The sequence below is a fragment of the Spinacia oleracea genome, chromosome 2, assembly GCF_020520425.1.
Source record: "Spinacia oleracea cultivar Varoflay chromosome 2, BTI_SOV_V1, whole genome shotgun sequence".
NCBI lineage: Eukaryota > Viridiplantae > Streptophyta > Magnoliopsida > Caryophyllales > Amaranthaceae > Spinacia > Spinacia oleracea.
The window spans coordinates 100,088,585-100,205,681 of record NC_079488.1 but is presented as its reverse complement, the minus strand read 5'-3'; the positions used below and the strand labels follow the sequence as shown (position 1 = coordinate 100,205,681).

Here is a 117,097-nt window from a genome sequence, read left to right as displayed (position 1 = left end):
TATGCTGCCAATCAGTATCTTGATACCATCGTTGAGAAGGCAAAACCCTGACAGAACTCCCTCTCTCACTTTCATAGCCTCTAGGGTGAGGTCTCTTTCGAGGCCAACTAGCTTCAAATTTCGAAGCTAAGGTTGAAGTAGGAGAATGCACAAGTGAAGGTCGTTGAGATGGTGTAGAGGGGTCAGATGATAACCCATCTGAACTACCATGACTCACTAAACTCCCAGTTCCCAGCTCCTTGAGAATTTGTGTATTATTAGGAATAACCAAAGGGGGAGGAACACTGACCCCCATTCCACGCCGAGAAGCCGTATCAGCAAAACTACTATGAACTGATTGAGGAGGCAAAGAAGTATGCATAGAGAGAAACCTGCTACGAGGACTTGGAATAGGAGTGAACACTCCATTATAAAAACTGCTTAGTACTTGTACGAAGTATATGTTGTTCTTTTTTTTATTCGTACTTCGTATATGTTTATACATTATGTTTCAATATTTTTCCTCGTTAAACAAACCGGTGAATGGAAACCTATACATTCTATTGTATATTTTCCAATACTTTCCTCATTAAACAACGAAAGAATTAAAAATTTGCACGAGGAACTTTTATAGTGTTTCCTTTTTTTTCCATAATTCCATATACTAAGTAGAGCTTTATTTTTCCACAGTTATTATCCTCGTTAGTAGGTTCCCAACTTCCCAAACACACTGTACATGTCCAAAGGAATTCTGCCGTACATCGCTCGTACTATACATACACAATCAATGAAGAGCTGGCATTAAACGAACAAAAGCAAAAACAAAGACAAAAAGGACGAAAAACTAAGGAGAACATAAGCAATCAAGGGGAGGAGCAGTACGTACAGTGATGTGGTCGACTTAGTCTTCAGCTTCAAACTCCTGAGGAAGCATTTCCCTCCTAGACCATTGTCAAATGCCACCGCGAGTCCACAATAGCATCCTAGTCAAATTCCGCAACACCTTGTTCTTCAAACAAGTTTAGCTAAAAACTACAGTTAATTGGATTGAGCATTGAAATCCTATTGTGATTATAGTTTCAGAGCTTCCTTCTCAGCCCCATCCTTTTCCTCTTTCATAGCCAGGAGTTGCTTCTTCAAATCGATGATATTGCTTTCGAGGCTAGACTTCTCAAGATTCCAAGCCTGTTTAGCTTCTGCTAAGTGTTTCTCAGCAGCCTCCTTAGAAACAATTGCAGCATTTATGGCAGTCTTAGCACTGGCAGCCTCCTGCTCCGCGTCTTTCAGCCTATTTGTTACATCTAACAACTCATCAGAAAGCCAAGCATTATGACGCTGATAGTGCAGACCCAGCTCAGCTACCTCCAAGTAACTGCCACAAAACTGTATTGATGGGGGCAAAAAAATCCTATAAGGAAAAAAGACAAAAGGAAAAGGAAGAGAGAGAAAAATGAGTACAAACATGGGTAGACTTACTTGAGCTAATTGATGGGAGGTATTGGCAAAAATCAATTTGCTGACTCTGCTTGGACAATCACGAGGCAAGATCATTCCTTTTAGCATCCGGTGGCCGAGAGTCCCCCCTTGTTCTGGAAAGTCATAGTCGAGGGACTCATTAGGGTTGACATCCCATTGAGGGGCATATCTCTCCCCCTTGCATTCAGCAGGACCATTGATCCGCTTGAAGACGTCAGCTGGGAGAATGACCTCCTTTGGCTCAATCCACTCCCCAACTCGCCTGTTTATGTTCTCTGGAATGCTAGAGAGTACGGTGGAGGATTGGTGTTGAGAGATTTTTATTGTTGCATCCTCCTCCTCTTGAGGCCTCTTTCCATACCGCTGGTGCACAAATTGGTTGCCAAATTTATATGCCTCATTATCCAGAACTTGTTGAAGTGATTGTTGCTGCGGAACACGTTGCATGTTGTGAGAGCCCCTTCTAACATTTGATTGTTTTCCACGTCCCCTAACACGATGCCGAGTGCGACTTGGGGCCAGACTACGTCTGACAAAGTTATGCAGTGTATGATTAAGAGATGGAAGTGACTCGACTGCAAAGCCAATACACTAAAGTGAGTAAAGATCAATAAAAAGAAAAATAAAGACAGTACATAGGAAATAGACGTTCTTAAAGGGCCGAAGAGAAGAGTCACCTTTGCATAGAACGCATACACATCATAATTAAATTAATACTCCAGAACATTAAAGCGAGACTTTTCAATTTTCAACAAAATCACTGAAGCCTTCAGTGATAAAAACAACAACAGATGGTTGAAACATACAGGATGACTATCTATAAAAAGACAATTTGTGAGCACATTAAGCTGATTGGTAAGTGATCAACACCTTATAGCCTAGAGATGATCACCCTAATAGCAAAGTTGCACAAAGATGACGTGGAAAACAGTTCACTGGTAGGCTACATCATCACCAGAGAATTCATAACTCGATAAATGAAAGGAACCACCTCAGTGGTAGCACAATCCTAAGACAAAACTTTGAAAGGGACACTGTGTGGAAACCCCTAATCGGCCCCCTAACAATGTCAGATATTAAAATCAAACGGTGAACACTTTCCCTACCACAATAGAGTACTTAGGTATGCACCACCGGAGGCTCACTTTTATGTCTTCGTTAACAGATCATACATCAACACGAAAAAGACCAGAACAACTTTCGCCCAGCCAAGTGTTCTTCCAAGCTCACTCTTTCTTGTTGTTCACCATCCCTTTTTTTTCACTTTTTACTTGTCAACTAGCAACACAGTCTAGATACAATATTTCTTAATCGTGCTCTCGATGCTAATTATTTTCGGGTTATTAACAAAAATCAGTGCAAACATTAAAGAAAAAGGTGCAATTGTCACATGGTTATCTTTAAGTTACGTGCCGAAAGTCAAATGCTTTCTTAATTAAATCGGTGTACTAGAATCATTCCACCGTTTATTTGGGTCTATAAAGAACAACTCCACAAAACTCCCCAAGAAAATGCTTCAACAATTTAAGCTGTAGTAAGAAGTTCTTAACATTGATTTGAGATTTTATATGACAGTCTTACTGCTGTACACCGCGGTTATATATACCACTATCATTTAACTACAAGACATGGCATTTGCATTAACTAATCACACGCAAGTAAGCACAAGTATGCTATTGGAACCAGCAGAGCAGCTCTACGGCTCCGTTTGGTAGGGCGTAAAACGTTTTTATGGAAAACGATTTTCTTCTTTTTCAATCATTTTACGTTGTTTGGTTGGGTAAGGGATGGAAAATCATTTTCCATGACTCCCTCAAAGGTGGAAAACCCTTTTCCATTTGAAAGTGAGGGAAAACACTTTTCCTTTTTTTACTCCTTACCTCCCTCTCCTTTCTTCCCCTCAATCTTCACCATCTTCTCTCATTTTCCCTTAAGCTACCAAACAAAGGAAAACTAGTTTGGAATTGTGTTTTCCCTTGAAAAATGTTTTCCATGAAAAATCATTTTACAATGAAAACGTTTTACACTCTACCAAACGGAGCCTACGAGTCTATGACAGCAATTATACGAGTACAGGACGAGTCTATGACAGCAATTATACGAGTACGCGACAATATCATTTCACAAGAACAGGGATAGATCAAACAAACAATCTTAAATTGTTAACCCAATTAAACTCGTCAAATTCAAATTAAGCAAGAGTAACCACAAGTGTGTGCGGTGAAGGTTAAAATTTAAAAATAAATCCACCTAAACAAAAAGAAGGCATATTTCCAGTATGGCATTTTATTACTCTGCATCCACAATAGCATGCCAACCTAACATCACAAAATATGTCATCTCATGCACAAATCAGGAGAATCAGGACATCCACGATCTATGCTATCTGAAGCTTGAAACTAGTAGACAAAAGGAGAAGGTTCAACAAAGCTCACCTGTAGCTGTAGCAGCAACAGCAGTTTTAGCAGCAGTAGTTGTGGAAGTGCCTGTGGAGGAAGAAGCTGCTGGCACTGTTGAATTCAGAGTAAACCCAGTAGAAGTTGCTGAGGCAGTGGACGTAGCAGCAAGTTGACTAGAGGCAGCATGGTTAGTAACAGGAGAGGCAAAAGGAGCAGCCAAAGAAACGGAAGTCCTGGTAGGAGAAGAGAAAAATGGTGCAACAGCAACAGGAGTATCAGTCAATGGCTTTGAAGTCGGAAGGGGAGTAGTTGATGCAGTAGTAGAGGAGGTGACATCGTTGAAATTACATAATAAAGATGTAGTAGCAGCAACAGAAGAAGGAAAACCCACCCACCATACCACTTTCCCCTTCCCTTCACCTCCTTACCCATCTCGGGTCCTTTCAACTATTGACGATTGTTAGGCACAGATTATCAAATGATTGTAAGCCACAATTGTTGGGAAACAGCCGAATCTCACACTATTAGCGATTTACACCGTAAGAGTATATCAGCTTTACAGGCATTCTAATTTTTTATTTTTGCATTTCCGCTGCAAAACTTTAATATTTTTTTTTTAACTTCATTTAGTAGGTTAAAAGTTATCTTAACCAAGAAAATATCATTTAAGATGGGTTTATACAAATAGTGAATTTTATTAAGTGCTTCTTGCAAAATTCCTAGTAAAAATCAAATTTATAGAAAAAACTATTCGAAATCAGAAAGAAAAGAGAACGATCAGATTACGACTACAGATTGCACCAAAAAATACTAAGCATATAGAGTTCACAACTTCGTAATAATTCCGACAATCAAAACCTTAAATTTTAAGGGTTTTAATTTGCGAGATAATCATAGAATAGTTCTAAATTTTCCAGATGAAAAAAAATAGAGTTATTAATGAGATGTACTATGATCAAATACATCCTTGTCATCACATCAGCAAACCAAACCAATAGGGAAACAAAGATCGTTCATCATATCAAATACACTCTATTTGAGCTAAAAAAAAAGGAAAATTCTCAATGGTAACCCTTAACTTCTGCACATTCTCAATGGTTGCGAAAATCGTTAGCAGCATTGGTAGCCTTGTGTCTGATTCTTATCTGAATAAGAGAATAACTGACTAAGCGGTGTACAAGAGGTCATCCTCCAAACAGGACAAGGCCAAGCCTTTTAGGTTGTTTAAGTAAGTTGGGTGACAGATCGGCCATAGGAGTGTTCGGGAAAACCAGGGCAACACATGTCGAGCATACGACGATGCCGCTCGTTTCCATTTCATGGAAGTCCCGGGCATATGAAAGGGCTGTTTTGATTTTCTTTTGGGAATGGTGGGTTTGGTTGTTCGAGATCTACTTCACTGGCGGATAAATTTCCTTGGCTAGCTCCTTGCCTCAGCTAGCACAAGGGAGACCAGGAGAGATGGCAACTCGACATAGACACTTTGACTATCTGAATTGAATTTCCTTGAAATTTCAAACCAAGCTACTTGAAAGAGTATCCGCCCCTCAAGGCCAAATTAGTGGCAAAATCACCCCTTTTTACTAACTGTGGCATTCATGACTTGAGGGTTTAAAATTTAAACGTTACCTTTTAACATAGCTATACCATGTAATCATAGTTGACCAAGGATGCATTTTCTTCAACTTATAACACCTGAACTTATATGAATTGAAATTATCTGAACTGAACTTATGTGAACTTGATCAAACCTGATTTTACTTATAGGAACTGATGGGGTCTGATTGGAATTTAGACCTTTACAAGACCTCATTGGAACTTATAAGTCCTTATTAAACCTTATAAGATCCTAGTGGAACTCATTAGACCTTATGAGAAATTTTTAGTATTTGTAATGTTCATTTTCTAAACTTTTAACCATTATTTAATATAAACTAATAAATGTAATTATTATTTATTGGTTATTATATTAAAATAATTTATTAATTACATTTATTATTTAACCATTATAAACTAATAAATGTAATTATTATTTATTTCTTTTATTAATAATAACATCTTTTATGTTAAGCTTTCCCATTATAATTAAATAGAAATTATATTGATAATAAATTAAATATAACATAGTAACTAACACTTCATATATCATTGATAATAACCATAAAATATTAATAAATTATTTTAATATAATAACACAAGTATGATTGTTTTTAATATAATTATGTAAATAACAGTAAAATATATAACAATAAATGAAATATTAATGATATAATTATAATTTTAGTGGTACTAATAATCAAAAAATTACATACTTTATTCATTGGAACTTATTGGACCTTTACTGAAACTTAGGCTCCATTTTATTCGACTTATTTTGTCTAAACGTATATTATTTGAACTTAACTGAACTTATCTTAACTTATCTTAACTTATTTTATCTGAAAAAATCTTATTTTGTCTGAAATAAATTTATTTTTGTATTTTGTCTGAAATAAACTTATTTGTGTGTGAAAATGTCTAAAATTTGTTCTGAACTTATATTGCCTGGACTTAACTGAACTTAGTCTGAAAAAAGTCAAAATAAGTCGAATAGAACAAAGCCTTATTAGAACTTATTAGACCTTCCTTGGACTTGACCTTATTGCACTTCTAGAAACTTGGAACTTATCTAAACTTATTAGACCTCAAAACCTATTTAAATAAGGTGCTATAAGTAGAAGAGAATGCACCCTTAAGGGGTGGGTAGAATTACCAAAAAAAAACCTTAACTAATTTCTTCCAACCTTGAAAATTAATCATGGTTTACTATCTTGTCTTCTTTCTTCTTCAAGTCTTCCTGCTTTCTAAACTTCATATCCTTTAACTCTTGCTAGTGTTCTGTCTTCATTTTCTCAATCTCTCCCACCTTAAAATTAATTTAGGGGTGTTTGCGTAATTTTAACCATCCCCCTTAGTCAACCATGTTAGCTAAACTAAAAAGTTTATGTTTAAACCCTCATTAATGCCACAGTTAGTAAAAACAGAAACACAAGGCTACCATTGATAACAATTTTGTTTTTGTCAACCATTGAGAATGTGGTTGACAAAAACACATTCTCACTTTTTCTTCCTTGTTTTTCTTATTACTTCTTGCTCCTTTTTGGTTTGATTGGTGACAATGACGATCTCCTACGACGATTCATGTTAGCCGACCCCAAATCATTTTGGGACTAAGGCTTTTTTGTTGTTGTTGTTGTATTGAGAATGTGCAAAAGTTGTTAACATTGAGAATCTCCCATTAAAGCATCAACTAAACAAATCTGCTAATAAAAAATGAAAAATCACTAGTTAAAGCTACCAAAATGAATGATAACAAGTAATTAAGTGATAAAAGAAGACCAAGATTCTTTTTAAAAAAAAATGAGAGGGCAGTAAACTAGTGAGTAGTGACATTGACACATGGATTATCCTAATTCCTAAATAAATAATGACTTACTTATCAAGTGAAAGTGGGTCATAGACTAATAGGTTAAATCTGGAAAGACACCCAACCTTAGGATTATTCCCAATTAATCAAAAGGTGAGACTATGTAATGAAGGAGCAAAAGTGGAATTATTTTAACTTCTCCAAAAATATTATAGGAAAAATGAAGACCATGGTCAGTCTAAACATTGAAATCCAATCCAGTGCAAAACTTTAACCAATACCCCAAACCATGATCTAGAAACAACTTTATAACTATTATCGTTATCACCAAAGTAATTGAGGTTTCAAATACCATAGAAGAATGCTTTAATGTTAACAGTTCCTGATTAGTTGCTACCAAGATAATTGGACTAACCCACTACTCAAGCCTGCAGTAATAGATGAATATGTTTGTGTAGCAGTTGTTGTAGAGCTGGAGACAGCCGCTGAGGCAGAAGCTGAAGCCTGGAGACCTAATATAGGTTCATACAGTCGCATTAAAGAGCTTCTAAAGGAGAAAATCATAGGAACACGTATTTAGTGAACAACCTTTTTTAGCAAGGATCGTCAAAACATAATCTTGAACCTACACGGCATGTTTCAAGATCATGCTGGTAAACGAAATGTACTACAGAAACCCATAATAGAAAAGGCTATTTGACACTTGGGAGTTTGGTGTAACCATTGCAACACCAAATATTATGTGTGCTAAACACACAATGCATTACAGTTGACAGTAAGGAGCGAACAAACTTGCAAAGTCATCACACAGAATGTTTCTCCAAAGGTCCCCATACAACAAACTACAGTCTGAAGCATGACAATATGACATAACTGGAAGCAAAAGTGAAGCAAAAAAGTAACTAACAAAACCATAGACAAATATTAGAATTTGAACAAACCTTGTTGGTCGAGATCTAGATATACAACATCAAGTCATATTAAGTAAAGGTAGTTTTCCACTCTACATACACATACGACAAACCTGCCCTTCAAATTTAGGGGTATCTTCTTTAAGGTGTGATCTCGAAAGAGGTGAAGGGTTAGAGAAAAATGCTTAGGAGAAGAGAAGCAACTTTATAGAGCTCGGTCACTCTCCATACCGAAAACCTCCACAGTAACTTATCTTAGGCAATAGGCACCTTATTTCCCCTTATTTGAGGAAAAATAAGTTTAGATAAGATAACTTCATTAAAATAAGGATTGACCAAGTACAATTCATAACTAAAATAAATTTTGATAAGTTCATAAAAAATAAGTGAAAATCAGGTGAATAGAACGCACCCTTAGTGCCTCCAAATAGCAAAAGTACACTATATCCATTCTTTTTTAGAGTTAACCATACGGCACAGCTGGCAGTATACATATGAATAAAAGTACCTTAAGTCTTGCAATGTTGCTCGGAAGAAGACTCAAAGGGGGGGGGGGGGGGGGGGAACTTCAGAAAAACAAGCACCAAGATGATTACAAAACAATGCACCAAAGAATACAAGATGCAGGATGGCTTTTCCAGTAAAGAAAAGAGGAGGATAGCCAAATCAACTACCAATCCTTATCTAATACTCATATTAGCACAAGCAATACATTATAACAATTATTGATAAAACATTAAGGTACGGCATTAAGCGTTGAACCATATGGACATTATTAGGCAATCAAAAATTTACGAAAGAGATGATTGAAGTGGAAGACACTCTTCGAAAGATCTTTTTGACAACACACCAAATTAATTGGGTAAATAACCTATAATTGATCACACCATAAGCTAAGTTGTAGGGAGATGACGTGGAAAAAGAATACAGACACACCGGTTACATCAAACAGAGATTTCATGTCTCAGTTATTCACACTAGACATGAGAAGGCAAAGAGTATATATACTCCTACAAGATGATATATCCAAGATAGGCCAAATCAAGCATAAATATGCTTTTAAAGTTGTAACACAGTAGCTGATCATCCCCTATTCACAATCGTACTTACTATTCAGTGATCAAATATGTATATGTGATTTCTAACTTACATGTTATGGCCAACAACACCTGTTGGCAAAAGATTTCCAACGACGAATGTGGATAGAGAATTGTTCATAAACCACGTGGCTATCTTTATTATATGCGCCAAAGTTAAGAGGAAGATAATTTTGAGAAAAAGAAAGCAGCACATTTGATTAAGCTATTGTCAAATTTGATCAACGTACCACTCTACCAGGCTACCACATTTTTGAGAATCGGTTACACACCACAAATACAATAAGCCATTATCAAATTAACATCAACTACTCATGCAAGTGAGCACTTATCTTCATAGCATGTCACTCTACTACACTGGGAACAACCAAACTAACATATTTAACCTAATTAAACATGACGCACTTGCAATTTCTACAACTAAGCAAATCTAATTACAATTCTGTATAAAACAAAGGGCGCCTAAAATAGCATTTTACTCTATAATACAAATCATATCATTAGTCAGATATGTTTCATTTTTAAACTGTTTCAACTTTATGCAATCTTCTAACTGCAAATCAAACACAAAGTTTAATTTGAACAATATGAAAAAGTTGCAACAAGGTAACAGGGCTATTTTACTACTCTATAATCAACAATAGCATGCCAAGATTGCCAAACAAACATCACAAGAAATAGTCATGTAATTCACGCTTGATTGTCAATTCAAAACCACTCAAAACTAACTAGAAGGTTTACCAAAGCTCACCAGCAGCATACGGTTTTGAAGTGGTGGTAATAGCAGTAGAATTCGTAGCAGTAGTTCCGGAGATATTTGCGACGGGGGAAGTTGCTGCAGAGGATCCGAACCTGACAGACAGAGAGCAAGATGAGGAGGCGGTGGAGGAGCCGAAACGGATGAACGGAGTGGAGGAAGCGGAGAAAGAAGTGGAACCGAAACTGAAGGAGCGAGCGATTGGGGAAGAAGTGGAGCCGGAACTGAAGGAGCGAGCGATGGGGGAAGAAGTAGAGCCGGAGATGACGGGTGGAGCGGAGGAAGGAGTGGTACCGAGGCTGAAGGAGCGAGCGATGGAGGAAGAAACGGAGGCGCAGCTGACGGAGGGAGCAGCGGAGGAAGAAGCGGTGCCGCAAATGACGGAGAGAGTGGTAGAGGAGGAAGTGGAACCTCCATTGACGGAGGTAGCGGTGGATGAGGAAGTTGAGCCGCAGATGACGGAGGAGGAAGAAACGGTGCCCAAGCATACAGAGGCGGCGCCAGAGGCAGCAGAGGGAAGCGCAAAAGCGGAGGAGGTGGAGAAATTGAAGGTAAAAGGGGAGGAGCTAGGGTTTGAGAAGGGAGAAGAGGAGGTTGAAGTAGTGCTGGGGAAGGATAATTCTGTGAAATCCGCCATTGATGAAGGTGTAAGAGAGGTTTGCGAAGTTCTGTCTCTGCGTCTCTTCCTGATTTTGCGCGCAGGTTGTGACATTGGAAAGGGATTTACCAATTTATAAGTTTTGGGTTTTTTAGACAATAAAAGTACTCCGTGGACCGTAATCCGTAGTCGGTAGTCCGCGCAATTTGGATTATACACCCGGGTGCACATTGCTCATTGTGCACCCTGTTGAACATTTATTGAAAATCTAATGAACACTGCGAACGATTTCAATGCACATGTGCTAGTGAAATATTTAAACTATATGTTCTATGGATTTGAACTATATGTTCATTGGCTATATGTTCTTTGTGTATGAACAATATGTTCTTTGTATTTGAACTATATGTTCTTTGTAAAACAGGGTGCACAGTGAGCATTGTGCACCCGGGTGTATAAACCATATTTTGGGTAGTCCGACGTACTCCGTAGTCCGTAACTCCCGTATTATTCGGACATTCCCAACGGACTTGCCCCGAAAAAATGGAAACGATTGCATCACCATCTCCAAAACGTTTTGTAAGTACAAGTGTTGTACAATCAATTTATTGTACTTCGTATATCGTAATTAATTTTATTCAATTGTATAATTTTTTATATGTTTTGAATAATTTTTATATTATGAAAAATTAGAATGTGCCCGTGTATAAGCACGGGATAGGTAGAGTGTGGAATGTAAAAAAGCATATAGTCAATTTTGAATCGATTATAATATATTTCAAATAAATCCTCCTAAATCAATCAATAGATCATTGTCCTTATTAATAGATCATTATACAAATATTATATGGTTTAGAAAGAAAGAAACTAAGTAACTAGGAATAGCAAGCTAGTAGTACATAGTAGTACATAAGTGTACTTAAAATAAACGGAACATGACATCAAGTATATATCGATTAAATGTTTGAATATGGTATGTTCAAAAGCATATAACTAATTGTTTAATTATTTCTTTGATGTCTCATGTCTCAATCATATCTTAATATATAATAAGAGGTGTAAAACTATGATCAATATATGTACTTTCAAATAAGAATAAGCACCTCTAGATTGTGCCTCGTGCTCACCCATGGAAGATTTATAATATGTGGAACTATGAAAGTTGTTTGATTAATATCTCTTTTAAATAAACATAATTTTTAATCTGTTTTTAGGAAAACTTTTGACAAAAACAATATTGTTACAATGAACTCGTATGTAATATTATTAACAACACTAAAAAGCTTAAGAAAAAAAGTAAGCATCGCTATAAGAAATTGTTGACGACGGAAAATTCCGTCGTTAAAGGTCACTGAATATAAGAGACCAGTAAACTCCCATCATGTTATTTTCACGTAACCAAATATTCTTTTATTTATATATTAGTGTTTTTAAGATGCACCATGCTCATTGTGCACCATGATCCACCTTCTAAATTGCGGTAAGCCTCTACAGTTATAGAAATATACCATATCCTATCTCCAATAAACAACCAAGAGTCGAGTAAAAAATAGGTAAGCCATAGAAAAATTGGCAACCTCCATTTCGCATTCGTAACCAAATAGGGCGATAAAGCCGATAATTTCTTTATCAACATCTACGTAGAGTGATATATGCGGTATAGATCGTTGGAGTTTATTTATGAAAAAGCCAACAATTAATCCAAACCGTAGGGTTCTTCTATGATTGTTAATAAACTGTACAAAGCTTTTTTAGCAGCTAAACATAGCAACAAACACCAGCTCCAGCTTCTTCCACAGCCTATCTCATGTAAACTTATTTATTATCTACAGTTTCTTTATTTTTGTACAGAAAGAACCCAAAATGAGTTTTGAAATATTGTTTTAAACGCCTATTTGTCCCGTGCATTCCTATAATCATCATCCTATCCAAGTCTAGCAGAATTAAGATATACCTAGGATGCAGAAAATGCGGTTCCTGGTTTACGGAAGAAGCTGATGTCAATATGCAAAAATTATCAATATGATTTCAATATGTCCATCATCCCACTTATTACTATAAGTATGTTTTTTTTAGTTCATGGTTCAATATATATCATATGACTTCTAAAACCAAAAAAATGGAAATTGGCAGTAATAACGAACTAGCCCATATTTGCCCAATCAATCCATTACTACAAAGATCACCTCCTTACCAACAGATAAGGGTAAACCAATCACAAAGTCCATTGAAATATCCATCCATATATACCTCTTCTGGAACTGGTAATGGTTATAGCAACCCCAGATAAGTTGTTGTTTCGTGTTTGGAGCTTGACAAATTACACAATTTCTAACAAAACTGCCTAACATCCTTAGGTAGTCCTTTCCACCAAAAAATATGTTTTACTCTCTTTAAGGTGAGCTCCCTTCCAGAATAGCAATTTTATGGTGCAACATGCAACCAATTTAATATCTTACCTCTGACTCCATTACCTTTACCCACAATAATCTTTCCTTTCTTCCTGAACAATCCATCTAATAATCATTGTTCTGTAATTGTGTAAGCAATAAGCTTTTCATCCTTCAAATAACTATCCATTATGGAAGCATAACTGGTGAAATGGAGTTGAGATTTTATGTTGAATTGAAGGAGCCATTTGAGTGACTTTTGGTCGGTCTTGATCACAAAGTGATTACCAACCAGATATTGCTCCATTTTTCGCACCGCAAAGACTATAACAAGAAGCGTTTTCTCACGTACAAAGAGTTTTTGCCACCTCGACCCCAAACTCCTACCAATAAAGGCTAAGGGGTGATCTTCTTGCATAAGTAAAACTTATATGTCTTACTTAGATGCATTAGTTTCCACCACAAATTGTTTCTCAAAATCTGGTACAGTCAATACAGGAGCAGTCACCAATAATGTCTTAAGAGATGTAAATGCTTCATGGGCCTTATCAAACCTCCTTTCTTCAATTTCAGTTGAAGCTTTGCTCAGATTTGCATATCCTTTAACAAACTTTATGTATCCAGTTAACTCCAAAAAATCTCCTTAACTCCTTTACATTCCTAGGTACATGCCAACATTCCACCATTGCAATCTTCCTGTTATTAGTTTCCATTCCTCTCTTTGAGATAAAATGACCCAAGTATTCCACCCCATCAGTTGCAAAGATACATGTACTTTCCTTAGCGAACATTTGGTTCATCTTCTTGAGCTCAAAAACTTCCTCCAAATACTGCCAATGATCGTCGAGAGACTTGCTATACACCTATATATCATCAAAGAACACCAAAACACAATTTCTTAGCAAGCGGTTGAAAACATGATTCATCCAACCTTGAAAGGACGATGGTGCATTTTAAGACCAAAGGGCATAACAAGAAATTAATAATGCCCAATATGTGTCTTAAGAGCAATCTTGTGGACATCCCCCTCAACTAAATCTCAATTATCCAACTTACTAAACACTGCAGCTCTTGCTAATTCATCTATAAGTTCATCATTCATCAATATATTACAAGGATGGGAAACTTAATTATTCTTCGCCTTTTTGTTATTTAATTCCCTAGAATCCACACAAGTCTCCACATACCATCTTTTTTATTCCCAGCTAGCGCCACAGGTGAGGCAAAAGAACTCGAACTATTCTGGATTATCCTCTGTCAACATTTCTTACACTAATTGTTCAATCACATCCCTTTTTTTCAAGGGGTATATATTTATATGGTCTGATACTTACTGGTCCAGAACCTGAAGTTATTGTATGATAAAAAACACCTCGTAGAGGTGGCAAGTCAGAGGGGTCTTCAAAAACCATGCTGAACTTTTGCTTCAGATTTGTCAACTGATCATGTTTGCAATCGTCTAGTCCCACTTCTGACCCTTTTGATTCTATCGAACATCAAGATTCATCAAAAACTTGTATTAAATACAAATGAGCTGCATTTTCAAACAATTTTGATGATGGCTCATACTCAATTGCTCTCATCTTTTTAGGTGGTGTTCCCTTCAGTAGAAACTTCTCACCATTCAACTGAAACTCCGTCCTCAACTTCTTGAAATCCCAACAAATTGACCCAATAAGATACTCAACCATTGGATGCCTAACACCATATCACAACTTCCTAATGGTATCAACATCACATATATATGTCTCAAACAAACTGCCTCGCATCTCCCATTTGAAATCCATACAAACACTTTGACAAGCTAAATGGTTGCCATCAACAAGTGTGAGTGTACAGCTTGTACGTGGTGAAATGGAATGATAGTTTTGTTTATGGATTTTATTGTTCTGGCCAGAATGAGATAAAGCTTCTTCCTACATCCTAGCATACTTCAGTGCCTCGGGGATGGTTTAGGATTAAAGGCTTTTACAAATGGCCTCACAACTGATTTTAGGCCACTAATGAAGCTATATATTTTGTTTTATATACTTAAGTGTCTTAATTCAAAGATAGGAAACAAAAAATTAGTAACCCGTGTGTTTAATGTAATATTTTTAAATATCATTCAAGATTTTCCAACTAGTATTGCATCTATCTATAGCGAGTATTTAAAAAGGAAGACCATAGATTATGAGATACATATGTCATACCCATCTTCCATCCATTAATTTGCATGTTCTTTTTCAATTTTTACTTTTGTTATTTGTTATATATACGAAGTATTTTACAGCTTCAGCACCTTTTCTACTTCATCTTCCTCATTCAACATCAATTCACCATTTAATTCATATAACCTATTCTACCACATCTCCCTCTTTAACACTCGATATTAATTCACCATCTAATTTATATAATTTTTCAACTTTCAAATTTCACATATATATATAAATCATACATTCCCGGCCACTAAAATCACAAGCCATAAACAAAATCAGCACTTTAAAAGACTGCTTAACAACCATTATATAATTGCCCGTTCATTGAACAGGATCATAAGCTAGTTATACTAAAACATATATCATAAATAACACATGTCAATGTGTCATTTCCTAGTGCAAAATTTTCCCGTAAAAAAACTCTTTCCTAAAAACATATTTACTTTATTTATTTTTTATTTTCTCTATTTTTGTATAAATGGTTTATGCATGGAAAGAAAACATAGGATTATAGAATATGACATAATTAAACGATTTTGGTAATATTTTAGTCAAATCGTCATATCAATAATAGAAAATATAGTAACTCTTTATTTTGGTCACATTAACATATTATGTATATCGTATATTTTGGTGAAATTATTATATTAAACATACAAAATATATAATACGTAGTAGGACAAAAATTGCTTATTATTAAATAAATAAGTTCAAGATTTATTAATTACGCATTAGATTTAAGTAATACATATTCCAGTTAATATTTTTATAAAAAAGATGAAATAATTTTCGAATATCCGTGCATCAGTGTTTGCACGGGAGTTAATCTAGTTTATTACTAGTCTTATATGCAACTCATGCCTTTACATGACAAAAAATCAAAATCTTAAACATATAAAATAGAGAAGCTTTAACTAATTTGATTACGTGACTCAAACAAAGTTAACAAAGATCATTTAAATATGCTCGATCAACAGATTGATTCATGATGGGAAGAGATAGAAGAAGGGGAAAAAATAGAGATCAATAGCTCTTGCTACCATTTAGAGAAGCTTAAGTATTTCATTGAAAGGAGAGGCATTTAAATATTGATACATGAGCGTAATTTTTAGATACTAATTGATTACAATCTATACAAATAAGGCTAAGAATAAAGATCACAAAATATATACAGAAGCTAATAAGACAAATCAATTTTCTTTGACTTTACCAATCAATGGAATCACAATTATGATTGACCATGATTTGATTGTGTATGACTTTCCTTAACCGTCATATATTTATCTTCCACCATTATGGCCCATATGAGTTTCCTAGTTTGTTACTGCATTCACTAAATTATCAAATTTATAATTCAATTAAATTGTAAGATAGAATGGGGTAGTTTAGTCTTTTACTTGAGGGACACCAAAAATATTTTTTACGAAAATAACCCTCCCCTCTTAACTTATTAATAGAGATTGGAACCATGTCAAATAAGACTTTCAAAATCATAATTCAATAAATCATATACTCATTAACACTTACAATAATTACATGAGCTAACCAGTAATGAGCCAAAAACATGTAATATGCCAATATGGTGAGAAAGACAGAAACCCTCCTATATAAACTTACCAAAAAAAAGTAAGCAAGTAAAACTAAAAAGTGTACGGTGTTATTCTTTTGGAGTCCAAGTCCCATGAAAACCTAAAGGAAAAGTCAACGACTTTGGCACTTCAAATCTTGCAATAACTGCTCTTGCCTCAACAATCCGTTTAGAATCCAAGATCACCAGATTACACATTCGCCGTGAGACAACATACTGCAACGCATAAAATAAAAACTTTCTTTAACTTTAACAAATCAATAGATAACAAGTCAATAGATACCGTCAATGTCCATCATAACAAAATATTTCACGAAAACAGTGATTTTTCATACTTGTTTTACGATGATTGACACTAACCGGTCTAAAACAAATTAAAATAGTAATGCTTGAAAACTCACCTCTACCACTAGAAGATATCCATCGTCTTCACCAAACGATCCTTTGTTGACAAACATAGGCTCTCCTACAAATCGACGACTACCAGGAGACCATGTAAATACTTTTTTAGTTAAATGATCAAGTTTAAGTAATGTGTCAAACGGAAAATGTGATAATGTTTGATGTGAACCACAAGAAGCTGCTGCATACACATATCTATGTTTATAACCACTACATTCTGGATTTATTACTGGGAAATCCGATGATTTTGCACGTTTATTTAAACGTGTCACGGTACATTCTCGAAGCTTTTTTGTCCTGTCTAGTTTGATTGTCACCTGTAATTATTTGTAACACAAAAGTTAGTACTAACAATTAAATTTCAATCAAAGAGTTTATAAAAGTAAGAAAGTTACCTCAACGAGATGAGGTAAACGTTGCTCCTTCCCTTCTTTGCAGTTCATCATTGAAGGGTCTAATTTGTCATTTTGCCAATTGTACCCTGTAAAAAGTAAAACAATATAGGTTATGTTTTCTTTACATTAATCTTCTTAAAATTAAACCACACTAGAAAAAATTGAAAAAATTAGATCAAACTATGTCAGAAAATGCAAAAAACACTCACATAAAATTTCAGACTAGATCAAACAAGACTAAAAAAATCAGATCAGACCGCACCATAAACTAAGAAAATCAAACCATATAAGGTGAAGAGAACAAAGCCTAAATCTACTATTCCGTAATTTACTAGCTACCAAGATCCTATAAAAACTCGACGAGTTATTATGTGTTGATCAAGATCACATGTAACATATTATATGGTGGTCGTAAATCACACTATATATTTTATTTTTGGGTACAAACGGAATATATGTATGTAGACGACTAGTTAGTGGTATATATTACGTACCAAACATTTTCTGAAAGTTGAACCACTTATAAGCACAAGCGGTAGCGTGTATTTGAAAAGTAACGTTTCCATCATCGTCGATGTTTTCGAATGCATTAGCAACATGTAGTAGCCATAATTGTGGAGCTTCTATAGGTTTTCTCCAGTATTCATCAGTGTCGCAGTTGGAGGCCGTGGTGTTGGAAAATCGAGGGAGAATGTAAATGGAAGACGTTGTCTTGCTATGGTTCACTGAAAGCGCCGAAATCATGGGTGCTTGTCCAGTGATGGCTGCCATTGATCCTACAATTCATTTGTAGAAAATGAAAATGTATGTAATTACCTCAACTATATACATACATGATACATAACTTCTTACAAAACTATTATTTTTTCATTATTTAAAATAAATTTTATTTATTAAATTGGTTACCTAAAATGTCCAATTTCACATGATTAGTGAATAATATGTAATGGTTATCCGTAAATGCCCAATCATGAATCATCGAATGGCCAGATATGTTGAACTCTTTCTTCTGCAGTAATTTGAAATTTATATCGAACTCTGTAAGAAGGAACATATGTAGCAAGCTCGTTAAATTCGGGACCATTGCACATCCATTAGTATGGTGTCTCCCATTGTTTTTCTATTTATGTACTCCTTACCGAACAAAAAGTGTACGTTAACAAACAAAAAAAAAACAACATAACAAACTACTAATGTTGTTCATGATTTTAAGTGACTTTTTTTATACAAGGACAGAAGACTAGCCTAATCGGGCTAATCTATATTTTATTTATTCTAATAATCGGGCTAATATATATAGGAGTAATCAACTTATAAAACAGTAAAACACCATAATTAAAGACCTTTTTTTTTTGCCTTATCGGAACAAAAACAATTTAACAAAAGCAGATAGAGGACTAGAAAAAACAGGGACGGAACCAGAAATTATACATAGGAGGGGCCAAATTTTAACATATAATTTTTATAATATTGAAAAACAAAAATAAAATAAGAAACCAAGTATAAAATTGAGGGAGCTAAGAGTTGAACCTTGTACCTCCAAAGAGCTCTAATTTATTAGGAAAATAACCACTTAAACTATAGTAGACATGTGCTTTTATAGTGCATATTTAATAGTCAAACATATTATCATGGGGGCATGACCCTGCCAGCCCCCCTAATTCCGCCCCCAAGCAAAAATACGGGAAAGAAAAACTTTGCATACCATAGAAAGTGTAATGACTTCTAGGAAGTACCATGTCCTCCGCGTTACATGCCATAACTATTAGTCGTTTTCTTTGAGCGTCAATCTTGTAGTGAGATAATAACCGTCTAGATGGCATCTTGAAAATCCCTGCCGATTTAATTAATCTTTAGAATATAAACGATAAATATCATAATATATTAACTCAATTTTTAAGGTGACCCCAAATTAAAAGGCTCAATATTTTATACGCACAATGATAAAAATACAATTTATGATTGAATTTTTAAAAAGTGTGATCACCATGGAGTATAGGCTTCAATATACGGGCAACAACATCCCAAGCATGAGATTGATCTACACGAGCTTCATAAACTTCATCATCATCATTGATAAAATTGAGACTTCCAATTGTATCCAACGTCTTAGGATTAATCTCATATGGAGTTCCACCTTCCCACAAGCAAAACAAACGTCCACCCCATTTTAAGATGCTAGTATTTGCCACATTTTTCATCACCTTTGTATTTGCAATCATTTTACCTTTCAACACAGAAAATGGGCCTCTATGAGTAAACTTCCAAGACCCACTTATTGGATCACATTCTTCCATTTGGGCCTTAGTTTTTACATACTTTGCTGAGAATCTCACTTCTCCATTTGGCCCATCAATTTCAAAGGCCCTTAAATACCCATGACCATCAAGCGGGTGGATCTTTGATCCATAATCGTCAATGAAAAGACCCGGCCCGGTTAGAAAGTATGTACCAGAAGGGAAGTCTTTTGGAATTGAACCTTCAATGAGTTTAAGTTTAATAGGATTTGGTACTTCCAACCTTTGTGACATGAACAAAAATTGGTAGTCCCAAAATGCTACCATTTTTTCATTATTAACTTCTTGGATTGGAACCCGTTTATCAGGAAATGAAATGGGTATAGGTTGGATTGTCGTGGCGTTAGGTCGGTATCGGATTATTTGTGGTGGTACGAAATTTTCCGGTGTTCGGAAAATACTCGGAGAAATAATGTGGTGTGGTTTAGCTAGCATTTTTAGAGAGATTTAGAGGAGGATTTTAGAATTGGCTAGTATACAAGAGCTTGATATTGCTATATATAAAAAAGCATTCCAAACATAGTGTTTTTGTCCAATTAAAGGCTCTCCAATGGTGTTGGACGTTCATTTTGTAAAATTTGCTTGGTGGGCCTAAGCACTAATTCATGAGTTCATGGACAAATGGCAGACATACTAGTTATTTCACTTGCCATAAGTATTCTTGCTTATTGCTTTTACATAGCTTGTGGCCCTAATGGGATAGGATATTTAGACACTTCATTAATACATTTACTTGTGTTGGATCTTCTATACCCGGATATAGGTATAGACTTTTTGACACCACTTCATATGAGACTAAAATAATGAATCTTTTATAATTTAGTTGAGTCGGGCACTTGAACACGTACCGTGCTCGAGTAACACAGTAGTGATATAGTACACTAGGCAACTTTAGAAAACACATGTTATGGCGTTATTTGGTAAATGACTTTTTTATGACTACTAGTGATACTCAATACTTTGGTGCATTCATCAACTCTATAGTACCAAAAGAAAATTGTTGTAAATAGTTTGTGACAATCAAAATTTGTTGTTTAATAGTCCAAAAAAACAAATGTCACGTAAAGTTTTGTTATGTTCGGAAAATATAGGGACACTACCTTAGTACCTAATTTTACCTTTCTTCGATATATCAATATATCATGATGTCTATTTACTAATAAATGAAGTATAAGTTTTTTGATGTCGCTTCAATCAAGCAACATCATTTGACTATTTAATTACCTCTCTAATAAACCAATAACGATCACCTATTATTCCGTGACAACAATCAATCATCATTCAACATTTGTAATTAAACATAATGGAAATAATAAGAATCACAATGATTATATGCTTGATTCTATTAGTATTATTGCCTGCTGATCCTGCCTATCAAAGTAGAAGTGACAAGAAATGGCCATTTAGGATTAATAACCGTTGAATTGGCATCTCATTTAGTTGTGGCATCATCACCATTGAGTTAATTGAAGTTTAATAGCCAAATTGGTTCAATAATCAAGTGTTATTGTTAGTGCACCACCTGTTAATTACATAGATTGACTTTGTTTGTTGTCTTCACTACTGGATGCACTTCATACTATAGATTTTGTCCGTAATTGGAGTATATATAGTAGCCAATTGTAATGATGGTTGTCTACTTGTCTAGGCAATCAAAACAAAACTTATGATATCACTAATATGGAATGCACCCGAGGTCCATCCAAAGGTCTTCTCATCTCCTTGTGACATCACTAATGGTAGGTACATCCTAGTAGGTAAGAATATTTACCAGGATTGATAATTAAAAGGTACAATAAGTATACTTTTGCATGTAAGACTAATCGATAATGGTTTTTTGTTTTGTTTATAGTACCAAGTAATACTCCCTCCATCCCAAAATTATAATCTTGTTTGAATAAAAATACGGATTTTAAAAAAAAGTGAAATATAATGTGTGGAAAATTGAAATATAGTACATTGATGATTTTGTATGAGAAAGTAGAATATATAGAGTAGTACATACTCCGTATAAAAGAGAATGAAGTACATGTAAAAAAAAAGGAATAAAGTACACGGGGGAAGGGGAATATAATACATGGAGAAGTTTTCATGCATTTTTTTTGTGGTCCAAATGAAGATAATACGAGAAGTATTTTATGTTCAAATAAGGAAACACGACTATAACTATGGGATGCTCGATTTGGAATACATGACTATAATTTTGGTACGAAGGAAGTAGCTTTTTTGTAGGGGTAAATTAGACGTTAAATATTTTTTTAAAACTAAAAATAATTCATTGATAAAAATCATACGACATTTAAAAAAAAAAACCTATGTCGAGCTTTTATTCTTGCACTCGGAGTTTCTAATTTCTTTTAGAATTTATAATTTTTGTTTGAGAATTTATAATTCATTATATACATATGTATGGTCATAATTTACAATAAACTAAACACTATTGGTAGTTAATTACAAAAAAGAAAAACAGAATAAGACGGGATTTGAATCCAGCAACTCAAAAACCTGCCACAACAGCAAACAACGTGGCGAACATGAACAGCAGCCCAAACATCGTTCAACCATACGGAGTACTGTTTTCCTCGCACTGATAAAAAGAAAAAGGAAAAAAAAACAATTCTCCCGCCAAACCCTTCCCCTTCAGTCCTTCACTAGTTTACTGCCATTGACAGTTAACATTTGCTCGGTCTCATAGGAGAAAGAAAATGAGTATATCGTACGAGCAGAGGTTGAAAGCGGCGGCAAAGACTGTAACGGCGGCCGATGATTCGCCGGCATCATTCAATTGCGAAGAAATTGGGGTTACGGCCACACTTAAACCTCATCAAATCGATGGCGTTTCCTGGCTCATCCGCCGTTACCTTATCGGCGTCAACGTTATTCTTGGTAATCTCCCTTCTACCTTATTCTCTCTTGCTTAATTTTTATCGAATTTTCATGGTTTTTGTTCCATTGTACTGTACTATGTTTAAGCTAAAAGGGCTTAATTTTGAATGTTTGACCCTAATTGTTTTTTCGCATTCTTTCGATCAAAGGGCGAACTGTGGATAATCATTAAGCTCGGTAATCAGTTTAGAGTGTTATGATGACTAATTGAATGTTTAATTAGATTACTTTTTAGATTGATGATAGTGTTACACACTTATACTGTTGCTAACAAAATTTGTTTTACTCCGTAATAGGTAGTCGTCTGCAAAACTTTGTTGTAACTTGTAAGGCGTTTCATAAAAGTGCTACTCATTAGGTGTACTTAGAAACTAACGACCAGCATGCCAATCAATCAAACTTGTCTAGAATAGTCAGGGACAAAGCCAAGAATGAATCCTAAGGGTGGCTGAATTTTCAGTGGGTAACTTAGAGTTACAAAATCTATCTTACATTTGGGTAAACCTAGAGGGCGGAAGGTATTCTTTCATTTTCCTGAGAATAGTGCACTCAAACTAGTAGGTAAGGTAATGTCTGTAATGCAGTGACTCGCATCTTGATCATGAATGGAAATATAGTTCTAAAATAATGAAATTGTAGTTCAAAGATTATGAACATTTTCTATGCTCTTAAGTCTTAATTGTATTGAACTATATGTTCATTTTTCATTGTTGAAAAAGTAAAAGAACTATATGTTCGTAATCTTTGAAGTATAGATTCAAAAGTTTGAAATATATGATATATGTGATGTTCATAACTTTTGAACTATATGTTCGGCGTAACCCATGAACTAAGTGTTTATAATCTACAACTTATTATTAATCAGTTTGATCTATTTGTTCATTCAAAACTGCTAAAGTGATAATTTACCAGCTTGCATCTAATATTTTATGTTCTTGCAGGAGATGAGGTATGATACCTTCAGAATCATTGCAGCTTTATGTCATTGTGCTATCTGTTTATTTATACGCGTAATGGCAATGGAAGTAGGACGTAGGCGTCACAATAATGCAAAGCATCTTGAAGGAAATTGATATGTTTGATTTTGTCTTTGGTTCTGTTTCTTTGCTCTGGCTGGAAATATTGGCAGATGGGACTGGGGAAAACTTTACAAGCCATCACTTTCTTGTGCTACTTGAAATTTTGTAAAGGATCGCCTGGGCCTTTCTGTGAGTCAATCAGTTTTGGATCACAAATCATTACGTAAATATTTTCGAAGCATTTTTTTCTCAGTTGATTTAAATTTCTTTTTAATTTATGCAGTGGTTCTGTGCCCCTTGAGTGTGATAGATGGTTGGGTGTCAGAAATAGAGAAATTTGCTCCTAAGTTGAGGGTTCTCAGCTACGTTGGTGAAAAAGAGCACAGGCGTAGGCTAAGGAGGACAATGTATGAACATGTTCAAGCACAGTCTTCATCTAATAATGTATGGTCTCGTCATGCCGTGGTATTTTTTACTCATGAAATGTGGATACAGCTTTGTATGATATGTGTTTTTGAAGTTCTAATGCAATAATTATACGCATATACAATGTTATGGTGGTTGAATTTGGATCTTGAATCATTTGCAGGTGTCTTTGTTACCTTTTGATGTCCTTTTGACAACATATGATATCGCACTGATTGACCAGGACTTCCTCTCACAATTTCAATGGCATTATACTGTGATTGACGAAGCTCAAAGGCTTAAAAACTCTTCAAGTGTAAGTTGGACGTTCGTACATGTTCTTAATTGGTGAAATTCGTAACCTTATGATGTGTGTTGTGGAGCTTTCATTTTAAATACTATGTCCTTACTTCATGGAACATAATGTCTTTCAATTTTCTCTCTGGGTGCCATTTTATAAGGCAAGCATACCTCATTGATCTCTCTCTCTCTCTCTCTCTCTCTCTCTCTCTCTCTCTCTCTCTCTCTCTCTCTGAGGGTTGGTAACGTTCCATGACTTGCTAATTGGATGAAGGTTATAGTGACAAATTTCTGCAAAATACAATATGATTTGCGGAGATCCTTTGATTCCTGTTATAAACAATTGTTTATCTGAAAATAAATACTTCCTTCGTTCTTTTTAGTTCTATAATTTTTTTATGTTTACTTTATTAAGGGTAGTTGGAAATGACAAACCCATCCATGAGAGTAGGAGATAGAGACTATAACTTACTTTTGAATGACAAACAAATTCATGTAAAGTGTGGGAAGGGTAATGTTGTTAATTGAAGCATTTTAACATGTTATAAAAAGAAATATAAAACTAATTCAAAACTCTCCAAAGGAATTTGGTAAAAGTAGAATAAGAAACCGAGGAAGTACTTGGAATGCTTTAAAAAAATGAAATAACCATTCTGAAGCTCTCCTCTCCGTTCATGAAATGAATACGGATTACGTAATATCTCAAGTGCGCACCAGAAGAATATTCCCTGCCTGAAAAAGCCTCTAATAGGAAACTAAATAAAGTGTATTACATACCAAACACTAAGCTGTTTTGTATTTCATGTAACTCTGAAGTGCCTCACCCGCAGGTTCTATATGGCGTGCTCAAAGAGCGGTATATTATGCCAAGGCGTTTGCTGATGACAGGCACACCCATCCAAAATAACCTTACTGAACTTTGGGCGTTGATGCATTTTTGTATGCCGTCTGTTTTTGGAACATTGGAGCAGTTTCTTCAGACATTTAAGGCTGTTGGAGATGCTTCTGCTGGTATTCTTTCCTCACATTACTTTGTCAGTCTGTTGGTCAATACTTCTACTTGAGAATGTAGAACTGTCTTCTATTTTTTCAATAGTTTACTTCTTTTGCTCTTTTTACCATCCTTCTATGAATGTATCTTTCCTCCTTTCTGCGTGGACAATGTATAAGTTTGCTGGAGATCCCCTCCACCCCCAAAATAAAGAGAAGGTAGAAAAAGGAAAGACTTGTAGTGACTAGTGAGATTTGTGTGTGTGTGTGTGGGGGGGGGGGGGGGGGTAGGCGGGGGTAGGGGTGGGTGGGGTGGTGGAGGAGTGTATAAGCTGATGACCAGGTATTTTTTTGTTATGAAGACACAGGTTGTGGTGATCAGTGTATAAACTCTGTAATGTTGACGACTGACATTGGCTACTTTTCAGTTTGTATTATCTCCTATTTAGTGCCATCCTACGTATAGTATTTTCGTCAATCGTCAGTATGGTTTATCAGCAAGTGGATAAAGGTTATCTGTTAGCAAAACAAATGAATGAGCGACCAAGAATGATATATTTTGTCTCAAAAGTTCTTTCGCGTGCCTCTGTCACTGTGTACTGCATCTTACTGGACAACGGAGGCACCATTTTGTTCAGTTCTTCACCTACACCTTTTTGTTTGTCATGTTTAGATTGCTTATTCAGCAGTGGTCCATAAGATATTGGTTGGGTATATCCTTAGGAGTGATGACAACATGATCTTAGAAATTGATGTCTTTGTAATATTTGTTTGGTATTTTAATAAATCAATTGTGTTGGTGAGTGATTGAGAATTTTACATGGAGGTTTGTCTATGGATTGGAGTGTGTTCGCCAAACATAAGTTAAGAGTAAGAGTGTATCTTAGAGTTAGAGCTGGCAAAAGCTAACCCAACCCGAACCCAACAATAAAGGGTTGAGTCAAGATTTTAAACCCGTTTAATTAAATGGGTCAACCCGAAAGCAACTCGCCTAACCCATATAACTAATTCCACTTAATCCGTGTAAAAATTAATTTTGGGTCTTTTCAGCTTTTACAAATTATTAATATGAAAAACTTAAACAAACTCCTAGTAGCCACCACTACCTACTCTTCTCTCTCAATATCTCAAAGATTCTCAACCAAGATTTGTTTTCTTCTATGTATTCTGTACATCAATAAACAAAGCATTAGATTTATGGTCAATTGCTAAATAACAATAAAGCAAAACGAGAAGAAGTAAATAATGTGTCCCTTCTTAGCCTCTGAGTGCCACCTCTTCTTAGACATGGATGATCGATTTTACTCAACTAACTTTCCTTCCTTTATTCAGAATTATTATTGCTAAATTACTTCACCAGTTATTCAAAATTAAATGTTTTTGCTACGAGATTAGCCTTAAAAAAAATTACCCCTTTAGATTTAAAGTTAAGTCAACTACACTTAAAGCGAAAAAAACCTTAAACGGATCAACCCGTTTATAATCAGGTTGGGTTGGGAATCTCAACCCGTTTAAGTAAATAGGTCGGGTCAGGTTATGAAAATCTCAACCCGTTTATAAATGGGCCGACCTTATTCCAACCCAGCCCAACCCAACCCATTGCCAACTCTACTTAGAGTGCATCCTCATTTTTCTTCCCACTGTTTTCAAATGGACCTGGCATGTAAGCCGTGATGCTGCAGATCCTCTGTGTCCTGTTAGGTCTATGCTTGGAATATAGGTGTGCATCTGACAAGGAGTGTACCAAGTAGTCTATGAAGCAAGGAAATGATTGCTTAAATTTTTCCTTTCCTTAGATGTTCCCAAGGATTGAGGCTCCCCTTTGGTATGATTTTGTAGTGTAAGTTATTAGGATTGGATGAAAATTGGCCATTCTGTAGTTGTGTCATGGTGTTAGCAGAAATTTTCATCGCTCCTCTCTTGTTCTGAGCTTGGATGCACACAGTACAAATTTACAAGTGCTAAACAGAACCATGTACGCATATTCGTAGAGCATGTGGCTTCTTTAAAATTTACTCTTAACTGCCCAATCCAATATTATTGTCCATTGTTTTTTATCGCGCGGGTAAATTACAGCTCGGAGAACACATCTGCTGACCTGCATAATCTTTTTAGTTTTTAGGAATATTATTGAAGCACCATGTAAACGAGTTAATCTTTCTGTTTGTATAAATAAATTACTGCCGTGTTAGATCTCTGCAAGGGCACCTGATTGGCTGATTTGACGGAGTGCTTTTATTAGTACTTCTTTTCACTTTAATTTTTCCTCATCAGGACATGATGGTGCCTCAGTTAAGGAGCAGCTTAACACTCTGAAGTGCTTACTGGGAGCATTTATGCTTCGCAGGACAAAATCTAAGCTTGTTGAATGTGGAACTCTTGTGTTACCTCCTCTTACTGAGATTACAGTGTTGGCCTTCTATAACCACTTCCTGCTTTATTTTTTTAGAGTTTCTTTCCCTCCTTTCCTGTTTGGTATTCATCTGCAAATAACATGAAAGAATCTTTTATATACTTCGTATATTTTTAAACTTCTACAGGATGGTCCCCCTTGTAGCCTTGCAGAAGAGTGTTTATACATCAATTTTGAGGAAAGAGCTCCCTAGACTTCTTGCTTTATCTTCTGGAACGTCGAATGTCCCATCTTTGCAGAATGTTGTAAGTCCTCTTCACGACATGCTCATGATTGACACTTCATTGCCTGGTTAGTGGAGGATTGTGTGGCTGCATTATGTTTTTCCTCAATTGAGCCTGACAGCCGTCTCCCGATGGAAGTCCATTATGTGATCAGTCTCCCTCAATCCCCCATTAAACTTCTCCCATTAAATTTTCCATTAATGATTTCAGCGTTTTAGGCACGTCCTCCAACCTCTCCATTTTGGGTCCTCAGTCACTTCCTCTCACCTCCCCTATAAAACATCAAAACATACCTATTCTCTTTTCTTTTTTTAAAATTCACTTTTCTCTTCTAAAAGCTTGTGCCCCGGAGGAATGGTAACTTTAATGGGGGATGGAGTAAAAACATAGACGGCAATCTCTGAGCCATTATGATATCCTTTCTGATAAAATTATTTGTGCAGCTTGTGATATGAACTGAAAAGTGAAACAATAACCCTTAAGCTAAGAATTTGAGTATCACGATCTTTGTTTCCTTCTGCATTGGACTTGGAATCCTTATTTATAGTTCCTTTTGGTGCTCGTCCAAGGTAAATCTGGTTGTGCTAAAATGAAACAGATTTAACTTTTAGTATGGTTCATTTTCCTTGAGATGAAAATAGGATTTGCTAAAAAAATTCTCTTTAAATTAACATGATAAATTGAATTAACTGAACTTATTGCTTTTGATAATTGGCATTGATCAGGAGTACATTTGGACTCCGCAGCTACTATTGCAAGATTGACTACTTTTGGCGGTTTGGCCGCTCCTCTAAGGGTTTTTCTAATTTGTACCTGCTATGTCCGTTCAGGTAGTCCAGCTTCGGAAGGCATGTAGCCACCCATATCTCTTCCCTGGTATTGAACCTGAACCATATGAAGAGGGTGAACACCTTGTTCAGGTGATTTTCTTTTGCATGAGTGCATGACGCTCTGCACGTTGTGTATTTATGATGTGCCTTTTCTATTTGGGGAAGAGAGGGGAGAGGGGGAGGGGGGGGGGGTGAGAAGGTCGGTGCGGCAGAGGATTCTGCACTGGACAAGGTTTTTGGTATTGATGGTGGTATCTTTATTTTGTGTCAGTTCTTAACTTCTTATTGGATTAAATATGTAAATTTTGTTTTTTCATCGTCATATGGAATAAATATATGAAAGGATAGGGATTTACTCTGTTTCCTAATTTCTGTTTCAGGCTAGCGGTAAACTTATGATTTTGGATCAACTTCTTCGAAAGCTGCACGAATCTGGACACCGTGTTCTATTGTTTGCTCAGATGACCCAGACCCTTGATATTTTACAGGTTTTTCCCGTCATTTTTCATTTGAGGACTGTAAGAATTTAGTAGCATTATTATGTTTATCTTGATTGGTTTATGAATTGAGAATACCGTGCTGGATATTTAGGACTATTTGGAGTTACGTCGTTACTCTTATGAGCGGCTTGATGGGTCAATTCGAGCAGAAGAGCGTTTTGCTGCAATAAGAAATTTCAGCCACCTATCCACCTCTGGGAATAAGAACACTGAATCCAGTGAACAAGGTGCTTTTGTCTTTTTGATATCTACAAGAGCTGGTGGAGTAGGTTTGAATCTCATGGCTGCTGACACTGTATGTCCTACTTCATACCGTAGTGCGTAACAGAAATTAAAGTTTCGCTGTTTTCTCTAGGGGTGTTTTAATATTGCAAAAGCATTGTGCGTGTTTCTTTCCATCTGCCTGTTGAGAATTCTAAAATTATAGTGGCTACTCCCAGAGGTCTTTTGTACATGCCCAAGATGTAAAAGATGGTGACACTTCTAAAAAGTTGAAAATCTTTTGGAATTTTTTTCAGTCCTGCAAGCTTACTTTTCTTATAGATGTTAGTGTGCTGGAACATTCTTAGAAAATGGATATTTGTAAATCCGAAACCAAAAACCCTGGTTTTGTTTTGGAGAACTTATAGTTTCTCTCTTCTCCCCTTCTTTCCTTTCTCCGGGGTGGGGGGTGAAAGGAGGGAGTAAGGTTTCTATATCTAAAATGTATATCTACCACAGTTTTGTAGCCTTGCAGTCTTTACGTAACAAATTTGTATTTCAGGTCGACCAAAGTGCTTCGTAGTAGTTGTTATTACTGTTAGTTTTAGTTGTGAATTGAACCTGGTAGTTTTCTGGTTGAGGAGAAATAGTTTCTTGATTCCATTTCTTCACCTGTCCGTGATGTAAAGTCCTGAATGAGTACTTTCTTCTCTGCCATCAATTGCACAGTATATGGTATAAAATGTCAGTAACTTTCATTAGAAAATTTCGCAGGTTGTATTTTATGAGCAAGATTGGAACCCTCAGGTTGATAGACAAGCGCTGCAGCGCGCACATCGGATTGGTCAGATGAACCATGTGCTGTCAATAAACCTTGTTACAGGGCGGTCTATTGAGGAGGTAAGAATAAGTGGATTGTTAAGGTCCGGGAGTTGCTGCATTAACTAAGATGTCTAACAAGAGCTGGATGCACTGGTCAGGTCATTTTGCAGCGGGCAAGAAAGAAGTTACAACTAAGTCATAATGTCATTGATGACGAAGCTTCAGAGCACGTAGGGAAAGAACTCTCTGGGGCTGGACCTGGTGACTTGAAGTCTATGATATACGGGTTACGTTTTTTTGATCCTGAAGAGAGTAGTAAAGAAAATTCAAGTGAGCCAAAATTGTCAGAATTAGATACGATGGCTGCTGAAGTGCTTGCCAAGCGCAATGAGAAGAATCTTGACGAGGAAACGGAAAAGTTTGCATTGAGTTCAATTAGTCCAAGTGGAAATGATTTTGGTATGGAGAGGGCTGCTGCTACTATTAATGTTGACCCTGGTCTTGATGAAGCTTCATATCGTTCTTGGGTGGAAAAATTCAAGGAGGTAGCAGAATCGATTGATAAAACTCCCTTGGAATTGGAGAGTAGGAGAGTGACTTCCGAGGAAAAAGTTCAAAGGCTCGAGGCTGCTAAAAAGAAAGCAGAGGAAAAGAAGTTGGCAAAGTGGCAAACGCTTGGATACCAATCACTTTCAGTTCCTGATCCCACACTACCAGTAGATTCTGATTTGATATCAGAGCGGGGTGCTGTTAACTTTGTCTTTGGAGATTGTACAAATCCATCTGATGTGTGTCCCTCTGAGCCGACCATTATATTCAGGTAAAGTTCTTGCCTTTGACAAGTGTTCAGTTGTGATTTATAGAGTGATATGTTTGGCAAGATGTAAGTTGATTTTTTGTGACATGCATAGGCAACTGGGTATTTTTGTTTTTTTTTTGTGGTGGTGGTGGTGGGGGGGATCTGCTCACAAAATTCTTTTGTCCTTTGGATTGTACTGGGTTTGATGTGCATGTTGTGGTATAATATGGGGGTTTAGCTTCACATCTTTTAAGGTTAATGTTTGATATGCGGCATATGCCCATGATTAAGCTGAAAGTCAGTAGAATTAGTTCTTATCACTTCTGCGTTAATGCATTTTCTTTATTTTCTCCTTTATTTGTTTTTGTGGGGTGAACTGCTCAGAATTTTGAGATTTAGGGTGAAATGAGTTACGAGATGTCATTGATGTGTCGGACAATGAATGGTCTTCGACTAAGATCAATTTTAAGTGCGGGAAATTGAAGGGATCAACGCTGAGCTTAACTCAATATTCTAGGCAACACCATTTAAAAAAAGGAATTTACATGGTTTAGCCATGATGTACTAGGCAACACATTTAAAAAGAAGAAGTTACATGGTTTAGTCATGAAGACAACAACAGTTAAATTGGTACTTATAACTTTATAAACCCTAAGCTATGTATTGGATGGATGTTAGAAACAAGTACCTCTGTCTGTCCTCTGGCGATTGTCCTCCATGAGCTCTGTATCTTTTTGCTTGCCATCCTCAAGCTATACAAGCTCTTGAACGCTTATCTAGAGTCCGTAGGACTTGTTACAAAGATAGCTAACGTACGGGGGGGGGGGGGGGGGGGGTGGGGAGAGGAGGATGCCGAGAAGAGGCATTATTGTCAAATTCATCTATTGCTAGTAGACCGTTTATTGAAAGTTTGTTATGCTATTTTCCTCTTCTTGTGGAATCTGTATGTTGATTCCCATCAGAAACGTACTTGTTTGTCTACCAGCTGCGTTGATGACTCTGGAAATTGGGGCCGTGGTGGATTGTTTGACGCATTGGCCAGACTCTCCAGCAAAGTTCCGGAGGCATATGAGCGTGCATCTGAATGTGGGGACCTCCATCTGGGAGATCTTCATCTAATACAAATAGATGGTAAGTTCTCTTGTTCAGTTTCTTAAACAGTTAAGTGTGAACTACTTTTATTTTCTGGATCTTGGAAAATTTCTGGTTCAATACGCATTCTCTCTGATAGTCCCTGGAAAACCCGCTCGTTTGCTTTTAGTTCTCAAAATTGTAATGCACCAGAAACTCAAAAGAAAGTTGCAATGCACAAGATAAAGCATGCAAAGCAATTGTGAATTAAAGGTTGAACCTAATGTAGTAATGTGCATTGACCAACATTGATTCACATATTATTCTTTGTCTTAAGAAATATTATTATTTATCGACTTGCAAAGACTCACTTGAATTCTTTAACAACACAATCGTTGGAAATTTGCTGAAGTTCAAACTTTATATGGGTGGGAGCAATGATCAATGATAAAGTTGTTGCTACTATTTTTATTTTACTTTTTAGATTTTGGGTAGCTACTTTGTGTAGTTTATGAATCAAATTGCATAAATTTCGTTGCTTTTATATTGCAAACATTTTTGTTAGCAGTCGTTTCACTGGCACAATTTCAACTTTTGTGACTCTGCACTACTATAGGCTGGTGACCATATCTCTTTTTGGTCTCTTTTTGTGGCACATTCAGTGCTCTCATCTGAGATCAGAGTGCTTGTTATATACAAGTAGTAACTTAGTTGATTTGCCTTTTACATGAGCTGTAGGAACTAAAAGTATTTGTCTTCATTACAGTTACCAACCATAAACATACTTAAATAGATCAAAGTTACTTCATGGTCTTTAAGTGTTGCTATTTTAGGAATATAACTTCTAATTGACCTGCAGATGTTGAGAGTGAGCAGATCAAAGATAGTGGGATGCCTTGGTGGGTTGCCTTGGCTGTGGTTCAGTCCTACAATCCCAGACGTAAAGTTCCGCGTAGCAGTATCTCAATAAGTGATTTGGACCTTTGCTTATCCAAAGCATCATCTGCTGCTGCCCAAAACTCTGGTAATATATTTCAACCTGTGAGAGCTGTTCGGGATTGCCGGATCAGCAGTACAGTAGCACTTTTCGGAATTAGAAACCACATTCATTATTGATGTTAGTAATCTTATTATTAGTAATATATGACCATTTTATGTTGGCTATGATATGATCTTGAGATTAAAAGATCTGCACCCTCGTCTTAGTGCGTTGGCTATCACGTTTACTGTCAACACTCTAGATCTTTGTCGCAGTGAAATCAAAATCGTAATCTATCCTATTTTACTGTCGTGCTAATATCACCGACTCACCACCACTAGTTGAATGGCACCGTGACTTTGTTACTTCAGTTACTCAAAACCAGCAAAATGTTGTGTTAATTATCTTTGGATGAGATGCAACCTTTTAGTATTCGTTATCTGGAGTCCTAGAGCCCCTGTGTAACCAGCGAGCAACTGGTTTATTTGTTCTGAATCTTCTGATCATATCTATAACTTTTCTCCTTCCATCGTTCTGATTCATAATATTTGTCGTTTGTAATTAATCGTTCTTCTTGCTGGAACTTTCTGTTTTTGAATTATATTTATTCCGTTGATGAGTGTCGGCAAAGCCTCATTTCTGCACTTAGTTAATTAGTTTAGTCTGTCTGCTAGCCTGAGGTTCTGAGTCCACTTGAAGTCCTGATTATTTTCTGCGATAATCTGTGACTAACTACGTATACTTATGTAAATTACTTGAGCAGCCTCAATCCACATGCCACGTGTTGGGTATCAAGATGGATCAGATCGAGCAATTTGGTATTCTACTGAACGTCTTTTGCGAAAATATTCCTCGATATATGGCATTAAGATTTACGTGTATGTCTCTCTAAATCCATTCCCAGATCCTCTTTCCTGCAGCCAGCTGTGCTTTTCCCTGAGCTTGAATTGTGAACCTTTTCCCCCCTCTGGTTCTGTACAGGTATTATTACAGGAAGCCTTCAGGGTAGTGAAACGTGTCATACATATTGGTGCTGAAGAAGAGATTAGTGAGCATGGCGGTTGGTTGACTTTCTGAAAAGTACTCCAAGCTTTTGTCTGGTACTTCTCATCCGTGTGTTGTTGTATAAGACAGTAAGCTAAAATGAAACACCCCCTCCACCCCCACCCCCACCCCCGGGTTTCCGCTTAGATTAGAACATTTAGAAGTGATGTTCATGTTTTAGAACCTTCCATTTACAGTAAATATAGTAAGTTTTTCAGTTTGTGCTTTTATTTTGCTGCTTGCGAACAGAATCCATGGTCAGATTAGTTGGTCTATTGTTTCATCTGTCTAGGAAGGTTGAAGTGTGTACATCAGAAATATGTTCCAGAACATCTCCATCCTTTTCATCTGAGTTTGTGGCAGAACTTAAGTGTATTTCAACTATTGTAAGCAACTTTGTGGAATATAATATAGAATTTTCTTTGATGACATTTTCCTGTTTTATGTGTTTCAATTGGGAAAAGATGATGAAGTATTGAATGCGTGGGGTTTGTTGGAATTATGAATTATATGCCTTTTACATGGTTTTGATATAGCTACTTTTCGTGCTACAAGAGAAGGCAGGATTAGAAGAGAAGTTTAAGTTAGAATCAGGTTACATCTTTGCCCCTTACCAGCAGAGATAAGGAAATGTAAAAGATTGTTTTCCTTATATAAAATCTTTTCACGCCTTTTAGTCCCAAGATGCTAATTGTTGTGAACCAAACAGAAGCTGACTTAAATAATGCATTATTTTTCTTTTCATGCACTTCCTGTTCACCTACTTCCTTCCAAGACTAAAGCTGATCTCCCCATTTATAAGCACACTAATCAAAACTCCTAAATTTGTCCTTCAAAGCACCAAATTCACAAGAACCATCTGGAAAAGGTCTTGTAATAATGTTGAAAAACGGCGGTAATGGTGCTTCAAGCGATCGCACTGCCACTCTAGGCAAGGCAACTGTGCTTGCAATTGGTAAGGCTTTCCCCAAGCAACTCATCCCCCAGGAACATTTGGTTGAAGGCTACATTCGCGACACCAATTGCCACGATTTGGTCGTCAAGGAGAAATTAGAGAGATTATGTAAGTAATTAACCTAAGCACATTTCTAGAAATAGGTCACCTTAGTGGTTTTTCCAATATGATGTGTACTAATGGTTATTTTGTTGGTTTTGGCTTTTTTCTTCCCCTTTTGTTTTTGGTTTGACTAGGCAAGACAACAACAGTGAAGACTAGATACACAGTGATGTCCAGAGAGATACTTGACAAGTACCCGGAAATTGCGACTGAAGGAACACCGACTATCAGGCAAAAGTTGGAGATAGCAAACCCAGCAGTGGTAGAAATGGCCCTTGAAGCCAGCATTGCTTGCATAAAGGAATGGGGTAGGCCAGCTCAAGACATAACACACATTGTTTATGTCTCCTCAAGTGAGATAAGATTACCTGGAGGTGACTTGTACCTTTCTGCTGAGCTCGGGCTTAGGTCTGATGTGGGCCGGGTGATGCTTTACTTCTTGGGCTGTTATGGTGGGGTGACGGGTTTGCGTGTAGCCAAGGACATAGCAGAGAACAACCCAGGTAGCAGAGTACTCTTAACCACCTCAGAAACCACCATTTTGGGCTTCCGTCCCCCTAACAAGGATCGCCCTTACGACCTTGTTGGGGCAGCCCTTTTTGGTGACGGAGCAGCAGCTGTAGTTATCGGATCAAACCCGGATTTAAGCCGGGAAAACCCATTTATGGAGCTGAACTACGCGGTCCAACAGTTCTTGCCTGGGACCCACAACGTGATCGATGGCTGCCTTACTGAAGAAGGCATCAACTTTAAGCTAGGTAGGGACTTACCCATCAAAATCGAGGACAACATCGAAGAGTTTTGCAAGAAGCTAATGAGCAAGGAAGGGTTGAAAGAGTTTAACGAGTTGTTTTGGGCAGTGCATCCTGGTGGTCCGGCGATCCTTAATAGGGTGGAGAATACTCTGAAATTAACCGGAGATAAGCTCAACTGCAGTAGAAGAGCGTTAATGGATTACGGAAATGTTAGTAGCAACACTATATTCTACGTGATGGAGTATATGAGGGAAGAGTTGAAGAACAAAGAAAATGGAGGAGAAGAATGGGGACTTGCCTTAGCATTTGGACCTGGGATTACTTTTGAAGGCATTCTCCTTCGCAGTCTTTGAAATCAATACCAACACATTTTTATGTGTTGCTACAAAATAAATGTTGGTGGTAGAATTATTACCTTCTTTATTTCTTTTCTTTGTTTTTGGTTGTTGTTGCTTAATATAGCAAAAGAGGGGACTCTTAATTTCATAGATTATACGAAGTAGTATTTACGTTAATCAATTACATTTTGCTTCTGGTATGTTGTAATGTTGCAAAATCGATGTGGAGCAGTAAAATGATGTTTTCTTCAATCCTGCTCAATGATCGATTGAAACACTTATTTACTAGTTGCTCAAAATTTACAAATCAATCATAAGTAGATCAAAATCGAGCAAGCAACTTACATCAATTTTCTTAATGAAAACCTCTTAAGAAACCAATCCACGATGTTTTTTCGTATAATGTTTAGTTAAAGGTCTTGCACGTATCCGGTGTACAATAAATTTTACGGTTTTTTCATGAAATGCCCTTGAGGTTTAACGAAATGCACCAAATACACCCGCGTGTTTCAAATTACATATTATACTCCTATTTAAACTTATTGTGCACCAAATACCCTTCTTACTAACGGAAGTCTAACGCCGTCAGTCATTAGTGCTAATTTACCTATTTATCCTAATTATTAACAATTAACCTCCAAATAAACCTGATTAATACATAACAAACCTAAAGATTTAGCAACCAAAAAAAAAAAACTCACTCAAAATTCAATCAAACTTCTCGAAAATCTGGGTTCAAAATTTGCCCAATTTAAATCAAACTTGTGATAAAATTAATCGAGCAATAATGCTTCTACTTCAATCAATTATCTCATCAATTAGCTCCACAATTCGTGCTAAAATCCCCAATTTGATTTGCCAAATCCTAAATTCAGAATTGATTTCTTTATGTTTTGATCCAATTAATGTAACTTCTGGGTTCGAAAATCAGGGAAGCGGAGAGGAAAAGAGGAAAATTTTGGGTTTGAAAATATGAATTTAATCCAGAGCTTCGTTGCTTCTTCAATGGAGTTGGGTTTCTAAAAAGCATCTTCATCGCGAGAGCTTAGTTGCTTCTTCAATGGAGTTGGGGTTGCATGAATTTAATCTAAAATTTGGGGGTTTGAGTTGCGAATTGAAGAGGAGAGAGAAGAGGATGAGAGGAGAGCAAGGATGGGGGAATGGAGAGGATAGAGTAATTCTCGTTATTGGGGTAGTCGATGGTGGTTTTGGTGGTGGATGTGGGACTTCATTCGGACTTGGGAGAGAGAGAAGGAGTTGTAGTGGTGGAGGCGGTGTGCGCTTTGAGGGTGGAGGCCGACGGTGCGGGAATTTGATGATGGAGGTGGTGCTGTGCACTTTGACGGTGGAGCCGGTGCGGACTTTTGTGATGGCGGTGGTGCAGCTTCAATGGTGGTGTGTCTGTGGGCTTGGTGGTGGATAGAGCTATCACAGTGGTTGTGCGGCCGCCTCTCCTGGGAAATGAGAGAGGATCAAAGGATAGAGCTATCAGCTTCAATGTCATTCTAATTTCCATAAATAATCATGTTCGATTAGGTTTAATTAGTTTAATTAGGGGGGTTAAGTAAGTTAATTAGCACTAATGACTAATGTCGTTAGACTTCCGTCAGTAAGAAGGGTATTTGGTGCACAATAAGTTTAAATAGGGGTATAATATGTAATTTGAAACACGCGGGTGTATTTGGTGCATTTCGTTAAACCTCAGGGGCATTTCATGAAAAAACCGTAAATTTTATTGTACATCAGGGTAATTTTAAGTACATTATCAATGATTTTAAAGGGATAGTTTTTATTAAATATTAAAGGATAAAATCACTTAAAAATACATAATTCCATAGTTAGTTGAAGATTGCAAGTGTTTACAACTTTATAGTCAGTTGGTTTGTAAGAATTGTAAAATTATTACTTGTTTTTAGTTTGTAATCTTATTCCATTTTATCCTATCTCAAAAAAAAAAAAAAGTTTCTACATTATATTGGGTTAATTTTTAAGCAATTCGAATTAACTTTACTTCAATATATAATATTTACTGCATACTCGCTTTAATAATATACTACACATATTGTAATTTTATACTACGTACTCATTAATTACAGTCCGTACGGAGTATATAAGGACAATAAATATTCTTAAATATTAATTACTGAGGGTAATTTAAGTAATCTATAGGAGAAAACCAAAAAAGTCAACCTTAGGCACGTATTGGTTTATAAAATAGAAATATGTAAGGTTTTTCAAAATACACTATGTATTTTATTGAAATTATATACTCCCTCCGTCCCGGAATACTTGAAATCGTTTGACCGGTACGGAGTTTAATTCATTATAATTGACTTCTTATTTAATTGAAAGGTAGTTAGTAGTGAAATATTTTTTTTTAATATAGATAGTGGGATGTGGTGGGGGGTCATGAATTTTTTAATGTTTATTTGGGAGTAGTAGGGTTGTTGGTGGGCCCTTAGGTAAGGTGAGAAAATAATAAAATATTATGTAAAATTTTCATTTTTAGAAGCGTTTCAAATAATCCGAGACGGCCCGATAAGGAAAGCGTTTCAAGTATTCCGGGACGGAGGGAGTATCTAAAAATCTACCTTGGAAGAGGGGTGTACGTGTTAATTAACGATAAAGTACAGTACGTGATTATTTAGGAAGCTAGCTTTAGCAATCCATAATCCTAATAAAATTTGTAATGTCATGCTTATTCCTAATTTCCTACAAGTGCTACAACATACGGAGTACTTCACAGTTCACACCAAAAAACAAACGTTCAAGTAGGAAGTAGCTAGGAAACTAGGAACGAAGTTTCCCTTTTATTATGGTTGTAATTAATCCTAATTCAAGTGAAATTAGGTTATTAATTGGGATCCTTTCATATAAATAGGGGTCCTTGGCTAGAGTTTAATCATAATAATCTCAGTATAATCCTTAGGCTTCAATCGTAGAATTCTCGAAATTAGGAAGCAATGGCTAAAGTTAAGGATATTATTCATCGTATTATGTCTTCGTTAGGTTGTGTTACTAAGCCTAAGAAATCAGTCAATACCAAAAGCAAGAAAAAAGCAGCTCTAGACCAGGCAGATTATGCCAAAAAACTAGCAATTCTTGCTTCTACTCTTCCTGCTTCAAACCAGTACAACAACAATCCTCCCAATGTAGGTACAAACGATGACCAGGTTCGCAACCATCAACAACAACCACAAGAAGTCAGTGCCGGCCACCACCACCACCACCACCATCAACAACAACAAGCAGTCAGCGGCGGCAACCACCATCATCATCATCAACAACAAGCTGTCAGCAGCGGCAACCACCATCATGCTCATGCTTCATCATCATTCTCTGCGTTTTCGGCTCCAGATCATTCGCATCATCATTAGGCTTTGGATGCATGCGATCATCTGCTAATAAAAACATGCGGTCGTCTTAATTATTTTATATGTTCTAGTATTACGGTTTGCTTATTTTTTTTATTAGTTTAATTCGTTAAGTTCGTTATTAAATCAAAAATACACTGTAGTTTTTCATGTGATTGATTCTTTTCGAGTATTAATTGGTCCTTTGTTAGTAGAAATTGCAATAGTGTAGCTCATGAGCAGAGTTTGGTTGGACGATTATCCGCCTAATGTTCGCTTGTTTTTGGACCGAGATTTATTAAGCAAGAATAGGCTTCCTTCAAAAATTTCAAAGTGGAATATTTAGTGCATGTCAGAAGGCGTGATTAAATCTATTACTATATACTAAAAGAGACATCAGGAATGACACGTGTCATTTTCTAGTGCGATTTTTTCCCGCCAAAATATTTTTTTTATATTTTTACTTTAAAATAAATAAATTACATTACGTTTTTTAAGTAAACTAAAATAAAAATATATTTTAATTACCATAGATGTGCACTGCATAATATATTATTGGAGGAAAGCTAAATCAATATTATTTTTTCCTTTATGATATAATTTTATTTATGTATTATTATAACTTTTTAATCTGATAAGAAATATAAATTAATATTGATAAATGAACTTCTAATGTTAGTCTACTATTAATAATATAATACATGGTAACTGGTAATGGTAAGTAGAATAACATATAAGTTTATTTATCAAAATGTTACTCAATTCAAAGTTATATTTGACTAACTCGGTTATGCTCGGGTCTTTTCGAAAATTAGTCGTAAACGACTATAATTTTTAACTTTGTATAGTAATATGCAAATTTAGTTCATTTGAATAATTTTTTTACACAACTTTGAATTTATACTTTTTCATATATCCTTTTTACTTTCATGTTTTCCTAATATCACAAGTATTTTAGTTACTATTGAAAGGATAATTTGCCAAATACAACCTAATAAAGTTCTCTATTTGCCAATTACAACCTTAAATTTCTATTTTTGCCAATTACAACCTTAAACTTGTACATCTATTTTGAATTATAACTGAAAACCATTTTTCGGTAAAAATCACCAGAAGATGATGTCATAACCATATTAAAAAAATTTACAAAGTACATCATATCAATATTTAAATTATTTTTTCCTTTATTTTATCTTTTTTGTTTTAATTCCTATTTATCGATTTTTTTTTTTATAGAAAATATGTAATTTTTTTAATAACATTATGACATCATCTTCCCGTGATTTTTTCCGGAATATAATTCCGGGTTGTAATTTAAAATGGATGTATAAGTTTAAGGTTGTAATTGGCAAAAATATAAATTTGAGGTTGTAATTGGCAAATAGAGACCTTTATTAGGTTGTATTTGGCAAATTTTTCCTATTAAAATAATAAATTGTTTTAGTAGTAGCCGTGCATTGCACGGGCCCTAAACTAGTATAAAACTAATTTGGGGCTTTAATCATATGGTTTTGGTTGAGTTGGTCTTTTGACAATTTTGTTTTAAAAGTTATTCAATCTATAAATACATGGAACTAATAATTTATTCTGTGTCCGCCAAAATAAATACATGGAACGATACATATACTATGTCCTCTTTATAAAATTCTTTTGATCTCTTTGCAACGTTTTAACTTTTCATATCGATTGATCGACACAAATTTAACAAGATCTCATAACTTTTCATATCGATCAAGACAAATTTAACAACATCTCACATTGGATTATTGGATTATTATGATTCACATATAACACTATGAATATTTGTGGTCAAAATTTATCTTTTCATGAGATTTTACATGGGACTAGACAAAAAGGAAATAACACTCTTTTAATTATAATGGGACTTATAATTTATTCTGTCGCTTAACCATTAAAGTAATATCCCGTATGAGAAAGTAACTTTTACGTCCAGTACGATCGATTTGTTTGCAGAAAACATAAAAATAATACACATAAAACTCTTAACTAAAACTCCGAAAACATAAAACTAAAATTCAGAAAATCATAACTCAAAAAATCTTCTAGTGTATTTTATTTCATGTCTAGAAGTCTTTGAATTAAAACAACTCGAAAAGGCATGAAATTGATGTTTTTTATAATCGTCTACATTGTTTTGTCTTTCAATTGTTTTTAGCTAAAAAAACATAACTTTTACTAGAGAATTGATTTTGATTTAAATTATTAACTTTGTGATATTACATAAAATGTGTTTTAAATTAAAAGACGTAATAGTTTGACGATATTATTATTATTATTATTATTATTATTATTATTATTATTATTATTATTATCTATCTCTATTATATAAGCCAACTCCTGAGGACATTTTAGTAAAATAACTTTTCGTGTCCTCATGAAATTTCTAATATACCCTTCAAACTTCAGCTCTTACCCAAACCCTTCGCACCCCTCCCATAGTCCCGTTCGTTTTGTTCTCTCTCTCTCCTCCATCAGATCTCAAACCTCGCTTCTCCTTCGATCTTCGCCGTCTTCGCTTCTCAAACCTCACTGACCGCACAATCTCTCTCAACTCACGCCTTTTCTCTCTCCTCTAAACTCCATGGTAATTCTGCAACTCCCAAACCCTAGAAATTCAATGAAGAACCCTAACAAATTTCGAAGATCTAGATTCCTCATTGTGGAAATTAAAACAACGATGCAGGCGCACAAAGTACGGATTGCAAAATAGGGTTCCAAATCAAGACGGCATGTCGATTCTCGCAGCGGAGATGGCAACAGCGGGCTTCTCCTCCGCCGGGCTCTCCCAAACCCTCCAAACCCTACAATAAAAAATGAAATGCGATCCATAAAGCTATGAATCCGAATTACAGTATCTTTACAAATAATTCAAATCCTTACTCAAGCTTTTCGCGGATCAAGCGGCTCTCAGCTTCAATTCAGTTAGCGGCATTGCCTCTGACACACCTTGGTGATAAGGCCATGTTCTTGGCTCACATGACTCCGTTTTACCCTAAGGAGCTCACCGTTCTTCTTCGAACTTCCGGGAAGTCATTGTAAGTTCCCTTACAAACACTGATTTTATATTATGAATTTTTGCTATTTTTTTCCAGATTTTTTAAAATAGGATTCAACTGCAATTTTGAATTTTGCTCCAGAAATTTGTGGGTTCTTTAATCCGAAATTGAAGTTATATGTGAATTTATGAGCGTTAAACTTTGTAATTCTGAGAATTCTGGATGAAAATCCTGTTTATTTAGGTTAATTTATTGAACATCGATATCAATTTCTTTAAGCGTTAAACCGTTTAATTTGATTCCTGACACATACCCTAAATTTCTCGCTTTCAAAGAGGTAAGCTCCCTCCCTCTCTTAATTTCTTCGGGTTTGGCGACGGCGGTGATTGTTCAAAAAAAATTGGAACTTTTTCTTTTTTCCAGTGGGATTGTTCTTGAAATTGTTAGATTTATTTGAATTAAGCAATGTGAAATTGGGTAGGACTCTAATATTTGATAGCTTGACTTGCATTTGCTGGGATTTTGATTTTAAAAAATCGATTTTTTTCTGGGTAATTGCAATCTGTCAAATTTCTTGCTGTTTGTTGCTGAACAGTCATTTGAATATAATATAGATTTGTTCAGGATTGAAATTAGTATGATAGGTTTTGATTATAAGGAAAAGAATTAAAATCTATCCAGCTGTTGATTCCTTCTGCCATTAGAATTTAGGAGTGGGAATTTAATGGTGAAAAGTGTCTCAATTGTTTGTAGGTGGGAATTTAATGATCAGGACAGGAAAGCGTTAGAAGAAGACCCTTCCGTATTTGATTATGATGATATAAAATCGAAAATGGTTCAGCTGAAAGCCGAAAATAAGCAGCAGCGCCAGGTAATTGTCTAATAATTCAGTCATGGTGTTTGTTAATTTGGATATCAATAATTTTTCTGATCTTTTTGTTATTTCATGTAGTTATTTGAACAAATGGAATGAATAAGAATGAAAATGCAACACAAATCCAACAGAGCATCTACATCTGGCACGACTACATGTATATTCAAATTTGCACTTATGTTCAACTTTTAGGTACTTCACGCTTCATAATACGTATTGTCAATATTTTGAACTAAAAAATTACGAATCAAGTTTACTAGACAACAGTTTAGTGTCATATTATAGTTTCTCTATGAATCATGGGTTTGTGCTTGACATCAGTTTAATGGACATAAATTTAGATAGTTTAGTGTCATATTATAGTTTCTCTATGAATCATGGGTTTGTGCTTGACATCAGTTTAATGGACATAAATGTAGCTTGGACTATTGGAGAAAATGTGATTTATGTCGTGTCTGCCCGATCGTGTGTATTATTGGTTTGCTGAAGGAATGCAGTCATTTATGGTTCATCCTGTTAGAAATAAGTACTAATTTATGTAATTCATAGATTTTAATTATGGAATACCTACTATTTTGCAGTGTTTATCTTTTGAAATCGGTGTTATGAATCAATTAGACTGCATGTGTAACTTTTAGATTGTATATTTTGTTGATTTATTTGCAACGATGCCATTTTTAATTTAGAGTGAACGATGATGCGAAATTATACGGTAAAAACGGTGGATTATTTACATGCCATTTTCCGCCAAGAGGAGGAGAGAGAGTGAGAAAAACATGGGAGGAGGAGAGTGAGAACGTGGTTTATGGGGAGTGTAGGGGGAGAACTAGAAATGTCTGATTACTCAATATATTGCTGTAAAAATTATCGATCGAGCTGTAAAAATTACTCAATATTGTTTGCAACAGTTATTATTTGGATCGAATGATTTCTGGGAATATTTGTTGTTTTGATGCTTTATATGATTCTATGTTCATTTTCCTGTGAGTCAGATTACGAGTTTCGTTGATTTTTGCTGGTAATTTGATATTTAGGTTAAAAATGACTACAAATTCACTGTTTTGTTGTAGAAATATCAGAGATGTTGTATTAATCGATGTTAAAGTTCCCAGAAATTTTAGCAACCTAGCTTCTTCAATTCAATTCAGTTTTGATCAAATTGTGTGATTTTTCAAAATTTTCATCGATCTTTGTCTGGATTTGGTTGAATTTTTTGCAGGTTGAAGTCGAAGGATGACTCTGTTATATTTTTTGAGAGAATATCATGTGAGGAATCCGAAAAAGTTGAGATGATTAGCTTCGAGAAGAGCAGTGATACGACGCCCTGTCAACTCATCGCTCGATGCTTATGGCTTTTGTTGTTGCTCAAAACTGTGAGATAAAGGTTAAGGTAATTTTTCTGGATTTTCCCCCTCTCTCTCTTTAGCTGAGGTCTTTTTGGTGATTTGGAGATATTGACAAAATCAGAATAACTGGGATTTATTTAGAATGCAATGGCAATAGCCTATTATAGACTTAGCTCAAATAAATGTATTTTTTTTTTGTCATATTGACATTATAGAAACTTTGTATCTATGATGTCAATATGAGAGAACACTCAAATGGTCTGGTGACTGCTGTTCTTATTGCAGAAACCTCAGCAAACTAAATCTCCTCAAAATCTCCGCATGTTTTCCTCAATCATTAGACCAAATTTCAAGGCAAATTACCAATTTCTTTATTAGTAGAAGACATTTGTTTCAGTAATTCGTTCATAAGACGTGAAATTTTGAATAAATTATGCTCCAGTATGTATTCCTGAATAATTACCTAAAATGGAAATGTTAATCTTGGTTGATGTGAAGGCCAATAAATTAACTGAAGCAATAACCTGGGTATACTGATGTTTAGACATTCAACTCATTTTTTGTCTGATTGAATGTTTCAATTGTTATTGTGATTTTCCTGTTGTGCATTTTGACTAAGAGCTACATTATTGTGTTTGTTGTTGTTATTGTGATTTTCCTGGGTATACTGATGTTTAGCAAAATTAGACTGATGTTGTTTGCTATGCATACCTGATTTTTTCGTGTTTGTGTTGAGTAATTTTCTGATGTTGGTTTGTTGTCTGCAAATTGATGTTGCAGAACTTGGATTGTTGATTGTAAAAGAGTTGCCACAAAAGTAACATGCAACCTTATCTTCATCCGTGAAGATGAAAGACTGGAGCAAAGCGTGAATCTCCTAAATGCCGTCACTTGATTGACATTAGTGATGTAAGACAAAGTTTCCACCTGCTGTTCTAAACCTATCATATCAGTAATTTGGTTACAGTAGCAAGATTTTAACCTATAAGAGAATCCTGATGGCAGTAAATGTGCCTGCTTTTGCGGCAGAAACAAACTATTTTATATTTTTAGTTACTTTGGTACTAAGATTTGGATTTTTAGTCATGTAAGCGCATGAATATTAAATTGTTTTACTATTTAGATTTTTTTAAATAGGGACGATTAATTTTTTTTAGGTGTATTTTGTGATCATTTTTTTCTTGCATAGTGCTCCATATTTTTGTAATACTACAATCTCCATTATATTCGCACGCATCTCACGGTTTTAGGGGATTTTTTTTTCTTTTTTCTTTTTTTGCTAAAAATATTTCACCATATTATGGTAACTTTTTTATTGCCTATTATCCGATGTATTATAAAAAAAAATTGGTTTTATACTCACGCACGCATCGCGTGCATATAAGACTAGTACTATATATTAAAAGGCGTTTATAAGAAAGTTTACATGACACGTGACACTCTGCTTATGAGTCATCATTTGCTTCATGTAAAAAAATATGTATAAGTAAAAGCAAATATCATTAATGTACTAACTCGGGGCATCGCCCGACCCAAAATTTAGTTATTATTATAAAAACGTGTAAACAAGTTACATAAAGTTGGATGGGAGTCTAGAAACAAATTGTGTTCCCACCCCTTTCTGAATGCAAAAACTCAATCGGTGAAAGATAAATGCACCATTCTTAGCATTGTTAGAGTGACTATTAGAGAGAGACTCGATACATGAAAGTGTGCCCAAAGCCTCCTTATCCAATTTCCCGAACGTAGAGAAATCAAAAGGGATGAACTTGTAACTATTTCCCTCACATTTGGACGCATACTTCTTCTTTTTATTCTTCACAGCATTGTGCAAGGCCACCTCGGGAGGCCAAGATCTCACACCCATACCTGCAAAGGGAGAGATGCTGATCACATCCAAGCATGCATCTTTACACTGATACCAATTACATAGTAAATGGTCTGCAGGCCTAAGATCCTTCTCAACCTCTGAAAGGAAGCCCGTGGGAGCCTTCTAACGCACCACGATCCCAACTTTGGAACAAATATCAAAAACAATATCACGCACAAAATTATGCATGAACTTCACACCCACTTCACTAGAGCATTGGACATCGTGATCTCAACATTGGTCCATCCTGAGAGCATTGCAACTCGGACAGAGACTACCTTTAGAGAACAAAGGTATCATGAGGCTGTAGCACAACACTAAGCGGAAATTACGGTGGTTCATCGTCTGCCCCAATCCATCAATAGGGATGGTAAACAGAAAATTTTGAGCGTGCGTGGCACAAATATAACTAAGAACAACAACCTTCCTTGGGCTAAGAATGTACCTAGCAGCGAGGTTTTTCTCAATGACACCAAAGTAACACTTCGCAAGGTTGTCGTCATTTGGGGGGCAGAAGATCCCATTATTAATAATAATAATAATAATAATAATAATAATAATAATAATAATAATAATAATAATAATAATAATAATAATAAAAATAATAATAATAATAATAATAATAATTATTATTATTATTATTATTATTATTTCTATTTTATTATTTTTATTTCATTAATCAATTTTGTGTACAAAATCATTCTTTTCTTGAGAAAATATTTTAAACTAAAATTTAATATGTTAGGTTATGAACAACCTAATTGACATGCGAAAAACCATAATTGCTAGAATCCATATAAATCACATAATAAATTAGCATAATTTAGGAATACATATTATGTGATGTGTGCCTTCCCTTAGCTGCTCCCGAACCGAACAAGGACAAGTCTATAGCTCCAAATGTTACCCCTCCGTAGATAGTCCACATCACGTTCGGATCTGCCTTAAATTCAACCAACTAGAATCTCAATATAAGGTGTTTAGGATTTCGAGATCTCATTTTTAGGTGATTAGCAAAGTCACAATTCCCTCTCTTGATTTAGAGTCACACGTGTGGATTGTTGTGTTGTATGAATTGTGTATCCAAAATATATTATAAATATTTCACCCTAGGTTCATATTTATAGTGTATGGAATATTCTAGAATCTCCTAAATCCAATTGTATTAGGATTAGGATACTGGAATTAGGATAGGATTAGAAAACTGATAACTTTAGTTAGATTAGGAATCTAATACTTAGAATCCTAATCCCAACAAAAGTCGGATGCTTGTGGCCCAAGTAACTTGTATAACAAGTTTCCTTGGTGCACAAGCAGTTGTGGGCTGCACGCCTTATGGCGCTACCCCATGCGCGCGACATGCTGGCCTGCTTGCCTGCGGGCTGGCGCTGCTACCTTGGCACTGGGATGCTGCCTTAGCGTTGGCCCATGGGCGCTGGCCTAGCACTGGCGTTGGGCTGGCTTGCGTTTGCCCATGCACTGGTGCTTTGGCTGGCGCGAATGCTCTCCATGGGCCGAGTTCGTTGCACGCGGTCCTTTGGCCCGTGCTTCCAGCTCATGGATTGAGCTTCGTGTTTCCAATTCGATTTCAGGTTTTTATAATAGTTACGATTAATACAATATTTCCGTTTCCGACAATATTTTCATTTTCTGCAATATTTCCGATTCAAAGAATATTTCTGTTTCCAGCAATATTTCCATTTGAAACAATATTTCCGTTTCCGGTAATATTTCCGTTTCCGGTAATATTTCCGATTATGGTAATATTTCTATTTACGATACGAATCGTATTTCCGTTTCTGGCAATATCTTTATTTCAGAAAAATATTCTCGACTTTTCCTTTTGATGGTTTGTTTAGGTCCCACTGAAACCAACATCCATCATTTCTGATTATCCATTATTTGAGTATTTACTGAATTTTATATTCACCTAAATACTTGATCCGTTCACACACTATTTGTGTGACCCTACGGGTTCAGTCAAGAGTAAGTCTTGGCATTAATATTATTAATTCCACTTGAACCGAAGCGGCCTCTAGTTAGGCATTCAGATCACTTGATCTCACTAAATAATTAACATGTTTAATTAATACCAAACCACTTTATTAAACTCCACATTAAATGCAAACTTGGACCAAGGACATATTTCCTTAAGTCTCCCACTTGTCCTTAGGGACAAGTGTGCATTTCCTAATTTGCTCGATGCCATTCGACTTTGATAGTTGAAGACAACCATAAAAGTCGCTATGAGAAACGTATATTTTAAATTGTTCATTTTCTCTCATTTCAGTAAATCTTTCTTGGATTCACTACCAATCTAGGAAATTTACTGTTACCTACCTAAAAGGATTTATTGCAGTGGAAACGAAAAATTTATTAACGTGCGACGTCGGATATTATTCGGGTCAAAAGTCAAAGTATTGGCTCAGTAATCATTTAACAGTCATTTAAATTAATTAATATGGGTTCATAAATAATTTAACCCATTTTAGTTACTTTAGTCTGTTTATTTAATAGTTAAAACCCAACAAAAAGGGTCAAGGCTATTTATTGGGTCATGACAACAAGTCCAAACGATAAGGCCCAATGTACAGCAAAACCCTAAAAGATGTATCCATCCTATAAATATTCTCCATTCGTCCCAGATTAGTTGTTACACTTACCTTTGCACAAAGTTTTAGGTGATAAGTTGTTGTTTGGTTATCAATTGTTATTTTATTGAAAAAGTAGATGTGATATAAGTTAGTGGGGATATTCAATGCATTTTTAATTAATAGTATAGTACATGGTACAGTGGGGACAATTAATAGCCAAAATTAGAAACAAAAGTATAATTTTGGGACATCCGATATAGAAAACAGGGGTATAATTTTGGGACGGAGGGAGTAATCGACAATATTAGAAGTTTGAGGTTTGTGATCAACAAATACTCCTTTATGAGTTTATACTTTATACGAAGTATTTGCCAAATTTTGTCCTAAAAAATTTTCTTCGTTGAAAAAGCCCTGCTATTTACATTCAAAATCCAAGCACACTTGCGGAGGAGAGAAAAAGTGAACAAGTGATTGAACTCTTAATTGAAATCCCATCTATTATTCCTTTGAAAATTTTCACCCATTTCCCCCAATTTTTATTGCGCTAAAGAAGAAAAAAGCTAGGGTTTCGTTGCTTTTAGGAGGGTTCTGAATTAGGGCGAGTACAACCGGACCGCCATTTGAGCTCTTTTTCTCCTACTGCAGCTGCTGGCATGGCCAATACGCCGCCTGTCACGCCACTCTCGGAGGACAAGAAGGTTTTTGTTTTTGCTAAATTTCTTTTTGCATGATTATTTTAACTTTGCTGATGAAATTTTGGATTGGTTTTTTCTGTTTCTGGTGCTATGTGTGTTATTTATTCTAGTTTTTGTGTTTGATTTGGTTAAGTTGATGTTATGGTGACCTGGTTAAACTTGATGCTTTTCGCGGTTTATCATCTCTAGTTGATATATTTACGTGTCTTTCTCTTTGAAGTTGATAATGTGGGCGTTGCCTGATTTGTTTGTGCTAATGCCACATTTTCGTACAAGGACATATTTGGTGGGAAACTGGGAATGGTAAGGAAGTTATCAGTCGAATTTTGAAGACTTAGCAATTATTACCTACCCAGGAGGTTGTGGTAGTGAGACAGATTCGGCTCAGCTATTTTAATTTTCATTTCAATTTAGATAGATGTGTAATACTCCTAATGAAAGTCGATGAAGATATGGAAATGTTTGCTTATTTCCTTTTGGTCTATAGAGATGGCACCGAATTAAACGGTATTTGATCTTAGGTCATTGATACTACCCCCAAGACTATTAATCTAGCCAATTGGCATCCACACAGATTGTTGCTAACAAAAAAGGGATTACCCTGAATATGTAATAAATTTTCAACTTACATGCAACTGCCGTTACGTTTGCATTAATTAAAAATTATCTTTAAATACCCAACCGGAATATGATAATTGGTCGTTGTTTTGGGGCATCTTTGGGGATGATATATTGGCTTGGTGGCAGTTAGGGTTTTATCTGTGAGCATTTTAACATTCCAAAAGCTTATACATTTCATAGGTAGGCGGCGTAGGCCAAGATTGTGATGGCTGATTGGCTTCGTGTGGATATTATGAACTGTGAACAACTTAGTGTTTGGGATTTGATTTGATTGTAAAGGTCGCCTACTCAATTGACCTAGCTTCCCGTTTGTGCATCTGTCTAATGTATGTATAATCTTTAATTTGTGATACCGATATACTTATCTTGATTGGATTTTTAGATGTTCCATTAGTTATAACTTATAAGTATTATAACTGCGTTACGAGTTTACGACTTACTAGATGATCTGTTTTGCTAGGTTGCAAGAAAAATGTGCAAATATTTTCTGCTTGGTTTTCTATTTTCTATTTTCTTGTTATATGGTTAATTGTCAGACTCAATTTTTAAAACTTTGCAAGCAGCAATACTGGGTGGTTTTATGGTGTTGTTCCGTTAGTTTTGTTTTCCCTTTGTATTGCACATAATTATTTTGATTAAATCAATGCTTGTCATGTGTGCTTGAGCTTCCCATTAGTGGAATCAACTGTAGCCATCTTTTGGAATGTATGTATATGTATTTTAGAGAAGCATATTGTATGAGCTGCGATTTTAGCAATTGTTACCTTTCTTTTCTTGAGTATTTTCTTGTAATCCTTTTTCTTAATTAAAAATTATTTCTATGACGGTTTCTGAAATCAACGAGGACAATTTTCTAATTTTCTCTCATGTAGTGGTATGAAATCAAATTGTATAATTAGATAGAGGTTCCACTCCCAGGTAGTGTTTTATGTATGAGTGAAAGAAGTTCAGGTTCTTTTGGGATCATTGAATATTTATGGCAAAATTGGCCATATTTTCATTCTCGCTAACCTCTTTCTTTCAATTGAAAACTTTTCCTTCCTAAGAAGGTTGTGAACTTTATTGCACTTATTTCCCCCCGAATTGCAATAATGTGCACGATTTGTAGATGAAGTGCGACTATATGAATGTTGCCTGATTGCATCTTTGACATGATTGAGCGCTTCATCAATTGGTTGTAGGATCGAGCCTTTTTTCAAAAGAAAATTTGACGAATCAAGCCTTTTGGTTAAAAGGCACCTCACGACAGTTTAACAGTTAGATCTACCAGTTATTTAATACAGAGTATTATTCACTTATGCAAACACAATAGTCAAATAAGGTGGTCTTGGAACGTACGTCCTTATGCGTACATTAGTACATGTGCTCTAATTTATTTAATGGAGTAGTCGCTATATCATATAATACAACTCAACCTTATTAAGATAAATGATCTTTCCTTGCGCATTTGCACTATGTGACCATGAACAGAAAGTGAACCTGCAATTAGTTTCTGAAGGGCCAATGAAAGTGCTTGTTTGATCATCATGAGGGTTGTTGTATGCATATCAGCGTTGTTGCTTGAAAAAATGTGATTCACCATTTGGTCCGCAAGAAACCAGCCGCGGTACATGGATTGTTACACCCATGGCCATGACTCACTCTAGATTGTCCAGGGCATTGCCCGTGCAACTGATGACACGACACTTACCATCAAGGGTACCAATATTACTAGCGGGAGTGAAGACGATAGGGATGTTAGAACCCATTCTTTTGCTTGACAACACACCACGTTGCAAATCCCATGACAAGGAGGGAAAATCCAATATGGGTTTTGATGGCTTCTATAACATGCCCCATATCTTCCATTTACAACCATTATAGCAACTATAGGTTCATAGGAGTGAAAAAAGATAATATGTTTGTGCAAATAAGTAGATCTGGGGCAATCAATTTCAGCAAACACCATAATCTTTATCGTCGATGCATCTTGCGTTTGAAGGTGGTGGTGTGTTGTTGACTTGTTGTACGATAGTGCGGTGGCTGTAGTTGGACGGTGCCTTTTAACCTTCTTGTTTGCTCCTCTGCTTGACAGTCTTGAGAGGTGGAGGGGTAAGTGTGTTTAAATTTTCTTTTTGTTGTGAGAGATCAATTGGTTGTAGGATCGAGCCTTTTGGTTCGATGGATAACATGTTCCATGGTAAACAAAATTTCAAGGGAAAACTCAATTCTAGTTTTTTTTTTTTTTTTTTTTTTGGTGGTGAAAAAGGGAATGCTCCGACCCCAAATCATTTTGGGACTAAGCCTTTGTTGTTGTTGTTGTTGTTGTTGTTGAAAAAGGAATGCTGCGTTAATTAAGAAATACTAGTTGTTGCATAAAGCCTATACTATCCAGTAAGTGTTCAAACAATAACTAGGGGGTTGGGAGATTTTCTTAGTTACATTCACATTAAAGTTTCTACTAATAAACTTCTTGGCTAGAAAATCCCCAAGTTGATTGTCTTTCATGGTGACAAGAACATAGTTAATGTGGTAACCTCCTCCTGCAACTCCTTGCAAGTTTCCAGAATATTACACAAGTACTCAGCTCCTACGGTTCCTTGCTTGAGTGTATTAATGGTCAAAGTCTAAACTAAACTGCCAAGTTTCCTGATTTTCCCTCTTTTGCAATCACCGTTACCTCTTTAATACTTCGTATCTCCGCTTGTAAAGGATTGAATGCATACACTAGCTTGTTTCTTACAAGAAACTTTATGGAGAAAAAGGAAGATGGAAGTGGAAGGGAGAGCATGAATGGGAGGAGAGAAAAGAGAGGTAAGTAGTGAGGAAAATGTGGCTTCCCTTCCTTACAAACATAATCCACCCCTGAAGAGCTATTTTCCACCTTTGGGAAAATTGTATTCACCCCTTAACAAACCATACAAAGGAAAATAATTTCCCCGAAAAATGTTTTCCGACAAAACAAACAAGGCGATTGCCTTCAATAGTTCAATGCCTATGACTGTACTTGTTTATGTTTGTAGTCCAATTTCTAAAATAAACATGGCACGGGTTGAATCATAGTTATTTTGGTAACCTCTTAGAAGAGTGAAGATTGGTAGCTCTATCATTGCTTTCTTTAAAGCTTAATATTATTTGTTGTTTCTTCCATTTACTGTAGCTTCTCTGACCAGGTCTTTTGCCTTCTTCTCTAAATTTCTATATTTCACTGGCTAAGAATTGTCAACTGTGGAAGATTTGGGTTTATGCCAAGCATCTCAAAGAAATAAAATATGATGTCAATGATTGTAGGAGCATTTTCTTTTGCAATTTATAGTTCTTTGCCCTCTTGAATGAAGTTTCTCCTGGTGGTTTCTCATATTCTCATAGATGTATTCCAATAGAATAGCAACTGCCCTGCATTCTGGTCTCCTGCCGTTTTTTTAAGTCTCTTTAACCTCCCTTCCCCCCCCCCCCCCCAAGTCAGAAGGAAAATTTGGCATCTATTATGTGATTTTTCCAACCTTCTTGAGTTTCTAAACTGGTTTCTCTTTCTCTTTTCACAGGCACAAAATAATGGTTTCGGGAATGGAAGGCTTATCCCACAACTATTAGCTTCTGTTCCAGCTCCATTTTCTTATCTAGCAGAAACAACTTCGTACTTAACTAGTTGTTTCCCTGATTTTTCAGGTGAGTATCCACTCTGGAGGGTTTATGTGCAATTTTTCTCTATTTGGCAATTAATGTTGTTACTTTTAGCATGGTTGTATTTCTGTCCATGTTACTCCGACACTTCGGTGGAAGCTGGGTGTCAGGTGACATGACTCGCGACTCGATACGACTCGACTCGCCACACGACGCTTGACACGTGTTCGGAGAGGTGTCGACACGGGTGTCGGAAAAGGGTCGGAAATCCAGTGTCGAAATCGGGAGGAGAAAAGAAAAGGAGTGAAATTTTTTGATTTTTTTAGGTGATAAATTAGTCGTACCCCGTTACTAACGACATTGGATCTTGAAGCTTGTACTAATTCGTTGGTATCGTTGTCCCGAATTCGAAACCCTAGCACTAGCCATTGAAGATCAGGGAAGGCCAGAGAAGAAAAAGTATGTTAGGGCTTTTGTTATAGAAGGAAAAACGAGCTGAATGCACTCTCCAATTCTTGTTTTCATTCATGAATTGTCTCCTTGAGAATCAACCATGGCTTCCGGCGTCTACGCACTTCCTTCTCGATTTGTTTCTTTTGTGTGGCTGGTGGAGTGGGCCTTCGCACCTTTTTTTTTATATATATAAAACAAACTTGGGTGTGGGAACAACCCCACGTGACATATTCCTCAATGTCACATTATTCAACTTTTTCTATTTTTTATTTTTTATGTTTACTTTTTCAATTCTTTTAAAACCTTTTTAAATTTTAATTCTTGTTTATTTTATTTTTTATATTACTTTTATTCCCCATGTCCAGGTACGTGTCTTTTAAAGTTTTAATATTAAATTGATTTACTTTTGTTTTTTAAAATAAACTAGGGTGTCGGGGTGTGAGTAACTTTTATTAATATTTTGATCTTTATCTTTTTTTATTTAACAACTTTTTTTTTTATAAAAAGTGTCGATTTTTTTAACTGACACTTCGTGTGGTAGTTGTGTCTGAAGACACTCCTTTGACCATTTTGGAGTGTCTACCAGATTGGATCAGAGTATCGGATACTCCGTCACCTTTTCAACACGACACTTATAGATGCCTGTCGATTTTTTACTCCTTGAGTTGCTGGATTTTAACACTATGTTTGGATAGCAAGATAGAAGGATAAGGAAGAGAAGGGAAGGGAAAGAGGAGGAAAGGGAGGGGAAAGAAAGGGAGGAGGAAAGGGAGGGGAAAGAAAGGGAGGAGGAGGTGGGACTCCATTTACCCTCTAAATCTCGCCCAATTTAGAGGGATGATGTTTATTAAAAAGGAGGGATTGGACCCCTCTCTCTCCCCTTCCTTCCCCTTATCCAAACAAGGGACATTTACCTCCCTTTCCCTTCCCTTTCTCTCCATTTCCTCTTACCGAACCAAAGTGTAAATTCTAGTTGTTATTGTAAGAAATCAGTTTGGTAAATTAGGTGATATGAACCCTTGGTTGGAACTTCATTTCCTTTGGGTTAACGAGATATCTCAGTCCAATAAATATCTTGATTTTTAAAATGGAAATTCAGTGCCATTCCCTTTGTAAATCTCATGTCCACCTCTTTTTATACTTGTAACTTTTATGTTTTATAGTGACGTAATAGAACATAATGATTTGGCACCAAATCACTGATATTCATTTTTAAAATGAACTCTAACAATCAACAATCACTTCCTCTTAAAATAAAAAAGAAGCAACAATTACTGTAATTCTTTGCCGAAGCCTAACTACTACTACTCCGTTCCTTAATGTTTTTTACGCTTACTATTCGCACGGTAATTAAGGAAATTTGGTGAACTGTGATGGTGGGGTAACAAATAGGAAAACGAGTGGCTACAAATTGTCCAACAATGTGAGTGGATGAAAATTAATATTAAAGTATTGTGAGTGGGTAAGTTATGGTGGATTTCGATAATAAAATATTGCAATTGTATATTGTAGTGGGCCAAATGAGGGTATAAATGTAAAATTTATATGCTAAAAATGGAATAAAGTAGAGTGTAAAGAATTTTCAGGAACGGACTAAAACGGAAAGCGTAAAGAACTTTCAGGAACGGAGGTAGTATAATTTACTACACTCTCCTTCGAGTCCCTCCATAAATAATTGTCACATATACTATTTAAATTTAGTGGTGGATAGAGGGTGAGAAGGACCCAGCTATCGTATTAAGTATTTTAGTAAAATCATGGTAGATTCTCAAATATGAGGGTAGGGACAAGGTAGTGATTGATTACAGATGGAGGTAATGGCTGTTTTAGTAATTTTACCAATGTACTTCATATAAATATCAGGTTCAGAAACCTCAGTGCACTGGTGAAGTGACATGTAGCATTTATTTCATTATTTCATTTATTTTCCAAATCATAGTAATTATGTGATCGTGCTTTTCCTGGCACAGTTCTCCAGTCATCCTGATGGTTTAAGCAGTTTATTTTTAACTTACAGTTTCTATATGTTGTTACAGACCAAAGTACAAGGGCTGATGGTGTTAGAGATGAGCGAGAAATGGCGTCTTTGATCTCTGAACAAACTACAGAATTGCTTTCTCCGGGTCACCTTTATTCAAAAAGAACTCATGGAAGTGATTTGGGGCTTTCTGCTTTGGCAAGTACATCTGAGGCTATGCATTTGAATGGTGCTATTAGAAGAGATGCAGCAGATTTATCATCAGAAAATGATGGTGCTTTAGTGCAATCAACTTCTACAAGTACCAGTCAATCTGGAATTTCCCTCTTTCAAGGGTAAGATTAATTTATAACCTGGATGACTTCTATGATGAGCAAACTGCATGCTTGGGAACTGAGATACACACTTAGCTACGGGCTTTTTTCTGTAGTTTTGTATTTTCTGTCTTTTGTTCCTTCTTGCAAGAATGGACATTCCTTATTAAAACACCGAATTTCAAAAGTAATATGCTATCCGTTGCTCTTTTTCTTCCCCAATTAATCTAATTTTTAAGCTGGGTTTTCATTGGTTTTCCATGTCATCTTTTTGGGCATTTCTTTTTAATTTTTTTTTATTATTGTTAACTGTTTAGACTCCAAAGTAAAGAGATTTATAGCTTTTGAAATTTGGCAACAAAAAATGATAATCTCTCTTGTAGTTCTGTATAGGGGGTTCAAAGGAGAAGTAGTTTTCGTTAAGGCTCACAAGCCACAAAAGGATAAAAATTGTGTTAGAAAAACAATGATTAGGTCGCTCCATTTTCTCCATGTGTACTGTATAAGTTATAGGAGGAAAACCTTGAATGCTCTGATAAGATTTAAGTACTTATTACGGATCTGTTAGTTTTATGGGTTGTTAAGTATTGTATAATCCGATTGTATTTCATACTGACTTGTAAGGTATGTAATGTCGTTGGATAGATCAGATTTAGAGCATAAATGGGGATTTTCTTTGGGATTGTAATGTCGTTCTGATGTTTTAAGAATTCCTTGGAATCCGTCAGTTGATATATTGACTTGGATGCTAATTAATCTTGGCATTTAGTTCTCTGAGGTCAGTTCCAGTAAGAGGCTTCATCATAGAAAGTAACTGTGGCAGAAGTACATATACTATCAGATTTATTGTACGTAGAAGTAATCAAGAACCTACATCCGAAATGCTCTCAGCGTGACAAGACTCACAAGAGTGAATATCTAATCTGTGTAACTCACCCACTATTTCATGAATTTTATCTGAAATAATATTCTTAATCCTTTGGTTCTAGGTTCTCTTCATATCCTATCTTGAGGCATTTCATTATTAGGTTTAGTACTTACAGGAGAAAAAAATTCCCTGAAATTTTGACCAGCATATATTCCTTCAGATTATTTCCCTTGTGGTGACGATATCTTATCGTATCTACAGCATATGATTCCTTCAGATCAGATCTCTATAGTCTGCTCCTTAAGGGCTATGCAGTTAAGGTCATTTAAGCTTAAAAGGATGTCATTAATATAACTATCGCAAATATCTTCATCTTTAACGCCATTTGAGGGCTTCAGTGATTTCACTCTTACTTTGTGTTCCTTGAAAATTGTTTGTTTCTAGGTTGTTACTTTTGGGACCATGCTATGTAGGTGAGCGATGAAATATTTGAGTTAAATGTCTGAGAGTTCTTAATGTATAAACTTCCATCTCGACTCTTGAATTTTTTATTAATAATTCATCTATGCACTGTTATTTGGCTTCAGTGATTTTGTTCTCATGTTCAATTGTATGCCACTGTGATGCTATAGACTAGTTGAACGGGCACGAAGGACCGTTCGTGGGTCAGCAGATGATATTGGTTGGCTCCAACATGATCCAGATATGCCTTCAACGGTGGATGGAACTGAGAGATTTATGGAAATTCTTGACAGTATCAGGTATAATTCCAATACCTATGATAACACTATATCGTACTTTTCTAACATATGCATATAATGATTTTTTCTTTCTGTTGCTTGTCAGTCATGGTGTCCACAGGTTACCGAAGTCGGTGATTTATTTATTGGTTCCAGGTACTGAACATACATTTTTATTTATAAAGAACTCTTGACCTGTCTTGGGTGGGACTCATGGTTGAGGCTACTTCTTCTCTTGGTACCATGGATTTGGACTTCTGGTGGCTTGAATGGGACCATTAATGTGTCTAAATTGGTAGGCTGTTACTTAATTTGTATGATGTGGCTTGACATTGTTTACCTTTGTCCTGCGGATTTAGTCAAGTCATTCTTATTGTAGGATATATATAGGATGGTCATATTACTGATATATATCCATCACTGAACTTGATTTTACCGTGGTCATTAAGTGTCCATGGTTGCCAGGGCAGGGGCCTGTTATCCACGGTTAGTAGTCTTGGTATTTTGTTTGCACTTTTCTGTACCTGATCAGTACTGTTGATGTTTGCAGGCCTTTTCAGCAACCACGGACCACTCTATTTTACCAGCACAAAAACTTGCTTCTCAAAGATGGGTTTGGCATGTCATATTGCCAAGATCCATAGTGAGGTAGTTTTCGCTCTATTGAAGTCATTGCATTTCATATCCTTGTATACATCACCTTCTTTGCTAACTTTATTGTTTATGATAGGCTTCAATTGAGAAAAATGCTAGAGTACTAAAAGAATATATTGAAGAGATATACTGGGGCTCTAAGAAACGTGTCATGCTGCTTGGTCATAGCAAAGGAGGAGTAGATGCAGCTGCTGCTCTATCTATGTATTGGCCAGAACTTAAGGATAAGGTTGCTGGCTTGGTTATAGCTCAGAGTCCATATGGTGGTAGTCCGATAGCTTCAGATATTCTGCGTCCAGGACAACTTGGTGACTATGTTAATGCACGTAAACTAATGGAAATTCTTATCTGCAAAGTAATTAAGGTAAGCTTCTTACGAATGTTCTATTAGTTTCACCCAGAATATAATTCTGGCCGTGAGCTGGTGATTATTTGCTTTCCTTCCGTGGAGTTATTTTCGTTCATCTTATTTCAATTGCGTTGACAGGATGGAAATTTATTTGTTAACTACTTTATGCACTTGAGTAGGGGATAAAATACAACATTATTGTTTTCCTGGTTGCATTGAGCCAACTTTGAAATTCTTTCTGGTCGAATGTATAATGGCTAACTAGCATGGGCGGACCTATGTGGCCTACATGGGGTCCAATTGGACACCGATATTTCAAAATAGTTGCCAAGTTGTATTCAGTTCAGTTGGAAAAAAGGCAGATGCCCTGTTTGAGTGATTTTTTTTTCATTCTTATCATCTGATGTAATATAGTTGAAATTATTTTGGACCCCTATTTTAGAATCTCTAGATCTGCCACTGCTGGCTATGTGTAATAGCATATTTTCCTAGAATGCTGATTTGGCACAAAATGTGAAGCTCTTATGTAAGGAGGTTATAGTGTGTCAATACTGCTCTAACCTGTATCAATTTAAAAATTATAGCTATAATTAATTTGCTTGTGCTCTAGAAAGTTGTAGGTTGTATGTTCCTGATCACACCCACAGGCCACATGCGAATGAAAATTTTGTATTGAAATAGCATATGAATACCATTTTATGTCTTCAAGAAATGTTATCAGCATATGCATGTAGTTTGTAAATTTTAAGTGCTGTGTACATTCATGCATATTCATGTATGATGTCTACATCTATCTTTATGTATCTTTGAATTAGGATTGAAAGGGTAGAGTGTTCTATGGCGTGCTGGATAGGCTGGAGTATGAGATCTTATTCTTGCAAGGACAACACTATCCTCCAGTGTTTTTCATTCCCTGTATCTATGGTAGTTTTGTGTTTATTGTCCATGTGTTAAAAATTATCAACAATTTGGACATGTCCCCTTCTCTTCCCTATGTAGGAATAGATCTAGGGTGTATTTTTTTTTCATTTCAAGGGAGATTGTTTTCAAGTGAATCTCTTTGTCAACGGTTCTTTAACATGCTTTTACTCATGGCTAGTTTTAACCACCACAGGTTCACTAGAGCTTCAATTTCCTTTGTATAAGCTTCCTAAATTATCTTCTTGTTTCACTTTGGGATACATTGTATATAGGAGACCTTGACGTCATGCCCATCATTATCAGTATCACTCTATCATCTCCAACTCAAGTAATTTTCTTTGTTGGTACCAGCTGTTTTGAGCCTAGTATGACTTCCTTCAGTTTGCTACTCCCAAGTACCATTCTATTTGACATGTTTTTAGCACGATTGTTATGCATGTACTTCTGCGTCCTGCCATTGTAGAATGGTTATCTAGTTGACGAAAGTTTAAGAGCTTGATAAACCAGTAATATGTGAGTTGAGTGATAAATTGATTTCACTCAGGTAGTGGCTACTGCAGCATTGCTCTTAGCCAGGAATGTGCAAGTAGCTTTCGTAAATGGAAAGAGTAGAGTCAAATATATGCTCATAATTTTATTGACTGAGTTAGGAGTATTTACTGCACTAGGTCATTATTTGTATATTTTTTGTCTCCAAATCCGCCTCTTGACTAGTTGTGGGCAAGATTTCATATATCTTGACCTCTATAGACATCGCTTGAATCAGGATAAGTATTTCTGTTGGTTATGCGCTATAATATAATTTGTTACGAGAATTGATGCATGGCCAATGTGATTATGTGGATTAAGATTCGTGAAATCTTCCAACACTGCTCATTTTAGGTCTATGGTGTTCACAAAAAAAAATGGAACCTCCCTGAAATGCTAATTGATTATGTAAAGCTTTGACTGGATATAATTTTGTATGCAACTTGAAAGCATGAGTCTTAAAGTTTAAAACTGATGCATAGTAGAAAACTTCCAGTAGTTTGAAACATAAATTGATTGGCTCAAAAGTGTATAGTCCAGTAGTCTCTACATGTAGACTGGACTTCCATGTCTATAATGTTCTATTCTCATTTGCTGCTTTAGGTAAGAGTGATATCTTGTTCTTTCTGCAAACTTCTTATTTATTCTCGATCATTATTTAGATCCATTGTTGGCGAATTGTAACTTTTACTCCATTTTAGAAAGCTAAGATTGTAAGTCGACATTGTCTGTGTGTATGTTTTTGAAGGGTGATCTGCAAGCTTTAGAGGATTTAACATATGAGAAAAGACGGGAATTCCTGAAGAAAAATCCGTTGCCCAAAGAACTGCCTGTTGTATCATTCCACACAGAAGCTAAAATATCTCCTGCAGTATTGGCAACATTGTCTCATGTGGCACATGCAGAGCTAGGTCAGGCTGCAAAACTTCCTGTGATGATGCCGCTTGGAGCTGCAATGGCTGCTTGTGCTCAGCTTCTTCAGGTCAGGTATGGGGAGAAAAGTGATGGTCTTGTGACTTGTCGTGATGCCGAAGTCCCTGGCTCAGTGGTAGTTCACCCTAAAAGAAAGTTAGACCATGCGTGGATGGTGTATTCATCCAATGAAGATCCAAATGAAGCAAACGCTTCACAAGTCTGTGAGGCTCTTTTACAGCTTCATATGGAAGAAGCAGGGCAGAGGAGGAATCAAGAACTTGGTTTGAAAGAAGAATGATGCCAAGATTAGGGTTTTCCTGCCTTTCTTTAGTGTAAATATAGGATATATTTGACACGTTGTTTTCTTCTAAATGTAGTGAGTGTACTTGATATAGAAAAGGTAGATAGCCTGGTGAATAGTGATGGCACCCTTGTGGCTTCAGGCGTTCGGCTGAGATCGAGCCTCTCCTACACAAAAAAGTTAAAAAATGCATACAAGTGTACTTCATAATCGCATGTATATACAAACACTTGGATCAGAAGAGGAGTTATTAGTCTCCGACAGCTGATTTGTAGACACGAAGGTATAGCTGTTCGTTCTTTTGCACCTTGATAATGGTTAACGTAGATGTCAAATACAGAGTACTCTGTATTGAAGCATTACAGAATATGTGCATCAACAAACAAAATTATTTTTGGATGGATTCCAATAAGCAATCTTCTCTTTCCATTTTGCAAGTTAGGCTCCGTCAGACTTGTTTTTGGATGGATTGTAATTTTGTAAATTTGTTATGTTTTGTAACTTCTTGTGGATTCTTAGGTTCTTTATTTATTTATTATTATTATTACTAGATTTTAGCCCGTGCGATGCACGGATTCTATTAAATTGTTATGTATATACCAATTTTATATACTTCGTATTAGATTAAATTCTTTTGATTTTGCATTAAATTTCATTTTACACTACAAGAATTTGTATCTTTTATGACAACCTAATAACGACGGGTAAAAATCCTGTCGTAAAAAGGCTCCTTTTTACGACGGGGATAACAACCCAACAAAGACGAGAATAACCGTCGCAAATGTTCTTTTACGACGGATTAACGACGGGATTTTCCATTAACGACGACCCCCTTTTATGACGGGTTCGCGACGGAAAATCCCGTCGTTAATCAACAATTACTGGCCTTTAGCGACGGGTTTTCCCGTCGTTAATAGTACAATTTCTTGTAGTGTTAGATTTTTATTTTTTTTAAAAGGAAAATTTGTAATTATTAATCCAACCTTTGCCCGATTTTCTTTAATAAAGCCTACCAATGTGATATTTCTAAATAATCCAACCTTTATGACCCAACTACTATTATTAAGCCTAACAAGTTACTAACCTGCTATAGGCGGTATTCACCCTTAGGTGGCATATAACAATTATAATTTTTTTTAATTTTTTCCCCCTTATTTTCTTTAATTGCTATTTTAATTTTCGTTCCTCTCTCCTCTGCGATTTTCTACTTCATCTCTGCACTCCTCTCCATTATTTCTCTTCTACCACTTCTCCACCATTGTCGATCCCTCATACGGTCATACCTCTCCATTCGAAATTCATCAAAAATAATCAGCAATTGCTATGGCTGGGGTAAAGCAATTGCCTGTTGGATCTGGATCTTCTTCAAATTCAAGGTTTTTTTTTCTTTCTAAATTTTCAACAAGACCACAATAACCAACATCCCACAACATAAAAAAACTATATTATTGCAACAGCTCGGGTTTTTACGAACTGACCATCAAGGAAGCCCAAAATTCAAAATTTACCAAAAAAGGAACAAAAACGCTAAGGTTCGTAAGTTCACCTTCAATTGTACGATTTTGGAGACGAAATTTGAATGCGCATGGATGAAGTCACCTATTTCCATAAGAAAATCGCTGATGATGTCATGAACCAGTACAATTGTGGTTGAAGCAGCAGTAATGGAGGAGAGAGGAATTGAAACACGGTACAGAGAACAGAAGGGTTAAGGTTTTTTTGAAGAAAAAAATTAAATCCTTGTTTAATTAGGTGGCAAGTGATGATGACGTGTCCAATATTTTAGGAGGAAAACCAACTTTAGGTTGTCAACGTTTTTAACGTTGACTTTGTAGCAGGTAACCGGTCATCTAGGCTTAATAATAGTAGTTGGGTCATAAAGGTTGGATTATTTAGAAATATCGCATAGGTAGGCTTAATTAAAGAAAATCGGGCAAATGTTGGATTAATAATTACAAATTTTCCTTGACTTTGTAGCAGGTAACCGGTCATCCAGGCTTAATAATAGTAGTTGGGTCATAAAGGTTGGATTATTTAGAAATATCGCATAGGTAGGCTTAATTAAAGAAAACCGGGAAAAGGTTGGATTAATAATTACAAATTTTCCAAAAAAAAATTATGAGAGTGTTTGTTTTTTGATGAAATTGTATATGCGTAATATTATTAATTAATTAATTAAATTATCTACGTGGCGTTTAATTATTTATCTACGTGGCATTCGACTTTTTTAATTCAAAATTAATTTCGAAATCTTATTTTTCATTGGCCGAAACCATTAGATTCCCTACATGGCGCTCTAATATTGGATAATGAATTTTATTTATTTTATTTTAGATCAGTGTTTGATTTTGAATGAATTTTATTTTAGATTTTTTTTTTAATTATTATTGTGTTTGATTTTAGATGGAGTTGTATATATTAGTAATTAATTAATTAAAATATCTACGTGGCACCTAATTAATTATCTACATGGCAATCGATTTTTTTAATTCATAAATAAATTAGAAATCTTATTTTTCATTGGCCGAAACCATTAGTAATCCTAGGTGGCGCTCTAATATTTCAGCAAATATACCTCCTTTATATATGTACTAGATTTTGAAACCCGTGCGAAGCACGGTTTATTATAGATATATTCATATTATCACATATAAAAGGTTATTTGATGAAATACAATGAAGTTAGAAGAAAAAAAATCACAATCAATTATGCCGATAACTAAAAATAAAACACGAAGAATTTGCTAATAACAAAACATGCATGCTGAGGGAGTGTAATTAACAATTTTTTTGAACCATCAACTAATGGATTACGATTTGTATTTATATTTGTATTTTAATTATTATATTTTACTCAACGCAAATGATATTTAATTTGCAGATATGTTATCCTAAAAAATGGTACTCCTTAGATAAAGAGTGTTCTTTATCGTAAATTTGGAGTAATGTATAACTCTAAGCTATTACTCAATTCCAACCATTAATCTTATCGATGCACGGATATGTATTTTCATTGCATGATAAATACACATTATAATAATATAAAATATATAAAAACGCGGTTAGTTTATAATTCAACAAATACACACTATAAAGATATATTATAAAATACTCGTATAAGATTTTGTTAACCTTGTACTTTGTCATAGTCATTTTCTTTATCGGTTGGTTAATTACATTAAATATCGAATAATTGCTTCGTTATGATGAGATAAAACTAACATAAAAAATAAGGAGGATAAATTTTAGTCTAAGTAATTTATATACTTCTTACTCGTTTTCCATTGGTAGCATAAATATAACACTTACCAGTTACCATTCAAACAACCCATGCATATGATGCATAACTAACTACATGTGAAGGAATTTGAGAAAAAATGGTGATAGAAGTTACAAAGAAAAACACCACAATCACGTACAATTACAAAATTGAGTAGGAGGAGAAGGAGTGGCGAACCTACGAACACTTAACCCTAAGAGAACCAGAACTATTTATAATGTTTTCATGGTTAAAGTTTAGGTTACATTAAACTCTAGTTTTTTTTTATCTCATGGAGTATTTATCTTATGATTCAATATTAATTATTACTGTACGATTTTAAAAAAAAAAATTCTCATATTTCAATATTCAACCTATGTATAAATCCATATATGTAGAAGTACTATGTAGCAAAAGATAGTTTTTTCCATTGATTGAAAATCTTCTTCGTTTATGTTATCAAATTAACATACGTAGTATATTTTAATATTAATATATATTTAATATTAATTAAATAGTGTGTATTTGAAATTCTCATCCTCAATCTATAGTAATATCGTATGAAGTGTGATTCTACGGAGTAATATTTATCTTTCTTAAACATTTAAATAAATTTAATTAATATTTGATACTTTAAAATTAATTAAAATACCTACGTGACACCTAATTAATTATCTACGTGGCACTTGATTTTTTTAATTCAAAAAGAAATTATAAATCTTATTTTTCATTGGCCGAAACCATTAGTAATCCTAGGTGGCGCTCTAATCTTTCAGCAAATATGCCTCCTTTATATATGTATAATAGATATTAGATTATTATTTTATTTCAAAATTTCTTTAGGTTCTTGTCAAACTAGTTCGAAAATAACGATATTCTTAAAGTATTGTCGATTTGAAATTATTTCTGGTAGTTGGTGTCCACCAAAGATTGGAAAATACAAACCTGCATAATTTCTACTAGATGTATGTTTTGTGCTATCAGCCTACGAAACTGAATAAGAAGAGCTCTGTTTTTTTATGAAAGAATACGAATTACTCTAGCTTTTAGCCTTTTATAGTTTTATGCGTTGACCCCAATACTTGTGTAATAATGCTAATAATCAATTACAAAAACTAAAAGAAATTAAAGTTTTCTATTCCAAAATCAAACGTTGATGCCACTACAAGTATAACTCGTGGAGTCATAGTATAAACACTCATCCTATCTCTAATCACAATTTTTTGTTATTTCTATTCCAAATCAAAGCAATGGATAAATATCGTCAAGCAATAACCATGCATTGTATGTGCAGTGTATTTATAATTCATCAAACTAAAATCTAAATCAATCTCTAATCATTTATCCAAGCTCGAAGTAATTGAGAAAATAGAAGTCTTAGTCTGATTCATGCTAACTAAAAACAAATGAAATCAAACATAAACTTCAATATAAATAGGTAAGTGTGAATTTGAGCAATTTATGCTAGCATAATTATTCAATTATAAGGTTAAATTTGTTGTATTCCCTTTTTTCAAGCACACCAAAAAAAAAAAAACGCTCTATCTCTATTTCTACAAACTCTCTGCCTTTCTCTACAAAAAATATCAAACCCTAGTCACCTTGCTTGTCGGCGGCTTGAGTTCGCCGCTCAACTCGGGTCGCCGACAGGAATTAATACTTGTTTTCTTGCCTAGTTTTCTCGCCGATATATCAAAAGGAAGTTTTTAACCATATCTCGAAACTAGGGTTTTGAATTTGGAGCCTCTAGTTAGTAGTTGTTGGGTTTCCGGAAAAGAAGAGGAAGAAGCAGTTAAGAGTTTCGACGGAAGCTTCCACCTCCTCATAGTGTGCCGCACTTCTCATTGGAAATCACTGCTTTTATAAAATCATTTTCCTACTTAAATAAAGGGATTACTAGAATATTATTGCCACTGTCATAACGGTTAAGCCTAGTACCAGAATTACACAGTGGAAATTAACTAACTTTAAAACATATTAAATATAGTAAATAGTCTTTATACAACTTGGAACCATAAAGGCCCAAACCAAAACCCAATTTTAAATAAAACAATCCATTAACTAAGGGTCTGTTCGGTATCACTATTAGTTTCTAGTTTCAATTTCGGTATAGAATTTCTGGGATTAGGTTGTATTATGTGTGTTTGGGAGTTAAGGCTACTGTTTTCTAAAGGTTCTTTCTAACCGCCACCATATCGTAGTGTTAGTAAAGGTAAATGTTAGGTTTGCGATTCAGTTTAAGGCCAACTACTTTCCTCCATTTTTTGTAACCTCCTTGATTATGTTTTTGTTAGCTTGTTTAATTTGGTTGTTCTGTTGTGCTTATGGTGGGCGCATAGGTCGGTGGGTGATGTACGTTGAGTTGTTCATTATTTTTCGTTTTTGATGGTAAAGGTTCTTGTCTGATTGTTGATTGTAGTGGTAATCAATTGTGGTATCTCCTTTGCCTATGTTTGTTTTGAAAGGTTGTAGTTTGTGGGTATGGTTGGTTAGGAGGTTTGGAGTAGCAATAAGTTTGGATAATAGTGGGTATGATGTTAATAATTTTGATATTCTCCTCTCCTCTACAGTAGGGTGTTGTTCGGGGTGGGGTGTATAATGGAGGAGAACATCATCTCCCGAGGAGGGATTGGAGGTGGGCGTTCAATTAGCTCAACGAGGGAAGGAGCGATGGGTTTTAGTAAGGGTCAGGGTATGCGGGTTTTGGTTGTTGTGTGGTCTGTGAAGTCAACTTTTATTAGTCCTCTTTTTAGGTTTTCAAAATCCAATTTTAGCCCAGTTTTCTGGGTTTCATAATATGCTACCCAAGTCACTTTGAATTATTATGAACGCGTGTGTAACTTTCACGAGGTTTAACCAAATTACTCATAACTTTATTACTCTTCCGCTTCTTTCGTTGTTTCTCATGTTCTACAAGATATTTAAGGAACCTCCAAGTGGTAATCAGTTAACCTATTGTCCAATCCCGCACAATGAAGTCACAACCACGAGTGATCTTGGCACGGCAACACTTTGTTGGGGTTGTAAACCATATTTCAACAATCAGGGACTGCCACGAAAAGAGTCTGCTACCCTTGTAAATGTTCAGCTTATGCATTTAGTTTATTTTGTAGTATATGTAATGGTCCATTAGGACCTTAATGCTTTGTTTAGTTTGTAAAAATTTTCATTTATGATTAATTAGCCTATGTCACACAAAAAAAAGCACACACAAAAACTTATTAAAATTGAAATAGGAAGGAAGGAAAACAAACCAGATTAAAAAAGCTTATAGTGTTGGAATGGAACGGAGGGGAGAGATTACAGAAACGCCAAAATTAATTGATGAGGACAAAGACAACTACATATACTCCCCGAGGATCGAGGTTAATTAACACAGGGCCGTCCTCGGTAATTTGGAGGCTCTGTGCTAAAATATAAATATTGGGGCTTATAAATTTTTACGGGCAATTATTTAATGTAAAATACATAATTATTATATTAATATTTTTTAAATTTTCCAAAATATAGAGTAAAATTAATAATATGGTTTAACGTTTTATGTGTGATGGTTTGAGAAAATTGATGTAAAAGTTTGATGAACATGAAAAAAGCAAATAAAAAAGGGTCAGAGAAGAATTGAACCCAGGTTCATGGCTACCACACTTATGATTCCTTACCAACTGGGATAAAGATTACATAATACATAATAAAGCAGCTGTTAAATATATAATATTTGTTTATGGGGGTTTAACCAAAATAATTTCTTTTTGGGCCCCCAAAATTTTGTGGCCCTGTGCTGGAGGTCCACCTGAACCTCCCTTTAGCCGGCCCTGAATTAACAAACTTTTGGTGATTTTTTCCTTGGGATAATACCAGACGTTTGGTATTTGGGTACGCAGCAAGAAAAAAAAAGTAGCTTTGTAGTGTCCAATCCTGCATGAGATCTGTAATCCCCCATAATTTTATACATTTTGTTTATATATTTTAACGTATATTTAATATATTTAATATATATATTTAAATATAATTTACGGATTTTAGAAATGAATATGTAATTGAAATATAATTATTTTATTTCATTTGGAATACTTTTAATGATTTACGAAATCAAAATGCATTTTCGGATTTTACGTCAAAACGAATTCGAATTACGAAATCACGCTCGATTGAAATTAGAAATTTGGATTCTAACAACTTAAATCCTACTCCTAGCCCAATTGGGAAAAGCCCAAACCAAAAATAAAAACAAAACTCAAACCAATACTCCCTTTCTCTTTTCAAATTCACGTGGAAACAAGGCAAACCAAAACCCCTCCATCCTCCTTCAACCTCACGCACAACACCAGCAACTCCTCTCTCTCTCCTCGCCTTTCCCCTTCTCCTTCACGTCGGTCTCCTCGCCGTCGGTAAGTCCCCTCCGACCTTCTCCTTTGTCGTCCTTTTCCCTCCCTGTTTTCTTTCTTCCTTGCAATTTCTCTCTCCCTTAATGTGTTGTCTTCTTGCAGCCACCAAGGCCGTTGGACCACCGTCGTTAGCCACGTCGGTAAGCCGCCGCATCCCTTTCTCCATCGCTCCCTTTCTTTTCGTGCCTTTGTCGTTCGTCCTCCCTCACTCCCCTCTCTTTTTGTTCGGTTTTTGTCAGCACCACCGCGACAGCAACCACTGCTGCCGCCACGTCAACAACCCCAGTCGACCGCCGCTGACCGCGTCGTGCACCGCCCAGCCTTTCCTCTCCTCATTCTTGGCGGAGAATTCTCTTTAGGCGACTTTTGAAAGTGTTAAAGTGGCCTATCAGTTTGTGTACACAAGTCTCTAAGGACCAATAAGCATTGTCCATCTGCAGGTTTGAAGATATTGCATCATTGGGATCGGGAATAGAGAGCTTGTATTTAGTTTTGATTTGCTAAGTTGACTTGGGTTTGTTTAATTGGACTTTAAACTTGTCGTACTATTTACATTTTCTTATTTTCGTTGGTTGATTTTTGGGACTAAACCTGTAATCGATTATTTATAAACCTAAAGTTAGTTTTATGTTTTCCGCTGCAAAATTCTGAATAAGCCGTTACGTTTTCACACGGGCGATAATGCCTTGATAATTCTCTATGTTTTATATTAAAAGGTTATTTTAGAAAAGAGAGAATTGTCGGGGTGTTACAAGATCTAAGTTGGGAAATAGTTTTAACTGAGCACTATTATAAGAATTTGTTTATTTTTGGGCACCACTTTGACAAATCAGTCTCTTGTTCTTCTTATACTGATTTTCTTATACTTCGTACATAGTAGTTAGTTTAGTAAAATTTAGAGGTTTTTTATGACAGGTTCAAGATTCCATCGAGTTGATTAGAGAGTGTATTCTTATGGTGCAGTTTCTCTAGACCCTCGTAAAGGGTTACATGAAGATTTTTCAGTTGGACTCGAGGAGATTGCGTGAGTTGTCGCGGCGGAGCTAATACTGATGTTCATTGTGCTCTCTTTTTCTCTATTATTTTTTCTCCCGAGCTTGTATTTCATGCTTTTGGATGTTTTAGGTTGATGTCTCTTGTATAGGTACTACCTGGTATCCTTTCCTAATAAAAATACAATAAAATTCAAGAACTATTGATTAATATTAGCCTCATGATTGAGATTCAAGACAATGAGTGGATCCTTTTATCAACCTTACAATAAGTACTTGTCTAATAATAATTAAGCTACTAGCATTTATGCACTCGATGCGTGCACGACACTTTATAAATATTGTGAAATTGTGATGTTATACTATTATTTTAGGGAGATTTTAGCAATGTTATAATATTACGTATATGAACATTTATATATTCCTTAAAATAAAATTTGGTATACAATTATAAATATTATTAACATTAACCGAGTTAGTACATTTCATACGGTAGACAACGAAAGGTCAACATCAAGTTCATAAAGGTTGCACACTTGTGCATAGAAATATATTTTGAAATTCACCATTAACGTCTTGCTTTCTATTTAGGATTACCTTTTACTAAGGATTGCCTAAAAGATATTATCAAAATGTTCATACAATATCAAGTTGTAAAATAACATAAACTACGTACTCACATAATTTTCCTCTATGTATTTGGAGTAAATAACACTTTATAGAAGTTGAAATGATGTTTTACCGTGTAACATAAAAGAACTACATTTAGATGTACATGTACCTTATCTACCCAAAGAAGTGGTTCAAATTAAATTTTGAGTGTTCGTAAAATATTTTATTTATTATAGTGTCTTTTTGTTAAAAAAACTACGTACTCTTACATTTTTACATTAACATTTTTAAATTCTTACATATATCTTTTTAAACTCTTGTAGTAAAAAATATCTACAAAATTGAATCAGCCATGTCCGACTCTTACTTGATTCATAAGCTTTCTTTGTGCATCTCTCTCCCAACATTTTTAATCCATTCAATACGATAGCTCAATCACTACTCTCTCTGACCATATATATGGTTGGAACTAATTAGTGATACGTCTGAGTTTGATGAGTGTTAGGTTGAACATGACATTACCCTCCTACCGTAATATTTTACAGTTGTTTTTTGGGCTCTCACATCTTACTCAATTAAAGTACTGGAGACATTTACAAATTTACAATTATTTGGAGATAAAGCGACACACATCCTGAATTCAAAATCAATTGAATGAAATAAATCAACGAGGAAACCTAATAACAGAGATGCAAATGAAAAAAGCAATATTCATGACTACATGAGCCTTATCGAGAAAACATATTACTATACGTAGTACATTAATGCAATTAAAATGGTAACAAATTTTTTTTTTTTTTTATGTAAATAAAAAATCATAAGTTTTTTTAAATGAAAACAATAAACATCTTTGTTAATCATTTTACCCAAGGTAATCTATGAATTTTTAGTTTGCCAAGATATTGCCATGCTTAATGCTTTAATCATTTCTTTTTTTCTGCGCCAAAATTTGCAAGAAATTACACCTTAAAAAACTCTAAAATACCACAGGGGTATATCTGTCATATGAATCTACTGTTTCTGGGAAAAAAAAGAATATCCTCACCTGGCAATAAAAAAACGTCATAAAAATATTAATTTTGGGTGCTCATATTTTTATTTTGACAGCAGAAATTCTCTTCATTGTTGAAAAAGCCTGCTATTTTCATTCACAATTCAAGCACACTTGCGGAGGAGAGAGAAAGTGAGCAAGTGATTGATCATTTGACAATCACTCTGAATTACTATTGAACTCTGATTGAAATCCCATCTCTAATTCCTTGAAATTTTCACCCCTTTCCCCAATTTTTATTGCGCTGAAGAAGAAAAAAACTAGGGTTTCGTTGCTTTCAGGAGGGTTCTGAATTAGGGTTTTTCATGAATTTTCAATTCAGCTTGGTTATTGGTGAATTATGAGACCTGATTGTAGCGATTTCTGGGTTTTTGGATTAAAAGTTTCGTTCATTTTATGAGAATCTTGCACCCTCAATAGTTTTGAGAGGGTTTGCAACTTGCTGTATTCATCAATGGCGAGTACAGGGGAGCCTGACCGAAAACGACGCCATTTGAGCTCTATTTCCCCTACTGCAGCTGCTGCCATGGCCAAGAAGCCGCCTGTCACGCCACTCTCGGAGGACAAGAAGGTTTTGGTTTTTGCTAAATTTCTTTTTGCATGATTATTTTGGATTGGTTTTTTCTGTTTCTGGTGCTATATGTGCTGTTTATTCTAGTAATTGTGTTTGATTTGGTTAATTTGATGTTAAGGTGACCTGGTTAAACTTGATGCTTTTCGCGGTTTATGCATCTCTAGTTGATATATTTACGTGTTTTTCTCTTTGAAGTTGATAATGTGGGCGTTGCCTGATTTGTTTGTGCTAATGCCACATTTTCGTACAAGGACATTTTCAGTGGGAATGGTAGGTAGTTATCAGTCGAATTTTGAAGACTTAGCAATTATTACCTACCGAGGAGGTTGTCGAAGTGAGACAGATTCGGCTCCACTATTTTAATTTTAATTTCAACTTCAATTTAGATAGATGTGTAAACTCCTAATGAAAATCGATGAAGATATGGAAATGTTTGCTTGTTTCCTTTTGGTCTATAGAGATGGCGCCAAAGTAAGCGGATTTGATCTTAGGTCATGGATACCGCCCCCAAGACTTTATTAATTTAGTCAATTGACATCCATACAGATTGTTGCTAGCAAAACTGGATTATCCTGATTATGTAATAAATTTTCAAAATGACGCCCAACTGCCGTTACGTTTGCATTAATTAAAAATATCTTTAAAAACCCAACAGGCATATGACAATTGGTAGTTGTTTTCAGGCATACTTTGGGGATGATATATTGGCTTGGCGGCGGTTAGGGTTTATCTGTGAGCATTTTAACATTCCAAAAGCTTATACATTTCATAGGTAGGCGGCGTAGGCCAAGATTGTGATGGCTGACTGGCTTCGTGGAGATTCTATGAATTGTGAGCAATTTAGTGGTTGGGATTTGATTTGTTTGTAGAGATCGCCTACTCAATTGACCTAGCTTCCCATGTGTGCATCTGTCTAATGTATGTGTAATCTTTATTTGTGATATGCTTATCTAGATTGGATTTGTAGATATTTCATTAGTTATAAGTCTAACTGGGTTATGACTTACAAGATGATCTTTTTTGCCAGGTTGCAAGAAAAATGTGCAAAATTTACTGCTTGGTTTTCTATTTTCGATTTTCTTGTTATATGGTTCATTTTTAGACTGTCAATTTTTAAAACTTTGCAAGCAGCAGAGTCAATACTGGGTGGTTTTATGGGGCTGTTCCATTAGTTTTTGAATTATTTTGATTAAATCAATGCTTGTCATGTGTGCTTGACCTTCCCAGACCAAGCCAGTGGTGAAATAAACTGTAGTCATCTTTTGGATATGTATATGTATTTAGAGAAGCATATCGTATGAGCTACAATTCTAGCAATTGTTATCTTCTTTTCTTGAGTATTTTTTCATGGTGGTGGTGGTGCTAGTTGTTGGTCATAGTTTTTGAAATCAATGAGGAAATTTTCTAATTTTCTTTCACGTGGTGGTATGAAATTATATTGTATAATTTGATAGAGGTTCCACTCCCACATAGTGTTTTTATGTGAGTGAAAAAAGTTAAAATTGTTTCGAGATTGTTGAAGATTTATGGCAAAATTGACCACGTTTTCATTCTCGTTTACCCCTTTTGTTCAATTTAAATTTTTTCTTTCCTAAGAAGGCTGTGAACTTATTTTATCCCCGTATTGCACTTATTGAAACTTTTGTTAAAGATTTATTGCACTTATTTTCCCCCGTATTGCAACAATGTGCATGGTTGGTAGATGAAGTGTGACTATCTGTATGTTGCCCGATTGCATCTTTGACATGAATGAGTGCTTCTGGTTTCAGCTTATGGCTGAGATCAATTGGTTGTAGGATCGATCCTTTTTGCATTTTTCTTTTATGCTCTCTTTTCCTGGTGTGATATGTCTGTTGTTTGATGGGTTTCACTTTCAGGGAAGCATTGCAGAATTGGGCCTGAAGGAATAGTATATTTGTTGTGATGGAACTAGATCGTCTTATAGTGATGACTGTAATACTCGGTTGGTTAATATACACTTCTTTTATGTTGTAGCTTGACACTGCTGTACTTCAGTTCCAAAATCAGAAGCTCTCTCAAAAGCTTGAGGTACAGAAGATAGAAATTATGTCCCTTGAGAATAAATTGGCACAACGTAAAGAGAGGCAACAAACATATGATAAAGTGTTGGCGGTGGTCGATAAAGGCTGGAATAAGGTAAACTTAGGTTTTGCTTTCATCATTCCTTTAATTGTTTATCAGCATCTTTCAAGTTATCATGCTTAAGGTTCGTCTTTAATAGGTGTTGCATTCCCAAGGTTTATATGTCTATAGTTTTAGCTTCTGACTGTCGTTCAAATGTTACGTACTTTTTTGTCTAAATATTATAGCTTCTCGATGACTTGGAGGCCCGATCTGTTGACAAAAAAGGCATGGTTAGCAGTGGAGGAAATGTTCATCATTTAGGTATCGTGGAGGGTAAGCAGTTCTTATATGAAAATTTCTCTTTTGTTTTCAAGTAGCAACCCACCGTTTTCATTTAAGCTTTCTGTTTATACAAAACTTGAGGGAATTATTATGGAGGACTGGATAGTTTTTTTTTATCACCTATGCTTAAAACGGGTTCTAGAGCTGGCATCATGTAGGAACTATGAATTTTCTTTCCATACACTTAGATTGGTTATTGAAGTATATTAGAGGATTGGATTTCGGCATTTTAGGAATTTGGCTGGTTGGCTATTAATTCTTGAAATGGGTGTCAAATGGGATATCATTTGGGACTAGGAATTTTATGTCCAAACTTTCAGATAGGTTATTGTAGGTTAGAAGTAGACCTTCCCTGGTAGTTGTCTTGCTGTTTTTGTGAAGAAAAAGAATCTTGTATAAGCCCTTTGTTTTTCTCTGTTCTCTGGTAACCTTAAAACGGAACATTTTCTTGCTTGCCTGATTTTTAAGATAAAAGAATAGGAAGACTCTGAAATTGAAGATACAGTCTCTTTACTCTTTAGCACCTTGTAATTTTTGGCGAGAAGTTTAACTGCTTATATGGGCTACTAGCCTACTATGTTTTTAGTGGCCTGTGCTTACATGTTGTATTCATTCATGCTGCAGTGAAATTCTTTGCCGGCTTTTTTTTTAACTTGATTTTAAAGACATATATTTTTCAGGCCTTGTAATTCTGGAGGCTGTTATGTTTTCCTTGCTGTACCGATCGTTTAGGTGCATGTGACTAGGTTGTAAGCTAGATAACCAAAATTTCAATTGTTAATCATCTATTAAGTAGTGTTTTCTTTTGTCTTTGACTTATAGTTGTTTGTAAGCTTTGCATGCTTCCTTCTTTTTAGTGTCAGTTAACTCACATCTTAACTATACATGGAGAAAGGAGAATTAAACAAGATTAGCATTAATTGTTCCTTTAGATTAGGGTTTTATAGTGCAGAAGGACATAGTATTTGTGCTTGGACTGAGGTCAAGTATTTATAACTGTTGCTAATTAGTATTTTCATTGATTGTTGATAGATGGTTCTTCCTCCTCTGCTGATGATGTATTTTTGAAGCGACTTAAAACAGGCTCACCTGAACCATGCTTAGCTACTAATTCCCTTGATCAGATGATAGAGGATGGGGATAAAGCTTGTGAAAAATCCAGAAATATTCTGCATAATATAGTGACTGTTGTAGATGACTTGTGGCGTATGAAAGATGGATTATATGCCGCCGTATTGACAGCACTTCCAGAGGATGGTAAGCACTGTTTTCTCCGCTTTAAATGTGTAATTATTTATTGGGAAATCCTCTTACCAAGGATATCTTCATTCTTCTTATTTTCTTTTTATGCTCCATTTGTTTTTGGGTGTTTAAGATTCAGGCAGACGGCAACCGTCCAATGACATGTTAGCAAAAGTTAAGAACTTGCGATCAGCTCTTAACGATCTTCATCTGAAACATAAATCACTTGCAAGTGAACTGCGTAAGCATGAGGATGGTGATTTTAAGAACAAAGCTGAACTGAGTTCTTTTCGAGGTAACTTTGACCGTCTCTAACATCTGTCCTGTTTATTAAATTAGAGTTAACGTACTCTTCACTGGCACACAGGTGTGTTAAGCCATACCTGTGTTGCCATATATGTGACATTTTTTTGTGGTTATAAATGCTATGCTCGCTGAAACATTGTAGAACTATCCATGTCGGTTACTTGTAAGTTGTAACCTGTCTTACTTGGACTTGTTATCTGTGTCAGACACGAGTATGTGTCCAAGTGTCAAACCCTACAATTCAATGCAATTCTTGATTTTTGGTCCAAATGAAGTGTCAATTGTCCGTTCTTATGTTAGATGGCCGGGGATAACACAGGTTCTTGAGGTGAAAATTTAAATGAAGATCCGCATAACAAGCTTCTATATTTCCAACTAGTGCAATATTTCTGCAGAGAATGGGTAACGTAGGTTCAAAGAATTGTAGTTGGATTCTAATTTGATGCCACATTATTTACTTGACGACTTGACGTTGATTTGTTGATCATCTTTGGTCCTCAGTAAGTCATGATTTTGTCCTTTTGCTGTCTAAAGGATATAATGATCAGTGAAGTTATAGCAGTTCACTCGATGTTCTTCCATTTTCTATCAAATATCAGCTTCCTTATGATGAATCCGTTCCCGCTTCCCTTATTGTTGTAGGAAAATTTTCTTTTATGTCCAATCTTCCTCGATATTTACAAGAAATTTAGTTTTGTATTCTCTATGTTGTCCTTTGTTTATGGGGGGGGGGGGGGGAGGCGATGGAGTTTGTCCCATATATAGCACAGAAATCCTGTATGTTTAGTATTTGTTGGTTTTGTAATATGCATGTGTCCTTGTGCAGGGGATCTGGAGAGTGTCATCAAAGAGTTGGAAGAAAGTAACCATGAGTTGGCAGCTATTAAAGCAGAGAAAGACGCAACAAAGGGGGCATTTTTCCCGGTCTTGAACATGGCAAACAAACATATTTCTAATGATAGGACAGCAGACAAACAAAAAGAAGATCTGCAAGATATGGAATCAACGTTGAAGGAGTCAATGGTATAGAACTGGATTTCAGGTGTTTTCTGGATTAGACTAAGCTCAGTTGATAAAGTTGTAAATATTTTTGCAGGCTCTGTCATCTTCCCGACTACAAGAACTTAAGCATTTGCATGAGGAAAGGATAGAAATTTTAAAGAAGCTTTCCAATTTGCAGGTTAGGTGGCATCATGAGAAACATAGCAAATGCTTTCTTTCCTGGAGAACTTTATACTTATCACTGCTCCGGAATCCAGAAGTAGCAAATTACTAATTCCATGGTGCTTGATGACAGGGAACATTAAAAAATGTGAAGTCTATATCATGTGCAAGAGCCTTTAAGTTAGTGAAGGAAGAACTTGAGAAGTCTAAAGCTGATGTTATCCAGTATCAAGCTTTATTTGAAAAACTTCAGGTTGTAACTGTTTGCTAATTTTGTATGTGCATGCATCTGGTTAATTTCTGGAGTAATTTTCTTGTGTTGCTGATTATTCTGGAATTTCCAGGCCGAGAAAGACAAGGTTGCATGGAAAGAAAAAGAAGTAGTTGTAAGAACTGAATTAGGTGATGTTTTTCGAAGGTCTTTGACCACAGTTGGTTCTAGAATTGATGACCTTGAATCGGAGATACAAAGGCAAAATGATGAAAGAAAGCGGATAGAAGCCAAGCTGGAAGAAGCTTCTAGAGAACCAGGTACAGAATAATTAAAATTTCTAGAAATATTCGGAATAATTAGTTGCATATGGTCTTGAAATGCTCTGTTTGTTCAGGAAGGAAAGAAATAATTTCAAACTTTAAGGAGTTTGTTTCTTCATTTCCTGAGGACATGAGCTCTATGCAAAGTAAGCTGCGCAAGTACAAGGAAACAGCGGCGAATGTCCATGCTCTGCGTGCTGAAGTCCAATCCCTCTCCAATGTTCTTGCCAGGAAGGTAAATCAACTGCTTACAGTTGCTTACTTATTTATGTGTGAGTTGTTGTAGACTGATGTGTAATTTAATTTATAGGCCAAAGATTTGGAGACATTATCCCGTAGGTCAGCTGATCAAGATGCTGATGTGCAGAAATTACAAGCTGTGGTATGTTGTGCTGTGATTTTTTAAAGTATCGTTGTGGAATTCTAAATGTAAAGCATGATGAGATTTTAGATTTATTTTTCTTAAAAAAGATGCTTGACCAGACATGATTTCTGGAGAGATATGTGCCTTTGATTGTGCTGCTTTGGTCAAGAAATGTTTCAACAAATTTGCCACTGTGTGTCAATCAATGAGTTGACTGGTGTCAGTTGGGAGATTATCACCATGAGATGTGCTCATATGATTATGCACCAGATTCATGTCTTTCTGATTTAGAAGATTGTTGGAATGGAATATGCTGCTGTAGCTTTTGCTAGTGATCATGTTGGCATTTCATAGATTTGTTAGTTTTTTCGATGTTTGTTCACATGCAAAGGAAGTGAGAAAAATGTAAGAGAGGAAGTGAAAGTAGGTTTGTTGCCTTTGCGAACTATCAGTCGAAATAGCGGAGCTTAGAGCTTCTGTTAAATGAAAATGAATGATGTAACTCAAAAATGTTTCTTTTGGGAAGGAGGACATAGGGTTAGTTGTCTTAATTCTCGGGTTACATAATAGGGGAGAGCGTAGTTACACAACAAGAGTCCTAAATTCCTAATTTTCGATGTTTGGATTAAAGCAAGTCTAAGAGGAATGGATTTTATTGGAAGATTAGATGGTGCCCATGGTGGAGCTTAAAGGGTATTAATTGTTAAGGTTTGGTTAGATAGAGTGGTCAAAAAACTGAAAGGTGGACCCTAACTCTACTTGGTAAAAGATGAAGGAGTAGCAAAGTAGGTATTTGGAAAATCTAACGGAAAACTATTTGTGCTGTAGAACCAAAGGCACGACATGGTAGAATGAGGCTGTAAAAGTAGCAATTAAATAAAATGGAATGTTATTTTGCCTTGGAATTTGGAGAGTTAGAGATGAAGAAATTATTGTCAAATATATAGACATTAAAAGTAAGGCGAAAGAAGCTTCTCAAGATTCTAAGTCAGAGGTGTACAATGATAAATACACAAACTAGACTCGAGGGATGGTGAATAGGAGATCTGTAGGATTGATAGAAGGAGACTAGTGATGACCAAGGACCTTTTGTTGAAGAACACGAACTTAATGATTTTGTTCTGAATGACGAGAGTAAGGAGAGATGGAGGGATTACTTTGATGAGTTGTTTAACGGGAGTCAAGTGGGTGTTACAAGAGACACTTGTCTATCTTAGTTTTAAAAAGCGCGCCCAAGGTGCTAGGCGTCCACTCTCAACAATCTTCACATCGAACTCCATAAGGCGCCAACAGGTGCACGACTTAAGCCGCCTTAGCCAAGGCGCACGCCTCAGCCACCTTTTGATAATATGCAAGAGAAAGTGAAAAGATAGGTTAAAAGCGTGAAAAGGTCATTTTGTTATCAAATTAATACTTACCCTTTCTATAAGAAGCAAATTCGAGCAAAACTTCTCGATTAATTGCATGAATTTACTTCATCTTATCCCAAATTGAATTTCGTAATTATAAAATACCTAATTCGCGGATGAGAAGCAACTGGAAATTAGGGGTTATTGCCCTTGTTGGTATGCCAAAGGTTTCCGGCGAAGCTTTTTTGGCCGGCACCAGATCCTCCGGTTTTCTTCTTTGGTCATCCATTTTGAGGCAAGTTTCTCTTTGGTCTGTGTTTCTTGTTTGTGTTCTTTCTTCGATCTTTCTTTACTTCTCTCTCTCTCTTGCTTCTGTCACCTTTTCATGTTCAATTTTTTCTCCACTTTTTCTTCACGTGGGTAGTACTCCCTCTTTTGTCTTTACCTGCTACAACTGTACAAGCTAAAGTGAAGAATGGATATTTAAAATATTTGCTTAGTAATTTACCTTTTCTCTTATTTTGTTTAAAGGCTTTTATTTTACTGTATTTGAAAGCATTATAGCTTTTTTAACTACTTAACATATTTGGACACTGTCATTTAACTTAGATGTATTCCCTAAAAAATTAATATTGTATTTAAGCTTGAATGGAAATCAAATACCAGAAGATTTTTTTTTTTTTGCCTCGTATCCAAAAGGCGCACACCTTCGCCTTGCGCCTACGCTCTAAGGACTTCCTGCACCGTGTGCCTTTTAAAACTAAGCTCTCTGTTGAGGACGGGGAAGTCAACCAGGATTATGTGAGGAGGATTCATAAAAAGGAGGTAGAAAACATTTAAGATAATGATAACAAGTAGTTGGGTTGGATGATGGTCCTATTGAGGTTTGGAGACGCCCGGTGTATGTTAGTGTGATTGGTTAACATATCTATTTGACTAGATTTGGAGGACAAATAGGATATACCAAGAATGGAGAAACACTTCCATACCTATTTATAAAAACAAAGGAGATTCGCTCTAGTTATCAAGGGATAAAGCTGATGTGCTAGTGTTTCTAATAATTAGTTTGGGTTTATGGCAGGCGATCTACCATAGAAGCATGGTGTTAAAACTCGCTCGAGTTAACTCGGTTTTTGAGGCCGGTGATACGATATTATCCCGGTTTGTATGAGCCGGTAAACAAGAAAGGAGAGAGAAGGTGGACAAAGGAATTCATTTAATTATGTCACGTGTAGGCTTTAGGGTAGGTGGTGAGTGGGCCGACACGGGGCTCCCTTTTTTTTTAATTAAATACTCACGTGTAGGGCTTAGGGAAGGGGCTTCTTGTCACTTATCATTGGACCTTTTAAAATATAAGTGATTATTTTCAATGAGCCCAAAATGTGGGATAGCATTGATATTTTTGTATGAAACAATTTATAAGATTCTTTAAATAATTCCCAACTCCCAACTGATTCAATTTAAAAATTCATATAAAATAAAATTTCAAATTCTTACCGAGACAACCGCGTCAAGGTCCATGACTAACGCATCATTTCCGTTAAAGAGACACCGCGACATATCTCGCTGCACGAATGATTTCACATTTTCAATCTATGCATAAAAGTCGTTTATCTTGCGAGACATGGGGTAAAAATGAGTTAATGGAATGTCATTTTAGGATTGGGAAGGGGAGGAGCAAGGATGTTGTAACATTAGATTGAAAAGAGTTTATCGTTTGTGAATGTCTTAAGCACCTTCGATCAAATTTTGCCGAATGTAACTCATAGAATTAAGTGTGGGTGACTCAAATGGAGAGAAAATGTGTGATCGGTGTGCCTTTAAGGTTAAAAGGAAGAATGAATACTATAGGACAACAAATAGATCGACATTATTGTACGGGTCAGAATGTTGGACATCGAGGAAGGAGCATCTTTAGAAAATGGGTGTAGCAGAGATGCTATGTTGAGTTGGATGTGTGGGATAAAATTAGGAATATAGATGTTCGAAGGAAAGTTGGAGTTGCATTTATTAAGGAGAAGATACGGATAATCGGCTACGTCAGTATGGGGAATGGCATGTGAGAATGTAGACCCGAGAGTACCCCTGGAAGATGGATGGTTGGGATAATGGCGAATTCAAAATATGCCGTGTATGTAGGTGTATTACATGTGTATTTTAAAAGTCATAAGTCACTTTGTTTTTTGAGGAGACTGGGATTTTACAAGACATTTATCATATATGTTGACGGTTCCTTTTCTCAAGGATATTTTTAGTTTCATATTACTTTATGCTGTTTATTGAGATTTTTCTTGTATGTTTTTGTAATTTTTATCCTATTTTATTGTACATATATTCCCAATCCTGCAAGTCTGCAATGTCCCATCAATTATCAGATGGTTTCCCCTTGTCCAATTTTCCAGGACCCTGCGTGAATTGTGAGATCCTGGGGGTTGTCACTATCATAGAGGATCCTCATCCTTTCTGAATGATAATTTTGACCCTCACTTAAAATATGCTATTATATTGTATTATTATGCTTATTAGGTGATGGTTGGAGAGAAGAAGTACTGAGCTTCCTCATAACAAATCTTGCAGGTTCAGGATCTGAAAGAAAGTGATATGGAATTAAAACTTATTGTAGAGATGTACAGACGTGAATCTGCCTTAACAAGGTTGGAAGGAATCAAAATCTCGTAATTATCTTGATGCCTTTTCTCAATTAATAGTGTAATTGCAGTCTTTGTGAAATTTGATGTTTCTGTTTGTCAATAGCCTGTGTTGATTAGTTGATTTCATGTAAAAGCTTTTTTTTTTTTTTTTTTTTTTCCCCCTGTATCTGTGTTCGCTTAATAGTGTAAGCGAGACTTATCAGCACATCAAACATACTGGTTACAATTCCTGTGTCAAAGAATGCATGTGTTGCTTCCTTAGTTCTTACTTCTTAGTTGTGTCTTATCTATTAAAAAAAACTTATTCTAAGAAAGTTTTTAATTAGTAACAGTTTCTTAATAGAGTTAACTTTTAACTTTTTGCACTTGTTTGTCGTGAAGTAACATTTTATTAATGTTTTTAATCCCGGGCCTAAATAAAAGCAGAAAAAAATCTCCCTGGTGTAATCATGGTAAGATTTTGTACATCCCACCTGCCGCAGGAGTAGAGGTAGTGAGCTTATGGTGCGAGATGATTGGTGGTGTGTACAGAATTAGTAAAGTCCATTAACGTGGGGTCGTGGGTATAGAGAGAACTGTAATTAAGCAGATAAGACAAAATTTGAAAAAAATTAATTGAAATTCCTTACCCATTGCCCTCCTAAAAGAAGGGAAGAGGAAGGGAAAGGAAATTAAAGTTTGATTTTGGAAATCAAAGGTAAGGTAGGGAGACTAAAGCACCCAGCTACGCAATAGGAGGAGTTAAATTTCAAAGGAAGGAGTCCGCTGGAATTAGAAAGTTAACAATCAAAGTGATTGTATTTTCAAATTCTTTCATTGGCGTGAAAACACAGGGTGCAAGGGGTTTGTAACTGGAACTTTCTTGAGATAGATACCCTAGTTAGGCTTTTAGCCTTCATATTGTGTTTAGGGCAATAGGATGGATGCTTGGGTGATTAATATGTATTTGTACTGCTTTCTAAAGTAGCTCTACCCCCTGCCCCCTCTCTTTAATCAGTTTTTGGTGTGTTCCAGGGGAGGGGGTGTTTCACTTTTCCGGCCAACTTTACCTCCTTGTATCTTGGTTCTCGATTTGACATTAATGTTGTTATTTTGCGTTGAATCTTTTAGTTCACTATATTTTGGTTAAATGTAAATATAAGACGTTAACAATAGTTTGGACTTTGGAGTAGCATCAGCGCTTAAGATTGTTGCAAGCTTTGTATAACTGTATCCCATCCTTCACTGACGTATGTCACATATATTTTCCACAATCTTATGATATTTTTTTTTTTTATTTGATTGACATGATCTGCAGAAATTTCTTAGAGGCGAGGGATAGGGAGTACAAGGCATGGGCCCATGTGCATAACCTGAAGTCTTCTCTTGATGAACACAATATGGAAATACGTGTGAAAACAGCTATTGAAGCAGAGGCTTTATCCCAACAACGTCTAGCTGCCGCGGAAGCTGAAATTGCAGATCTGAGGGAGAAGTGTGAATCTTCTGAAAGGTAGTGTGGTTGATGTTTGTGCTGAAGGTCTTTTATTCTTCTTAACATTTTATTATTTCCCCCATAGCTCTCTACAAGTTTCCTTATACGTCGTGGTTATGATGTGAACTAGCATTGCAAATATATTATCATTTCTTGGTGGTTTCCTTAACATTTATCCTTTGTCATTAGCTAGGTAACAAGAAAACGGCTAGGGGGTTCTTTTTTAGTAAATGCAGACGAAATATTTCTGAAATTGGTTAACGAAGGGAAACTATTCCAAGTTGTAAAAGCCTTTTAGAAGCCTAAGAAAAGAAAAAAAGGGGTACTTTGTGGCTTAGATGATAAACATCAAACACCCAGATAAGTCACTCTCCGTCGTCAAATTCCCTTCAGATCTACTCGCCAGCTCCGTCTTCTCCTTAATGATGTTGCTGGAGCTTCTCGTCGCAGAGAAAGGTTGCGGACTTGTGGTGTTTCATGGTTCAGTTACTGTTCAGATGCACGTATGCTTTCTGTTTTATTCGTTTTCTGCTGTTTGTTTTATTGATTGTAATCCTGCTTGAAGTTCTTCTATATTTCTTTTTCTATTGGATCAAAACTTCTTCAGCTCTTCTTCAATTGGTTCGTTTTCTTCTTCAAGTTGCTCCGCTTCCTCAATTGGTTCCTCTTCCCCAATCATAAGCAGTTGATTTTCCTCATTATTCCATTTTCTTGCTCTTTCTCCACTATTTCTTGGTCATTGTCTACTGGTAGATTTATTTGGGGTCTTTCAACATCAATGGCTTGTTCAAAATGTGGTGAATTCTCCTTTTGTTCTCCCCTGATCTTCTGGCTTTATTTCTTCCTCTATTTCATCATGATCCGATCCTTCGTCATTGCTCAAAGGGTCTTCATTAGGTGGAGGTGCTGACCAGGCATGATATGAGCTTGGTTTGGAGGTATGTAGTTGGCATCTCCGAATAGTAAATAATCTTTTTCGGAATTAGCTAGATAGTAGCACTCGTGATTGTGTGACTAGTCATGTATTCCGAGGCCATTGGTGTGATAGTTTGGAGTGTGATTGGCAAATTATATGTCAGAGTACGTAGCCTTTATTTCTAATGAATGGCTCCTCATCAGGAAGCTAATGCCGAATGATGTATGCAAGCAAACAAACTTTACTACAACAAGGTCCATTTTAGTTGGGAAGTTTCTTAGACTTGAAGATGGTTGGTTTTGCAGGGTGTCCATTGGGGGAATGCCCTTCATCATCTGGTTCATACATCATAAAAATTTCAATGTGTCTGCAATAATAGAAGAAAAGAATAACTAAATGGATTAATTCAAGAAACTCACAAGTAAATCTAGAAAATTTACGAGTAAATTCAAGACTTTCACTCTATTTAACTGTAACATAATCTTGTAAAAAGTCCTTTCACTTAAATAAGTCCCGTAGACTTTCTCTTTCTAATTTTCCAAAAGGTTCCAAAATGAAATTAATGAAAAAGTGTTATGACAAAAGCATGCATTTAGCTTTGGACCTGTTACTGATGTTGCAAAGATTCTACGTATAGCTTCTTATACTTGGCCTGTACGATTATGTCTATTAAACATAAGAGAAGTCAAGTATTGTTAACAAGCTAACGTGACCCAAGCTATACCATAGCCTATAAAAAGGAAAAGGAACGTCACATGTTGATGCAAACAAACTATGTTCTAAAATGTGGGTAATCCAAACTTTCTTTATCTTTCTTTTCCGTGGTTCAAGAACAAGTGTGTGAAGCGTGAAAGAGTTTCATTTATAGGTAAAAAAGTTGGTGCTCTGTTAATTTGTTAACTTTCAATGTGATAGAAGGCAGTCAAGGCACCGTTAATCCCCCCCCCCCCCCCCCCCCCAACCCACCCCGCCCCACCCTGCCCCACCCCCAAAAAAGTGAAAAGGATGGCTTTCAAATCACCTTATACGGATTATTAAAAAGTTAAATAGGTGACCTTTTTTAGTGTCCCTATTCTTTTGATCTATTAAATTCTTCATATGGAGGTTCCTGATGTTCAGTTGTTAAGTCGATTATGATATTGTGCTTACACATTTCTATGGCATATTATTACTAGTTCTACTTTTCCTGCGAATAGTTATGGAAGTTTACTGGCATTTAGTATGGACTAAAATAAAATAGGAATGCCATTAGTTTATATCTTTATACCTTAGTTTAAAAAGGCGCACTAAGGCGCACAAGGGTCATGGAGCCTAGGCGCAAGGCGCAAGGCTCAGGCGCGTGCCTTTTGGATACAAGGCGCACATAATTTTCTAATAAACCTTAAAATTCGGTATAGGAAAAAAGTAACGCAATTTATACTCAAAACAACATATTTCTATTGAAGTGTCATATTTTCTTGCCATTTCATAAGCATTGCGTGATCCCCTCGATGGAGTGCCAGAATTAGAACCTTCCATGGCAATTACAAGCTGGAGATATGAAAATTAACTCATATTATGCTACTTCCACTACCCAAAAAGCTAAGGTTGTAGAGATATGACCGTTAATAGGTCACATGGGGTGTGTTCATATCATTAAAAAAGGAAAAAAAAATATAAATAAAAGATCCACGTCATCCTATTGCGCCTGAAGGCGCACAAGGCGCCGGTGAGGCGCACGAAGGCGCGCGCCTGGTTGACATTAGTGAGCCTGGAGAGCTCAAGGCGCCGAATGGCGCGCTTTTTTAAACTAAGCTTTATACTAATATATACCACTTCCCCCTTTGTCATCTTTTCCTGAGGTGAAATTATTCATTTACTTTAGATTAATTTGCGCGGAAGAGGGGTACTGCATGCATACTCGTTCTTTGTTGGGTGGAGGGGTTTTACATGATTGTTCACAAGGAAGATCCCCTTTTAGCTGTCAAGTCAATTAGCATTCGGGTGACAAATAATGGGCACAACTCATGTTTTAAGGATTTTTGGACAGTGAGTCAATGCCTTGGGAATTAGGCGGGCTGTTTCCCCTCCTTTGCCTTTGGTTCCGACCTTTAGTTTCTTTCAGGCTGAAAAGGTCCATTTGGAGTTGAAATGGTTAATCTGATCTTAAGCTTGGAGTTGAAGAAGGGAATCTAGACTTAACAAATATTGTTGCCAAATGTTCTGTTTTATTTAAAAACATTTTACATGTATAGTACTCTATATTGCTTTATATCACTTCTATATCTTATGATCCAGGGTTTCTTATTAATGTGTATATCCTTGTATTTCAGGGACAAGTCAAAGTTTTCTAATGCTTTAAAGTCTAAGCATGAAGAGAATGAAGCCTATTTGTCCGAGATCGAGGTAAAATCTTGTTTTAGTCCATTTTCAAAATCTATTCAGCTACTCAGTAACAAACATATAATATTTATCTGCTATGCCTTTCAGACTATTGGTCAGGCCTATGATGACATGCAAAACCAAAACCAGCACCTGCTGCAGCAAATTACTGAGAGAGACGACTATAACATCAAGGTGATTGGATCTATATACGCATTACTGTATTCACTGAATGCTTTTTTGGCTTATGTGGACAATTACCTTGGAGGAATTTTATGGAGACCCCTAACTGTCGTGTGATCTCGCTTGGTAAAATTGTTTTCTACTGACTTGGTAAAACTGTACAAATTAACCGTGGAGCTCTTCATAATTATGCATTTTTATATATCGCTAGGAGCAAGTGATATAAATCAGTAGGTTGGTGATACAATTTGGCTAGAGGTGGTGCGGAGATTTGTATGTGATTTGAGCAGGACTGTGTATGATCCTGGTTTCTTTGAAAATATTATTTTTCTGACGAACTTTTTTAATTAAGACCTTTTAATGCTGCTTGATTCATGGCACAGGACTTCTTAATATCTTGTGGAATACCATCTTATTTCAGTTACCTGTGTTAGAAAGATAATGTGAATTTTGCCTTGGTTTTCTTTTCTGTGTGAACAAATTGTGCAGTAACAACTTGGAAATCTTCATCCATTGCATCCGTTTAGTCATATTCAATTATATTTATGTTTTGGTCTTGGCTGGCCATTCGTGTTTCAGCTGGTACTGGAAGGTCGATGCAGTAAACAGACGCACGATCTTCTACTTACGGAGAAACAAAGTTTGCAGAAGCAAATCCAGCAATGTAGTGTTTCACAAGACTTTTTTGAAATGAAAGCTACAAGAATTGAGGATCAGGTAGGTTTAGTAGATCTGTGTATCACATCATCTTACTCTGAATATAAATGACAGGCTGTGCATGAATAGGTGAAAGGCTGCTCAGACCAGATCCATAGACATGCAGAAGATAGGTGTCAAAATTCAATTTCGTTGGAAAATATTCGAAGGAGGCTGTTGGACTCAAGAAAATCTTCCCAACATGCTAAAGAATCTTTGGATGGACTACAAAGTAAAGTTAAAGATGGTCGAGCGAACCTTTCTTGCTTGCAGATAGAGTTGGAGAAAGAAAGGTATTTTGAACAAAAAAAACTGTTTCTTGTTTGGCAACATAAATCAAGAGTCGCTCACTCTTTTTTGCCAGGTTTGAGAAGAAAAGGGTGGAAGAGGAATTGGAAGCAGTAAAGAGGAAAGCTGAACATCTTAAAGCGCAAAAAGAGGGTTCTGTTGTGGAAAAACTTCAGCAAGAGCTCCAAGAATACAAGGAAATACTCAAGTGTAGTGTTTGCCTTGATAGGCCCAAGGAGGTACTTGCCCCCCTGTTACCCGATCTATTAATTTTATAGAACTTACAAGTCAGTCAAGAGTCGATAATACTCCAACAACAACTTGTGTATGGTATCCAATCTGACACACTTTTTTGTAAATTGTTTTAGGTTGTCATCACAAAATGCTTTCATCTGTTATGCAATCCATGTGTTCAGAAAGTAATCGAGACCCGCCATCGCAAGTGTCCTGTGTGTGCCGCAAGCTTCGGGCCTAACGATGTAAAGCCAGTTTACATCTGATAAACCAGCAGTTAAACAGCCAGAGTGACATTTTAATGGGTTCTTTTTCTGTTGCAATCGACAATACATATGTCCGGAGATCCATCTGTAAATTCCCCCAAATTTGTTGCATGTAGTGTTTAGTTCAGCCAATTAGGTTCAAGGAGATGCTAAATTTTTTCCTCCACAGTGCATATCTTAGAAATGTAGACTTGTAGAGCTCTGTTTTTAGGTAATTTAATTTTTTTGTAGTTGACTGTATTAATGAATTTCAGTAGCTGACAGATCTTGGAGCTGCAGTGGGAACTTACTGTCAATTGCAGTCCAAATGAACCACATATAAGAAATGGAAGTTCCTTGGCAGATGTTTTGTTATTCTTTAGTTGATTGTAAGTTCTTGAGTTATTCTATCTCAGTTTCAGTTTCTCATTTGAGTTGAGAAAAACATTTTGGATCTAAACAGTTGAAGGAAACCTCAGTTTGTAACTGTAGTTAGAGGAAAAATAAAAATTGATGACAAATTAATTCATCTACAAAGAGATTTGTATCTAACAGATACAGAAAGATTTTAGTCAAATAAAAACTTTCTTTCAGCAAAGCTAACAGAAAAACAGGTTTCATAAGTATGATGTGATGTTAGAGAACTTTGTTCAATATGACCAGAAGTATTAGGTTTTTAATGAGTACAGAAATTTAGTTTGTTACTGTGAGCAGTGTGTCTTATGGTGATTGGTTTCGGCTTTTTTCTCCTCACCATAAACGAAGTTTTGGGGACACGGCAAAAAATTAAGAGAAAGTATACTCAAGTTTATCTTATAACTAAAGATTTGGGCAGGGTGATGCCGTATTAGTCAGGTTGTTGTATACTCCCTCCGTCCCGAATACTTGACCTGTTTTCCTTATCGGGTCATCCCTTAATACTTGACCTGTTTCTAAAAATGGAAATATTCTAACAATATTATATTATTTCTCACTCCACCCCTATTAACCCACCTACCCTCTACTTCATACAAAAAATAATTAAAAATTCAACCCCTACTCTCCCCCAACCCCACATCTTAACCCACCTCCCACTAACTACATTAAAATAATACCACACTATCAACTACTACCTATTAAATTAAATAAGTCAATTCAAGTCTCTTAAACTCTGTGTCGGTCAAACCGGATCGATTATTCCGAGACGGAGAGAGTATGTAATATGAATTGTTTTTCCCCGTAGTTTAGGTGTTATCATATTAAAGTAGAAAACGGATAAAAAGAAATAGAGAAAATATTGTATCACGTTTATGTACAATGTATGCGACGTTCCCCACAACAAGCTTGGTTTACATAGGATGACAATTGGCAACTTCTACGTAGTTCAATGGTTAAAATTATGGGAGTGGTAAAGCATATGCAAAACATGATCCTCCATGTACCCAAACCTCCGTGCACTTTAGCTCGTCATAATTTTCATTTTGACAAGAATTAAAGAGTGCCCTACATTGTAGAAGAGGTGAAGATAATGGGAGTGGGTGTGAGGATTTTCATCATCGTTTAATTAACATTTCATAAATCTTATACATAACTTGAAAGTCACTTAAATATAGATTAATATATTGACAAAGTGATCAGTTACGAACTTAAAAACCAACCTAAAATTACAAACTAAAAAAGCTACAAATGGATTAGTTACTTTAATTCTAATATGAAGACATGAAGTACAATAGTTTTATTTACGTGATTTGATCTCAGGTTTTGGATACCATCCTTGAAAATTTTACCAACTAAAACAATTGACATTCAAACAATATATTTCTGTTAACTTTTTTAGGATAATTTACTAGATAATCTAGAACCTATTAAGCTCTATGAAATCCAAATTTGAGTCCGATAAGATGTTAATCGGATGACGATGTTACTCCCTCAGTTCATGCATTTTTCTAAAGTGGTCGTATTTTATTAAGGGGTGCACTTTAAATTTTTGATATGCTTTCAAAATTTAATAATATACCTTTCTCCTTCTATAGTCTCTCATTATCTTATTTCTTCTTTATCTTTTGCATTCTTTAAATAATTTGATACCCAATTATCTTATATGGAGACATGGAGTACAATTCTTTTATTTTTCACTTCTATCTTATTTTAATAAAATCAACTCAACTCTCTTTAATTCTGTAATGGTTTAATAAAATACAGAATTATTTGGATAAAATATTGTTGGATAAAATATACGGTATATATTTGGATAAAATATTGTTCCAAAGAAAACATGTAACCAATTGAGGTTGACTGAGTGGTTAAGATCCTCTTGCTCCTTAACCAAGGTCTCGACTTCGAGTCTTAGGTATGGAAAAAATCTCAATTGGGAGGGATGGTGTCTATCGAGGTGGGTGGAGAGCTTTTCCGAGTTTATCTCCAAAATTAAAGCATGAGTAAATCAAGTGGCATTTAACGTAAATAAAAAAAGATTACCGTCTCCCCCCTTCTTCACCACCACCGGCCATCTTCCCCCTGCTCCCCCCTCGCAACCTCGGTCATCTCTCCTAAGTAATCACACCCGTCTTCTCTCCTCCCCTGCGCAACCTCCATCGTCTTTGTTGCTCACGGCCATCTTCCTCCTTCTCCCCTGCTCATCCACGAAGCCTTGATTATGGTGGTGCGGCGACTTCGCGGGTTTCTCTGCCGCCACGTACCTCCACTCCTCTGTCATCCCCTTCCTACTTCTCGAAGCTTCCGAAAATGTTGGTGATCGTGTCTGTACAAATATCGTCGACAACTTCGAGATCTTCATCTCCGCCTACCTTGAAGCACAAAAGCTTCTCGACTTCGACTTCGACTTCGACTTCGTCACCCCCCTTTGCCTCCCTCAATGTAGATTTTTGAATTAAATGCAGTCATTATACAGAAATATACAGTCAAATAAGCCTAATTGATAGTCATGTTACAAAAATATACAGCTAGAATCTTGGAGTATAATATACAGCCACTTTTGCATAAAATGACTTCACCTCTTTTTTTTCAAATATGCCCCTTAATTTACTTGTTCTTTTTAATCAGGCAAATTTGCCAAATACAACCTAATAAAGTTCTCTATTTGTCAATTACAACCTCAAATTTTTAATTTTGCCAATTAGAACCTTAAACTTGAATATCTATTTTAAATTACAACCCGAAACCATTTTCCGGCAAAAATCACCAGAAGATGATGTCATAATATTGTTAAAAAATATTACGGAGTACATAATATCTATAAAAAAATCTATTTTTTTGTTTTAATTCTTATTTATCGATTTAATTTTTTTATAGAAATTATGTAATTTTTTTTTATAATAACATCATGACATCATCTTCCAGTGATTTTTGCCGGAAAATTACATCGAGTTGTAATTTAAAATAGATGTATAAGTTTAAGGTTGTAATTGACAAAATTAAAAATTTAAGGTTGTAATTGGCAAATAAAAAACTTTATTAGGTTGTGTTTGGCTAATTTTCCTTTTAATCAAGGAGATAAATTCGTAATTTCTCACGGATAAACGTCTCGGGTTCGGGTCTTGAATGTGGACAAAACCTCAAATGACTTGGAACTCCTCGCAGTGGAACCAAAACAGTCCATTCTAATCAGCTTCCTTCCCAGCTTTCCATCGGAAATCATCACACAAGTCCCAATTTGAGAGGAACATATAAGAAGATTGAGCGCAAAGGATTCCGGGCAAATTCAAACTTTCCCGGCGACGATCGGAAACTCGTCAGATCTCTCAAAAACCGAATTCATAAACGGAGAAACCATCAAAGAATCACTCCCTCTTAGGTAAATGGTTATGTTATTTTGTTCAATTGCTTCAGCTAGGGTTTCCGATTAATTGATAGTCGTTGAAGTTTACGACTTGATTATAAAATTTATACATAGAATGTGGATTGACATTATCAAACTCTCATGTCATTAATCTAGTAGTACTTCTTCTGGAGATACAATTGCATTTTCTTAACTTTAGAGGAATACTAATCAGTACTTACGGTCGGTTTTTGCTCGCTGAAATCGGTTTTTGAACTGTTTAATGTTGATGATGAGGAATGATTCGGGCATGATTAGGGTATATTGCGAATGCAATTGAAGTAGTCGGATTTTTTAATGTCGAATCTGCTTCAAGGCCTTCATCTTGGGTCTGTTTTTATCATTGAACCAATGCCACTGACGCTATAGGATTATATTTTTTGATATTTACTACTCCCTCCGTCCCATAATTATCTTCCTATTTGACCAAAAACACGGATTTTAATAAAAGTGGAATATAGTACATGAAAAAGTAGAATAAAGTACAAATGATGATTGAGTTGTATGAAAAAGTGGAATAAAGTACATGTGAAAGAGAATATAGTACATGGAAAAAGTGGAATATAGTACATGGGTAGGGTTTTCAATTCAATTTTAATTAATATAGTACATAAAAAAGTGGGGACCTTAGTAGCCAAAATTAGAAACAGAAAGATAATTTTGGGACGCTCGTTTAGGAAAACAGGAAGATAATTTTTGGACGGAGGGAGTAGTATTTAGTATGCTTGAGAGTTAAGTTGTTGAATTGCGGAACCTTAGTTTGATCCTATCAGTATTTTTGACGATTTGGGTCTGTTTGGGTGATGGTCTTCTCTATTTTCTGCTTAAAGTGCATATTTTTAGAAATAAAAAAGAGCAATTATGGGTTAACAATAACGTTGGAAGGGACACATTTAGGCTGATGCAACTGAGTTATACTCACGTGGTCATTGTTTTGGGTGCATGAACTGCAGTTTGGTTCGATGGTGATGACAATGTTGGGAGATATTGCAGGAAAAGTTTCTCTATTTCGACGCTCTTATGCTTTTAGCACTTACAATTTAGAAGGAAAAAAAAACAGATGTTTAAATTAAAAAATACTGGCATTCCTTCTCTTCTGCATTACACTTTAAGATGCACCATTCTTGTTCTTTAGATGAAAACTTGCTTTCATAAATTCTTCACCTGTTGGAGTCTTTATAGTCAAGAAACGTGAAGCAATATAGCAAATGATAAAGGTGGATTACCAGAGAATTGTATTGGACCATGCTTAAACACCTAGTTGTTTTCAGGATAAAAAAAAAACTTGTTCCTTGGCTTTGCTAGAGTTCTGCCTTAGTGTTGTAAGAGACAAAGAGACGTATGGTTGGGCCAAGGAGTGTTGCATACTTGCATGCCCATGTATTTGACTAGTTTCTTTCGTTAGCATTTTCTAGGCAGGTTTCATTATTGTCTTCATGTTTGGTAGTGCAAATTCTCATTTAAGGTTAAACTTGATTTTATCTTGATTTGAACGGTCCTGTTGTGCCTAGGGGACAATCAATTCATTAGGGCATTGCTTTTAGTGTGTCTTGAACGCTAATTTTGTACCATTGATCAGTACCTATTGTTAAATAAAACCTTCAACGTCACCTGGCATGACTTGGTAGTGATTGAGTGAGGTTCCTTTTCATAAGGGTGTTTTGGGAATATGTGTTTTAGAATTGAGGTGGGACTCTGGCTCAGGATTGAAGTACACAGCTAGAAAACGTACTACAATCCCCACCTTCTCATTTGGGATTTAACGATTAGGGGCCCCTCGTTTTACGTGTATATGCTGTCATTATTTTGTCAGTGTTTATGCTAATAGATTATGGCAGTTGATATTCATTATCTGTTTATTTCTTGTGTTTCTTTCACAGGCAATGGCAACATCAGCTCAAGTAGTGAATAAATTTTTTATTGCCTCGGTGTTGATGTGGGTATTTCCAATTGCTATCATATATGGCTTTCAGAAAAATTTGTTTCCTGGTAAGCCACCTGAAATTTCTTGAATGTTTGCAAATGTCACTGAATCTTTTCTGGAGCATTAGAACTGGCTAGTTATGCGTTATAATACCTACTCAGTATTCAGTAGTTCCTTGCATTGGTGTTAGACTATTAGCATTATGATATCAGAAATTCCCTTTTCTGATTGTGCTTTATGATGCTTCACATAGAGTTGCATGCAGTTAGGGTGAATCAACTGATGAATACTCCACTTTCTTAATTAAAGGCTTAGAGCTCTCTTGATGAACCTCCTTTTCCCTTTAGTTTGAGTTAATAATTATCTGTTCGTGATTCTCGTGAACAACATTAACTTTGCAAGCAGGAGCCACAGCCACAGAGTCGGTTGCTTGTGTCTGAAGTGAGATTCTAGTACCATTTATCTGGGTTTGTTGAAATTTGGAAATATCCTTTTCTGGGTTAACATTGTGCTCAATTCAGGGACTAGTCCCTGCCAAATTCTGGGACTAATCAAACGCACAGGATCATTTGGAGCACCTTGGTTATTTTTCAATATTTTTGAAACTTAGTGCCAAAATTCAGTGAGAATAACCATGACTTTGGAGATATTCGAGAATGGTTTACCATGAAATTCATGGTATTTTGTCTTGTGAGTATGACTGAGTTCCTGGGCATGACAACAGGCAGGTGAGTTAATTGCATTGGATAGCTGGATTGCAGCTCAGTAGCTCACTGTTATGGTGCTTGAACACATCTTCAAGGGATATGAAATGGCCGTGGTTCCTGAAGCTTTGATTTGGTTAAGACATGGACACTTTGGCTTGGGGTGCCGGCTTACTTATTAGTGTGCCTAGACATTATATTACATCAGCATTTTGAAGTGTGTTGTAGAAGTGTTCAATTGCCAAGAAAAAAAGAATCTGAAAGGAAGTCTGTAGGTTCTAATACTGATGTCCCATTAGCTTTGCAGCATGGAAGAAGGAAGTTCTTGGAATCATTGACATTATTGTGGAGCCCTAAGATCTACTAGCCATAAGCCTCAAGTCTTGGACCCGTCGGGTACTTTTTAAAGCCAAGTTTTTCTTAGGTACTTTCAAGAGCCTTAACTCTTGGACCCTAATATCATCATGTGTAAGCAAGGGATTGCTGGTTCAACTTCAAGCTCGGATGAGTCATGCTTTATAGTTTTGTGCTACAAAAAAAAAGAAATGCTTACGTATTGGGAGTACTGATCTGTAAAGCTGAATATGTTATTATGTACGAACTTAATCTCTGTGCTAGATTTTGGGAGTTCCTAGGTCATTTTCGTACCAACAGACCTGGAGTCCTGGGCATCCAGGAGCCTTGAGAGTGTTCTGCTTGTTTCTGGAAACAGCACATGTTGAGTTCTACAAGTATAAATTTTCAATTTTCAAGAATAATTTAATTATTGGTTTCAGTGATTAGTCTCAGTAACCATAGGACCCTCAAGGGCCATGAGTCACGGCTTTGCCTCATATCTGAGAGCCTTGTCATATCTGAGTTATAGGACCTTATGGCTAGGGATATTAGCCTCAGTTAACACCTGGACTCTCAAGAGGCAGCAGTACTATCCTTGAAACTGTAGCAGTGTGTAATAAGAAAATTTAGATTTGACCCAGTGGCTCTGACCTGTAACCTGTACGCTCATTTTCTTCATCGTTTCCTTTTCTTCTTTTCTTCAGGCCTCTAGGTGGAAGGGCCACAGCTTGTCATGGACCGTGGCCCGTGGGGTGCTTGTATGTATTCTTAGAAGCTGCAGACTCTAGCATAAAAAGCCTTCAGTTTTTTATATTTATGGATGATCTAGGAACACGAAAGTGGTTAATTTTAGCTCATATTCTGGGACTCCAGGGTCACCCACAATGTGCCCCTTCTAAGAATTTTCCAGTGATGGGTTTTATTACAAGTTAATGTAAAGTACTCTAGTTGCTTGCCCTTCCTGAACTCTCTCCTTCCTAGATGATTGTTCGTCGTCTTGTGAATCGGAGTCTTCTTCCACAAAGTGGAGAATTTTGGCGTATAACCAAATGGATTGGGAGACGCGTATTAGCTTGAAAGTTTTATGTGCTTTCGGTAGTAGGATTTGATGTAAATTAGTTGCTTACAGTGTCTTTCTTTTGAACATATTTTGTCGTTTTTGTATGCTTAACAAAATAAGGCAATCCTACCCACTGCTCCATATGTTGCCCCTTTTTACCTGTTTCTGCTGTTTGAATGCAAAATTATTTGTTGTTCTTTTTTCTTTTACTTTTCCAGAGTATGTTCACTACAATCTGTTTGTCATTTTAATACTCCTCCTAATCCAAGATATGGAGTAAATTTGGTTTAGAATAATGGACATGTGGTAATAATTCTTTTTCTTTTTACTTTTACTAGTATAATGTGCAGTTTTGTTGCTTTTACTTTTCTTTAGTTTTATTGGTATGCTTTATTTGATGTAGGTTTACTGTTTTCTCTTCTCTTCTCCTGTAAAGTTGGTTTGTAATTAATTTGAAGTTGTGCTTTTGTTTATATGTATCAGGTTTAGCGAACCTCTCTTCCTATTATCAGACACTGTTGGTTGGATTTCTAGCTGTTATATCAGTTAACGTGGTAATTGCGTTTTACATATACATGGCGATGAAAGAGCCTTCAGACAAGCATGAGCCAGATCCAACATTTGTTGCCAAGGCTAAAGCTAGTTTAAACCAAACCAAATCTGAGAGTGGTGCAAAAGAGGAATAGAATTCGAAGGAACAGTCACTAATGCATATTCCCCAGTTGCCAACTGGTAAAGTTGGGAGAACTGAAAAATAGGGGCTGAAATAAATTTACAGGCTGTCAGGTGATCACACTATCATTGAGGTAAACATGCGATCACAATTTTAACATACTATCACTCATGGAAAGTGATTGTTTTGTAAGATATGATGATAGATTCATGTATTTTCGGGTTTTAAGAAATACGAATTGTTCCCCATTATCCTGTATGAATATGTATCGCGGGCAGCTTACCCTAGCTCCCTGTGTGTATGAAAACAACATATTAATGGTGAAGTTATATCACCTGGGTTTTTTTTTCATTGTGTAACGTCTCAATATTAACTTAACTTTTTCACCCAATATTCTGATTAAGCCGTTGCTAAAAATGATGAATGCATTTTGCGTAAAAGTAGTTGTATTTTGCTATCCCTGTTCTTAGGTAGCTCTTGAACTATCTGCTGTATAGCTGCGTTCCATGGAATGCGCCTGAGTGAGCATGAAATAATCACACAATTGTATTTCTTCTAGTTAGTATAAGGAAACTGTCCTTCAATTATGGTCATTTTGGTGTATAAATAAATAATGAAAGTGTCTCCAAAAACAGGAGCAAAACATAATCAATCCCTGAAACAACAACTGAAAACTCATGGTCTGCTTCCACACATTCACCCATGTGTTAACAATCATACTAGAAATCAGAAAATACTCCGTAGAAAAGACTACTCCAAATAAACTGTCTCACACAATTGAAATCACGGTAGCATATACTATATTGATATATAACATCAAACAATTATATTACCGAAAATGACAATAACACATTATTATCTATCATGTGCAATCACTTTACAATATTTTGGCTTAATTGGGTCACTTGCCATATTCATATTTTTATTTTTTTATTTTTATTTTATTTTATTTGTGAGACAATAATCATCATTGGATTCCTTATTTTCCCATATTAATTTAGAGAAATTTGAGTCCTTCGAAAGTGGTAAAACCACTAAAAATGTTTGAAATGGCATCTAAAAATGAAATGGCTAATAATAATCACTCTGGTATTTTGTCCCTTTCCTTTTTGGGTTACCCTCTTATCTAAGGTTCTATTGGAGGGAGCATCTTAATCTCTTTTCCACTACTCCTCTCTCATTTTCACTTTGTGAGCACATGTTTTTCTTTTTCTCTTTTTCTTTGCTCTTTTGTTTATAAACAAATAATTTTTTCTACAAAATATGACTTTTGGGGATTCCACTTTTATCCATAGTGTATGTACTATGTAGGGTTATTAAGAAAATGTGGAGAATGTTGTTTTTTTCTTTTAGAGTAGGGTTGTATGAATGTATGATGGATCATTACTTCATTAAGGATCTTTTTAGCATTTTGCACTAGATTTCATATCCTAAAAGTTACTAACATGATGAGTTGTACGTAGATTCTTCTTATTTTCAATCATGATTATATATTTATTAAGTAACTATATTTACGTTTTTGTGTTGGTCTCCACTGGCCTGACTCTCAAATGGAAAGAAGATCATGTTGAGGACTTGAGGATTGGCACTCATGACATCATGGTTTGAAGGTAGTTATAGTACGTCTTATAGATCGAACCCTATTGTACCAAGTCATCAAGTCATGCTATATGGCCGTATATCATATTAGTATATTACTGTGTAATTTTTTGCTATTTAAAAGTTGTCTACTTGCATTTCTACATGGTATATGTAGGTGTCAAAAGCTGACCCGACCCGAAAACATCACCTGGTTCGAACTCTAACCGAACTGGTTTGACCCGAAAAATTCAGGACCCATACTCGATCTTTAACCGATTGGACTCTACCCGACATCCGTTTCACCCGATCTGAACTCTACCCGTAACCAGTTTGATCCGACTCGAACTTCACCTGTCACCGCTTGGATTCCACCCAAACTCCACCCGACACCGGTTTGACCCGACCATAACTTCACCGGACACCGATTTTACCCGATAAATATCTGATTTGACCCGATTTGGTTTGACCCGAATTGTTATCTAATCGACACCGGTTTGACCCGACCTAAACTCCACCCGACACCTATTTGACCCGATTTGATTTCACCCGAACAATTACTAACCAAACTAGTATTGAACCATCATGGTTTTAACCTAATCTATATCCGACCCACTTAATTTTAACTTCAAATTTTTTATTACTCAAATTCATGTATTTATTTATTTTTACTTAACAACCTATTTTCCCTTTCTAATTCAAAATAGAATATTGAATTGATAATCTAATTTAGTTAACTTCACTTTTCTTTACTTATAAAGTACTTAGAACGTTATAATTACTTTATTAAATTCTATGTTTACTATCCATAAATGTAAATATGAAGTATAAATTTGCACAGTTTATATTTAGCACTCTGATTACATGGTATATCATAATATATTAAGGTAGATACAATGTATACAGCTTGACTGCTACAAAATTGTCATTGACTCAGGCTTATATTAAAACTTGGTGTATATTGCATCAAGTATTTTTATACAAGCTTTATCAACTAGTAGTATTATTTAGTAATATTAAATAAATTTAAAATTAAGTAATTGTTAACCTATTAACTTTACTGATTAAAAGGATATTTACTAAATGAGAGTTGTTATTATAATTCTTAAATGCAAATAGAAACTACAGTACTCAGAACATCGTCCATTATTCTTAAACTAGCTCCATAATTACAAAATACTGGATTCGTTGTTAATTGTGATTACAAATTGATCCGGAACCATAAAATCATTAACCACAAAAATGCTCGCTCAACAATTGACAACGAACCGGGAACATTCGAGATTAATTGACGGCTTGCTTGCAAATTTTTAATGGGTTTTTTGGGTTTCTATGGCTAATCAACAGGAGGAATATTAAGGGGGTTTCAGTGTTGTCTGATGGGGTATTCGGACGACGCATATGGTAGGCGGTCGTCAATAGCGCTGGTTGGTGGGGTTTGGAGGTCCGAAAAGCAGAGAAGGGAAGAGCAGCTTGAAAAAGAGGGAGGGAGGGAGAGAAGAGGAGTGGGAGGCGGGTAGGTTGAGGGTAAAGGGTTTTAAGGAGTAAGTTTTTATAGTAAGGTCACGATCTGTGTATTGGGGGGTGATTTGTTGAGAGCCGTTGATTTTGTTTAATCAACGGTGTGATTTTCATTGAAGAGAGTTGTGTGGATTATGTTTTCTCTTTGCGACTTTGAAAATTAATAAAGCATCCTTTTGGTTCAATTTAATTCGTAAATATTAATTTGTCAAACTAAAACTTTTTTTTTGTGTTAGCACTCGGTTTACCTTTAGGGTTAATCCGGATTCGGGGCAAGTTATGGGTGGATAGGTTCCAGTCCCCTCGCAATTGTTGTTGCGGGGGATCGAACACGAGTTCTCCCTACCATGTGAAAAGGGTAGGCAATACAGTAGCTCACCATGTGGAAAGGTGGGATACTAGTAGTAGTTCGGAAGTAATTTGTATGAACTTAAATGAACTTATCTGAACTTGACTGAACTTATCTGAACTTATTAAAACTTATTTTGTCTGAAATAAACTAATTTGTGTGTGAAAACGTCTGAACAAAACTTATTTCTGCTGAACTTATATTATCTGAACTTAAGTGAACTTATCTAAACTTATTTTGTCTGAAATAAGTCAAAACAAGTCCAAAAGAACAGTGCCTAGATGTGGTCAACGGGTTGTATTTGGTTTCAAACCTAATACAGATCGGAATATAATAATTACATATTGGTTCTTATTACGTATTGTATTGTTGGATACTTATAGTCTTATACGAGTATAAGTTATATGAAGTGCTCTATAGAATATATATTTCGTATTAATTAGTCGTTCAACACATTGATCTCTAATGATATATATAGTCAACTAAAAGAGATCTCATAGATTACGTCCCTGCATGTGTCTCATTATAATGTTATCAGATCCAATTAACTATTTACAATTAAGTACTTTGTATACTAGTAATAATTGACCAATGTTTAATGATATAATCCAACTCCTAATAGTTATTTCCGCCTAGTTGTTATACTTTCAATTCTTACACTTGTAGAGTACGTTAATGTCTTGTGAATTTTGCGTTCTTATATGTCATTATGATCGTTAACACTTGACATATTGGTCGTGTTTGGTTTCCTGTCGACTGATACAATCTCATAGATTTATTGTTTCATACTTTAATGTATATGTTATCTCGATATAGCGTTATCAGTTTCAATTACCTATTTCTTGTTAATCAAGTACTTGTATACATGTAATAATCATTAAATGTCTAATGATATGATCAAATTCATGATATAAAAATGAATACTATGTTCTTTAAACCTGTTAGGACTACTAGTAAATTGAAGAATTGTTGTGATAAGTTATACGGAGTAGTTGTTTAACTATATTTGGAGTATATATTATGATGTATGTTCTTATACACTATAATCGTTATTATTTAGTAAGTTGAATTTCGTGTTAACTTAAAGAGTTATATTCTTAATTTCTTATAGATTTACATATATTGTATATCTATTATTTACATATGGTTCTCGTTATATAATCATTAATCATCTAATAACTTAAAACAAATATTGATATAAAATTATAACGATGTTGTAGTTTAGTAAATTTAAAATACTCGTAAATACGTAGATTAATAACTTGTCTAATTAGAAATAGAATGGAAAAAGTAATCGATAATGACTTGAAAAGATCTAGAATGAAATCGATTCAACCCGAGACCTAACTGAAATGACCCGAACCGATATCGAACTGGTACTGAATTAACCTGAACTGAAATGACCCGAGTCAAAGTCTACCCGGCCCAAAGTTACCCGACCCGGGTTTGACCCGACAAAACCCGTTTAGAACCCGACCCGGGAACACCGGGTCCGTTTTTTACCCGAATCGAACTTGAACCGACCCGAAATTTACCCGGACCCGACAACAATTGACCTGAAATTGACCCGAACCGAATAGACCCGACCCAAACCCGATCTGATCCCGATAACTTTTGATCCGAACTTGATCCGAACCGAATAGACCCGAACTGTCATGGGTCAACCCATAACCCATCCGGTGACCCGATTTGACACCTCTAGGTATATGTCACTTTTGAAGTAGAGGAAGAATTTGACACTATCTTTAACGACTTGTACTAATTACTTGTATTATTCTTTCGTTATACATGTGTGTGTATATATATATATATATATATATATATATATATATATATATATATATATATGTACATAATACAACCCAACACGTGAAAAGTATTTTCCATAAGATCTTGCATGTGTTCGTGCGATAAATGAAGTTTTTACTTGGTAACATATACTCCGTATAAGTTAATTTAGGGTGGATTAGTTTAGAGCAATTTTTTCAAACTTAATTCAATAAAATCATTAATATGTACTCCTTACTTCGTATAACACTTTTTATCGAGATACATATTTTTTTTGAGGGTTCGAGCCTAACTTAATTATGCATTAATACTTGTTTTGAGCTACCTTTTTTCAAGCTACTTATCTTAATACGTATGGAGCACTAGTATTTTAGTTGAAAAGTGCATATTCTGAATTTATTTTTATTTTTTTGACATCACATCCTGAAAAATAAAGCTCACTTAACGGAAGAAGAAAGACAATCAACAAACATAACAACTATTTGATGTGGAATTTTAGTAAAATCAATTGTTGCATGATAACTAATTTCAAGCTACACTTAATTATGCTTCTTTCGAACTACGTATTTTAAGTGTGCTTCTTTCGAGCTACTTATCTTAATACGTACGGAATACGTACTAGTAATTATTTTAGTTGAAAAGTGCACATCTTGAAAGATAAAGCTCACTTAACACAAGAAGAAAGACAGTCGGCAAACATAACATAACAATTATTTGATGTGGATTTTTAGTAAAAATCAATGGTTGCATGATGCATGAAGATAACAAGATTAGGGGCCCTTGACAATTAGGGCTATAAAGTTACACATAATTTTCTACTAATTTTTGAGTGATGAGTGGCTAACTGATTTAGTGATTTTTATTGCTAGTCGTCACTCATTAAGTCATTAGGAACGTGAAACATTGTTTAATTGTCACTTTCTACGACACAAATACAATTCCATCATTGTCTTTCACTTTACTTACGTCCATAATTCAATTATGTTCTGTAGATCGAGTTCAAATTTGTGTGCTTATATTGTCTTTAGGTTTGACAACTAATTGAATTTCTTCAAGTGCATTGGTACGCCGCACGCGTATATTGTAGCTGCCAAATACTTTAAATTATAAGTAGAGCTCGCAAAAGTTGACCCATCTCATTTTAAAATTAAGCGGACTCAAACCTAGCAAGGATTAGGTCCTGAATACAATTCGTGCTTAGCATTTTGAGATAACAAACTCTTGACCTATTGGTTAAACTAATTTAAAACTAAAAGGTCAATTCTCTTTAATTTTATATTTTAACAGACGGAACTTCTTCGTAGTGGCTCCCTTCTATGGTCATAATGATTGGTCCTTCTTTTTAGGAGTGACCCATAAGTGGGACGGGGACCACCAACCAATAGCGGATTATTTGACACTCCCCCTCGCAATCCTATTCGTGTCACAATCGAGTAATATTCCTATTATTCTATTTTTTAAAAACAAAAATATTTTCAAGCATCAAAAAACTCAAGAAATAATGATATAGACAAGATTTGTCTCGGGGTTGACTTTCATCTATTTGTCTATTTGCGTAGCAGATACACTCTAACTTTTACTAATTAAACTAGTTGTATACCTAATATTGACCGATACGATAATTGGTCAAGGGTGAGGAATCATAGCATGCTTCAAGAATCAATAGTTCGTCATCAACAATTATGCAATTGATAGATCCTAACTACAAAATAATATAATCAGATTTTATTCGGCGATGCAAATAATCTAGATATCAACACACACGCGAATAATAACATTGATTGATCGAGAGATCGATCGGTCAATCAAATTTAATAGTACATGAGATACTATTAAATTATGACACTTGCTTATATTTTAACCAACACAATGCAATTTTCTATACCACTTGAGATATTTTAGCAGGACATTATGCCATTTTTTCAACATCAACCTTGCCTTATTACCCGGCGATTTCATATATGTAGTACAAAGTAATAAGTATCCAAAACATTATTTTTTATTGACCTTTGATCGGAATGTTATTTTATAATAAGAGTATAAGAAGTACACAAAAATATTTAATGAGTATTCCAAGGTTAAATATTTTGGAGTAACTTTGACCACTTTGTTAACAATAGAAAGTAAAAGTTGGTGGTGGAGTACTCAAAAAGTCAAACATCCAATAAAAAAAGTCAATACAAACAGTTGGTCAAATCATTCGAGTGAACCAGCAACAGTTTATTACTAGCCTAATTAGCTTGGGGCAAATCATTTGAATTGTTATGAACAAAATTATAATTGCGAATCAAATCTTAACTCTTCAATGGATAGTGTAAAAGTTTTGAATGATATAATAGCACAAATTAGAAGGTACACCTGATTACCTGTAGATCTTGATACAATCAGGTCGTTTTGTATTTTTAATCCCTTAATTAACACATTTTTTAGCCTAGCTCTACCCAAGCCCTAGCCCTAAGAGCTCCATTGCTTTATCCAAGACCATCAAAGCCATTTGTGTTGCTTGTCAACTAATAATAAGTCGTGATGTTGGAGATTCCACCGGCTTTGTTGTTGGTTATCGAATGGCACATATTAAAACATGTTTAAGGAAAGTGATATCACGTGTGTCAATATATACTCTGTAGCTAGGATTATAGATGACGTGGTGGTTTTGAACAGCCTAGTATTTGTCATAAACCCTATATATGACTTATTGTTCTTCCAATTAAAACTACAATAGGAAGCCTACTTTGCTAGCTAGAAAATCTTCATCCACCAAAAAATTTCCCTTGAATCATTAATGGGCAACCAATGTAATATCGTGGACAAATTGGTATCGATAATTGATTAGACAATAGCGCGCGCAACCTTGCCTCCAAAGTTGTTAGCTTTGGCTCCATTGTATTCATGGATGTAAATGATTATGTTTTTTTATGTTAACAACTTTGATTTCAGCTTAATCAAAATACCACTCATTCCAAACATTAGTTTTCACCAAAGTCAACAACAAGGTAGTTCCGCAAAAATTGGTACGAAGTATAACAATTAACGTCTAGTGGCAATTACAACAAGTTAGAGTAGTCGAACATACTACCAATGGATTCTTAGCCTAGTGGTTAAAAGTGAGGATCTGTGTACAATAGATCACAAGTTTAAATTCCTACTATTTCTAAATTTATATTGTCTTGTGTCTAGGGGTGGACACGAACATAATTGTTCGTGAACAGTTCGGAATCGGTTCGATAAAAATTCGGCTCGAGCTCGATTCGTTTGTAAATGAACCAAGTTTGAGCTTAAATTTATGGTTCGATAACTAAACGAACAAGCTGATCAAACTCAATGGTGTTCGGCTCGAAAGCTCGCTAGGTCGTTAATTTAAGAATAATAATGCATATTTATGAGATTTTTATATATCGTTTAATACCATTGTCCAAACTATCAATTAAATGATAAATAAGGATAATATTTTACATAACTTGTCCAAGAAAAATACTATTTTAATGTTAGATTAAGAAAATTATTAGCAATATTATTGTACCTGTGGTATAATATGGTTTATCAGTTTATCAAGTTAAGGCTCGAACAAGCTCGAAACTCGGCTCGAACTCGAAGAATTCTTATCAAGTCTGGCTCAATAAGGATTTTTAAGCTCGAGGTAAGTTCGAGCTCGAGTTCGAACTCGAGAAAAAAATAACCAAACCAAGTCGAGCCTATTAGAATTCGGCTCGATTCGGCTTCTGTCCACTCCTACTTGTGGCTCATTTAATTTACACTTAGGGGAAAAAAATTAGCCGAGCATACTAATATCCTCGACTTTCCAAATGTAGTCGATATCAAGTTCTAACACAACTAAAAAAGTGTATGCTCCGTTGTTCATCACCTTTTCTTCACTTATTGAAGGAATACTAAGTTCAATTAAGTTTTGCTCTCCTCCCTCCGTTTTTCTCTGGCTTTTACAAATCTCAAATGTTTCCTAAAATTGGCTATTTCCGATCTTTATGTTTTATTATTTTTATTTTTATCTTTAGATGCAATAAAAACTATAAAGTTGAGTGTAGTAAGTTTTTTCATGACGAGATTAATTAGTTCAGTATAGTTCTGGTGGAGAATCGACGTGAATTTGGTTGTTGATAAAGAATTATGCGAGAACACAACAGGCATCAATCTTTCAAAAAGACTTAGATGAACTAGAGAGATCGAAATCGTCCCCGCGGCTACAACAAATCGTTAGATCGTCTATTAAAAAAGGTTCTACATTGAGTGGTATGTGCAAGAGATGTCGCACATCGCAAGATCTTCCCAGCGATCATAGTTTTGATAAAGGATTACCTCTTTTTTATTCTATTTGTTATGTATTTGTTAAATTCGATTTTCATCGTAGATGTCGTATGGCTTTTTATTAGTGGATCGATTTTACTGTCATAAAAGAAAGTTCAAATAAATTTCATTAGTTAAATATTCAAGTTGGTCATGGCATAGTGGTTGCTCACTTTATCTCATAACCAAATTTGTTAGGTATCGAATTCCAACCTATGAGAATGGAAAAATGAACATTAATCAGCTCTTTACCCTTAACTGAAGTATGCGGGGCGAAATGACTGATCACTATTGTCAGCGGTGAACATACACCTTAGCTAGAAGTCTGGAAAAAGGGAAATCATGAAAATAGAACGCGCACGCACGTAATGAAACTCAACTCTACTCGATATGATGTCCATTCCCAAATATCCTACCAATAAGTAATGAATGCAAGTAACATAACTAGATGGAGAGGGGGGGTAGGGGTGCGTGTGCTTGTCTTGCGTGTTTAATGCAATTTATTGGGCCTATTAATTTAATTAATTGTCAATACTCTACTTACTACTTAGGTAACTTGGTAATGTAGGTCACATTCTAGTACGGACTACATAGTATTACATAATTAAGATTAAATACCATTTGCTCCCTTTTCTCTCTCTCAATCTCTACTTTGATTTTATTTCTATGGCTTAAATCATTTGTCTCTTAAAGATGATATCAAAAAGATTCAACACCACAAAAAAAAAAAAAAAAAAAAAAAAAAAAGGAAAAAAAAATAAGTTTTTTTTAAAAAGATGGTGGTAATGGTAATCTATTCATGTATCATATAGAATAGTGTTTATATATGTGATTAATGATTATGTAGGATGTGCATCATGCATGATGTGTTGATGTTATTCACTTATTTGTCTAAGCAAACACATGATTTACATGTTATTTCTCTTTTGTGTCCATTGATCCTATATGGATTTCCGGCCCTGCATTGATTTAGTGTTATATTTTTTTGCATTCTGATTTAGTGTTATATTACTCTATCAGACTATAGAGAAATATAACGGAAAACTAAGAGCGTAGGTAATTTAAAACGTAAATGAAAGAATCTAAGCTTTTATTAGCTAGTTTATTAATTGTATATAACTAAGAGTAGTGATACAAATATGATTTCATCTAATGTATTACGTACTCTCTATGTACCTCAAAACTTAACTAACTATTCTAATTGACTATCATCAACAGATCAACTCCACATAATTGAAATGAGTTAATACTTACGTAGTACTTTGTAATACTTTATCATAAAAAACATGGCCGCACATTCTCACATTATATTAATGTGAATGACATACTTTGACTTGAACCGTTGCAACTTCATTCATTCTATTGGATGAATGATATCGACTGAGGAAAGTTGAGGTAGACGCATATAGAAAAACTCATAAACATTTTGGAATCAACTCAATCAAATAGTTTATATATTTACTATTTTCAATTTACTCATTGAAATAAGATAACTTTTATCATGACTTTCCCAAGTCAAATACTTTTAAAATTACGTGATATTTTGTTTTGTTTATTCTTTTTGACATTTTATAGTGAGACAAGCTCAAGTTCGACCGACTCAGTTTCTCTTATCCAATTAAGTTTGAAGTAGATATTGTTTGCTAGTATTGGGTTAATAATATGGCTATATATTATTAATCAAGACTTAGCACTTAGCACTTTGCACGTGGCACGCGCACGGCTTATTTAAGGATCTAATTAACGATTAATCATTGGATAATTTTGCAATAGCTACAATGGTAGCCATTGTAATAGATTGAATCTCAACCCTACGATATATAAGATTAATCTTGTCCATCCATTTAATTAGTGGACTTTAAACATATTAGGTAGCGGTTATTAACAAAAATTAAATAAAAATAATTAATAAAATGCCGCCATTTTAATCCCACGACCAATGTAATTCATCTCTCCATTTCTCTCTTAAAGGCCTAAACTTATTTTCTTATATCTGTTAAACATCTTCTTCGTAATGTGAAAACTTGTGATACTCCATTAATCAGTTCTTCGAATTAGGAAACAGAGAGTTTGAGTTTGAGTTTGCTCGACAATTCATGTTTTATCTGTAGAATTTACCGATCCTTCAATAGCTTTTGAAGGTGAAATCATTTTTTGTTCGTTTGTGGTTGATGTGTACTTTGAATTCATTAGTTCTAGCTTTGATTTTCTTTTTTATCCCCTTTATTGTTAGTTATAGGAGATTATTTTTCCCATTATCTGTGACCATAGAGAATTTTTCCGGTTATCCTTACAGTAACCACACCAAAATTCTATAATGGAGTAGTAGCATTGAGTTTATGCTCTTCAACAAGACAAGGACTACTTTGATCTATTCAAGATTTCGGATTATGCTTACAAGAACACTTTAAATACATTTAAGCATCAAACAAGACGAATTACATCGTCATAAATGGGATATATTAAGTGATCTTGCCATCTTTGGATTTTTTTTTTCTTTTTATTAATTGTTTTCCATGTCAAAAGAAAGTGTTACCACTTACCAACCATCAATATATAAAAATAATCGACCCGTTTGGTCGCAAGCAATTAGCTTGAGGCCGGAAGGAGATAAACTTCATAAGAATTGCAAGCTAAGAATAACCAGATAAAGATGACATTGCAGTAGAACACCGAAAAAGAAATTGAAGAACGAAGTATTAATTAAGGTAAGTTGGTGTTTTTTCCAGGCAGTGGGAGTTAACAGGGAGAAACAAAAGATCGTGGATGAAGATTGTGTAATTTTGATTTAATATTTTTATTGTAAATTTTATTGTTTAATTAATTTCTTTGTTTATGGTCAACTAAATGAATGGTTGAGATTGGTCAATTATAACAAAGGGCTGAGATTTTATAAGTTACAATGGCTACGATTTTTGTGTAGCCACTCAAAAACCTTCCTTAATCATTTTGCGGTTATTAAATATTTTTATTAATTTAAATATTAATTAATTATTTAATTAAATAGGATAATATCAGAGGCTGTTATTTTGTAACTGCCATATTATTTTCCTATTTAACCTAAGGCAGAAGGTTAATGTAAATTACGTTCTTATTCATATTTCTGATAAATACATGTTCTTGAGAATGGATGATCTTGTTGTAATCCGTTCATATGATTAGGGAATCCTGTGATAGATTAGCTTTGAATCCCATCAGCAATTATAGTGGGGGCTAATATTATCCTAAGGACAGAGAATATCTCGTCCTAATCTAATTTCTATAATTTCGTTTTTCATATTTCAGAGTACAGTTTCTAACAGATATTTTATTTCGTAGTCGAACTCGTGCTTAAGTTCAAATTCAAAAACTGAAACCGGGCCGTCCCATGTTCGGCTCGTGGCCAAGGTACCCTAGCTAGTGAGTATTGGCTACACGCCTACACTACAAATGAGGCCACCATCCCATACATATTACTCGTATTACTCCCCTAAGAACGGAACAGTCCGTACAACTTTTGAAAGGAAGAAAGTTTAATCAGTTTATTGGGAATCTGCATGTTACATCACGAAAATATCTTACTAGTTACTACATAGTCCATACAATGATACAAGTATTAATCATGCATGTTGTTGAAGGGAACAAAGCTTCAAAATTTTGTATCTTTTATAACAACCTAATAACGACGGGTAAAAATCCTGTCGTAAAAGGGTTTTTGCGACGGGGATAACAATCCATAAAGTCGGGAACAACCGTCGCAAATGTCTTTTACGACGGGTTAACGACGAGATTTTCCATTCACGACGGCCCCCTTTATGACGTGTTCGCGACGGAAAATCCCGTCGTTAATCAACAATTATTGACCTTTAGCGACGGGATTTCAATTTCCGTCGTTAATAGTACAATTTCTTGTAGTGCTTGTATATAGCCCTATACTCTTTCAACTCTTGTTATTTCTATTGGTATTTTTTCCAAATCAAAATCCTCAATTCCACGATTTATACAGTATAACACTGTTTTTTATTGGTTTAATTTATAATTAATTAACCATTTTCATTTGATCGCGTACATTTTCTCCGTCCCAAATTACTTGTCCAAATTTAACTGGATACGCTTGCCAATACACAATTTTGACCACAAATATCTTTAACTACATTTTAGAAATACTTATACTCCGTAAAAGGTTATGGAGTAATACGAAGTATTTTGAAAATATATATTAAGATGAAACCAAAAATATATTGCATACTATTATTTATTTTCATATACTAGAAATTAAACATGTTTAAAGTAAATTGTATAAATAGTGCAAAAAGTCAAAATGGTGCAAATAATTTGAGTCGAATGAAATATAAGATTACATTAATATCAACCAGTAGTACGTATGGGCGGAAATTGCACACAATTTTTCTATTGAATTGGTTGAATTTTGTAAGACAGAAGATTCCGACTTTTTTTTTTTTTTCTAAAGATGATGATGTGGGGGAGTTTGTTAACTTTTTATCATCAACAATGGCACATGTAAATGCATATTTTTTTGTTTGAGGTAGTATACAATTTAAACTTTAAAGGTGAAAGGAACATTTTAACTTTCATTAACCTAGAAAATGACACCGTTGAAAATTATGTGCATTTTTTTTGGTATAAGTGACATTATGTTTATAAGCACGTAATTTTCCTATGATTTTCACACGTTGAGTGATAATGTTACACAAATAAGCACTAATTTTGTTGTTTTATGGTTCGATATTTCATGAGAAACAATACTAGGGATGTCAACGAGCCGAGCCGAGTCGAGTATTTGGCGGTTCGAGCTAGGCTTGATAAGAAATTTCCGAGTTTGAGCTCGAGCCGAGCTTAACCGAGCTACCATTTTTCCTGTTCGAGCTTGGCTCATTTAATTTTTCGTTGTTCGAGCTTAGCTCATGAGTAGCTTGTTTAAGTTCAAGCTCGAGTCGAGCCGAGCTATTAGCAGACGAGCCTTAATAAACGAGCTTTTAACAAATGAGCCTCAATTAAACAAACAAGATCGGATTTAAACGATCATATTAATAAGAGAAATATTATTTTCAAAACGTAAACACATAAACTTAAGGGTTTTGAGCTTTAAGGATATTAATATGCAAAAGGTCTTGCGCGCACAAGGTGTACAATAAATTTATTGTACACCAAGATAACTTTTACTCAATTTTCTGTAACTTTAACCTAGTTTTGATTAACTTTTATATTAGTAAAAAGAAAGTTGATAAGATAAACATTTTAAAGGGTTAAATGATTAATTTTATACCTTATTAGTGATTTTGAAAAAATAAGTTTTATTAAAATTAAAAAAAAATTCACTAAAAATTAGATAACTTTTACATAGATAAGCTTAACTTTTAAGCATTTTAAGTTAACTTTTACTCCGGTGTACAATATTTATTGTACAACCCTTGTAAATAAGAGTTTGTGATTAATATATCCTTGATTGAAGAAATAATTAAGAATAGTAAACATATACGGTTTTGGTAGTTTTGGTAGTATACTAGTATTTAGTCAAATTCTTACCCTTAATTTTAGCATAATTATATGAATAATATCATACACTACAAGAAATTGTACTATTAACGACGGGAGATCCCGTCGCTAAAGGTCAATAATTGTTGATTAACGACGGAATTTTCCGTCACGAACCCGTCATAAAAGGGGGCCGTCGTTAATGGAAAATCCCGTCGCTAACCCGTCGTAAAAGACATTTGCGACGGTTGTTCCCATCTTTGTTGGGTTGTTATCCCCGTCGCAAAAGCCCTTTTACGACGGGATTTTTACCCGTCGCTATTAGGTTGTCATCAAAGATACAAGTTTTTGTAGTGATAATATATTATTTGTTAATAATTTATTATATTTACTATAGTAACATTTTTTTAGAAATTTAATATAAACGAGCTTTTAAATGAGCTTATAAATGAACACGAACCAGCTTGGAAACGAACATGAACGAGTTGTTCGCGAGCCTAAACGAGTCGAACAGTAGGTTGTTCGAGCTAGTATCATTTATTAAACGAGCTTAAATTTATTGTTCAAGCTCATTTATTTACTAATGAACGAGTTTTGACCGAGCTTTGATCGAGCTTGTTCACGAGCTGTTCGCGAGTGTATCGGCTCATTGACATCCCTAAACAATACCTAGCTAGCTAATGAAATTTACTAGTACTAGAATTTTTGGAGCGTTTTAATGATTTATTTTTTTTGGCTTTAAAAAGATAATTCCATATATTCAATCGTTTACAATAGTACTCCTTTCGGAGCTCAGCGTAAAGGTTGTGCCATATGCCATTCTGGGGTAAAGATACGTTAGATCGAATAACATTACTCCCTTTGTCTCATTTTACTTGCTCCGTTTGACTAAAGTTTTTGAGAGTTTTTTGGTCAAAATGGAACAAATAAAATGAGACGAAAGGAGTATAAGTTTCTATCATTGGGAGAAGTTGAGGGAGACAATACATCAAACCAAGATTTTTCACAAAATGAAGTATGCTTCAATTCAATAACTATACATTAAAAAAAATTAAATGTAAAAATGAATTTATCATATAACAATAAATTACACCTAATAATATAAATACTTAAACTAATAATCTAATACGTGTTCTATTCTCGTATAATTTACATTACCTTACAAAAAGGTAGGAGGAGCCGAGAGGGACCCAAAATTTGACATCCCCCATCTCATCACCTCATGTAATTATGCACAAAATGAAATGTAACCAACAAGCTTCCAAGATTTATGACCCCAAAAAATCTAACTCTCTAAGAAAATCTAGAAATTGTGTAAATGTAAACCAAACCATTTTTTTCTTAACCTTTTAAGCCATTTATATATGATGAGATTGTTGACTATAGACCGGACCGTCTTGAACAATTTGAGGCTAAATTACTGGCCGGCTATATATTTTATAATGAATAATGAATTTGTATAAAAATAAATAAGTATAGAATAAAGAAAAAATATAGAGTAATTATAAACTTGATTAACTATTTATGTCTGGGATTAATTAACCCATCCATAAACAATTTAGCTGTTGATCATCATCAAGGCCGAATATCATGGGTTCTCCTTGAGCTAATTGCCATGTAGAATGACTAAAATAGCCTCCAATTCTTTGAGTTTTATCTTCAATGACAAGGTCAGGCAAGTCAAACAAAGACTCATCATCATCAACAACATTATGATGATGATGATGATGATGATGGTCATCATGGACTCTTGTGGGTCCCACAGAGCTAGACCATTCAACGTTACTTTCTTCCGAAGAAGAGGAGCTAACATTGGTTGAACAAGAACTGGAGCTGCTGGCAGCAGCAGGGCAGCTAATTAGCTCGGCTTCAGCCGCTTTAGCAGCCGCGGCTTGGATATCTTTAGGACACGTGGAAGCAGGGCGAGGCAATAAATGTGCAAGTGCAGGGAAGTTAAGGAATGCATTGTCACCCTTGATGGCTAAAGCCGCAACATCATGAGCTCGAGCCGCCATCTGAGCCGTTGGGTAAGTCCCAAGCCATATTCTTGACTTCTTCTTTGGCTCTCTAATTTCGGACACCCATTTTCCCCAACTCCTCTTCCGTACACCTCTATACATTAGGTCATGACCATCTTTCTGATTATTACCATCATCATCATGATCATGATCATCATTGTTATGGTTATCGTTATTGTTATTATTCTCATTAGGGTCTAATCTTACTCTTTTGGACCCTTTACACTTTTTATCGACGCCCAAAAAAGGGCTCGATGATACAGAGGACGAAGAGGTAGAGGTTGTGGTTGTGGTCGTGGTCGTGGTAGAAGTAATAGATGAAGATTTAGAGAGGGAATGGAAGAAAATGTCTAGAGTTTGATTTTGTGGTTCCATGATGAGAGAGAGAGAGAGAGAGAGAGTTAGTTTAGTGTGGGAATGGGAATGGGAATGGGAAGTGTTGTTGGTGTATATAATTTGGTTAGGGAAATAAAAAGGGGAAGAGGGGTTTATATAATTAAAATGAAAATTAGAAATAGATGTCCAAATAAAATGTTTCTCAAAGAAAAGAATTTAAGGAAGTGGGGGGAAAGGGATTGTGGGGCCCAATCTTTTGTCAAAATTAGAGGTGTTTACAGTTCAGCTAGAGCGAGTTGTGATACCCCATGTGGCATACTTGATTGATGCAAGTATAAAACCTTGATTGATGCTACACTGTATTTATACGTATATTTTATTCATACTGAAAACAATGTTTTTAAAAAATTTATTTTGTTTTTTGTTTTTTGTTTTTTGTTTTTTCTCAATTTAGCCCATAATATCTACAACTACAAGTAATAATATTTTTCACTCCATTAAGAAGTTCCCAGGTGTGGAAAAATCTAATTCTGGGGGGATCAATTTTGGATCTTAATGTAAAAATTGTTCCTTGTTTTGCTTCTTCTTGTTAGAACATCATCATATTTTGGTCCACAGTCCACATTACTGATTTTGTGATTATTCAATCCCTTTCTAAATTAGGCCGTGCTCTCCTTACCACAAGTCTACAATTACTCCGTAGTATTTAGGAACGGAGGGAGTAACATTTACATATTAAAAACTAGTGTTCGTTGTTGATCTCATAATTCATTCCGGTTACCACTCTTATCAGGCTAAAACCTTTTGAGGGAGCGAATATGGAAGAGTAATGGAATTTCCATTCCATAGTAAGGCTATGTGCTTTTAAACTTTATTTCAGTTCAATTCCATTCGGTTTAACTTATTGCAGTTTCATTCAGCTTCAGTCAGTTCAACCAAATACTCCGTAAAACTCAGAAAAACAGGGTATAAATACACCTAGTATATAAACAAAACTCTCACTTTCATTAGTCTAAGGCTCCAAGTTTCGCTTGATTTGTTACGGTTTTGGATTCTCTAGAGTTCTAAAATAACTCTACAGGGTAGAGTTTGAGCAATAAATTGCTTATATATCTATACCTAGTATTTAAAAAAGAAAACCAATCTTCCTAAGATGACACGTGTACTAAATCTAACAAATTTGTAACTTTACAAGTGTCCCATACTCCCATCTATTACTCTCATGTACTTCATATTCCCCATCCTTCATACTCCTCATCCTTCACCTTCTCATTAATTCTCCAACCTTAATTATTTTTAATGTCAATTTAATTCAATTACCAAATAATTTCTCCTTTTTCCTGTAGCATTCATTTAAAAATTTAACCATCTTCCACTAATAGACTTTCTGACT

The 117,097-nt window shown here is 35.4% G+C and overlaps 9 protein-coding genes and 1 non-coding gene across 17 annotated transcripts; 6 read left to right on the top strand and 4 right to left on the bottom strand.

Moving 5' to 3' along the window:
* Positions 1-443: 443 nt before the first annotated feature.
* Positions 444-10,744, bottom strand: LOC110800332 (uncharacterized). Of its 3 annotated transcripts, XM_022005641.2 has the most exons (5): positions 10,020-10,744; positions 7,676-7,772; positions 3,891-4,087; positions 1,456-2,030; positions 444-1,362 (listed from the first exon to the last, which is right to left on the bottom strand). In XM_022005641.2, the coding sequence occupies exons 1-5, from the start codon at positions 10,735-10,737 to the stop codon at positions 1,051-1,053; spliced, it is 1,899 nt and encodes a 632-aa protein (XP_021861333.2). In that variant the 5' UTR covers positions 10,738-10,744; the 3' UTR covers positions 444-1,050. The 3 variants fall into 3 exon arrangements, with proteins under 3 accessions (XP_021861333.2, XP_021861334.2, XP_021861335.1); XM_022005642.2 differs by lacking the exon at positions 7,676-7,772 and having other exon boundaries at positions 10,010-10,744; XM_022005643.2 differs by lacking the exon at positions 7,676-7,772 and having other exon boundaries at positions 10,020-10,743.
* On the bottom strand, positions 4,804-4,881 carry LOC130468375 (small nucleolar RNA Z102/R77). Its single transcript, XR_008928763.1, has one exon. It is a non-coding gene; the product is annotated as a small nucleolar RNA Z102/R77 (small nucleolar RNA).
* Positions 10,745-16,659: 5,915 nt separating the features above from the next.
* Positions 16,660-20,384, bottom strand: LOC110800336 (carotenoid cleavage dioxygenase 7, chloroplastic). Of its 2 annotated transcripts, XM_022005648.2 has the most exons (7): positions 19,584-20,384; positions 19,302-19,430; positions 18,503-18,634; positions 18,091-18,372; positions 17,597-17,682; positions 17,201-17,518; positions 16,662-17,015 (listed from the first exon to the last, which is right to left on the bottom strand). In XM_022005648.2, exons 1-7 carry the CDS (start codon positions 20,326-20,328, stop codon positions 16,869-16,871), a joined length of 1,839 nt encoding a protein of 612 aa, XP_021861340.1. In that variant the 5' UTR covers positions 20,329-20,384; the 3' UTR covers positions 16,662-16,868. The 2 variants fall into 2 exon arrangements, with proteins under 2 accessions (XP_056691556.1, XP_021861340.1); XM_056835578.1 differs by lacking the exon at positions 18,503-18,634 and having other exon boundaries at positions 16,660-17,015.
* Positions 20,385-22,424: 2,040 nt separating this feature from the next.
* Positions 22,425-35,287, top strand: LOC110800334 (probable helicase CHR10). Of its 3 annotated transcripts, XR_008928357.1 has the most exons (17): positions 22,425-22,779; positions 23,909-23,987; positions 24,082-24,242; positions 24,388-24,519; positions 25,334-25,514; positions 27,768-27,903; positions 28,034-28,151; positions 28,961-29,050; positions 29,341-29,448; positions 29,552-29,755; positions 30,436-30,561; positions 30,642-31,303; positions 32,268-32,413; positions 33,213-33,377; positions 34,096-34,210; positions 34,314-34,432; positions 35,152-35,287. XR_008928357.1 is itself a non-coding variant. In XM_056837481.1 (16 exons), exons 1-16 carry the CDS (start codon positions 22,657-22,659, stop codon positions 34,339-34,341), a joined length of 2,574 nt encoding a protein of 857 aa, XP_056693459.1. In that variant the 5' UTR covers positions 22,425-22,656; the 3' UTR covers positions 34,342-34,807. The 3 variants fall into 3 exon arrangements, 2 of the variants coding, with proteins under 2 accessions (XP_056693459.1, XP_056693461.1); XM_056837481.1 differs by lacking the exon at positions 35,152-35,287 and having other exon boundaries at positions 34,314-34,807; XM_056837483.1 differs by lacking the exon at positions 35,152-35,287 and having other exon boundaries at positions 23,721-23,987; positions 34,314-34,807.
* LOC110800335 (type III polyketide synthase A) lies at positions 35,256-36,778 on the top strand. The gene is made up of 2 exons (XM_022005647.2): positions 35,256-35,439; positions 35,568-36,778. Exons 1-2 carry the CDS (start codon positions 35,256-35,258, stop codon positions 36,539-36,541), a joined length of 1,158 nt encoding a protein of 385 aa, XP_021861339.2. The 3' UTR covers positions 36,542-36,778.
* A 5,571-nt stretch (positions 36,779-42,349) lies between these two features.
* Positions 42,350-46,401, top strand: LOC130467131 (uncharacterized). 2 transcript variants are annotated; one of them, XR_008927291.1, is made up of 5 exons: positions 42,350-42,935; positions 43,650-43,767; positions 43,849-43,962; positions 44,990-45,160; positions 45,897-46,401. XR_008927291.1 is itself a non-coding variant. In XM_056835577.1 (3 exons), the coding sequence occupies exons 1-3, from the start codon at positions 42,736-42,738 to the stop codon at positions 43,867-43,869; spliced, it is 339 nt and encodes a 112-aa protein (XP_056691555.1). In that variant the 5' UTR covers positions 42,350-42,735; the 3' UTR covers positions 43,870-44,371. The 2 variants fall into 2 exon arrangements, 1 of the variants encoding a protein (XP_056691555.1); XM_056835577.1 differs by lacking the exons at positions 44,990-45,160; positions 45,897-46,401 and having other exon boundaries at positions 43,849-44,371.
* Positions 46,402-49,943: 3,542 nt separating this feature from the next.
* Positions 49,944-63,070, top strand: LOC110800331 (uncharacterized). Its single transcript, XM_022005640.2, has 8 exons — positions 49,944-50,278; positions 54,421-54,544; positions 56,989-57,265; positions 58,745-58,873; positions 58,959-59,008; positions 59,403-59,500; positions 59,583-59,870; positions 62,053-63,070. Exons 1-8 carry the CDS (start codon positions 50,234-50,236, stop codon positions 62,515-62,517), a joined length of 1,476 nt encoding a protein of 491 aa, XP_021861332.1. The 5' UTR covers positions 49,944-50,233; the 3' UTR covers positions 62,518-63,070.
* A 9,769-nt stretch (positions 63,071-72,839) lies between these two features.
* Positions 72,840-90,208, top strand: LOC110800339 (E3 ubiquitin-protein ligase BRE1-like 1). Of its 2 annotated transcripts, none has more exons than XM_022005652.2 (19): positions 72,840-73,389; positions 75,388-75,549; positions 75,723-75,810; positions 76,852-77,076; positions 77,195-77,356; positions 78,194-78,390; positions 78,464-78,547; positions 78,665-78,784; positions 78,876-79,062; positions 79,140-79,300; positions 79,376-79,447; positions 83,356-83,432; positions 84,727-84,921; positions 88,132-88,204; positions 88,289-88,375; positions 88,943-89,080; positions 89,150-89,352; positions 89,424-89,586; positions 89,716-90,208. In XM_022005652.2, exons 1-19 carry the CDS (start codon positions 73,273-73,275, stop codon positions 89,845-89,847), a joined length of 2,643 nt encoding a protein of 880 aa, XP_021861344.1. In that variant the 5' UTR covers positions 72,840-73,272; the 3' UTR covers positions 89,848-90,208. The 2 variants fall into 2 exon arrangements, with proteins under 2 accessions (XP_021861344.1, XP_021861343.1); XM_022005651.2 differs by having other exon boundaries at positions 72,860-73,389; positions 83,356-83,453.
* A 3,165-nt stretch (positions 90,209-93,373) lies between these two features.
* On the top strand, positions 93,374-98,691 carry LOC110800337 (uncharacterized). The gene is made up of 3 exons (XM_022005649.2): positions 93,374-93,619; positions 95,524-95,632; positions 98,151-98,691. The coding sequence occupies exons 2-3, from the start codon at positions 95,527-95,529 to the stop codon at positions 98,351-98,353; spliced, it is 309 nt and encodes a 102-aa protein (XP_021861341.1). The 5' UTR covers positions 93,374-93,619; positions 95,524-95,526; the 3' UTR covers positions 98,354-98,691.
* A 15,710-nt stretch (positions 98,692-114,401) lies between these two features.
* On the bottom strand, positions 114,402-115,874 carry LOC110800338 (ethylene-responsive transcription factor ERF043). The gene has a single exon (XM_022005650.2). The coding sequence runs from the start codon at positions 115,741-115,743 to the stop codon at positions 114,889-114,891; it is 855 nt and encodes a 284-aa protein (XP_021861342.1). The 5' UTR covers positions 115,744-115,874; the 3' UTR covers positions 114,402-114,888.
* Between the last annotated feature and the right edge of the window lie 1,223 nt (positions 115,875-117,097).

Coding starts and splice junctions, on each gene's coding strand:
- LOC130467131 (XM_056835577.1), top strand. CDS start 42,736: ATGAATCCGAATTACAGTATCTTTACAAATAATTCAAATCCTTACTCA. Junction 42,936..43,649: donor CGAACTTCCGGGAAGTCATT/GTAAGTTCCCTT, acceptor AATTGTTTGTAG/GTGGGAATTTAATGATCAGG. Junction 43,768..43,848: donor AAAATAAGCAGCAGCGCCAG/GTAATTGTCTAA, acceptor TATTTCATGTAG/TTATTTGAACAAATGGAATG.
- LOC110800337 (XM_022005649.2), top strand. CDS start 95,527: ATGGCAACATCAGCTCAAGTAGTGAATAAATTTTTTATTGCCTCGGTG. Junction 95,633..98,150: donor TCAGAAAAATTTGTTTCCTG/GTAAGCCACCTG, acceptor TATATGTATCAG/GTTTAGCGAACCTCTCTTCC.
- LOC110800339 (XM_022005651.2), top strand. CDS start 73,273: ATGGCGAGTACAGGGGAGCCTGACCGAAAACGACGCCATTTGAGCTCT. Junction 77,077..77,194: donor GACAGCACTTCCAGAGGATG/GTAAGCACTGTT, acceptor TGGGTGTTTAAG/ATTCAGGCAGACGGCAACCG. Junction 83,454..84,726: donor TTGGAAGGAATCAAAATCTC/GTAATTATCTTG, acceptor CATGATCTGCAG/AAATTTCTTAGAGGCGAGGG.
- LOC110800338 (XM_022005650.2), bottom strand. CDS start 115,743: ATGGAACCACAAAATCAAACTCTAGACATTTTCTTCCATTCCCTCTCT.
- LOC110800336 (XM_022005648.2), bottom strand. CDS start 20,328: ATGCTAGCTAAACCACACCACATTATTTCTCCGAGTATTTTCCGAACA. Junction 19,431..19,583: donor ATTGAAGCCTATACTCCATG/GTGATCACACTT, acceptor TTAAATCGGCAG/GGATTTTCAAGATGCCATCT. Junction 18,635..19,301: donor AAGTCATTACACTTTCTATG/GTATGCAAAGTT, acceptor TCCTTCTTACAG/AGTTCGATATAAATTTCAAA.
- LOC110800334 (XM_056837481.1), top strand. CDS start 22,657: ATGATTCGCCGGCATCATTCAATTGCGAAGAAATTGGGGTTACGGCCA. Junction 28,152..28,960: donor TCCCATCTTTGCAGAATGTT/GTAAGTCCTCTT, acceptor ATGTCCGTTCAG/GTAGTCCAGCTTCGGAAGGC. Junction 31,304..32,267: donor GAGCCGACCATTATATTCAG/GTAAAGTTCTTG, acceptor TTTGTCTACCAG/CTGCGTTGATGACTCTGGAA.
- LOC110800335 (XM_022005647.2), top strand. CDS start 35,256: ATGTTGAAAAACGGCGGTAATGGTGCTTCAAGCGATCGCACTGCCACT. Junction 35,440..35,567: donor GGAGAAATTAGAGAGATTAT/GTAAGTAATTAA, acceptor TGGTTTGACTAG/GCAAGACAACAACAGTGAAG.
- LOC110800331 (XM_022005640.2), top strand. CDS start 50,234: ATGGCCAATACGCCGCCTGTCACGCCACTCTCGGAGGACAAGAAG. Junction 50,279..54,420: donor CACTCTCGGAGGACAAGAAG/GTTTTTGTTTTT, acceptor CTCTTTTCACAG/GCACAAAATAATGGTTTCGG. Junction 59,501..59,582: donor TTGCCAAGATCCATAGTGAG/GTAGTTTTCGCT, acceptor TGTTTATGATAG/GCTTCAATTGAGAAAAATGC.
- LOC110800332 (XM_022005641.2), bottom strand. CDS start 10,737: ATGTCACAACCTGCGCGCAAAATCAGGAAGAGACGCAGAGACAGAACT. Junction 7,773..10,019: donor TTCAAAACCGTATGCTGCTG/GTGAGCTTTGGT, acceptor AACCTATATTAG/GTCTCCAGGCTTCAGCTTCT. Junction 4,088..7,675: donor ACTGCAGGCTTGAGTAGTGG/GTTAGTCCAATT, acceptor TTCTCCTACCAG/GACTTCCGTTTCTTTGGCTG.